Raw genomic sequence first — 144,179 nt, 5'->3', positions numbered from 1 at the left:
TCAAGGATAGTATGAGAAGCTTCCTCCAATGCCTGCCTAAAAATCTAGGTATATTTTGTTTCCAGAATTCCCTAGATCTACCTGAGAAATACCCTTTGAAAATAAAAAGTGGGGTTGGGTGGACTTTGGCTGTGGTGGGTTGGAACCACTGGGGATCAGGAATGAGCCTATCATTAAGTCAATACAGATGCTGCACGTACATAACTCGCCTGAGCTGTCCAGTCCTTCATTCCTGTAACAGGCTTCTCCTCTAGCATTCACATGCCGAATCCAGAGTCCATGTCTGAGCTGGGCAATGAGATCAGAATCCTCCTGATAGAAAAGCAAAACCTGCAGGCTCAGCTGAGCCACCTCTCCAAAGGTAACAGGGGCAAGAACCCAGACAATGGCCTCCTCCATCTGTGGGGGAAATTCTGAAGCTGCTTCCATTGTTCCATAATGCTCAGAATTCTCAGAGTGGCTTTGGATCTGAACAGCTTCTTTCATGAAAGAAAGTCTGTGGGTTCTAGGAGGGCATACAAGTCAATGTTGTAGGTGCTACAGCCCTGGTCAAGCTGCCATATGTTGGTCATGGCCTAAAGAGAGGCATTATAGAAAGAACAATCAGACTTACCCACAGAAGGCTTGGGCACAAGTCCTGATTTTGTCATTCCCTATTTGTTTGACCCCAGACAAAATTCTCTTTCTCTCACCCTTAGATTTGTATTTTCATCTGCAAAATTTTAAGATAATTAATACTTGCCCTACCTACCACTTGGGTGTGTTGTATCAAATATTTAATAATAGCTCCCACTTATAGGGCACTTTAAAGTTTGTTAAAAGATACTTTATCATGTCTTTTTTATCATATCTAAAAATTAAATTAAAAAAATTATTTTCACCTCAAATTTTCTTCCTCTCTCCTCTCCTCACCTACCCATTGAGAAGGGAAGAAACACAATACCCATCATAAATAGGAAGTTATCATATCTCTTAATAACTGTGACAACCCTATGATTTACATATGAAATTGAGACTGAAAGCAGTTCAGTGAGGTGGGATTTGAATTCAGGTCTTCCTGACTCTGCAATCCAACACTCTACCCATCAGCTTACCCAACTGACTCAAATGTGATGGTGCCTAAAGGGTATATATAAATATAAGCTAGAACTATCATTATTATCTAACTTCATTTTGGAGCTATATTGAATGTTATATCTAGAGCCTATTACATCAGGAAAACCTGAGTTCAAATCTGGCCTCAGACATTTATTAGCTGTGTGACTCTGGGCAAGTCATTTATCCTTGTATGCTGCAGTCTCCTCATCTGTCAAGTGAGCTAGGGAGGGACATGGCAAACCACTCCATTTATCTTTGCGAAGAAAACCCAAACGGGGTCACCAAGAATCAGACATAACTGAGACAACTGAAGAAAGCACCATATTCACTACTAGTCTTTTCAGTGTGTCTTCTCAAGCATATTGTACAGAAAACTTTTCCAGAGAGAAGCAGATGTAGCTTTTCCATTCCAGGAGGTTAAGCTGAGTGCCCAGTTGCTCCTTTGTTTTTAAGTCACTAACTGTGACTTAAGACTATGAAAGTTCCATTTGCCCTGTGGTAGAGTCTGATGTTTTCCCACTTCTGATCACCATCTGCAGGCATACTGTCTCTCCCTCCACCTTTCCCTTCTCTCAGTTTGCCAAGGCTGTTGTGGTGGAGTTCTCTTCTTCCTTGGAAGGGGTCTGGGAACCTTAGTGCCTCAGAAACCCAAATACATCTTCCCTGCCCCATCAGAGCATTCTAGGGAGCTGGAGCATATGAGGGAAGCTCTGCTGGTCCCCCACAGGAGACATCAAGAGCTAGAGGCCACACTGGAGAGGCAGAAGGCCGAGCAACAGCAAATGGTTGAGGACCTGAAGGAGAGGCAGCAGGAGATCCTGCAGTTCCAAATAGAGCAGCTCTCCCTCCAGGAGAAAAACAGCATGTGATCCAGGCCTGTCTAGGGGTATGGCAGCCCTCTGCCTCACACCTTCTACAAGATTGGCAAGACAGGCTGTTAGGAGCTTCTTTCTCTGCCTCTGTTCCCAACTACCCCTATAAGCAACCCTAAGTCTGGAGTGTGCTGGAAGCCATCGGGATGGGCTCAGGGAGCCAGCTCGTTAGTTTTCAGTGTGAGTATTTACATTTCAGAAATCAGAAAACCCTACATATCAAGGCTTGACTTAATGTTTTGTTCATTTTCTAGACCAGCCCTTCTTAAACTGTGGTTTTCGACCCCACATGGGGTCTTGAAAAATTTGGCAGTAGCAAAACTGAAACTGTAACAACTAAATATTAATTAAAAATGAAATCCATAATGGATCCAAGGTGTTTCTGGCAGTGCTTCACCATAGTTTTGGTTCTGAACACAAAGCATGCACCCTTTGCACTGTGCATGCCATCGGGCCATGAAATGCCAACAATGCTCCTGAAAGTTGAAAGGGGGTTGTGAGTGGAAAAAGTTTAAGAAGTTCTGGTCTAGATTTTAAAAAGTGATAGAAAAACATGTTAAAAATGCATATTAAACTTGAAAGTCTGTGGTGTCCATTTTTTTCAGGCAATTAAACATTTATCAGCAGACCCCCTGCTCTAAGTGCACGAGAATCTCTCTTGAGAAACCTCCTTTTCTTCCCATGTATCACCAGAGAGAGGCAGCTAGTGGCATAGTGGATAGAGCACTGGCCCTAGAGTCAGGAGGACCTGAGTTCAAATCTGACCTCAGACACTTACTACCTTTGTAATTCCCACGGCAAGTCACTTAAACCTCAGTTTCCTCATCTGTAAAATGAACTGGAGAAGGAAATGGCAAACCACTCCAGCATCTTTGCTAAGAACACCCCAAATGGGGTCATAAATAATTAGACACGACTGAACAACAAATTGGGGACAGACTGGTACAGTAGATAGGAGGGTTAGTATGACCTTGAGTCAGATAGATCTGAGTTCAAATCTTACTTCAGATGTTTATTAGCCATGCGACCTGGGGCAAGTCATTTAGCTTCACTAAATCTCAAGTTCATCTGTACCCTATTTCCCAGGGTGGTTGTGAAGATTACATGAGATGAAAATGATGATGATGATGATTGCTAACATTTATGTAGCACTCACTCTATGCCAGGCACTGTGCCAAGAGCTTTATAATCATTATGTCATTTGTTTCTCGTAACAACTTGGAAAGGTAAGTGCTATAGTCTTTTGGGATTCCAGGTCCAGTACTCTATCCACTGCCCCTGTGCCAATAGATACAATTCTTTTGACAGCCTATTAATCCCCTCAGTGATATGCAGGGCATCTTTCTTGTTCTAACACAAGAAAGCCTTCATGGTATCTGTTTACCTTGGGTCCTACCCCAATCTAATTCACCTGCCTCTGGAGAGTAACAATTGATCACAGTGATGCTGTCCTGATGGGTCTGTTGCCCTGTGGAATACCAGGTATTTCTAAGCCCTTTTCTTTTCCCTGGTAGGCTACAGCACAAAATGATCCTCTTACAGCAGCAGTGTGAGAAGAACCAGAAACTCTTCTAGTCCCTGCAGTCTGAGCTGTAGGTCTATGTAACCCTCTACTGGAGCTGAAGCAGAGGCTGAAGGGTAAGTGATTTCATCCCCATCTGCCTCCTGCCCCAGCTCTCTGCCTGGGAACTCCATCTTCCATAGAGATACAGCATTCCATCCTGGAAAGATACCATGAAAGATGGGCTGGGTTTGGAGGGAAGAGAGGAGAAACCTTTTCAGACACAAACAGCATGGATGAGATGTCTATGTTGAGACTTGGGTCATGTCTAGGCAGCCTTTACAGTAATACAATAGCACAGTTCAACCTTATCCAGTCAGGTTACTTAAGACAAAGGTCAGTGTGAATTATTGAAATGCCCAAGTCATACACTGGATTTTTAAAGAAATCCAGTTGCATTGCCTTCAAGTAGAAGAATACTTCTGGATTCCTGGGTTCACAGTGAGCAGGTTTCAGATACTCATGATGTACAGATCCAAACCAGTAGCCCAAACCCCGCAGTTCATCTTTCTTGTTAACACCTACTTGGTAGTTTGGTCCAGAGCCCAGAAAAGCTAGGAGAATCTTCTCTGTCCATCACACAGACAATGTAATATTTCCAAATTACAGCAGAATGTGTTTTCTGTGGAGGGGGTGGGCTTTCTAAACATAGCCTGACTGACACTAGGAAATAAAATGTCTATGACTTTCAACAAGAAAAAATTGAACAGGGAATCTGAATGATTACTGTTTCAGGGAGGAGGTGGGTGGAAGGATAGAAGTTGGAACTCAAAACTATTTCTTTAAATGTTTAAAAAATTTTTACCATGTAATTTGGGGGAAAATAAAATATTAAAAAAGACTTAAGGGTCACTAACAAGATGGGTAAAAGGGAGAGCATGCTATAGCAGATAGGGGACTGGATTAAAAAAATTTAATGGGGACAAGTTAAAACTTCAGATTTAGGTTAAAACAAATTTATTTCTTTAAATATAAGGTGAAGGAAGAAGACCTGCCTTGAGAGTGTTTCACATAAAATAGTTATAGGTTGTTTAGTTGAAACAATGTTAATAGGAGACAATATTGTACGTGGACTTATACTTTCTCACACGTCACGCTCCATCTCCCATCTCTGCCTTTGCAATGGTTGTCCCTTATGTCTGATGGGCATTCCCTGTCCACCTTTGCCTATTGAAATCCTAAGTTTCCTTCAAGGCTTGGTTTATACACATGAAGTCTTCTAGAGCCTCCTGAGAGACTGGTGCCTTCTTCCCCAAAGAATCTTACCTATTTTGTAATGTGGTGAAGTCAGGGAGGTCTGAATTCCAATCCTCTTAACATTTATAAACTATGGAACCTTGAGCAGTTTTCTAAAATGCTAAGTTACAGCATTGGCATTGGTGGTGGTATGCTCCTATTGGGAGTTCCCTGTATGAATGAAATCACAGGTCTGGGTTTAAAAAGAAAGTGAAGATGGAATAAAGAAGGAACATAGTGAAAGAAGTATGTTTAAACATCACTTAGTTTCACTGCCTTATGATATAAGGAGAAAATAAAAACAGGAAGTTAAGAAGGTGAATTGCAAAGATGATGAGATGTGGAAGGTATGGAGAGGGTAAGATTTGGAAGAATTGAGAGAGAAGGACAATAGGCAACAGAGATGGAAAAAAAAATTTGTATGGTGCGTGTTGACATTTAGCCTAGAGAAGACTAGAGTTGAGGGGCAGGGTGCATTATGGCCACACAAACCTTGAATTTGAAAGAGGGTTTAGGCCTTGTCTTCCTGACATCAAAGGGTAGAATTAGTGGGAGGGCCGAGAAACTGAAGGAGGCAGGTAATGTGGGAATGGGATGATGATCTCCTGGACAAAAGCAGCAATTGTTTGGTTGGTTGTTGATCTTCTATTCTTGAAGAGGACTAAAATGACACCATGATGGTAGAGTGAAGTGACAACATATCTGGCTATGACTGATCAGACCAATATGAGCTCAGAATGCTTGTAGTTCAAAAGAAGGGATAGAAATGAGACATCTCAAAGAGAAAATGAATAGTACCTAATGATAGTTTGCATATAAGATGGGAAGGAGAGGAATGGGATATAAAGATAATGCCAAAATTTCAAACCTTCAGAGACTGGTGCCAATATTGGCAGAGATGGTTAAGTAGGAACAAAGGGAGTCAGCTTGGATGGGTTGAGGAAGGTGGGGAGCTGTGTCAGCAGGATGTGACTCCACAGGACATTCCCAAACAATTCCACCAAGTTGTCCCTTGATCTTTCAGCTTCCAGCTGTGAGATCTATCACCTAGGTTCTCTGAGCAGTGACTTAAGCACCCTCATGGCAGACGGTCAGGCTCTTCGAAGTCAACTGGAATACAGCATCCAAGTGAACAGTTCCCTGCAGAAACAGCTGGTGCAGAACTCGAGGCCAGTCCTGGGAAATCTACCCTCAGCTCTTCCTGCATGATCCAAGATTTCTCAGCCACTAGCCTTGGGAACAAGTGCCAATTTTTCCAAAGTAGGGAAAAAAAGCCCTCACATAGACATGGGGGTGAAGAGTTGGGGAGAGGGTGGGGTTGTTTTCAAAGAGTCTGTGGTGGAGATACCTACATTGAGCCTTTGGAGATTTAGATGGCGTCATCATCCATCATTCATTATCATCCATGTGGAAGCTGGTCCATCCTCAGGTTCCTCAACTGTAAAATAGGAATAATGGGGAAAATAACAGCCCCTCTCTCCCATGGATGGTTGCTGTAACAGTAAGCACACCCACATACACAGGGGGACTTACTATCACAGGTTCTTAGATCAGCATTCATAAGAGGAAAGGCAACTTTTGAGGAATTAACAATCACTTTAATCAAGCACATACAGCAATCCTTTAGTCAAGTACATATGTCATTCACCTAGTTCAGGGGAGTCAATATCCTGGACCCCAAAGAAATCAACAGACATGGTTTCCTCTGATCCTAATTCAAGAGACTGACAGCATTCTGGAGAGGGAAGCACGACATCTGAGTTCTCAAAGCCAGGGCTCCTTAGCAGCTTCTCAGCATCCTCCTCTGGCACTCAAACCTTCTTACCAAAACTAAGCTGCAAAATAAAACTGCACCTCAGCGTCTTTATACACTTCTTAGAGTCAGAGGGCAGCACATCCGTAGAGAACCAGTGCCTCAGTAACAAAAGGCTTGGACTTTCTTACAAATCTTCCCAGGCCTGACAATGGGTGGGAAAGATCCTCCTCAATCACTTTCAAATAGAGGCATTATACTTCTTGATTATACTAAAACAAAAACAGCAAAAGATCTGACTTTCCTTATTACAGTTGCTAAGCACAGTACCTGGCACATAGTAAGCATTATACAAAATTATTATTATGTAGTTATGTGATACTCTAGACAATATTGTTCTTATCAATGCAAAGTGAGTAGACCAGTATTATTTCAAATGTTTTACAGATGAGAAAACTAAGGTTAGAACAGCAGTGAATTGTCCATGATCGGTCTCCAACTAGGAAGTGGTGGCATAAGGATTAATTAACTGTGGGACTATGGATGAGTCACTTAACCCTATTTGCCTAAGTTTTCTCATCTGTAAAATGAGCTGGACAAGAAAATGGCAAACTACTCTAGTATCTTTGGAAGGAAATCCCAAATGGGCTCTTCTGACACAAGTGAAAATGACTGAACAACAAGGATTCCAAATTCATAGTCTTCTCAGTGCACCAGTGTGTCAGTTTCTGATTTAAATCTAAACGAAAGGAATATAAATCTAAGCTGAGCACTAGATGGTTTTCTTTTACCAGAGAGGTAAATTTAACTTTTTAAAATTTTTTGAATTCTACATAAAAGCTATTTTTAACATTCATATTTTAAAATATTGATTTCCAAATTCTCTCCCTCCCTCCTCCTTGCCACCACTGAGGCAATAAGCAATTTGATAAAGGTTATATATGTGGTATCATGCAAAACATTTCCTTATTAGTCATGTTGTGAAAGAAAACATAGACCAAAAATAAACCTATGAAAGAAACAAAATGAAAAAATAGTAAGCTTCACTCTGCATTCAGACTCCATTAGTTCTTTCTCTAGAGGTGGGTAGCATTTTTCATCATGAGTCCCTTTGAATTGTGTTGGATCTTTGTATTGCTGAGAATAGCTAACTCATTCACAGTTTATCATCGTACAACATTGCTGTTAAATGTTCTTCTGGTTCTGCTTATTTCGATTTCCATCAGTTCATGCAAGTCTTTTCAGGTTTTTCTGAAATCTACCTTCTCATCATTTCTTATAGTAGTATAGTATTAGATCACAATCATAGACCACAACTTGTTCAGCCATTCCCCAGCTGATGGGAAGCCCCTTGATTTCCAATACCTCAACACCACAAAGAGTTGGTATAAATATTTTTGTGCAAGCAGGACCTTTCCAGGGAGGTCATTCTAAACAAGCAAGATAGGGACTTGAGTTGTCCAGAGTCATCAATTAAGCTGGGATCCAGAAAAACATAGAGATTTTTTGGACTTCAGTGCAGTCTTGTGTGAGGTTTGCATGGCCAAAAAAATGTTGTGGCCATTCAATCTCTTTCTTTCTCCTTATAACCATCTTCATTTTCCTGTAAAGCAGCAGACCAGTTGCTTTTCTGGAAGGACTGGGGCATTCTGGAATCTCTCAACTCTGGGCTCATGTATGTTCCAAGTTCAGGGCTAAGGGAAGTGTGGCCTCAAAGGACAGGGATCATCTTGTTGCCTTTAGCTCTCTGTGTCCCCTAATCCACAGCCCTTGGATAAATCACCTCAAGGTTTAGATTTGACTTATGTCAATGCTAGCCCAAAGGAAGAAAAAAAGTGTTCAATGTCCAAGAAAGATAAGCTACAGGACAAAAACTTATTTCCACTTCTACAAAAGAAATACTTATGAAAACACAAAAGTCTCATAAGCATACATTGACAAAAGTTAAAACCAAAATCCATAACCTATAAATCCCAAGTGGTTATATTTAAAACATTTTTTAAAAAAGCATTCTTTTTTGCATGTGTTTATTTGCATATTAATAAGATACTTCTATTCTCTAATGTAAACTCATTGAGGACAGGGATTTATTAAAAATTTGTAAAGTTTCTGTCTCCTACAGGACATAAAACTCTCCTTTCCTTCACGAAATGTTTTCTTGTTTCTAGACAGAAAGTGAGTCCTTCCTCCTTTGAAGTCTAGTATTACACTGTGGTTCTTTTACATACTCTATATTATACTCATTTGAGTTTATGTCTTATCCTTCCTCCCTTACTGGATTATAAATTCCATGAGGAAATGGACAATGACTTTTACTTTTTTAGATGTCACTCAAGTCTTGACACTGTACATTCATTTCACATAATTCATGGTTGTCTTTTGGGTACAGATTCACTTTCTTCTCCTCCAGTTCACAACATTGATATGAAGGTTCCAACTTCAGGATACTCCATGACCACATCCAGTAGTCTTGACTCAGAGACCTCATCAGAGAACAAAATATACAAATATGACAGCTGAAGAGAATTGTGATACCTAGTAGGAATAATATGGATGTAGTCACAGTCTATTTATCTGTGTGCAGATTGCTTTCACTGTGGTTTACTCTTATGCTTTTATGCCTGTCATTGTCACCCCTGCTAAGGATTCCCCACCATTACCTTTTTGTTTCCTTTCTATGCCTCTTCTTCAGTAGTAACTGCCCCCTGCATGTTTTCCTAATTTTTTTCCAGTCTGGACAGCTAAATATGTTAATGTAGGAACTCCCTTCCTGATATCTCCTGGTCCCTCTGTCTTCTCTAAGTCATTCCTTGGTTCAGCTGCTTCAGGATTGAACTACTTCTTTCCTAGCTCCTGTTTGGAGCATACAAGCTGCACTATTTCAACTGTCAAAGTCTCATCTTTTTTCACCTTGCTTCTTTCACTGCCTTAAGTTCACAAATAAATAATCACCTAGAGAGCAGGGCTGAGGTACTCAGGGCTGTGTAAAAGCTACAAATGTCAGAGTGCAAACATTAAGGTGATATGGATTCACTGGCATCCTTGCAGGTTATGGGTAAGTTCACTTTAAGCACACAGATTAGAGAATCAGAGAGATTAATCATGAGATCTTCACATTTACATGGAGCAGTGGAAGGTTCACTGACAAGACAGACAGGCTTTTAAAAAATCATTTGGGTGATGAGATGGATTTTTGATGGGCTGATTTGAGTGATCATGCTGCTTTGAACAGGTGTTACACTGAGATTCTTGGCTTGGGACATGTGACATCCAAGTATGATGGGAAAATTAGGCACAGATAAGAATTGCAGAGAGGTGGGCAGTTAGTTCTCTTTTGAAAATAGGGATATTCAGTCCAAGATATCGGACACTTTATAACACTAAATGGAGAGAATCCTCTGGGAATGAATGAGTAGATTTTCACATTATCCACTTTGTTCAGGCCCTACTCTGTTGTTTCATGATGTGTTGTGGTGGAACAATCTCAAAGAATGCAGAGTCAGACACTTCTAATATAAGAATAGGCATTTATTGAGATTGACGCCTCTCATGAAGCAGGCTAAGTTTCAAGATGAAAGAACAACTTCAGAGAAGATAGATTTTTACAGGGCAAAGATACAGTTGCGTAACAGAAATCATGAGTATTAAAAAGGCAGGAGAAGTTTGATAAGGGATTAGGTAATAGGGGAGGTATCCTAGCCACAGTGGAATTGCACATTACCCACATTGCATATGGAAAAGCCATCTTGGGGGGTATGTATGTATGATAATGATATTATAAGAAGACTCTCTATGTCATAAGTTAATCTAAAAGATAGCTTTTGCTATTAATGTGCAGGTGCTTACTTAGGGAAAGTCCCTTCTATTGTTTTGGAGTCCACATCTTGCTCAGGCCTCCTGGTGGTTGTGCTTTCTGATTGGCTGGGTCTTGTGGTCCTGTTGGAGGCATGACTGTAGTTGTGGTTGAATGCATGGACACACCTGCTGTTTTGGTAAGAAATAGGACTTCATGGACACACCTGTTGTCCTAGTGATCAGTGAGATATATATGAAGAAGTTAGTCCGTTGTTCATGAGGCTCATGAAGAAATTAGAATGTTGGGCCTGGGAGCAGCTTTATTAGAATTCCATCACTCTTGAATCATTTTCAGTTGTCTCTGACTCTTTGTGACCCCATCTGTGGTTTTCTTGGCAAAGATACTAGAGTGGTTTCCATCTCCAGCTCATTTTACAGATGATAAAACTGAGGAAAACGGGATTAAGTACTTTCCCCAGGGTCACACAGCTAGTAAGTGTCTGAAGCTGGATTTGAACTTAGGAAGATGAGTCTTTCTGACTCTATGACCTGCACTCTGTCCATTATGCAACCTAGCTGCCCCAATACAACTAATGAATATTGACGCAAAAAGAAAATTAAACAAAAGTCTAACATAAAGGCTTTAACAAAATAGTGAAAAAGATTATTCACTGTGACCAAGCTGTGTTTCCATTAGAAATGCAATGGTGTTTTAACATTAGGAAACCAATGAACATAATCACTTCATACACCATAATTAACTGAAAATATGTGTAATCCATATTTTACTTTGTCTGTATTAGTTTGGTTCTTGGGAAAACTTGATAAATATCTAATAGTGAAAATGATAAAATCCATCAAAGTACGTGTAAGTTTGGGGATCTTTGTAAAAATGCAGCAATTTATACTAGTTAAGTCATATTTTAAAAAAAATTAAAAGCAAGAATATTTGATGTAAAGCCCAATCTTTTGTTACATGATTCACAATATGGCAGAATAGGATTCACCAGATGGTAGAATCGTTCTTTTTAATCATAATTTCTTAGGCCCAAGCACTTGAAATCAAGGCAAAAACATGCATTATCAGTGGAAATTTAATCTTCCTGCAACTGGGAAGCCAGAAAATCCAACTGCAGGGGCTAAAAAGCTTTCTAAAATGACACAGGAGAACTGAGATATTTGTAGCTCCCACACAGCCTACACATCTCCAATTACCCTAGGTGCTGAGCTCAGTCAGCAGAAGTTCCCTCATAGGTTTTGGCCTTGAGTTTCTAGCTCTGCCTAGGATGACAACCCTCTCCCCTCACAGTACTGAACACAGTGGAACCCATTCAGGCCCACAAGTGGTAGGATACTTGATGGAAAGCAGGTCACAATTATGGACAGGAGTTGCAGGAGATAATGTACCATGGAGTCACTTAGAGGGGAAGGGGTTTCATGACTATGGAAAGTAAGACGAGAAGACCTATCCTTTCCCTATAGAATTCATATCAATTTAGCTGTCCCTCATAACGACCAATATAGCATTAAGGTTTTGTGTTGGAGAAAATAGGGGGTATCACTGCAGTGGAAGAAGGAGAGGGGGACCTAGAATAGCAAAGAGATTAAACTTTGTGACCAGATCCAAGCTGTCAATCAAGTAGGTGATGACAAGCCAAGAATAAAACTCAGGGTTCCTAAATTTATGGTCCCTGTAAACCTTGAAATATATATAACTCATCTTCACTGACCAGAGAGGTGATCATGTCCTGAGGCATCTGAGCCCCAATAACCAGTGAGGAACTAGGAGGAGAAAGGTGATACAAGGACAGATGAAGGAGACATAAGTGGAGCAGAACGGAAGAGAATAAATGTTTATATAGGGCCTAAGATATGCCAGGCACTGTGTTAAGCAATTTTAAAATTTATTTTTACAAATATCTCCTTTGATCTTTACAACAAGACTATCAGGTAGATGCTAGATTGCTGTCATTTTATAGATGGGGAAAATGAGGCAAATAGAGGTTAAGTGACAAGCCCAGGGTCACAAGCTACTAAGTGTCTTGAGGCTGGATTTCAAATTGGGTCTTCCTGACCCCAGTCTCAGCACTCTCCCCCCTGCTCCACCAGCTGCCTTTAAAAATAGAGAAAAATCTCCATCAGAGTTAGAAGCAGATCAGTACCCTCCCAAAGGGAAGTCATTGCTCAAGCTTGGGTTATGCAATGAGAAATGGATTTAGGGGTCCAAGATAGTCTCCTCTCTCAGCCAGAACTCTCCCATGGAGAACATGTTCAGAACTTAGAAGTATGTTTCCCTTCTCTCCTTTACTAGGTTCCACCAACTCCAGTGTAACACCAAAACCCTGCACCAGATCTTGGAGGAGTCTGATGCTCTCCTCACCATGTTCTGGAGAGAAGCCCTGCCCAGTACCAACAGCGCTACATGGCAAATGAAAGCAGTAAATGGTGGGAGGGATGTGTAGCACATGTTTCAGGGCAGATTGAAGTGTTTTCACAAGAGAATCTGGGACTGAGTAACAGACAAAGGGAACTGCCAGGAGATAGCCTTTGGAGAGAGGGAGTATGAATATGAAGGATTAATGCAAGACAGGGCTTTCTGGCTTGTGTTCCCCATATGCAATTCCATACGTATTTCCTCTTCCCCTGGGATGAGCTACTCAACCGGAAAAACAGAAAGGGTTTGAGAAATACTGAAATGACAAAACCCCCTGGAGATATTAAAAAATGTGGTACTATTATTTTTCCACTGGAGATTTCTAGAGTGAAAGAGTCAAATACTCACCATTCGTCTTTCTCCTTTAGTGATAACAATAGCCAACTCTTATCTGTAGCACTTTAAAGTTTAGCAAGTGTTTTATAAATGTTATCTCATTTGATCCTCACAATAGCCCTGGAAGGTAAGTGCTATTATCAAGCCCATTTTGCAGATGAGGAAACTGAGACAGTTTAAGTGACTTGACTAAGCCCAGAGAGTAAGTGTCTAAACTCAGGTCTTCCTGATTACAGATCTAACATCATCTCTGCTATACCATCTGGTTTCCATTAAACTCTTCTATTACAACCATCAGTACAAGTATTCTGACGTACTCAGAAACTGGTCCCAACAGGCACAGACATCGAAATGCTGGCATGGCTTTAGAATCAGGATTCTGGGGGAAGAGGTGGGGATGGTCTGAGAAATTGACAGTCATTCCAAGGACTATTCTCTGAGCTCAAGCCTGGCTTTCAGGTTAGAACAGAGTTGGTGGACATATTTGAAGGGGTCCATGAACTTTGATGGAAAAAAATTTACACCTTTATTTCCACTAACTTCTTTCTGAAATCTAACATACCCTTCAATTATGAATGTAGGTGACATGTAAGCTGAGAAAGGGGTCCATCAGTTTCACCAGATTGCCAGAGGTATTCATGCCCCCCCAAAGTTTAAGAGTACCTGAGCTAGAAAATCCCTAGATTGAGTTCAGTACCTCTTTCTCCTCCTAGTAGGGGTTAGATATTGGATTAATATCCTAGATCCAGCTACAGGTAGTCACATCAGGCTCAATGACTGCTTGCTGTTTTTAAGGGATTTGACCAACTTATGTCAGGGACTTGACAAATTTTTTTCAGTCTAAATATGCAAATTTTTCCCAGTCCATTCATTTTCCCAGTTGCTGAATAAATTAACACACATTTGATGAATGTCCACCCTTAATACAATGGCACCACATCCATGCAATTAGGTCAAAGGACCCTGGTAATTGCAAATAAGGAAAAGAGTATAGGAGTTTTTTTTTTTAATTAAAATTTTGACATGTCCCATTTCATTCAGACTCCCAGTTTATCTGTATGCCTGCTTTAGATGTTTTAAGCCCCCATTCCTGTGAATTCCTATCTGTAGAACCAGATTTTCTTTGGTTACCAGAATGGTATTGGCTGTAATGGAGGGAAGTCATCCCAGAATTACAGCTGAGAAAGGTGTGGAATCCTGCTTTGGGCTTTATTAGGCATTCTAACCAAGAGCCTCATTTTTTATTTAGGAAGAGTGAATGAAAGGAGAAATTCGAGCTCTGAAAGAATGTCTAAAGACAACCAAATGGGAGAAGGAGAATTTGGAGCAGTTCATTGTCAAGCAATGTAGGTGTTTCCAGCCAGCATTGCTTGAGATCATGGGGGTTGGGGAAATAAGGTAGAATGAAGAAGGTGTTTATACATATCCCTGCCCTTCTGATAGATATCCAGCTACAATGGAGACCAAAGAGGGTCCATCACATGAATGTGTCCATGAATGGAGCTTTCTTGACACCTCCTATACATTATGTCCAATCAATCAATATGCATTTACTATGTGTCATACAATATGCTACATACTGGGGGAACAAAGAGAGAAATAAATGTTCCTACCCTAAGGGAGCTCAGATTCTATCATAGAAAAATGCACCCATATAATAGATACATAATATATAAAAAGGAAATAGAAAACAATTGCAGGGGAGCATACTGGCAGCTGAGGGAGGAAGATCAGGAAAAGCCCCATAGAGGAAGTGGGACTTGAGCTGAGGTTTGAAGTAAGATATGGATTCTAAAACATGTAAGTGAAGAGGAGTCCAAGTATAAGGAAAACATACAACACACACACATACACACACACACACACAAAGACAAAATGGATGACACCAGCAGGAATGTCTGCTTGAATCATAATAGTATGTGAAGAGGAAAAAATATGTAATGGGACTGGAAAGTATAGGTTTGGGTCAGGTTGAGAAGAGCTTCAAGTGCTAGGAGAATTTGTATTCTATTCTATAAGTAATACAGAGTGATGGGAGCTTTTGAGCAGGGGAGGGACATAGTCAGACCTGTGCTTTAGGAATATCACTTTGGGAGCTGTGTGTTAAGATGGATTGGAAAAGGAAGAGACCAGAGGTAGGAAGAACCAAATAGGAGGCTATTATAATTGTTCTGGAAAGAGGTAATAAGGTTTGAAATTAACAGTGTGGTCACGTAAATGAAGAGAAGAGGTAGACTTGATATTGGTGATAGGGAATGAGGGTGATGTAAGAGTCAAAGATGGCATTGAGATTGTGAACCTGGATAAGTGAAAAGATGGTCTAGTATTCTCAACAGAAGAAGTAAGGCAGAGAGAGGTAGGTTGTTAAGGAAGCATAATGAGTTCTGTTTTGGACATGTTGAGTTTGAGACTCCTTTAGTTTATCCAATGTAAAATTTCTTGTAGGTAGTTGGTGATGAATCTCAAGAACTGTATATATTAGGGTTCTATAGAGAGACATGTAAATTGAACCTAGAGGAGTTAGTGAATTCACATAGGGAGTAAACAGAAGGAAGAGGAGAGGATCCAGGACTGATCTTTTAGGTTTATCCATGATTACGGGATGGAACATACCTAACGATCCATCAAAAGAGACTAAGTAAATGTCAGATAAGGAGAAATGAGAGAATGGTATCTCAAAAAACTCCCCCAAACCCAAAGAGGACAGAGTAATCAGGAAAAGACTAATATCAAATGCTACTGAAAGGTCAAGATAGATGAGGACTGAGAAAAGATCTTTGGATATAGCAGTTAAGAGACCATTGTGAACTTTGGAGAGTACGTTCTCAGTTGAATGGTAAGGTCAGAATGTAGGTTTCAAAGGATGAGGAGTGAGACAAGAGGTGGTGGAAGCAAAAGGTAAAGACACTGGAGGTTTTCTCCCTTGAAGTTGGCTGTGAAAAGGAGGAAAGAACATAAAAGTGATAGATTGAAAGGGATGTTAGGTGACTTTTTTTAATGGATTCAGGCTACTGCCTGCTTTGGGAGTCCCTTCTGCTGCTGCCTCTACTGATGCCACCTGAGGAAGTCTGCGTTATGGGGACACCCAACTCCCTTCTTGGCCAGCCAAAAAGACCCTCTCACTGACCTTTAGCACCTATGGGTTGAGGGATCTGTGCTGCCACTGGAGATTCTGTCCCTGAAGCCTGCTGGGATCTGCTCCTTACGGTGCCACATGGCCAAGGCAGGGCTGGGCTCTATTCTGCCTCCCATGTGCGACAGACCTTTCCTGTCAGTCTTTCAGGTCTCTCTGGGATGGAAGTCTCCTCCACTCCATTGTTCTGTGGCTTCTGTTGCTCTAGAATTTGTTGAGAGGTCTTCTTTACAGGTATTTTATGGGCTGTGGGGTAAGAGCTAAGCATATGTGCTTCTTTCTACTCTGCCATCTTGGCCCCTCCCCCTTGATTGCAGATTAGAAAGACAGGATGACTGCTAGGAATTAGGAGTGAATGGGGTGAAGGTATGGATTCTTTAGTAGAATGGTCATGTCTCATCAAAGACTTGAATAAAGGAGGAAATAAGAGAAGTAAGTCCATGGGGATTTTGATGTGAAGAGTAGTGGTGAATGTTTTCTTTTATTAGCAAGGTGAGTTGAGAGGGAAGGATTCTGTGAGAGGCTGAGGAAGAGAAGTTTCAAAGAGTCTCCATGGAGAGTCTCTCTTGTAATGGAAAGCTGATTGGGGAAGAATGAAAACACTTCCTTGTAGTATCAAGGCCCCATTGAGATTAGATAGAATCAGCGTGGCCCAGAGTCAGCATGGTTTCACGACTTCCTAAAGTACCATTCACCAGTGGAAGTGGATGAAATGACCAAGGTGAATATTCTGAGGTTGGGGATAGTCAGGCAAAAACAGTGATAGGATAAGGGGGCAAGGGATTTGGATAAACAGAAATCATGAATGAGGCAAGGTTGAGCCAAGATGGTGGGGTAGAAAGACAGACCTGTAGAAGCTCCCCCACATTGCCCATAAAATATCTCTGAAAAATGACTCTAAAAAATGACTTTAAACAAATTATAGAGCAGCAGAAGCCACAAGACAACAGAGTGAAAGAGATTTCCAACCCAAGACAGCCTGGAAGGCTGACAGGAAAGGTATATCACACTGGGTTCAGAGCAGAGCACAGTCCAGCATGGGCCAAATGGTGAGGCGGGGACAGGACTTGGAAGAGGCTTTGGGGAGACACCAGTAGCAGCAGTTCCCAGATTGCTCAACCCAGAAATGCCACAGACAACTTGAAAGGCCAGTGAGAAAACTCCTTCACCCAGGAGAAGGGAACACATTCTGGACCACCAGCACCAGCCACTGCAGAGGCAGCATCCATTTTTGTAGCCTTCTGCCTAAATCCCCTGGGGGAAGTAAGCAGCTGATCTGAATCTCAGCCCTGAGCATGGCCCTGGGGTGAGGAGGAGTACTGAGTGGTGGAGCTGGAGGTGGTGGTGAGAGGGAATTATACTCTCAGACTCTGGACAGAATAGTTATTGGTTGCTCCCAGAGCAGTGCTCAGGCCAGGAGAGGAGTAAATTCCTCTCCCTTGATTGTGCCACCTTGAAGGAACTGAGAACTTACAGGTCCCCAGAGTATACCCTCCTCTTGACAAAGAACTCAAAAGTCAAGTAACTGGCTGAGAAAATGCTCAAAAAAGGGACAAAATAAGACCATAGAAGGTTACTTTCTTGGTGAACAGGTATTTTCTTCCATCCTTTCGAATGAGGAAGAACAATGTATGCCGTCAGAGGAAATCAAGACTTCTGTACCCAAAACCTTCAAAATAAATATGCAGTAGTCTCAGGTCATGGAAGAGCTCACAAAGGATTTTGAGAATCAAGTAAAAGAGGTGGAGGAAAAAATGAGAAAAGAATGAGAGTGATGCAAGAAAATCATGAAAAGCAAGTCAACAACTTGCTAACGGAGATCCCAAAAAATGCTGAAGAAAATAACACTTTTACAAATAAGCTAATTAAATTAGCAAAAGATGCCCAAAAATTCAATGACTGGAAGAATGCTTTAAAGAACAGAATTAGTCAAATTAGTCAAAAGGAGGTTCGAAAGTTCACTGAAGAAAATAGTTCTTTAAAAATTAGAATGGAGCAGATGGAAGCTAATGACTTTATGAGAAACCAAGAAATTACAAAACAAAAATAAAAGAGTGAAAAAATAGATGACAGTGTGAAATATATCATTGGAAAAACAACTGACCTGGAAGATAGATTCAGGAGAGACAATTCAAAAATTAAGGGACTACTTGAAAGCCATGGTCAAAAAAAGAGCCTGGACATCACCTCTCATGAAATTAACAGGGAAAACTGCCCTGATATTGTAGAACCAGAGGACAAAATAAATATCGAAAGAATCCACAGATCACTTCCTGAAATGGATCCAGAAAGAGAAAGTCCTAGAAATGTTGTAGCCAAATTTCAGTTTTCCCAGGTCAAGGAGAAAATACTACAAGTAGTTCGAAAGAAACAATTTGAGTATTGTGGAAACACAATCAGGATAACACAAGATCTAGCAGCTTCTACATTAAGGGACTGAAGGGCTTGGAATATGATATTCCAGAAGTCAAGGGAACTAGGACTAAAACCAAGAATCACCTACCCAGCAAAACTGAGCATAATACTTCAGGGGAAAAATTGGTCATTCAATGAAATAGAGGACTTTCAAGCATTCTTGATGAAAAGGCCAGAAATGAATAGAAAATTTGGCTTTCAAATACAAGAATGAAGAGAAGCATGAAAAGGTGAACAGCAAAGAGAAGTCATAAGGGACTTTACTAAAGTTGAACTGTTTACATTTCTACATGGAAAGATAATATCTGTTACTCTTGAGAGTTATCTCAGTATTTGGGTTGTGGGAGGGATTATGCATGTACACACACACACATACACACACGCATATATAGACAGAGATCACAGGGTGAGTTGAATAAGAAGGAATGATATCTAAAAAAATAAAATTAAGGGGTGAGGGAGGAATATATTTGGAGAAGAAAGGGAGAAATGGAATGGGGCAAATTATCTCTCATAAAAGAGGCAAGAAAAAAGGTTTTCCATGGAGGAGAAAAGGGAGGAGATGAGAGGAGAAAAAGTGAAGCTTATTCTCTTCACATTTGTCTTAAGCAGAGAATAACATGCTCATTCAATTTGGTACGAAAATCTATATTACACTACAAGAAGGTAGGGGAAAAGAGGACAAATGGAATGGGGGAATGATAGAAGGGAGGGCAAATGGGAGGAAGGAATAATTAGAAGTAAACACTTTGGGGGAGGGACAAGATCAAAAGAGAGAACAGAATAAATGAGGGAGAGGATAAGATGGAGGAAATATAGTTAGTCTTATACAACATGACTATTACGGAAATCTTTTGCAAAACTACACATATATAGCCCTTCTCCGTGGGAATGAGTGGGGAGGAAGGAAGGGAAAGAAGTTGGAATTCAAAGTATTAGGAATGAATGTTGAGTATTGTTTTTGAATACAACTGGGAAATAAAAAATCCAGGTAATGGGGTATAGAAGTCTATCTTGCCGTACAAAAAAAGAGGGAAGATGGGGATAAGGGAAGGAAGGGGTATGATAGAAGAGAGGGCATATTGATGGAAAGGGTAATCAGAATGCAAGGCATTATGGGATGGGGGGAGGGGAGGGATGGGGAGTAAATTTGGAACTCAAAATTTTGTGGAAATGAATGTTGAAAACTAAAAATAAATAAATAAACCATAAAAAAACAAACCAGAAATCATGAATGAGAGAAATGGAATTGACCAAACAAGGTAAGCCAAAGGAGCAAGTTTACAAAGCACCTATACTTTGTATGCTAAGGCAAGTGAGTCATTAGCAGACTTCTAATTTTGCCTTCCTATTGTTTCAGTAACTAGGTCACATGGGGTTTTGAAGAAGGCAAGAATAAATATTAAGGTAAGAGAACTGGCAGTGACCAGCTCAACCAGCTAATCATGGGAGCCACTACCACCTCATCCCCCATTCTTTACACTTGTAACCGGGTGGCCACTAAAGCTGCAGTTTAGCTTTGAAGGAAACCATGATCTTTCCACCACTTGCAATCATTATAGTGGGGCTGCTGTTCTGCTTCCCATTTCTTTGTCATCCCTTTGCCCTCTCTTATGATGTTAACCTCACTCATGCTCTTCTTTATTCATTTCCATCACCCCCTTTATGCTTTAGGCTTGGTATCTGAAGAAATGCCATTCAGTTACAACCTGGAGATATAGAGAAAGTAAACAGTCATGGCTGTGTGGCTACCAAAGGGAGAAGAGAGGGAAGGACCTAAAGAAACACCAGGACTCTCCTGACTCTTTTCTTTGGAAAGAGTGGCTGATGTTTGTGAAGCTTGCTGGGTAAGAATTAGGGGGTGGCATGGCTAGAGATTAGGCTGGCTAGCCATCCAACCAGCTAGGCTCAACAACAAGATCTCCCTGTAAGAGCTTTCTCCTGTTTGCCACAGGGAGTTGAGAACGTGCCTCCATGAGGCAGAACACGAGTTAGGAACCCTTCCATTGTCAGGACTTTCTGAATGTTCTTTACTCGGAAGCCTTCTTTACTTTAAAGCAAGCCAGAGAGCATCTTGGCACATGGTCTAAAGAAAAAGTGTATCTCTGGACAATACTATGCGTAAGGCAGGAAACAAGGTCTCCACATCCACTGCCCTTCACAGGTACCCTCACCTGTATCCCTAAATTTGTCCTGAAGTGAATAGAATGAGGAATGGAAACAAATCACCTTAAATGACTAAGTGATTAAAAGAATTTGTTCTGTGAAGTTTGGATTCAAAGTTCCACACTTGAGAATCTAGAGGACCACATGTGCTCCTGAGGCTGCAGATTTCCCAGACCTGTTGAGGCTATGTAATACTATTCTCTTACTGAGTTTGTGGTCCAATAAAACCCTCAGGTCATTTTCAAATAAAAAAGTCAATGTTCTCCCCAAAGCTTCTACTTGTCAAGTCAGTCACTGTAGAAGGATCCCAAGAGTAGCCTTTATATCTGGCCTTCTAGGAGACCCTAACCCCTCCCCCTCTATCCCCTCGATTTCAGAAGATCAACAAACTTTTTTGAGGGTAGGATAACAGAATCACTTTTGACTTTTCACTAACTTTTAACTGCAATTCAGCGTTTCCTTCAGTTATTTGAAAACATTATTTTCAGGCAAGAGATCCATAGGCTTGCTTGGCAAAGAGGTTCATGACACACACAAAAATAAGAATCCCTGATTTAGACAGGCATTTCTAATTGGTGCATAGTTTCCTTTGCAATCCTCCCAGTCATCCAGGCTTCCAAGTTATCCTTAGCTCCTCACTTCCACTCAGCACATGTATCCATCCAATCTGGAGCTAAGCCTGCTTTTATCTACCTTAGAATCTACCCTCCTGTATGTGCCCTTCTCTCCTGCAACAGTCAAAACCTGGCTCATCAACTCATGTCTGGACTATTTCAACATCTTGCTGTCTGCTCTTCCCCCTATTTCCCCCTAAATCTGCAGCCAAAGCAACCTTTCTAAATCCCTCCCCTACTTATTAAAGTATTCTTCTTCTCACTGTAAGAAAAGACTATCCAATAAGCAGAATAATTTAAAAAAAAATTAATGCTCCCTATTACTTCTGGGATATATGTGTGTATATATATAATAAATATTATGTGTGTGTATATATATGCACACACACACACATATACACACACATATGTACTCCTGTTTGGCTTTTAAACCCCTCCATAGCCTGCCCTTCCCTACATCTCCAGGCTTCTTACACTTTACTCTCTTCCACCCATTCTCTGATCTAGTGACACTGGCCTTCTGGCTGGTCCTTGAACAGGATAATCCCATCTTCTGACCTGGCTGTCCCTATTCCTTTCCACCTCCTTTAAGATTCAGGTCAAAACCTACCTTTTGCAAAAAGCCTTTCCTCCTCATTACCTCCCCCCACGCCGCCCCGTCCCACCTCTGATGAGATATCCTATTCGCTTTTCATATCTTGTCAGTACATAACTGTGGGCACATACTGTTCCATTACAATGGATGCTCCTAGAGACCAAGACCTACTTTGGGCTTCAAGGTTGGCCCCTCTGGGTGCTTGGCTTAAGTGAGCCAGCTGAGCTGACCTCAGCTGCCAGGCTGCATTAGCTTTCCAGTTCTTGCTCTAATTCATTTTCCACCCATAACAGCTCTTCAGACACTAAAAGATGGCTCCCAGAGAAGCCTCGGAAGACACCCAGGTCTAGCACACTGCGGGAGGACAGCGTGTCCAGGTATTGGGCTGCAACTGACCAGCTTAGAATCTGACCAGCCTAGAGACACCGATTAGCCTAGAAACTGACCAGCCTAGAATCTGACCAGCCTAGAGACACCGACTAGCCTAGAAACTGACCAGCCTAGAAAACCTGCAGCCTCCAAGGCAGAAGGACAGGGGAGCAGAGGAGAGGGGCGTGGAGCTGGGCTGAGGGGCGCATTTATGGTGAGCACCAAATAACATAGTAAAAAATGAAAGTGTCTACATTTCAAAAGGCAAGACAACTTAGAAAAGGGTTTTATAACCTCTTCATGGAAAAAAAAATGACTTTGACATTGACATAATTTCATCCAGAAGTTAAACCAATGTAACTTAATTCCCACACAGAGAATGAAGGAATCCAGAAAATGCGTTGGCCAACAAATGCTCATTTGATTTACCAGAGAAATATCTGTCAAAGGTAATACCAAGCTAGAATATGAACTCTATAAAAATATTATAAAGAAGAATTATAAATGATTGTGAGGAATACCTTCTCATAAAGCAGTGAAAAGCAAGAGAGGCTCAAAGGTGTTAAAAGCAAGTGTGGCAAGATAGCCAAGTAAACAAAGTCATCCCAATGGCATTCAAGGATGAAAAGGAAAAGAAGATTACAAATAAAAGAAAAATGGAAACGATTTACCAAAAAAACATTTCAACAGACCTCTAAACCTAGTGGAATCACTGTATTTCAACCGTAAAATCATAGTCCCTATGGTTGAAATGGCACTAAAAAAAACAAAACATAGGAAAAGCAGCAGGATTTGACCAAGTAAATATAGAAATCTGTTCTGGAGATTATACAATTGTGAAGACATTAAGGGATTGATGTATAAAGTATCTGCAGGAGGAAAACATACCAAAAGTGCAGAAGGAAATGTTGATGCAGAGAACATCAGGGACCACTAACTCATATAGCTTCCTTCCTATCTATATATTAAATTTTATGAAGACCACTAGAATGAAATGAGGGTATCCTTGATGGTGATACTAATAGGGAATAAGCAGATTTTCTATAACAATATTCAACAGTGTGCACAATTGACAACAATATCAAAATGGACTGAAATATGTAGAATATAAGATCCCAATGTGCTCATTGTTTGAGATAATGAGGTGGCTCAGCAGATAGAGCACTTGACCTGGAGCCACAAACACCTGAATTCCAATCCAGCTTCAGATATGAACTATGTGACCCTGAACAAGCCACCTAACATCTGTCTGCCTCAGCTTCCTCATCTGTAAAATGGGGTAATAATAGCATGTACATCTCATTTGTAAAGTACTTTGCAAAACTTAAAACACTATATAAATGTGAACCTTACTTATTATTGCTGATTATGAAAAGCATTTGGCTCAATAGAACCAGCTCTTTTTACAAGTTGTTTCCCTTCCATCCATCAACATCTTTCAGGATCCCTTGGAAGAGGTTACAAAAGAAATTACTGTTTAGGAAACCTTTGAAAATAATCATCAGTTGAGGCATCAGAGATGCTTGCTCTCCAAAAGTATTTGCTATTGTAATAGAGATCTAGCACAGAGTCCAAGCTAAGGAGGGTAAAATCCTCCAGAAGTTCTCTTTTGCAGATGCTACTTTATTGATTTAATCAATCCCCCAAACATTGCAGAGCCTCCTGAAAGATTTTTAATCACCCAAGGAATTTAACCTGTCTGTAAACATAGGGAAGACCAAATGAAGGAAACCGTCTATTGCCTAGTGTTTCAACATGCATCTGAATGAACATCCTATGAATTTTTCCAACAACAACAAAAACTACACACACGCACACACACACACACACACTTTAAACGGTACAACTGGAAGAATAACTTTGGCCCTGCATTGAAAAGGAAGAGAGCAGGCTGGATGACTTTCCAGAAGATGTCAAACTTTTCCTGAGCCCAAACTTCCCATGAGAGTTTTCCCCTCCTTACCAGAACTAGCTAGCCAACCAAGCCCCAGCTCTTTGAGCATGTACAATATGCTGTGCTTGATGCCAATCAGCGTGGATATTTGCTGAACCTGTTTCTAGAAATATGGGAGGGTAGTGCCTTTTCCCAGGTCATATGCAGGATTTTTTTCTTTTTTAAAAGTCTCCGATAAACAAACTCTTTCTTCGTGGCAGCAGTATGAAAAGGAGGACATGCTCTGAGCCTTTAAGGAAAAGTGGCACAGGGACAGGTTCACTACCTCCACACCCAGTCACCACATGGCCATGAATTCAATGCACTGTGGATTGGGGTTTTGGGAGGGGGTTTGTCTTTTTGTGTCTATTTCTTTCTCTGAGATGAATAAGTATGGGAGACAGACCTAGGGAATTTGAAGTGATTGGAAGAACACCAGAAATCTGAGGGCTGGTTTCCATATGTAGGATAAGAAGACACAATCCCTCAAGGTAACTACTACAATCGTGAAGGGAGAAATAGTCATTGCTTTCTGGGGACCCAACCTGTCTATTGGAGTGGGAGTTGGAAGAGTGAATCCAGAGAGATGCTGCATAAATTTAAACAATGTTTATCACTTCATGGGAGGAAACCCTTTCTATAACTACAATAAAACTTTAAATCTGAAGAGAAAATGACATACCCATTAGTAAATTTTTGTGCAGATTGTCTTTGATAAAGGACATGAAAAGCCCATAGTCCAGAGTTGCAAATTGTTGAAGGCCCAGGCATTCCTAGGGAGGAGATGTACCTCCTGCTATCTTTCTTTCAATTTGTCTATTTCCCATCCTTTGTGGATACTTGTACATTGAGCTTAGAATGTGCCCTCACTTTGCCTTCTGTTTTAGCAAAAGTTTCTGAGTTAATTGAGCTCATTTTGGTTGATTTGTTAAGTGAGAAGTATATTACTGTGGGCTAAGGAGCCCCAGTTATGAGTATCATAAGACTAGTTCCTGCACTGTAGGGTGGGAAGTCCCCTAATACCCTCAGAGAGCAAGTTACAGTAGTGTGTACTCTCACTCTGGAACACCTGACCTGCCAGTATGAGGGTAGCTTGTATGATCTAACCAGCCCAAAGAAATAAAGAAGGGAACAGGAAAGGGGAATGGGGAGGGGTCAGAAACCACATCCACTCTGCCACATAAGAACTGGAAAAATATCAGGAAGATATAATAATCCTGAACACAGCTATTTAGAAAGTCTGAGTTGCTTTGAAGAAAGCACCTGTCAGAGAATCCATCTCCAGGTGAAGTTGACATCAGGCTTTTGCTGAAATAATATACGTAAAGTTAGGCTGTCAAATGCAAGCAAGAGACCCAGTTACAGCAAGAAAGAGTGATAGCCTGAAGGAAGAAACAAAACTACAAATATACAGAACTAGAAAACCATGGCCACCTAGGGCACTGGTCTCCAAAGTGGAGTGTGCACACCCTTCCGGGTACAAAAGAGAATCCACCAATGTATTGGAAGAAAATAGAACTGCCATTTCTATTTTGTTTCATCTAAACAAAGAAATTAAGGTTTGCAAATAGGATTGTGTAGATTGAAACTGATGCCCTCATTCATCCCATATCTTAGAGAGTTGTGAGGCCATATGCCATGGGTCATCCAGAGGAAAGAGAGTGCCTCAATGCAGAGACGTTAACTCTGTATCAACCCTCGTTCATTATTTGCTTTCAGAGGAATATTATGCATAGATGTTTATGTGCCTGGTTAAGTGGATTCATGGAATATATTATCTAGCTTTAATTAAATTAATCTTCCCAACAATGTTCTACATTCATATACAACTTGTTGGGTCATTCCTCTATTGATGTAAAAAGTTGCTATAAATATTTTTGTACATGTGGGTCCTTTTCCCTTTTTCATGATTTCTTTAGTATAAACACCTGGTAGTGATATCGCTGGATCAAAGTGTATGCACAGCTTTATAGCCCTTCAGACATGGTTCCAAATTGCTCTCCAGAATGTTTGGATCAGTTCACAACTCCACCAACAATGCATTAGCATCCCCATTTACCCACATCTTCTCCAGCATTTACCATTTCTTCCTGTCAGTCATATCAGCCAGTCTAAGAGATGTGAAGTAACACCTCAGAGTTATTTTAGCAGGCATAGAATTTAAAAATAAATATTCATATATTGCGATTGCATGCTAAATTTTGTTTCAGTGATGGATGTGTGCTATTAGACAAATTTGGAGAAGCTGTCCTCCATGCATTCAGATAAGGGCAGCCAATCCCTAAACATATGAAGAAGCCTGGAGAATATCACTGAATTGTAACAGGAAGCTAACTAAAGATCCTGATGATGGCCCCAAGTCATTGAGAAAGCTGTGAATAATATTCAAAGGTCAGGAAATGAGTTTGCATTTCAATAAAATATTGATTTATTGCCTGTTGCATACAGATCCTGTTTGGGGAGTGGTCAAGTAGGAAGAAAAGCCTTGATTCCTGCCTTCACAGTGTTTACAACCTGTTAAGATTTTCTTTAGGAAGACTTAAAATAAATTTTTTTTTAAAGTTTGGAGCATTGCAAGATCATAGACCCACAGCTGAAAGTACAGTATCAGGCACATGGTAGATATTTTTAAAAATTCTTGATGATTGATGGATGACAGGAGGAAAACTCAGAAGTCATTTAGTACAAAGCCCTTCACCCACCCCCATTTTTCAGGTAAGGAAACTGAGGCCATGAAGGGAAAATTAAGGACTTGCTTAAGCTAATAAATTTATGAAGTCCATCTTGTGACATAGACATGTACCTATCACCAACCAGTGTGTCAGAAGTTCTCCTCTGAACTCAATCTCTTAGCCTGTCAGTTAAAAACCAGAAATTCACAACATTATAGAAGGAAATTTTACTGACAAAAAAAAAAAATTGGGGGAAGATGAACAAGTCTGATTACTATGAATTCATATTAATTAGTTCCAAAGATTTAAATCACTCTCTATCATTTTTAAAAAAGTTTAATAGTTTTCCAGAACCAGATTTGCAAATAGGATGGGTCCTCTAATGTTGTGGAAGCCAGGGGATGGTCTGGTGTGGGCAGAGGCCCATAGCTCTCTGTTGCCTTCCACCTGTTCTGACACAGCTCGAGTCAAGTGGTTCTTCTTCAGTTCCTCAGGCTCCTCCACGTAAGCCCTCTCTCTCATTTGGTTGTTCTTTAGTTCAAAAGGTTTAAAAACATTTCTCTGTGGAGCAGAGATTTTGATGTTCTTAGGCATGGTCTTAGCTACCAAGGGTGTAAAACCAAAAAAAAAATTTACAGGAGAGACAGTGTATCCATTAGTCTAGTCAGCCTCTGGTTACATGCCACTATCCCCAGAACCACAACTTAACTTGTTCTCCAGCTTTGAGAGAGTCCTTATCACTTTGAGAGGGTCAGGAATCAGTTCTACCTTCTGATATGATAACCACAAATCTTGATGTCTTTTCCACCTCCAACATCTGGGAGGAGCATCTTTCACCCAAGGCAACATTCCTGGATAATTTAGCAGCCAATGAAAGTAGCTCATTTTCTCTCTAGTAATCTTTCTTAAAGGACCTGGGTGAGATTATTCTGATTATCTATAGTGATCCAAAGTCATGGCCAGTTGCCACTGCTGCTTAGGGTGAAGTGTGGGTTTCTGAGAGTCCTCAGGGAGGCCTACCATCTGATTTGCCCTTTTGATTTTCCCAAGCAGTTCGGTACGAAAAGGGAAAGGGGAGAAGAGCCCAGCACCTGCAATACCTGTTAAACTAGGTAACATTGATAATCTCTGCAAATTATACCAGACACACAGAGAGGCAGCTGTGGTATCAAGCTCAAACAAAAATGGGGGACCACTTAGGCCTAAAGATCCCTGAGAGCCACATGTAGACTTGGTTTTCCAGTTTAACATTATCTATGTTTTATTGGATTTGAATCTATTTTGTTAAATCTTTCCCAATTACATTTGAATCTAGTTCAGACTGCACTTAGATGTGTGGTGAGCCTGCTGAGGTCTCTGCCTTCAGCTCTAAGCAACCTTCTAAGATCAGAAGGTGCCATTCTATACTGGTAGAAGTTCTCTCATCTGGAAGTTTACCTTTCCTTTTGTCCCCAGTGTAGCACAGTGCCTGGCACATGAGAGGATTTAATAGATGCTAACTGACTGTCAAAACTATCCATATTACATTCATACTAACAAGACCACAGGTCCAGTCCCTATCCATGTCCTACTGTTCATCATAAAAATCATAATAATGAGAATTTGCATAGCACTTGAAGCTTTACAATGACGTTTTACAAATGTTATCTCATTTTATCATATTCATACAAAACATGTTTATCTACATGTACATATATATATATATGTATGTATATGTATTATAGTCTGTAGGCAACTAAGTGGTGCTGTGGATAGTGCACCAGTTCAAATCCCCAGTTTAACAGGGTTAAAATTGTTCAAATCTCACCTCAGACACTTGACATTCACTAGCTGTGTAACCTTGGGCAAGTCACTTAACCCCACTTGCCTCATTCTGGGTCATCTCCAGTCATCCCGATGGATATCTGGTCACTGGATGCAGATGACTCTGCAGGAGAAATGAGGCTGGTGACCTGCACACTCTTCCCTCACTCAAAACAAAGTCAAGTGCAAGTCATAGTCCTTATTTCTCTGATGCCATGGTCTTCTTCAGCAATGAAGGACAAACACACATACTTTATAGTCTGTGATACATATGAAATAAAGAATATATGAAACAACAATATTGTTGTAAGAATGATTTTGAATGAATGGGTCATTTTGACTATTATAAATCTCTGAATTAACCATAAAGGACATATGAAAAAGGATGCTATCTGCATCCAGATAAAGAACTGATTAAAAAAAAGAACCATATATAGAAAAGTTTTACATATATGTACCCATTTGTGGCTAATGGATACCATGTCTAGGGTGGGGGGCAGGAAGAAAGAAAGAGGATAAAAAGAAAAAAAATTACATGAGAACTTTATCATATATTGAAAAGGAATAGTAAGTTGTACAAAATCAATTTTTGGTTTCATGTAAAATCATCCTTTTTTATTCTACTATGTTACGGAAATGCTTGTTTTATTCCATGAATTAAAAAAATAAATGTGTGGAAAAAAGAATATATGATGTTTGTGCCTAGTATAATCCTACCTAGTAAACTTTATTCACACTCTCTTAGGTATCTGCCATTCTCCACAGGATGCAGTCTGCTCTCAGGATCAGGCATCCCCTACTTGCTACATCTGTGACATCACTTCAATGGGCAGAGTTTCAGAGGCTACCCATAGAATCCAGGCACTAACTTGCTGCCACTACGTCCTGGTTTTCAGTCGTTAGGGGAGAAAAGTTTTGACCACCGTCAGTCACTCAGTAAGTATTTATTAAGCCCTACTATGTGCCAGGCCTGTACCACACCAGGAATACAAAGAAAGAAGTTCTTGAGGAGCCCTGTGCAGGCTAAGTAGAATATAATTGACTAGAATGAAGAGGGGATGGGAAAGGCTTCCAGTAAAAGGTAGGAATTTAGCTGGAACTTAAAGGCAGCTGGGGCAGCCAGGAGGCAGAGATTAGGAAGCAGAGCATTCTGGGAATTGGGGACAACCCATCAACATTCCCAGAGCTAAGAAATGAATTGTCTTGTGTGGGGAAGGCAGTGACGAGTAGACAAGCTGTGAATGTTCTGGATACTTGAGGATTCTCAGGTGTGTCTTCTGTAGAGAATCACATATTCACAGCATCTGTCTCACCAGGCAGGTGACATCCATCCATCTGCCTGTCGCTTAGCAGTCATGGTGGTGATGAGGGAACAGCCTCAGGAGGAGGGGGAGGAGAGCAACAAGGATTTAATAGGTGCCTACTGTGTGCCTGGCACGGCACTAAATGCTTTGCAGTTATTTCTGTTTATGCATACAACAATTTTAACCCTGTTAGTTAGGTGCTGCCATTATTCCCGTCTGGTGGTTGAGGAAATAGTTAAATGACTTGCCCTGATGTAGGTGTCTGAGGCTGGATTTGAACTGAGGTCTTCCTGACCCTAGGTCCAGTGCTTTATCTATTGCCTTAGGGAAATATGTGTGAATGTACATGTGTACATGCAAACACATATAGATACATACATATACACATATGTGAGTATATATATGTGTATACATATATATTATATATGTGTGTATATATATGTACACATATCATTTGAGGCTTGAGAGAGGCTGTTCTTAGTTTAATATCTTTCCTCAATTCAATTTAAAAAACATGTATTAAATTCATACTACGTAGAAATCTTAGGAATGCAGAGATGACAGTGAGAGCATACTGAGGGGATAAGATACATACACAGGAAAATAAAACAAATACAGAGTAACACAAAGTTGCTGGATGAGGGCCTAGAGCCACTCCCTGGGGAGATCAGGATAGGCCACCTCTGGGAGGTGTCACCTGAAGGCTGAGCATTCTACAAGGCAGAGGTGAGGCACAAATTCCAGATCCTGCTAGTTACGGAAGGAGCGATCCACCTGTGCTAAGGAGGGGCAGGGAAATGTCACATGCAGAGAACAGGTAACTGGTTAGCTTGTAACAGAGAGTGTGAAGGGGAAAGATGGGAAATTAAAGTGAAAAGGTAGGTGGGAATCAGACAGTGGACATGTGCAGGTGGGAGGCTAAGTATTCCTGTACCCTGTGCTTGAGAGAATAGGGAGCCACAGTTTTTGAGTGTGGACACATGGATCTGATCGAGACATTCTTAGATCTGTGTTTCAAGAATGATTATTTGGAAGCTTTGTGGAGAATACATTTGATAGGAAAGAGGCTGGGGGTGAGGGGAGAGAGGGTAATCACGGGTTCTAGCTAGAATCCAAATGAGAGATGATGACATACTGAATAGGGTGGAGGTTATGAAACTGGAGAGAAGAGAGATTGGTTGGATAGAAAGGAAGAGATTTTGCAACTACTGGGGCCTGGGAGCTGAGGAGGAAGAGTTAGGAAAAAGGACAGGGGCAGTTTTCCTTTTGTCTCTGTACTGCCAGCACTCAGTATGGCATCTGGCATACAGTAGGAGAGCACATGGGGAATGGCCCTATGATTTCATTAGTACAGGAAATTCTTGTGCTCTCCTTCCTTTTACTCCACCTAATTCCCCTATGATGCATCTAGGTGGTGCACTAGATAGAGCACTGGATCTGCAGTCAGGAGGACCTGAGTTCAAATCCTGCCTCAGATACTTACTGACTGTGTGACCTTAGGCAAGTCACTTGGCCCAGTCTGCCTCAGTTTTCTCATCTGTAAAATGAGCTGGAGAAGGAAATGGCAAACCATTCTAGTATCTTTGCCAAGAAAACCCCAAAAGGAGTCACAAAGAGTGGGATATGACTGAACAATGTTCTTTCCCAGGCAGTAAGTTAATGCACTGCATTGTCTTTGGAGAACCTGTCCCTTGCATTTGTTGTTTGATAGAATGACAGACTTCCTGACAACAGCAGCACCATGTCTTTTAAAAATACTTATTATGTGCAGGGCAGTGTGCTAAGCAATGGGGATGGGGGTGGGGAATATCAAGTTTAAAGAATATATAGTCACCACCCTCTCAGAGATCTGACAGAGCACTGCTTCTCAGCAATCCCCTGGCTTGTGTTTTCTAGTGACACTAAGATGATTTAACAGGACCTCCACTTACCTGGAATTCCTGACAACCTGATCATAAAAAGGCAGGTGAGTCCTATCAATATTCAATGCTAAAACTATGGCTATCTTTCTGGGTGTCAGTTAGCCCAGTTACAAATCCAAGGCTGAGATCATTGAGAAGTTTTGCAATGTTGATACAATTTTTCCAAAGATTTTAGTAACCAATTAAAACTTAGTCACTCTTTCACCTCATGATAGTTCTTTGAGGGTGTCCAGTGCTTCTTTTTTCCCCCCAAGGTCAGTACTTACTGATTGAGTCAGTATATGCAATACCACTCATTCCAAGATGTTGGACAAAACTGAAGCTTCTCAGTGGATAGATAACTTTAGACTGGTCACCTCCAGTCTGCCTTATGGAGTCTTGCCTCTGGCTCTAACAACTTCTTTTCATCCAGGTAGGGCAGCCCTTCTAAGAAATTCATATTGCCAATCACTTTTCCCCGTGAATTGTTGAAAACAAAAAAATTGTTCGGTGTCTGAGAAATCTTTTACTTGAAGCCTTCACTTAAGTCAGAGGTTCTTAAACTGGGGTCCAAGAATCCCTATGGGGTCTTTGGATGGATTTCAGGAGATCCATGAATTTGGATGGGAAAATAATTACATCCTGATTTTTACCAACCTTTAGCTGAAGAAATTTCCTTTTTTTCCCACTGTGAATATAAGCAACAAAATATTCTGAGAAAGGCTTCATAGGCTTTAGGATGCTGCCAAAGGGCTAAAAGCCTTTGACTTAGATAAGTAGAGCTCTACTGGGTCAACATAGCCTTCATGTCACAGGGATCTGAAGGCTTTCTCTTTGGAATTATAATATGGAGAATCACTGAATACCCAACAAGCAAGCCAAGGCAAACAGAACTCCTTGGCACAGTGGCTGGTCCATCTCCTTACAAGGTATTGTTCTTAACCCTACTATGGCTCATTTCTACGAAGGTCATGACCCTTTTCATCAATAGCATATTTATTTTCTAATCTTTCCATACAACTGGAAGACTTTTTACTCACCTCTTACCTGTAGTTTAGAATTAAACACAGATGCCTTTAGCCTGGCCTCTGGCCCCAAGAGGCAGCTCAGGATCTTCAAGCAATCATGTGCCATACCAGAATAAGTGGTTTTCCATTTGAAGCATGAAACACATCAAATCTAGGTCTTCGGAGAATCTCCAGATGTTGTCTTAGTTTCTACTTTTGACACCTATGATTTCCATAACTATTGGTAATTCAAGTTTCTCCACTCCTTCTAGGACAATAGTATCTCTAAATAGAATGACCACTTCCTGGGGCTATCCATTCAGGGTACAAATATCTCCCTCTATGTCTGCTCGAGGACCTTTCTATGCCACACTGAGAAGCGCAGTAAGTATGACATGCCTCACACCTCTCTCTTTCAAAAATATTGTGAAAGCATTTTCATGGGATCCTAGATCAGAGTCTCTGGATCAATCAGCATGAGAAACCTTCTCTCTCTTTAACTATCAATCCCTAAAAAAATACAAATCCCTTTTCCTCCTAGTCAAAGTCCTAATCCTTTCCTTTGAAGAAATTGAATAATAAGATCAGAAATTCTGTTCTCCAGAATGACAAAAATCAGGCCTTTTATAACCTTTCCAATCTTCTGAGGCCCTTCTCCCTCTCCATGTTCTATGCAATCCAGTGACACTGTGGCCATACCCCATTCCTGGGCTTCCTTCCCTCCTCGGCTCTGCCTCCCAGCTCCAACCATTTCCTCTCATCATTAGGAAGCTGTCCTTGACGTTAAGCTTCAATGTACTTCTTTTTTTTTTATTTAACTTTTAACATTTATTTTCACACAATTTTGGGTTACAAATTTTCTCCCCTTTTATCCCCCCCCCCCAAACCCAAGCTTTCTGATTGCCCCTGTGACCTATCTGCTCTCTCCTCTATCCTCCCTCCCTGCCCTTCTCTCCATCTTCTCTTTTGTCCTGTAGGGCCAGATAGCTTTCTTGACCCTTTAACCTGTATTTCTTGTTACCCAGTGGTAAGAACATTACATTTGGTCCTAACACTTTAAGTTCCAACTTCTTTAGCTCCCTCCCTTCCCACCCCTTCCCCTTGGAAGACAGGCAATTCAATATAGGCCATATCTGTTTAGTTTTGCAAATGATTTCCATACTAGTTGTGTTGTATAGGACTAACTATATTTCCCTCCATCCTATCCTGTCCCCCATTACTTCTATTTTCTTATGGTCCTTTCCCTCCCCATGAGTGTCGACCTCGTATTACATTCTCCTCCCCTCCCCTCCCCTCTGTCCTCCCCCCCACCCTGCTTGTGCCCCTGTCCCCCACACTCCTGTATTATGAGATAGGTTTTCCTATCAAAATGAGTGTGCATTATGTTCTTTCCTTTAGTGGAATGTGATGAGAGTAGACCTCATGTTTTTCTCTTGCCTCCCCTCTTTATCCCACCGCTAATAAGTCTTTTGCTTGCCTCTTTTATGAGAGATAATTTGCCCCATATAACTTCTCCCTTTCTCCTCCCAATATTTCTCTCTCACTGCTTGATTTCATTTTTTTTTTTAAGATATGATCCCATCCTCTTCAATTCACTCTGTGCACTCTGTCTCTATGTGTGTGTGCGTGTGTGCATGTGTGTGTGTGTGTACTCCTGCCCAGTACCCAGATACTGAAAAGTTTCAAGAGTTACAAATATTGTCTTTCCATGTAGGAATGTAAACAGTTCAACTTTAGTAAGTCCCTTATGACTTCTCTTTGCTGTTCACCTTTTCATGGTTCTCTTCATTCTTGTGTTAGAAAGTCAAATTTTCTTTCCAGCTCTGGTCTTTTCATCAGGAAAATTTGAAAGTCCTCTATTTCATTGAAAGACCATTTTGTCTCCTGAAGTATTATACTCAGTTTTGCTGGGTAGGTGATTCTTGGCTTCAGTCCTAGTTCCTTTGACTTCTGGAATATCCTATTCCATTCCCTTCTATCCCTCAATGTAGAGGGTGCCAGATCTTGTGCTATCCTGATTGTATTTCCATAATACTTGAATTGTTTCTTTCTAGCTGCTTGCAATATTTTCTCTTTCACCTGGGAATTCTGGAATTTGGCCACAATGCTCCTAGGAGTTTCTCTTTTTGGATCTCTTTCATGCAGTGTTCTGTGGATTCCTTGAATATTTATTTTGCCTTCTGGTTCTAGAATCTCAGGGCAGTTTTCCTTGATAATTTCATGGAAGGTGATGTCTAAGCTCTTCTTTTGATCATGGTTTTCAGGTAGTCCCAGAATTTTTACATTGTCTCTCCTGATTCTATTTTCCAGGTCAGTTGTTTTTCCAATAAGATATTTCACATTACCTTCCATTTTTCGAATCTGCGCGGTATGTTCTGAGATATCTGTCTTTCTCATAAAGTCCTTAGCGTCCATCTGTACCATTCCAGTTTTGAAAGATCTATTTTCTTCAGTGAGCTTTTGAATCTCCTTTTCCATTTGGTTAATTCTGCTTTTGAAAGCATTCTTCTCCTCACTGGCCCCTTGCACCTCCCTTGCCAACTGAGTTAGGCTAGTTCTCAAGGTGCCAATTTCTTCAAGATTTTTTTGGTTCTCCTTTAGCAGGGAGCTGATCTGCTTTTCATGCTTCTCCCTCATCCCTCTCATTTCCCTTCCCAGTCTTTCCTCCACCTCTCTAACTTGATTTTCAAAATTCCTCTTGAGCTCTTCCATGGCCCAAGCCCATTGGGTGGGCTGGGACACAGAATCCTCGATTTCTGTGTCTTTGCCTGATGGCAAGCATTGTTTCTCCCCATCAGAAAGGAAGGGAGGAAGTGTCTTTTCTCCGAGAAAATACCCTTCAATAGTTTTATTTCTTTTGCCTTTTCTGGGCATTCTCCCCAACCAGTGACCTGACCTCTGAATGTTCTCCTCACACCCACCTCGCCTCCTGGTCCTCCCAGCCAGCGTTTGGGGACTGAGATTCAAATGCTGCTTCCTGCCTTAGGGCTTTTGGCGGGGGCAGGGCTGCTATTCAGTGTGAGAATTAAGTTCAGGTGGTGAGGGGCAGGGCCGCCTCTCTGGCTCAGTTCCCTCAGGGGATTCATGCACAGACCTTCCACAATGGATCTAGGCTCCCGCTCGTTTGGGGAGCCCCTGTCTGTAGCCGCCTCTCAACTTCTATCTCCTGGGGGGGCCCGAGCCATGGGGGCACCCCGCTCCCTTCTCAACCCACCAAAGAGACTCTCTCACCTACCCCCGTCAGTCACCTGTTGGTGGGGGGGCTTGTGCCGCCGCTGAAGATCCCGCCTCTGGAGCCTTCTCAGATCTGTGCCTCTCGGAGCCGTGGCCGCCGCCGCCGCCGCAGGTGTGGGCTGGGCTCCGCGTCTGCAGCGTGACGGACCTTTTGCGAGAGGTTTGCAGGTCCCTCTGTGGGTGGGGGGACCCACGTGGCCACTGGAGATCCCGTCCCCGTAGCCCTCTCGGATCTTTTCCTCTCGGTGTCTTGGCTGCGGCAGGGCTGCACTCTACTCCCCGTCCCGGCGCCCAGTCCACAGCGCGAAGGACCCCCGGCGAGAGGTTTGCAGGTCTGTCCGGAGCAGAAATCTCCCTCGCTCCAATATTCCGTGGTCTCTGGGTGCAGAATTCGCCCTGGCTTGGTCCCCTCTAGCCGTTCTGTGGTTTGTGGGTTCGGAGCTATGTGTATATGCGTCTTTCTACTTCACCATCTTGGCTCCACCCTCTACCTTAGCTTTAAATGGGATTTTTCTTTCTGTCTCTTGCTGTTGGACTTTGTCACTAATATATAGGAATGCAGAAGATTTGTGCAGGTTTATTTTGTAACCTGCAACTTTGTCAAAGTTGTTTATTATTTCAAGTAGTTTTTTAGTTGAATTTCTGGGATTCCCTAAGTATATCATCATATCATCTGCAAAGAGTGATAACTTAGTTTCTTCTTTGCCTATTCTTATTCCTTCAATTTCTTTATCTTGTTTGATTGCTACAGCTAACATTTCTAGTACCATACTGAATAATAGTGGTGATAATGGACATCCTTGTTTCACCCCTGATCTTATTGGAAATGCATCTAGCTTATCTCCTTTGCATATAATGCTTGCTGAAGGTTTTAGGTAGGTACTGATTATTATTTTATGGAAAGTTTCCTTTATTCCTATGTTCTCCAGCATTTTTAATAGGAATGGGTGTTGTATTTTGTCAAAAGCTTTTTCTGCATCTATTGAGATAATAATGTGATTTTGGTTACTTTCATTGTTGATATAAGCCATAATGCTAAAAGTTTTTCTTAATATTGAACCAGTCCTGCATTCCTGGTATGAATCCTACCTGATCATAATGTATTATTCTTGTGATAAGATGCTGTATTCTATTTGCTAAAGTCTTCTTTAAAATTTTTGCATCTATATTCATTAGAGAAATTGGTCTATAATTTTCTTCCTGTGTTTTGTCTCTTTCTGGTTTAGATATCAAAACCATATTTGTATCATAAAAAGAACTTGGGAAGACTCCTCCAATTTTCAAAAATAGTCTATATAGTACTGGAATTAGCTGTTCTTTAAATGTTTGATAGATTTCATTTGTAAATCCATGCAGCCCAGGAGATTTTTTGCTAGGGAGTTCATTGATGGCTTGTTCAATTTCTTTTTCTGAGATGGGGTTGTTTAAGTATTCAACTTCCTCTTCTCTTAATCTGAACAATTTGTATTTTTTAAAATACTCATCCATCTCATTTAGATTGTCGTATTTGTGGGCATAAATTTGGGCAAAGTAATTTCTACTTATTGTTTTAATTTCCTCCTCATTGGAGGTGAGTTGACCCCTTTCATTTTTGATATTAGTAATTTGATTTTCTTCTTCCTTTTTTTTAATCCAATTGACCAAAAGTTTATCAATTTTATTAGTTTTTTCATAAAACCAACTATTGGTTTTATTCATTAATTCAATAGTTTTCTTATTTTCAATTTTATTAATCTTTCCTATGGTTTTCAGTATTTCTCATTTGGTATTTACTTGTGGTTTTCCATTTGTTCTTTCTCTAGCTTTTTCAGTTGCATGCCCGAGTCACTGATCTCCTCTTTCTCTATTTTATTTATGTAAGCATTCAAAGATATAAAACTTCCCCTAAGAACTGCTTTTGCAGTATCCCATAAGATTTGGTAGGTTGTCTCATTATTGTCATTCTCTTGAATGAAGTTGTTGATTGTTTCTATGATTTGTTGTTTAACCCACTCCTTCTTTGGGATTAGCTTATTTAGTTTCCAATTGATTTTTGGTTTATCTTTCCATGGCCTTTTATTACATATACTTTTTATTGCATTATGGTCTGAGAAGGATGCATTGACTGTCTCTGCCTTTTTGCACTAGATTGTGAGGTTTTTATGTGCTAATACATGCTCATTTTTTGTATATGTGCCATGTACTATTGAGAAAAAGGTATATTCCTTTCTATTCCCATTCAGTTTTCTCCAGAGATCTATCATATCTACCTTATCCAGAGTTTTATTTACCTCCTTAACCTCTTTCTTGTTTATTTTGAGGTTAGATTTATCAAGTTCAGAGAGGGGGAATCTGAGGTACCCCACTAGTATAGTTTTTCTGTCTGTTTCTTCCTTCAACTCCCCCAACCTCTCCTCTGAGAATCTGGATGCTCTACCATTTGGAGCATACATGTTTAGTAATGATATTGCTTCATTGTCTATGGTGCCTTTTAGCAGGATATAATTTCCTTCCTTATGTCTTTTGATTAGGTCTCTTTCTGCTTTTGCTTTGAATGAGATTAGGATTGCTACCCCTGCTTTTCTTACATCAGCTGAAGCACAATATATTCTCCTTCAAACTTTGACCTTTACCCTGTATGTTTCCCCCCGTTTCAAATGTGTTTCTTGTAAACAACATATTGTTGGATTATGGCTTTTAATCCATTCTACTATCCATCTCTGTTTTATGAGAGAATTCATTCCATTCACATTCACAGTTATGATTACAATCTGTGTATTTCCCTCCATCCTCTTTCCCACCCTTTGTGGTTTTAGTTCTCCATTCTCTCTTCCCCTTCTCAATAGTTTTCACTATTCACCACTACCTCCTGTAGCCTTCCCTTCCTTCTTTTAGCCCTCATCCCCTTTACTGCCCTTTACCCTTACTGCTTCTTCCCTCCCTTTTAGCTTCCCCTTCTCTTTCTTCCTACTTCCCCTCCTACTGCCTATAGAGCTAGTTAGAATTACACACTTAAGTTTATTCTTCCCTCCTTGAACCAAATCAGATGAGAGTACCTCTCAAACAATGCTCATCTCCCTCCCCTCTTTACCTCTACTATAATTTTGTACTTCTTCCTGTTATGTAATTTACCATTTTCTGCTTCCTCCTTTTCCTCCTGTTACAAGCCTTCACATGCTTAAATCATATTTTTATCATCACATGATTTACTTTATATGCATTCTCTCTATGTATATCCCTTTTGTATTTCTTAATAGATGTACAATTCTCAAGATTAACAGGTGTCATCTTCCCTTATAGGGAGGTAAACAGTTTGCCCAAATTGAGTAGCATGTTTTTTTCCCTCTGTTTTCCCTTTTATTTCTCTCTTGAGACCTGCGTTTGAAGATCTAATTTTCTATTAATTTCTGGTGTTTTTGTCAGGAAGGTGGAAATCCTTTACTTCTTTGAATGACCATCTCCTTGCGTGCTTTTGCATATGCTGACGTATATTTTCGAGGGCTTTGTAACGAACAGGGGGGAGAGAAATTTGGAACAGATTTCAAAAGGGATTGGCTAGATTTCGTGCCTAGAATGTAAGACCATATTGCCCAGCCAATGAGAATAATGGTTAATGGTGGGAGGGGTTTTCATGTTAGGGTCTCTATATATCACTGCTCTGCCTTCGTCTTCAGCTTCCCTGCTCCAGACTACCTGGTGAAGGGATTGCCCTGCTTCTCGTGAGAATTGAATAAAGGAACTTTCTGTTAACACTTTGAGATGCCTCTGAGTAGTCAATTTGAGTAGGGGCTCCTGCCATCCCATACATTAAGTCAGAACATTTTCATTTTGTAAGAAACAGTTTTGCTGCTTGAGAGAAGTTTAATGATGGAAGTTCTCAGGAAAGAGAGTCATACTCTTAAGGACATATGTAAGATGAAAGATGAAGGAAGATATTATTTTCAGTCATTTCAGTTGTGTGTGACTCTTCATGACTGTGTTTGGGGGTTTCTTGGCAGAGGTACCTGAGTAGTTTGCCATTTCCTTCTCCAGCTCATTTTACAAGTGAGGAAACTGAGGCAAAGTTAAGTGACTTGCCCAGAGTCACACAGCATAGAAAGTCCATCTGATATGCATGGGATGAAGCTTCTGACCTTGGAGCTAAGCCATGAATCTAAGCTCCCTCCTTTTACCCCTGGCACCATATGAAACCTATAGCTGAGAAATTATAATAGGTTTCAGTCATCCCTCTGGAAATGGCATAGATCAATTCTCTTTATGGGAATTATCAAAAGTAAAGTTCTAATTTGTACAGTCATGTTGCAACATGGAACAAAATAAGCATTTCACAAGTACTCAGGCATTTACCAGCAAAGCCCATTTAATTAGGTTACAAAGGCCCCAAAACAGAAAAGTTGATTCTTCCCCAGGGACCATTCCAATGAAATAACTCTAGGCCAGATTTGCCTGAAAGAGCATTGGTGATCTGTCTGGCTGCTCCTTGTAATGCAAATGTAATCTTATTTTTAAATGAATTTTTTTTAAATTGACGCTCAATTTTCTTCAATCCCTCACCATTGAGGGGAAAAAGAAAAAAGGAAAAGAAAGAAAGCCCTTGTATCAGATCTGTATAATCAAGCAAAAGAGCTTCCTTCACTGGCCATGTCAAAGCAGTGTGGTCTGCTAAGAGTTGCAACAGTGTAGCTTGGATGGCAAAGCATCAGGCTGGGGAAACCTCTACATAAGGTTCTGCTCACAGTAGCTGTTAATCCACCTGGAGCAGGAAAAGCTATGCTATGAGACTCAATGTGATAAGAATCCTTAGAAAAAATGGCACATTACTACTATTCTGTTTTTTGAAGTCACAGAGACCAGGAATTTGGAAATCGCTATAGCATCAGGTGACAAGTAACCAGAGTAATGCCACATGTCCTTGTGAACCTCCTTGGCTGATAGTCAACACTTTCCTTGTTAGTCATACTGAGGTTTTCCTCCAAGGGTGTCCAGATTCAAGGTGGCATGTCCTCATTTTCCAGGTGGAGAAGACAAGAGGAAGGTATTTATGAGATGAGATGCCAGAGGAAATGGTGATTTCAGTGAAGTAGGTACAGATAGGGAACACTGTCACAGTACATTTGTACCTATATCTAACGGTGCCAAGCACTGAATTTGTTCTTCGGAGGGCCTGGTTGTCCTATCTTGGTCTTCAAAATTACTCTGTGAGTTTTCTTTTCCCCATCAGTAAAATAAAGAGGATTGAGCTAGATATCAAAGTTCCTTCCAAGTCTATATTCCTTTGTTACTGGAATTCCCATCACCTTCTGCAGAGCCAGGAGGTGTTTGTTACCATCACTGCTCATATTCTGATCTAGTTCAGAATGGCTGTATACCCTGATACCCATTTGGGAAATCAGTGTGACAGCCTGGTGATAAAAGAGACATCCTTCACAAAAGCAGTCTCACAGAGCAGCCTGGGGGTTCTCCTGCTGATGAGATAATAGACCAGGCTTGCGAAGTGGACAGGTTTTCCAGTTTGGATTGACTTTCACTTGGGGAAATAAATACCATGAAGAAGTAAGTACTTACAAGTGAAAACCTTCACAACAAGGGAACTCCAAGGAAGTTCCATTTCCCCAAAGCAGATAGGTGATGTAGTGAATAAAGCATAGGGCTTAGAATCAGTTCATGAGTTCAAATCTGGCCTCAGACACTTCTGATCTGTGTGACCCTGGGAAAGTCAATTATCTCTGCTTATCTTAGTTCATTATCAGTCAAATGAGGTGGAGAAGGAAATGGCAAACAATTTCAGTATCTTTGTGAAGAAAACCCCCAAAAAGGGTCACAAAATATTAGATGTGACTGAAAGAACTGAATCATTTTTCTAGCAGAGATAAAGATGCTACAAAATTTAAATCCAATGAATGTTATAGTTGGGGAAGATCTAAGAGGGTGAGATCAATGGCATATATGAAGCATATATACTTCTTTCTGTGTCCTCAAGTGCAAATCTTGAATGATCTTGACTTGTCCCAGTTCCCTCTTTGGGTCTGGGCTGTACTTGGCATTTTGGGTAGCCTGAGATCCTTGGAGGTGGAGGAGGAAGAGTTTTTGGACTGTCATTCCTTCAAATGTCAGCATTCTTAAGCAAGTGGAAAAGATAGGAGGAGTTGGGTAGGTAGGTCTATTGGAGAAATTTACATTAGCAGCCATCAAAAAACAGTAAGTCTTCTTAGGGTCTGGTAGGTGTAAGTTGATAGGTGGGTTGTGGTCCCATTTTATTGATGGGGAAAATAAATTGAGGGAGACAATGACTGAGCTGGGAAGAAAACCCATACTTGCTGGATTCTGGTCAGCATCTGTGTTCACCTGCCTGCTGTAATGGTGAGTGTCTAATCCTTTGAGTCTATTCAGACAAGTCCAAGTTCAAGGACAGGTCTGGTTTTTTCATGGCTTGGTAGCTCCACACCTGATATCTTACAAGACTATTAATCACAAAACAAATAAATCCCAAAGTTCTAGTAGAAAAGTGTGGCTTTTCATTTCTTCTTCCCTCAAGGATGTTAGTGCTGGGTGGGGCTGAGTGTTGGTGGTGGATGAGGAAGGCAGGAGACCACAGATTGGCAACAAAAGGAACTTAGTGAGCTTAGCTGTTGTTTCGAGAAAGGCTATGTTATTTTCTTGGGTCCTTTCATCCAGCTGTGGGTGAGAACACCAAGGATACTAGCACTGAGTTCACTGATAGTATTGAAGAAGAAGCCTCACCCCACAGTTCCCAGCAGCAAGTAAATCTGGGCCAGGTACCAGGGTACCCGGGGGGGCAGAGCTAAACTTTGGGGTTCTGATGGTCTCCTGAGGCCTGTGGCAGCTAGAAAAGCAGCATTGTACCTATGGACTGGAATAACCTGCCAGTATTTTCCCTCTCCTTTGCCCTTTTGGAAAAACTTATTCTCCCCCACTTACATCTCCCTTCTCCACCCCTCCTCTCTGCACCAGCTGCTTCAAGAATTCTCTTGCTTCCAATAGAGCAGAGCCCCCTTTGGCCTCTTTGAGTCAGAAGGGTGTCTTCAAGGGGGAATGGGGGACTGCTTCCGGAAGAGGTGCTCTCTGGGTAGCTCTGGAAGGCTTCCTATTGAGTGGAATCTGACAGACTGATTAGTGACCAGCATTTCCTGGCTAGAAGACAGTGAGGCAAGAGTATGCCTGAAGGGTTAGAACTTACTTATAATGTTGTGGCAAAGGTAGACTCATCTCTGTCCACAGAACTACCCTATTTGCAAGTGTGTGCCTTATGTCTATATTTGATATGTTTTAAAATAAATGCCACATGCCAAGCAAGGACCTAGGCCAAAGACAGTCTCATCACCAGAGGAAGGATTCTTTCTTTCTTCCCCCATCCCCCACACATTTGGTATTATGCAAGGTAATTGCTCAGGTTATTAGAGTCAGAGAATATGTTCTGAAGTCTCTTCCTTCCCCTAGACAGTGACTAAATTTCACCTACCCTGGAAATCCAGGGGAAAAGGTAGCTGTAATGGGGATATGATAGTGGCTTCCTGAGGTAGTTTCATTTCATTGATAAAACCTTTCCTCTTAATAAGTCTCATCCCTTCAGAGGCTAATTTCATGTGTGTTGACTTTGGAGATGGCCATCTAGGAGATGACATAGGGATTAGATGTGCCTCATTTTCCCATGAGTCTTCTTCACCTTATACCAAGATCTTCTTTCTGTGGCTTGGATATATCAATCTTGACCTTTCTCTTGAAGTTATGCATGAAATTCCCTCCTTCTTGAATATGAAATATCTCTATTGAACCCTGCGTATACTAACCCAGGTTTCTGTCTTTAACTATGCCTATTTGAGGCTGACATTTCTACTTATTTTTAGTATTCTCTTTCAGTCCTGGACTAGGGGTCCCTACAAGATAAGTGAGAATGACCCTGAGGAGTATCATGACAAGGACTGTGGCTAGGATCAGTCTTAGAATTTAAAGGAAATAATGTTGGAAGGGGAGAGATACTGATGATCTAAATCAACCACCTGCAGAGGAGCTGGCCCACGGTTTAGCAGGCTTTAGAATCCTTCACTATAGCTTCATCTTAGGGGAGCCAATATACAGGTCATTTCCTCTGGTCTTCCTCCCTATAATATAGAGTGTTCTGACCCACTTTGAGGAAGTTACTCTAACCCCATAGGAAGCTGTTTTTCTCTTGTTGTTTTAGGATTTGTATCTTTCTTCTCTCCACCATGTCCCCACTCTTGAGACTTTTCTCAATATTTGTGTAGTTGAAGGGATTATACACACACACACATCTATATCTATATCTATATCGATATCGATATATATGTGTAGCTATATAGACAGGGAGCACAGGGTGAGTTGAATAAGAAGGAATGGTATATAAAAAAAGGAAAATTAAAAGGTGAGAGAGGAATATATTGGGAGGAGAAAGAGAAAAATGTAATGGGGCAAATTATCTCTCATAAAAGAGGCAAGAAAAGCTTTTCAATGGAGGAAAAAAGGGAGCAAGTGAGAGGGCAAAAGCAAAACTAAATATCTTCACATTTGGCTTGAGGAATAACATGCTCACTCAATTTCGCATCAAAATCTATCTTACACTACTGGAAAATAGGGGAGAAGGGGACAAGTAGGGGAATGATAGAAGGGAGGGCAAATGGGAGGAGGGAGTAATTATAAGTAAACATTTTGGGGAAGGACAAGGTCAAAAGAGAGAATAGAATAAATAGGAGACAGGATAGGATGGAGGGAAATATAGTTATTCTTATACAACAGAATTATTATGGAAGTATTTTCCAAAACTACACATACATAACCTGTATTGAATTACTTGCCTTCTCAGTGGGGATGGGTTGGGAGGGAGGAAAGGAGATAAGTTGGAACTCAAAGTTTTAGAAACTAATGTTGAGAATTGTTTTCACATACAACTGGGAAATAAGAAATGCAGGTAATAGGGTTTAGAATCAATCTTGCCATACAAGAAAAGAGAGAAGATAGGGACAAGGGAAGGTAGGGGTATGATAGAAGGGAGGGTATATTGAAGGACATGGTAATCAGAAAGCAAGGCCTTATTGGGTGGGGGGACAGGAGAGATGGGGAGAAAATTTGGAACTCAAAATTTTGTGGAAATGAATATTGAAAACTAAAAATAAATAAATAAACATAAAAAATGTAATGTAGTGACACAATATGAACACATACTGTTGGAAATATGGTTGTGATAGACTTCCTCAATGTATGGTTAGCACAAAGTTTCAATTTGTCAAATCAAGCAAGCAAAATGCAGCATTTTTGAAATAAAAGAAAGTGCAATAAAACGAAAAAATAATAAAAAAAATTAAAAAAACATCGTGGACAATATCTTCCAAGAAATCATCAAGGAAAACTGCCCAAAAGTCCTAGGTCCAGAGGGCAATATAGTCATCAAAAGAATCCACCATTCACCTCCTGAAAGGGATCCCAAACTGAAAACACCAAGGAATGTTGTTGCCAAATTCCAGAACCAGCAAGTGAAGGAGAAAATACTATAGGCAGCCAGGATGAAACAATTTAAATATTGAGGAGCTACAAGTCAGGATCACATGGGACCTTGCAGCTTCTACATTAAAAGATTGTAGGGATTGGAATATGGTATTCTGTAAGCCAAAGGAGCTTGAACTACAACCAAGAATCAAATACCCAGCAAAATTGAGCACACTATTTCAGTCAAGGAGATGGACATTTGATGAAATAAGGGATTTCCAGACCTTCCTTATGAAAAGGACAGAGCACAATAGAAAATATGATCTGCAAACACAAGTCACAAAATAATGAAAACCAAAGGAGAGATTAATAAAATTGATATTGAGAAAACTATAGAACTAATAAATAAAACAAAGTTGATTTTACGAAAATAACAATAAAACTGATAAAACTTTGGTCAACTTGATTAAAAAAAAGAAAGGAGAAAACCAAATTACAAATATCAAAAATGAAAAGGGTAGGCTCATCTCCGATGGGGAGGAAATTAAAACTTTGACTAACTGTACAACTGTGTGTCAATAAATTTCACAATCTAAATGAGATGGATGAATATTTTAAAAAATATAAATATATAAATAAAAATTGTCCAGATTTACAGAAGAGGAAGTTAAAGACTTAACCCCATTTCAGAAAAAGAAATTGAACAAGTCATCAATTAACTCCCTAGGAAAAAATGTCCAGGGCCAGACGGATTTCCAAAGGCATTCTATCAAACCTATAAAGAACAGTTAATTCCAATACTATAGAGATTATTTGCGAAAATTGGTGAAGTAGGAGTCTTACAAAATTCTTTTTATGATAGAAATATGGTTCTGATACCTAAACCAGAAAGAGCCAAAACAGAGCAAGAAAATTATAGACCAATTTCTCTAACAAATATAGATGCAAAAATTTTAAATAAGATATTAGCAAAAAGAATACAGAAACTTTTCATGAGACTAATACATTAAGATCAGGTAGGATATATACTTATATATTCAGGGCTGGTTCAATACTAGGATAACTATCAGCATTATTTATCATATTAACAACAAATCTAATAGAAACCACATGATTATATCAATAGATGCACGAAAATTTTTTGACAAAATCCAACACCCATTCCTGTTGAAAACACTGGAGAGCATAGGAATTAGGGGAACTTTCCATAAAATAATGAGTATCTACCTAAAACCATCAGCAAACATTATATGCAATGAGGATAAGCTAGATGCATTTCCAATAAGAGCAGGGGACAAACAAGTATGTCCATTATTACCACTATTATTCAATATGGTATGAGAAATATTAGCTGTAGCAGTAAGAAAAGGAAAAGCAATTGAAGGAATTAGAATAGGCAAAGGAGAAACTAAGCTATCGGTCTTTGCAGATGATATGATGACATACTTAGAGAATCCCAGAGAATCAAGTAAAAAACTACATGAAATTATAAACTTGGTTAAGATGCAGGTTAATAATTCATCCAGATAAATCATCTGCATTTCTATATAATACTAACAAAGCCCAACAGCAAGAGATAGAAAGAGAAATTCCATTTAAAGCTATGATAGACACTATGGGAGTCTACCTGCCAAAAGAAACCCAGGGACCATATGAACACAATTACAAAAAAAAGAGTACAGAATATTTTTTCGAGACTGTGATCAGGAGAAGAAACACAGAATGCGATCTTGAGAGGTTGACAGGATGAAGCCCATTTTGTTTGGTAGACCCTAAAATGCTCTATAACAAATACTTGAATACAATTGATTCAAAAAACACATATAGTATGGTATGCAGGTTAAGGGAAGTCAGAGGACCTCGGTTCAAATTTTGCCTCTGCAGCTTACTCTCTTTGACAAGTAGCATAAACCCCCTGGGCCTCTGTTTCCTCATGTGTAGAATGGGATGGTTTCTGGAGGGAATGGTTTCTGATGTCCTTTCCACTCAAGTAGTTTCTCTCTTTTTTGTATAAAGAAGCAGGCTCAGACTGTTATATGATTCACCTAAGGTGCCCAGGGCAGCTAGGTGGTGCAGTGGAAAGATCACCAGAACTGGAGACAGGAAGACACATCTTCCTCAGTTCAATTCAGCCTCAGATACTTACTAGCTGGGTGACCATGTGAGTAAATCATTTCCACCTAAGTTCCTCTCAGTTGCTCATCAGTAAAATGAGCTGGAGAAGGAAATGGAAAACCACTCTAGTACCATTGTCAAGAAAACTGCAAATGAAATCAGGAAGAGGTAGACATAACTGGAAAATGACTGAACACTACGAAGGCCAAGAAAGCATAGGCAGCTAGGATTTAGTCCATTGTTCTTGACTTCGTGACCAACACTTTTGTGACATCCCAGGCAGCATCTGTAGTATGAGTAGAAAGGTGGGCAGTCTGCCAGGGGTACACTAAAGCCAGCTTGGACCCATACTGATTGTCAAATTTTCTGTGTGAGCCTTTACAGCTCGGAAATTAGCAAACAGTACACCCCAGGGCTTGATTTGTTGTTTGATTGTCTCAGTGATTAAGAATAATTCAAAGTCCTTGGAAGGAAAGACAAGGGATTGGGATTTTTCAGATAGGAAAGCCCGAAGGAAGATATTAACAGATCTAGAGTTACAAGGGATCTTAAAGTTCAACACATCATTTTATGGACAAAGAAATGAAGAGCAGCTCATGGAGGTGAATGATGCTAGGTGTTGTCATAGTTCATGGAGTGCTGGGCCCCCAATCAAGAAACCTCTCTTTTCTGAGTTCAAACCTGGGCTCAGACACTGAGTAGAGTTATGACTGTGGGCAAATAGCTCAGCCTGAGTTTTCCTTGGTTCCTTATCCGTAAAATGAACTTACTAGCTGTATGAACTTGGGAAAGTCACAATCCTGTTTGCCTCAATTTCCTCATCTGAGAAATAAGCTAGAGAAGGTAAAGGAAAAACAATCCATTATCATTAGCAAAAAAATCCTAAATGGGTTTATGATAGGTGTACATGACTGAAAAGGACTGAACAACACAAACATAGAGCTGAAATCAATGAATGAGTCAATAAGGCTCTACTCCATGTACCTCATGCTGTAATAGACACAGAAAATGCTAAGAGGAGAGTTTCCTCAAAGGACCAATTTATTTTAAGGATATCTGTGTGAGTATACACACACACATATGTATGTATGTATATGTATATGGGTGTGATATAGGTATCCTTATATATAGATGTCCATATTCAGATATCAAGAATATATATTCACATGTATTCACACATATATGTATGTGCATGTATATATATATATATGTACACACACATACATAGACACAAACATACAAAATAAATACAAGATGTTTGGAGTGGGGGAAGACCTAGCAGCTGGGGAAATATTTGGGAGGAATTCCTGTGATAAACAGCCCATGAGATAAACTTTGAAAAAATTGAAATAAAGTTGGAGACTCTAAGGAAGGTGAGGAGAGAGTGAATTCTAGGCCTGGGACACAGTCATGCGCCCCAGATATTTTAAGAAGAGGACACCTAACTGTCTGCCCCAGGCAGTTTATGACTGAACTCCAGTCACCTGCCTGAAGTTAAGGGGACTGTTATGTTTCCGTTCAGTTAAACATTCTGATTCTATGACTCTGTGACTTCAGTTCATTCCTCTGCTTTTTATTCTGTGGCCAAAGAGCTTGTTGTCATTTCTGCTTGGACAGCCCATGGGTTACCTTGTGTACCGATGATGTACTAGCAGTACTGTAGTCCTTCACTGTCTTTTCTGGAAGCTACTCTAGGTGAACTTTCAAGCAGTAGGAACAAGGGAATCATAGCATCCTTATACCTCAACCTAGTTGAGGTATAAAGTAGAGAGACCCAGTTTCTCTCCTTTAAAACAAAATACAAATTGTTTTAGGCTTTATCAACTCCGTCAGCAGTCATGCTAAAGTGACCTGTCCGATGGCGGAGTCTCTTCTTTCTTCTCTGGTATGTACATCCCCTCCCTGCGCCACAAGGTCCATTTACTGCCCTTATGTACTGTCATTTCTACGGGCCAGCAAAGCACTTTGGAAAGATAGAAAAGGTCATGGGGTCTGACTACTTCTTTCTGCCTGGTGGTCTTCATTGTTAACTCCTTGGTTTGTGGATACTCTCATCCTGGATGACCTAACCAATTTAAACCTTGATTTCTTATCAGTACATCAAAGAGGCTTTAGAGAAAAGTGTGGGGACATAGGATACCCAATATTCTAATCTAACTCCTCTTTACCCGTCAAGATGAGACAAAAACTGTGACCTTGAGGAGGAAATAATCTTCCCAAAGGCAGAGATCTATCAACTCCTGGAACAGAAGAGAAAAGTTGAAGGGGGAACTGAAGGATCTGAAAGCCCAGCTTGAGAAAGCTGGATTCTGCTCTGTTTCCCATATCAGATCAGAAATAGGCACCTGGCAAAGAGGAATTCTTCCAGGCAAGTGCCATGATGCCCAAGAGGCTTATTCTGCCCCAGTTGGGTAAGGCACTGGGCTACATGCAGGAGGAGCACTGGTCTTGGCACTTGGGAGACCTAGATTCTAGTGGGGAGGGAACAATCATTTCATAATGCCAGGCACTATGTGAAGTGCTTAATGAATATTATCTCATTTGATCCTCACAACAATGCTGGGCCATTATACAGTTGAGAAAACAGTGTCAGACAAAGGTTAATATATTATTATTATGTACAGTTGGGATAGAATCCTAGTTATGGAGTAGAGATTGGGATGTCATAGTGAATGGAGTAGTGGACTTGGAGTACTAGGCTAAGAAACTTAGAGGTGAAAGGGATCTCAGAGGTCCTCCAGAGCACCACTCTCATTTTACAGATGAGGAAACTGAGGTACAGAGTGCTAAGTGACTTGCCCAGGGTCACATAAGTAGTAAGTGCCTGAGAAGGTCTTTGAGCCCTGGTCTTCCTGATTCCAATTCCAATGCCCTATTCATTGAGCCATAAATCTACTTTTATAATATGATACTGATACATATACTATGGTGTGTAATGGAGAGAGAGCTGGCTAGACCAGGATTTGAATTCCAAGTCTTACATGTCCTGACTTTATGACTGTGGGAAAGTTACTTGGCTTCTAAGTGGTCCAGACTACTGTCTTAAGACTAAATTGCATACAAGTTGGTGATCAGAATGGAGAGGTTGTTTCCACAATGATGCAATCAAAGGGCTGAATAAAATGTATATGTGATAGAGAACTCTCCTTGAAGACAAGATGACCTAGGTTTAAGCAGCAACTCTGACGTATACTGACTGCATAATCCTGGTCAACCTCAGGACTCTAGGAAACTCTCTAAGAGTTTACGATCTAGAAGCAGTGACAACATATATTGCTGGAGAAAATTTCCTCTCTGGAAAGTCTCCTACACCAATGAAATCAGAGGTGCACTCCCTGTTGTCTCTCCAGCTCTGTCTGTCTGTCTCTGTCTCTGTTTCTGTCTCTCTTCCTGTATCTGTCTAGCTAATCTGTGTACCTATGAGACAGAAAGAGAGAGAGAGAGGAGAGAGAGAGAGAGAGAGTATAAATAGTAGAGAATGCAAAGTTCAAATCATTTTGCCCTTCATCATTGCCTTGGTAAAGAATTGGGTAGAAGAGAAAGAGCCCTAATGTATTAGAAAAAACTTAGTTTCTTTGGAATGCCCTGTGAATGTTATTGGGACTTCCCTCATCACAATCATCACCTACTGAGAAAACACTGCATGTGTATGAATAAAAAATCCCCCAAAACTCATGGGAATTGATGTGTCCCAAGCAAGAATATTCTTGCTTTTTGTCTCACACAAGAAATTACAGATTTCTTTCTGAGAATTCAGAGGTTGCTGGTTCTTCAGCAACTGGGATCCAATCTTGCCCATTGTGGTAAAAAGCCTGAACCAAGAGTCAGAAGACTTGATAGTCTAGTCCTGCCTCTGTCATGCGGTGTTAGTTGACCTCTCTGTGCCTTGTTTTTCTCATCCATGAAATGGGAAAGCCATTTTCCACCCCTTCCACAACAAAACTTGTAATTCTTTAATCAACTGTAATCACATACTTCAGTTGGTTAAGGAGAACATCAGAAATGTTGTTGAGGTCCTAAGCCTGGTACCCTGTGCCTGTGTGTGCATCCTGTAGGAACACCTTGCTGAGTCAGTAATTGGAGAATGTGGAGCTGAAGGAGCAGATGGGAGAAGCAATGTCTGAAGGCTGGGAAATGGAGGAAGACAAGAAGAAGGAGGAAGAATGGTGGGTGGAGAATGCCAGAGGGCCTTTCAAAGAAGGCAGCCAGTGTGCTGAGGTCAGAAAGGTGCAGGGGAAGCTCCAGAATGCCAATGCCATGATCAGCCTTCTGAGAGACCAGCTGACCCTGAATAGCAAAGGAGGGGGCAAGAAGCTGAATGCACAGCTTATTATCAGCCTGACCGTGGAGATTGACAGACGGAAGATGGAAGTCATTTGGACTCCTAGGCAGAGCAGCTTCAAGACAGGGCGTTCAAAGGGCTGTATTCTGGGTCACAGATCATTGACCTTGTGTCTATCCTTGACTTAAAACGCAAGGATGACCACCAGGTAAGTATAGGCTTCCAGGAAAGAAACCTGAATGTGGAGTCATTCTATCTGTCCTTAACTTGGTGGGGAAGCCAGGGAAAGTAGGATGTAGGAGGTAGAGGTAGGGTCCCCTAGAGCCTCCAAAGTTTGAAGTGTAGTAGTTAATCATCATTCCATTCCCTTCTGGGAACCACCCTCCCACTCCCTCTGATTGTTCTGGGAAACAATCGTGATGCTTCCTTCTGGTTTGCCCCAAGTATGACTTCAACATCAAGATAGGGGTGTCCCAGGGGTGTTAATCAGAGAATCTCAGAATTAGAAGGTACCTTAGAGTTCTTTTAGCTCAGTCCTTATCTAATCCATGATATATACTTAGTCTTACTGATTTTTTTTATATGTGAACAGTAGCAACAAAGGAGAGAAAACTGGCCCTGGAGACATCTTCCCGAGTTCAATTCCAGGCTCAGACACTAGCTGCGTGGCCCTGATCAAGCACACCACTTAACTCTGTTTGCCTCAGTTACCTCATCTGTCCAATGAGCTAGAGAAGGAAATGTTCAAAGCATACTAATATTTTTGCTAAGCAAATCTCAAATAGGGAGAACCTGAATTAATTTCTTTTAGTATTGAATGATTTGAACTCCTTGCTGTCTAAGGGACTCTCAAAAGTCCAGTCCAGCACTACAGTTCAAAAGCATCGGTTCTTCAGTTTTCAGCTTTCTTTAATAGTCCCACTCCCACAGCCATACGTTACTACTGGAAAAACCATAGCTTTTACCATATGAACCTTTGTCAGCAAGGTGATAACACTGCACAGATTTACTGAGTGTTTTATAATTGCCATCCCATTTGACCCTCATACCAAGTCTAGGAGGTAGGTGCTGTCATTATTATCTCCACTTTACAGATAAGGAAACTCAGGCAAGCAGAAGTGAAGTGTCCTGTCCTGAGCCACACAGAAAATAAATATCTAAAACTGGATTTGAACTCAGGTCTTTTTGATTTCCGACCCAGTGCTCTATCTACTGCACTGCTTAGCTACATTAATGAATAGCTATCCAGTCTGCATTTGAAAACTAGTTTTGGGGAACAAACTAACACCCAAGGAAGCTTACTCTATTTTTGTCCAGATCTAATTATTTAGAAGCTTTGACTTTACCTTAAGCCTAAATCTACCGTGTATTATCACTCTTCCACATTACCAAATACCCTTCTAATCATTGAAGATGGTGATTAGGCATCTGCTCAGAATCTTCTGTTTTAGAGGTCTAATACCCATTCTTCTACTGAGTCTCTTTATTGACTAACTCTCCCTTTCTGACTCTCTCAGGTGAACAGCCAAGGGCTGTCACTAGAACAATCTAGTCTGCAGGGGTCAACTTACCATCTCTGGTCCCAACTGGAACAGTGTGAAACAAGGCTACCAAGATCTCCAGGGGAAATTGCTAGTGTCTGAAGCTACAGTCCAAACCCAGGCCCGCCAGCTAGAGCAATACCAAGCCTTATTTCGTAAGTCCTGGGTCCAAAGCTGTCAGACTGATGAACTGAGCATTACTTTAGATGGTAGTAAGATTGCTTAGCTTTTCTAAAGAGCTCAGGATACATTATAGTTGTTTTTTAATTGAATTATTTTGTTGTCAGTATTTGACAATCACTTCCACGTATCTTAAGATTTTTTTTACTCCCTCCCTGGGACAGCATACAGTCTTCTATAGGTTCTACACGTACATTCCTATTAAATGCATGGTGCATAGAAGAATTGAAATGAATGTGGACAACTATAAAACAGAACAAAAGGAAACATAATACAAAAGAAAATGATCTCTATCTATCTGTGATGAAATTCCATAGTTCTTTCTCTGGATGTGGAAGGTGTTTTGTCTCAAGAGTCCATTGGAAAGTTTTTTTCATTTTATTTATTGATTTTTTATTATTTAATTTGTTTTCAGTGTTCTACAATCACTTCCATATATGTTAGATGTTTTTCATCCCTTTCCCCCTTCTTCACTACTCCCCACTCCTTCCCTGAGGTGGCATAAGGTTTTATATAGGTTCAACACATACATTCCTATTAAATACATTTTCATATTAGTCATGTTGCATAGATGAATTAAAATGAATGGGAGAAATCCTAAAAAAAACCAAAATATAATACGAAAGAAAGTGATCTGCTTGATTTTATGATTGATTTCCATCGTTCTTTCCCTGGATGGGGAAGGCATTTTACCTTAAGAGATTATTGGGAATTATTTAAGTCCTTGCAGTGCAATGAAGAACTAAGTCTACCAGAAAAATTCCTTGTGTATTGTGGTTGTTGCTGTGTACAAAGTTCTCCTGGTTCTGCTCTTTTCACTCAACATCAGTTCATAGAAGTCTTTCCAGGCTTCTCTGAAGTCTTACTGTTTATCTTTTCTCATAACACAATAGTATTCCATTATATTCTTATACCACTACTTCTTCATTCATTCCCCAGTTAATGGGCATCCCCTTGATTTCCAGTTTTCACCACCACAAAGAGAGCTGCTATAAATATTTTTCTACATGTAGGACCCATTCCAATTTCTATGATCTCTTTGGGATAGACTCCCAAAAGTGATATTGGTGGGTCAAAGGGCATGCACATTTTTGTAGTTGTCTGGGCATAGTTCCAAATTGCTCTGCAGAATGGTTAGATCAGGTCACAGCTCCACCAACAATGAATTAGTGTTCCAACTCTCCCACATCTTCTCCAATATTTATCATCTTCCTGTTTTGTCATGTTAGTCAGCCTGATGGGTGTGATGTGGTACCTCAGAACTGTTTTCCTTTCATGTCTCTAATCAATAGTAACTTAGAGCATTTTTTCATATGATTAAAGACAGCTTTAATTTGTTCCCATGAAAATTCCCTCTTCATATCCTTTGACCATTTATCAGTTGGGGAATGCCTTATATTCTTGTACATTTGACTCAGTCCTCTATATATTTTAGAAATGAGGCCTTTATCACAGACACTAGCTGCAAAAATTCTTTCCCAGTTTTCTGCTTTCCTCCTAATCTTGGTTGCAATGCTTTTGTTTTTGCAAAAACTTTTCAATTTAACATAATCAGAATTATGATTATTAATTAATTAATTAATTTTGAACTTTATAATATTCTCTATCTCTTCTTGGGTCATAAATTTTTCTATTCTCCATAAATTGGACAAACACACTATTCCTTGCTCCTGTAATATGTTTATAATATCAATCTTTATACCTAGATCATGTATCCATGTGGACTTTATTCTTGTGTACAGTTTCAGGCATTGCTCTATGCCCAGTTTCCACCGCATTGTTGTCTAGTTTTCTCAGCAATTTTTGACAGACAGTGTGTTCTTATGCCAGAAGCTGGGGTCCTTGGGTTTGTCAAACAGTAGATTGCTATATTCATTAACTATTATGCCTTTGGTACCCAACCTATTTCACTACTCTACCCCTCTGTTTGTTATCCAGTACCAAGTGGTTTTGATGATTGCTGCTTTATAATACAATTTGAGATCTGATAGGGCTAGGCTACATTCTCTAACATTTCTTTTCATTAGTTTCCTTGATATTCTGGTCCTTTTGTTCTTCCAGATGAATTTTGATATTGTTATTTTTTCTAGCTCTCTTTGTTGTAGCCAAAAACTGGAAATCAAGGGGATGCCCATTAATTGGGGAATGGCTGAATCCATGCAACATGACTAAGTTGAAAATGCATTTAATAGAAATGTATGTGTAGAGCCTATATAAAATTGTATGCCATTTTAGGGAGAGAGTGGGGAGGTAGGGGAGAAGAAGGGAGGGGGAGGGGGGAAACATAAGATAGAAGTGATAGTAGAACACTGAAAACAAATAAATAATAAAAAAGAAGACATACAACATATTTTACAAGATATACCAATCAACAACAACAAAACAAAAATAATTATCTGATAGTTTGGTTGTTATGGCACTGGATAAGTAAGTTAATTTAGGTAGATTTCTCATTTATATTATATGAGCTTTTCCTATCCGTAAGCAAGTGATATTTTTGCACTGACTTAGATCAGACTTTATTTGTGTGAAGTGTTTTGTAAGTGTGTTCATCTAGTCCCTCAGTTTGATTTGGCAGCTGGACTCCCAGATACTTTATAGTGTCTAACATAGTTTTAAATGGGATTTCTTTTTCTATCTCTTGCTGTTGGGCTTTTGTTGTAGGTTGTCTCCTTATTGTCATTCTCTTGAATGAAGTTATTGATTGTTTCTATAATTTGTAGTTTAACCCACTAGGATTAGAGTGTTTAGTTTCCAATGAGTTTTTGGTTTATATTTGCATTGCCACTGATTACATCTAATTTTTATTGCATTATGATCTGAGAAGGATGTATTGACTACCTCTGCCTTTCTACACTGAATTATGAGGTTTCTCTTCCCTAGTACCTTGTCCCTTTTTGTATATGTGCCATGTACTGCTGAGAAAAATGTATATTTCTTTCTATCTCCATTCAGTGTTCTCCAGAAATCTATGCTATCTACCTTATCCAGAGTTTTATTCACCTCTTTATCTTCTTTCTTGTTTATTTTGAGGTTAGACTTATCAAGTTCAGAGAGGGGGAGGTTGAGGTCCCCCACTAGTATACTTTTGCTCTTCATTTCTTCCTGTAACTCCCTTAACTTGTCCTCTTAGAATTTGGATTCTCTACCACTTGGAGCATATATGTACAATAATGAAATTATTTCATTGTCTATGTTGCCTTTCAGCAGGATATACTTACCTTCCTTATCTCTTTTGTTTAGATCTATTTCTGCTTTTGCTTATTCTGAGATTAAGATTGCTACCCCTGCTTCTTTTTACATCAGCTGAAGCACAAAACATTTTGCTCCAACCTTTTACCTTTACTTTGTGTGTATGTCCCCTTTTCAAATGCATTTCTTGTAAACAACATATTGTTGGATCATAGTTTTTAATCCGTTCTGCTATCTGTTTCAATTTTATGGAAGAGATTATCCCATTCACATTCACAGTCATGAATACTTTGTGTGTCTTTCCTTCCATTCCCTTTCCCCTTGTTTATGCTTTTAGTTCTCCCTTCTCCCTTCCCCTCCATGATACAGCTTTAATTTTTGACCACTGCATCCCTCAGTCTTCTCTCCCCTCTTTCAGACCCCTCTCTTTTAATCCCTTTTCCCCCTTACTACTTCCCTCTTGTTTTGCCTCCCCTCCCTTTTCCTTCCAACTTAGCCTCTTACTGACTATAGAGCTAGCTGTGTTTCTATACTTAACTGAGTTTGTTGTACCCTCCTTGAATCCAATCAAATGTGAATACCTCTCAAACAATGCTTGTCTCCCTCCCCTCTTTCCCTCTACTGTAATATATTTTTGTGCCTCTTCCTGGGATAGAGTTTATTTTTTTCTGCCTCCCCCTTTTCACATCTTCCATTAAAATCCCTTTGCACCCTTAAATTACATTTATTATCATCAGATCATTTAATTTATACCCACCCCCTCTATCTATGTATATCTCTTTTATATTTCATAATTAATATACAATTCTCAAGATTAACAAGTATCATTTTCCCTTATAGGGATGTTAACAGATTGCCCATATTGAGTAACAGTTTTTTTCCCCTGTTTACCTTTTTAGGCCTCCTTGAGACCTACTTTTGAAGATCACATTTTCTATTGAGTTCTAGCCTTTTCATCAGGAAGGTCTGGAAATCCCTTATTTCATTGAATGTTCATCTCTTTGCCTGAAATATTATGCCCAAGTTTGCTGGATCATTAATCCTTGGTTGTAGTCTCAGCTCCTTACCTCCTTTGTCTTATGGAATATTGTATTCCAGTTTCTTTGATCTTTTAATGTCGTACCTTCAAAGTCTTGTGTGATCCTGTCTGTAATTTCTCAATATTTTAATTGTTTCTTCCTGGCTGTCTGCAGTATTTTCTCCTTCACTTGATATTTCTGGAATTTGGCAACGATATTCCTTGTTGTTTTTAGTTTGGAGTCCCTTTCAGGAGGTGAATGGTGGATGCTTTTGATGATCATTTTGCCCTCTGGCTCTAGGATTTCTGGGCAGTTTTCTTGGATGATTTCTTGGATGATATAGTCCAGGCTCTTTTTTTCATCATGGCTTTCTGATATGCAAATAATCCTTAGGTTTTTCTCTGCTAGATCTATTTTCCAGGTCAGTTGTTTTTCCTATTAGTTATTTTACATTTTCTTGTATCTTTTCATTCTTTAGATTCTGTTTGACTGATTCTTTATGGCTCACAGTGTCATTAGCTTCCACTTGCCTGACTATAATTTTTATCAAACGGTTTTCTTCAGTTAACTTTTACATTTCCTTTTCCATCTGTCCAATTATTCCTTTGAAGTAGTTATTTTGTCCAGTTAGTTACTGTGCTTCCTTTTCCATTTGTCCAGTTGTCCTTTTAAATTCTTCTGTGATTTCTTTTTTAACATTTTTAAAGTCATTTCTCAGTTTTTCTTCTGTTTGTCTAATTTGACTTTTAATATCCTTCCCGAGCTCTTCCAAGAAGGCTGTTTGTGGTATAGACCAGTTCATATTCTCTTCTGAAGTTTCAGATGGGAGTACAGTCTCAGTGCTGACCTCTTTGATATTTGTGTTTTTGTCTTTGTCCCCATTCTATGGTCTTTTCTTTTCAACTTTGCTTCTTGCTCGTGATAATCACCCTTTTCCTGGCTTTTAAAACAGATCACTGTATTCTAGGCACAAGGAGCTCTGTCCCACTGTTCTTGTGCCTAGAATTTGAGGTTTTGTGTGTTGTGGCCTCTGGTTCTTTCAGGTGGAAGCTAAAATGCTTCAGTTTAGCTGGTGCTGAGCTGGCTGGTGTTGGAAAGCAAAGCCCAGATGAGATGTTTTTGGGTTTCTCCACAGTTACCCTGGAGTTTGTTCTCTTCCTTTCCCTTGAATCCTGACCTGACTCTCTCAACCAACATGTTCCTTATCCCTCTTACCTTGGAGCCTTCTGGAAATGAGGTAAACACACCATTTATTACTTCAATGGCTATCCAGGTCATATGGAAAAATAGTGAATGCCCCAGAGCCAAGGGCAGGTCCCTCAAGCTCTCTTCTAGAGACTTCCTTCCAGGTTAATATGTATCTCTCTGCTTTGGTCCAGTCATTCAATTCATTTGGAATCCACCTACCTGTACTTTCATCTTCCCCACACCTCTCCATCCCATCCTCAAGGATAGTATGAGAAGCTTCCTGCAATGCCTCCCTAAAATTCTAGATATATTTGGTCTACAGAATTCCCTAGATCTACCAGATAAATGCCCTGTAAAAATAAAAAGTGAGGTTGGGTGGACTTTGACTGTGGTGAGTTGGAACCACTGGGAATCAGGAATGAGCCAGTCATTAAGTCAATACAGATGCTGTGTGTACGTAACTCAACTGAGTTGTCCAGTGCTTCATTCTTGTAACAGGCTCCTCCTCTAGCATTCACATGCTAAGTCTGGAGGCTGTTTCCCAGCTGGGCAATGAGATCAGAATCCTCCTGGCACAAAAGGAAAACCTGCAGACTCAGCTGAACCACCTCTCCAAAGGTAAGAGGGGCAAGACCCCAGACAATGGCCTCCTCTATCTGTGGGGGAATTCCTGAAACTTCTTCCATTGCTCCATGATACTCAGAATTCTCAGAGTGGCTTTGGATGTGGACTCCTTCTTCCATGGGAGAACATCCATCGGTTCAGAGGGGGCATAGAAGTCAACATTCTAGGTGCCATAGCCCTGGTTAAGTTGCCTTTAGCAGGCTGTGACCGAAGGAGAGACATAATAGAAAGAACAAGGAGCCTTAGGAACAGAAGGCTTGGGTTTGAGGCCTGATTTTGTCATTCCCTACTTTATGACCACAGAGAAATTTCTCTCTCACCCTTAAATTTTTCATCTGCAAAAGTAAGATAATTATTACTTGTTCTACCTAGCCCTTAGTGTTGTTTCATCCAATATTTAATAATAGCTCACATTTATATAGCATTTAAAGTTCTATTAAATATTATTTTTTTATGATTTTTAAAAATTCAAATTAAAAAATGATTTTCAGTTCCAAATTTTCTTCCTTTCTCCACTCCTCACCCACCCACTGAGAAGGCAAGAAATACAATACCCATCATAAACGAGAAGTTATCATGTCTCTTAGTACTTATGACTACCCTCTGATTTCCAGATGAAATTGAGAGTGAAAGCAATTCTGGGAAAAGGGATTTGAATTCAGGTCTTCATGACTCTGCAATCCAGCTCTCTACCCATCAGGTTACCCAGCTCCCTCCAATGTGATGGTGCCTAAAGGATATATATTAATATAAGCTAGCACTATCCTTATTATCTGGCTTCATGTAGGAGCTGCATTGAATGTTACATCTAGAGTCCTTACATTAGGAAGTCCTGAGATCCAATCTGGCCTCAGATATTTATTCACTGTGTGACTCTGGGCAAGTCACTTAAACCCTGTCTGCCTCAGTGTCCTCATCTGTCAAATGAGTTGCGGAAGGAAATGGTAAACCACTCCATTCATCTTTGCTAAGAAACTTATCTTTACTAAGAAAACCCAAATGGGGTCACCAAGAGTCAGATGTAACTGAGACAACTGAAGAAAGCATCATATTCACTACAAGTGTTTTCAGTGTGTGTTCTCAAACATGTTGTATAGAAAATTTTGCCAGAGAGAAGCAGGTGTAGCTTTTCTGTTCCAGGAGGCTAAGCTGAGTGCCCAGTTGCTCCTTTGTTTTTAAGTCACTAACTGTGACTTAAGACTACAAAAGTACTGTCCATTTGCCCTGTGGTAGAGTCCGATATTTTCCCACTCCTGATAGTCATCTGCAGGCATAGGGTCTCTCCTTCTACCTAACTCTTTTCTCAGTTTGCCAAGTCTCTTGTGGTGGAGCTCTCATCTTCTTTGGTGGGTTTTGGGAGTTTCCAAGGCGTCTAGATACCTCGGTGCCTCACAAACCCAAATCTGTCTTCTCTGCCCCATCAGAGCAGTCTAGGGAGCTGGAGCGTCTGAGCAAGGCTTTGTTGGCCTCCCACACCAGACTTCAAGAGCTAGAGACCACGCTGGAGAGGCAGAAAGCTGAGCAGTGGCAGATGGTTGAGGTCCTGAAGGAGAGGCAGCAGGTGATCCTGCAGTTCTGAGAGGAGCAGCTCTCCCTCTAGGAGAAAAACAACAGGTGAGCCAGGCCTGTCTAGGGGCAGGGCAGCCCTCTGTCTCATAGCTTCTGCAAGACAGGCGAGACAGGCTGTAAAGAGACAGAGTTTCTTTCTCTGCCTCTGACCCCAAGTACCCTTGTTACAAGCCCTAAGTCAGGAGTGTGCTGGAAGCCATCAGGATGTGCTCAGGGAGCCAGATGGTCAGTTTTCAGAGTGAGTATTCACACATCAGAAATCAAGAAACACTATATATCAAGGCTTGATATAGTATTTTGTTGATGGTGTAGAGCAGAGCTTCTTCAACTGTGATTTTCGATCCCACATAGGGTCTTGAAAAATTTGACAATGGGAAAAGGTTTCTGAATCTGCAACAACAAAAAATTAATTAAAAATCAAACCCATAATGGATGTGGGGTGTGTCTGGCAACACTTCACTGTAGCCTTGGTTCTGAACATAAAGCATGTGCCCTTTGCACTATACATACCATTGGGCCACAAAATCCCAACAATGCTGCTAAAACTTGAAAAGGGTTCATGAGTGGAAAAAGTTTAAGAAGTCCTGGTCTAGATTTAAGAAAGTGATAGTAAAAATGGTAAGAATGCATATGAAACATGAAAGTCTGTGTTGTATATATTTTTAGGCAATGAAACATTTACCAGTAGTCTCCTGCCCTAACTTCATGAAAATTCCTTTCTAGAAACCTCCTTTTCTTTCTATATATGACTAGTGACATTTGGCTAGTGGCACAGTGGATAGAGCACTGTTCCTAGAGTCAGGAAGACCTGAGTTCAAATATGACCTCAGACATTTACTAGCTTTGTGACCCCCAGGGCAAGTCACCTAAACCTCAGTTTCCCCATCTGTAAAATGAGCTGGAGAAGGAAATGGCAAACCACTCCAGTACCTTTGCCAAGAACACCCCAAATGGGGTCAGAAAGTATTAGACACGACTGAACAACAAATCGGGAGCAAGGTGACACAGTAGATAGGAGGCTTAGAGTGACCTAGAGTCAGAAAGGTCTGAGCTCAAATCTTACCTTTGAAGTTTATTAGCCATGTGACTCTGGACAAGCCATTTAACTTCACTAAATCTCGATTTCATTTGTAGCCTATTTGCCAGGACGGTTGTGAAGATTAAACTAGATAAGAATGATGATGATGATGATGATGATGATGATTGGTAACATTTATATAGCAGTTACTATGGGCCAGGCACTGTGCCAAGAGCTTTACCATTTTTTTCTCATTGGTTTCTCATAACAACTCTGAGAGGTAAGTGCTATTATTGTCCCCATTTTATGAGTGAGGAAACTGAGACAAACAGAGGTTATATGACTTGTCTAGGGTCACACAGTTATGATGTATCTGAGGCAGGATTTGAACTCAAGTCTTTCAGGATTCCAGGTCCAGTAGTCTATCCACTGCCCCTGTGCCAATACATAGAATTCTATTGAGGGCCTGTTAATCCCCTCAGTGATATGCAGTGCACCTTTCTTGCTCTAACACTGAAAGACTTTATGGTAGCTGTTCTCTTTGTGTCCTACTCCAATCTAAGGCACCTGCTTCTAGAGAGTATCACTAGCTCACAGTGATGTTGTCCTGATGGGTCTGTTGCCCTGTGGAATCCCAGGTGTTCCAAAGCCCTGCACTTTTTCCTGGTAGGCTCCAGCACAAAATCATCCTCTTCCAGCAGTAGGATGAGGAGAACCACAGAGTCCTCCAGTCCCTGCAGTCTGAGCTGCAGGTCTACATAACCCTCTATGTAGCCCTCTACCCAAGCAGATGCTGAAGGGTAAGTGATTTCGACCCTATCTGTCTCCTGCCCCAGCTCTCTGCCTGGGAACTCCATCTTCCACAGAGATACAGTATTCGTTCTTGGAAAGGTACCATGAAAGATGGGTTGGAGTTGTGGGGAAAAGAGGAGAGACATTTTCAGGCACAAATTGCAGGAATAAACTGTCCATGTTGTGATTGGGCTCATGTCTAGGCAGCCTTGACAGCAAGAGAGCACAGGTCAACCTTATCCAGATATATTACTTAAGACAAATTCAGGATGAATTATTGAAATGCTCAAGTTATAGACTGGATTTTAAAGAAATCCACTTGCATTGCCTTCAAGTAGAAGAATACTTCTGGATTCTTAGTTTCACAATGAGCAGATTTCAGATACTCATAATGCAGACATCCAACCCTGTAGCCCAAATCCCACAGCTCATCTTTCTTGTTAACACCTACTTGGTAGTTTTGTCCAGAGCCCAGAAAAGCTGGGGGAGTCTTCTCTATCCATCATACGGACAATATAATTTTTCCAAATTACAGTAGAATGTGTTTTCTATGGAGGTGGTGGGGTTTCTAAACCAAGACTGACTGACACTAGGCAAATAAAATGTTCATGACTTTCAACAAGACAAAATTGAATAGGGAATCTGATTGTTTACTGTCTCAGGAAGAGGCCAAGTAGAGGGATCGAATTTGGAACTCAAAACTATCTCTTTAAATGTTTAAAAAGTGTTATACCATGTAATTGGGGGGAAAATAAAATATTAAAAAGACTTAAGGGTCACTAACAAGATGCTTAAAAGGGATAGTATGCCATAGAAGATAGAGGGCTGGATTAAAAATTATTTAGTGGGGATATGTTAAAACTTCAGATTTAGGTTAAAAAAAATTTATTTGCTTAAATATAAGGTTAAGGAAGACTTGTTTTGACAGTATTTCACATTAAAATGGTATATGGGCTTTAGCTGAAACAATATTAATATGAGACAGCATTGTATGTGGCCTTCTTATATTTCCTCAGAAATCATGCTCCATCTCCCATCTCTGCCTTTGAAATGATATGTCCCTGTGCCCGATGTGCATTCCCTGCCCACCTCTGCCTATTGAAATCCTAAGTTTCCTTTAAGGCTCAATTTATACACATGATTCTCCCCCAAATTATCTTATCTATTTTGTGATGTGGTGAAGTCAGGGAAGTCTGAGTTCCAATCCTGTTAACATTTACAAACTATGGGACCTTGAGCACTTGTGTGAAATGCTAAGTTACAGATTGGCATTGGTGGTGGTATGTTCCTATTGGGAGTTTCCTGTATGAAGGAAATCACGAGTTTGGGTTTAAAAAAAGTGACAATTAAAGAAGGAACTTAGTGAAAGAAGTTTGTTTAAACATCACTTCATTTCCCTCCCTTTTAATAAAGGAGAAAATAAAAACAGGAAGTTAGAGAAGGTGTATTGCAAACATGATGAGATGAGCTTGGTATGGAGAGGGTAAGATTTGGAGAAATTGATAGAGAAGGACAACAGGCAACAGAGATGGAAATTTGTATGGTGCGTGTTGAAATTTAGCCTAGAAAAGACTGGAGTTGAGGGGCAGGGTGCATTATGGCTACACAAAGCTGTAATTTGAAAGAGGATTTAGATGTTGTCTTCCAGATGTCAGAGGGTAAAATTAGTGGCAAGGCAGAGCAACTGCAGGAAGCAGGTAATGTGGGAACGGGATGATGATATCCTGGAGAGAAGCAGCGATTGTTTGGTTGGTTGTTTTTCTTCTGTCCTTGAAGAGGACCAAAATCATACGATGATGTTAGAGTGAAGTGACAATGAATCCGGCTATGACTGATCAGATGAATATGAGCTCAGAATGCTTGTAGTTCAAAAGAAGGGATAGAAATGAGACATCTCAAAGAGAATATGAGTAGTACTTAATGATAGCTTGCATATAAGATGGGAAGGAGAGGAATGATGGATATTAAGATCATGCCAAAATTTCAAGCCTTCAGAGACTAGTGCCAATATTGGCAGAGATGGTAAAGTAGGAAAAAAGGGAGTCAGCTTGGATGGGTGGGGTTAGGTGGGGAGTTCTGTCAAGAGGATGTAGCTCCACAGGATGTGACTCCCATTCAATTGCACCAAATTGTCCCTTGATCTTTCAGCTTGCAGCAGGGATATCTATCACCAAGGGTTTCTGAGGAGTGACTTGAGCACCCTGGTAGCAGAGGTTTGGGCTCTTCGAAGTCAATTGCAATACAGCCTCCAAGTTAACAATTCCCAGCAGAGGCTGGAGTGCAGTCCTGGGAAATCTACCCTCATCTTCCTGCATGATCCAAGATTTCCTAGCCACTAGCCCTGGGAACAAGTGACAATTTTTCCAAGGTAGGAAAACAAACCTTCACATAGACATGGGGGTGAGGAGTTGGGGAGAGGGTGGGGTTGTTTTCAGAGTCTGTGGTGGAGAGTCCTACATTGAGCCCTTAAGGGCTATAGATGACATCATCACCCATCATTTATGATCATCTATGGGGAAAGTGGTCCATCCTCTGTTTCCTCAACTGTAAAGTGGGGTTAATGGGGAAAATAATAGTCCCTCTTTCCCATGGATGGTTGTTGTAACAATAAGCACCCCCACATACACAATGGGACCTTCTATCCCAGGTTCTTAGATCTGCATTCATAAAAAGAAAGGCAACTTTTGAGGGGTTAACAATGACTTTCATCAAGCACCTTTATCAATCCTTTAGTCAAGCACATATATCATTCACCTGGTTCAGGGGAGTCAATACCCGGGACCCCAAAGTAATCAACAGACATGGTTTCCTCTGACCATAATTCAACAGACACCTGTCTGGTCAGGCAAGCATGACATCTGAGTTCTCTAAGCCAGGAGGTTCCTTAGCAGCTTCCCAGTGTCCTTCTCTGGCACTCAAACTTTCTTACCAAAACTAAGCCCCAAAATAAAACTGCACCTCAGAGACTTTATACACTTTTTATAGTCAAAGGGCATCACACCCTTAAAGAACCAGTGCCTCAGTAACTAAAGGCTTAAACCTCACAAATCTTCCCAGGACTGACAACGGGTGGGAAAGATCCTCCTCAGTCACATTCAAATAGAGGCATTATACTTCTTGATTATACTAAAACAAAAACAGCAAAAGATCCTCCTTTACTCGCCCTTACAGTTGGAGTGAAGCTCAAATGAGATTATAATTGCAAAGTGCTCAGCACAGTGCCCAGCACATAATGAGCACTATATAATATAATTGTGTAATTATGTGATACTCCGGATAATATTCTTATCATTGCAAAGTAGGTAAACCAGTATTATTTCAGATACTTTACAGATGAAGAAACTAAGGTTAGAACAGCAATGAGTTTTCAAAAATCAGTCTCCAACTGGTAAGTGGTAGAGGAAGGATTATGTTTGGGTGGTTGTTGTCCTTCGTCTTCAAAGAGGACCAAAATGACATCACCTAGTAAACCGAAATTTCAGTGTATCCGACTGTGACTGATTAAACCAATAGGGGTTCAGAATGCTCTACTACAGATTGGGCACAGATAGTCTATTTGAATATTTGGGGTGGATATTGCAAATTTGCGCGTCCTGCATTCACTTTGTGTTGTCTCAGTTCTGCTTTGCTCAGAGAGCACATCACCTTTTCTTTCTTTCTTTCTTTTTTTTAATTAAATTTATTTATTTAACTTTTAACATTCATTTTCACAAAATTTTGGGTTACAAATTTTCTCCCCTTTTATCCCCTCCCCCCCCAAACACCAAGCATTCTAATTTCCCCTACGACCAATCTGCTCTCTCTTCTATCATCCCTCTCTGCCCTTGTCTCCGTCTTCTCTTTTGTCCTGTAGGGCCAGATAGCTTTCTATACCCCTTTACCTGTATTTCTTATTTCCTAATGGCAAGAACATTACTCGACAGCTGATCCTAACACTTTGAGTTCCAACTTCTTTACCTCCCTCCCTCTCCACCCCTTCCCTTTGGAAGGCAAGCAATTCAATATAGGCCAAATCTGTGTAGTTTTGCAAATGACTTCCATAATAGTTGTGTTGTATAAGACTAACTATATTTCCCTCCATCCTATCCTGTCCCCCATTACTTCTATTCTCTTTTGATCCTATCCCTCCCCATGAGTGTCGACCTCAAATTGCACCCTTCTCCCCATGCCCTTCCTTCTATCATCCCCCCCCACCATGCTTATCCCCTTATCCCCCACTTTCCTGTATTGTAAGATAGGTTTTCATACCAAAATGAGTGCGCATTTTATTCTTTCCTTTAGTGGAATGTGATGAGAGTAGACTTCATGTTTTTCTCTCACCTCCCCTCTTTATCCCTCCACTAATGAGTCTCTTGCTTGCCTCTTTTATGAGAGACAATTTGCCCCAATCAATTTCTCCCTTTCTCCTCCCAATATATTTCTCTCTCACTGCTTGATTTCATTTTTTTAAAGATATGATCCCATCCTCTTCAATTCACTTTGTGCACTCTGTCTCTATGTGTGTGTGCGTGTGTGCATGTGTGTGTGTGTAATCCCACCCAGTACCTAGATACTGAAAAGTTTCAAGAGTTACAAATATTGTCTTTCCATGTAGGAATGTAAACAGTTCAACTTTAGTAAGTCCCTTATGACTTCTCTTTGCTGTTCACCTTTTCATGGTTCTCTTCATTCTTGTGTTTGAAAGTCAAATTTTCTTTTCAGCTCTGGTCTTTTCATCAAGAATGCTTGAAAATCCTCTATTTCATTGAAAGACCAATTTTTCCCCTGAAGTATTATACTCAGTTTTGTTGGGTAGGTGATTCTTGGTTTTAGTCCTAGTTCCTTTGACTTCTGGAATATCCTATTCCATGCCCTTCGATCCCTTAATGTAGAGGCTGCTAGATCTTGTGTTATCCTGATTGTATTTCCACAATACTTGAATTGTTTCTTTCTAGCTACTTGCAATATTTTCTCCTTGACCTGGGAACTCTGGAATTTGGCCACAATGTTCCTAGGAGTTTCTCTTTTTGGATCTCTTTCAGGCGGTGTTCTGTGGATTCCTTGAATATTTATTTTGCCCTCTGGTTCTAGAATCTCAGGGCAGTTTTCCTTGATAATTTCATGAAAGATGATGTCTAGGCTCTTTTTTTGATCATGGCTTTCAGGTAGTCCCATAATTTTTACATTGTCTCTCCTGGATCTATTTTCCAGGTCAGTTGTTTTTCCAATGAGATATTTCACATTATCTTCCATTTTTCCATTCTTTTGGTTTTGTTTTGTGATTTCTTGCTTTCTCATAAAGTCATTAGCCTCCATCTGTGCCATTCTAATTTTGAAAGAACTATTTTCTTCAGTGAGCTTTTGAATCTCCTTTTCCATCTGGCTAATTCTGCTTTTGAAAGCATTCTTCTCCTCATTGGCTTCTTGAACTTCTTTTGCCAATTGAGTTAGCCTATTTTTCAAGGTGTTATTTTCTTCAACATTTTTTTGGGTCTCCTTTAGCAGGGTGCTTACCTGCTTTTCATGCTTTGACTTCATGTCTCTCATTTCTCTTCCCAGCTTTTCCTCCACCTCTCTAACTTGATTTTCAAAATTCTTTTTGAGCTCTTCCATGGCCTGAGCCCATTGGGTGGGCTGGGACACAGAAGCCTTGACTTCTGTGTCTTTGCCTGATGGTAAGCATTGTTCTTCCTCATCAGAAAGGAAGGGAGGAAATGCCTGTTCACCAAGAAAGTAACCTTCTATAGTGTTTTTTCTTTTCCCTTTTCTGGGCATTTTCCTAGCCAGTGACTTGACCTCTGAATATTCTCCTCACACCCACCTTGCCTCCTGATCCTCCCAGCCAGCGTTTGGGGTCTGAGATTCAAATGCTGCTTCCAGCCTCAGGGCTTTTGGAGGGGGCAGGGCTGCTATTCAGAGTGAGATTAAGTTCAGGTGCTCAGGTCTGGGCAGGCCCGCCTCTCAGGCTCAGTTCCCTCAGGTGGTTTATGCACAGACCTTCAACAATGGATCCAGGCTCCTGCCTGCTTGGGGAGCCCTGGTCTGCCGCTGCCTCTCAGCTTCTGCCTCCCGAGGGGGCCTGAGTTATGGGGGCACCCCACTCCCCTCTCGACCCGCCAAAGAGACTCTCTCACCGACCCCCGTCACCTGTGGGTGGAGGGATTTGTGCGGCCGCTGGAGATCCCGTCCCTGAAGCCTGCTCGGATCTGTTCCTCTTGGTGCCGCGGCCGCGGCAGGTCTGGGCTGGGCTCCACGTCTGCAGAGCGACGGACCTTTTGCGAGAGGTTTGCAGGTCCCTCTGGAACAGAAAGCTCCTTCGCTCCACTGTTCTGTGGCCTCACTGCTCCAGAATTCTCCGTGAGTTACTTTATACAGATGTTGTATGGGTTGTGGGTTCGGAGCTATGTGTATTTGCGTCTTTCTACTCCACCATCTTGGCTCCACCCCCCCACCCCACATCACCTTTTCTTATGTGGGCACACCATGCTGAGTGGTTCTGTGCCAGTGTCTCCCATGTTGCATAGTCAAATCCAAAGTTCCTGAGAGAGACCTTGAGAGTGTCCTTATAATGTTTCTTCTGGCCACCATGTGATCACCTGCCACATGCAAGTTCTCCATAAAATGATATTTTTGGCAAGTGTAAATTTTGTATTTGAACAATGTGGCCAGTTCGTTGGAGTTGAGCTCTCTGAAGCATAGGTTGAATACTTGGCAGTTCAGCTGAAGCAAAAACTTCAGTGTTTGGTACCTTATCATGCCTGGTGATCCTCAAAATCTTCCGAAGACAGTTGAACTGGAAGCGATTGAGTTTCCTGGCATGGCACTGGTAGGCTGTCCATGTTTCACAAGCATATAACAATGGGATCAGCATAACGACTCTGTAGACCTTCAGTTTGGTAGTCAGTCTAATACCTCTTCTCTCCCAAACCTTTCTTCAGAGCCTCCCAAACACTGAGCTAGGTCTAGCAATGCGTGTATCAACCTCATTGGCAATGTGTGTATCCCTGGAAAGTACACTACCAAGGTAAGTGAACTTATCCACAGCATTCAAACTTCTCCATTTGTTGTAACAGATGGTTCCAAGTATTAATAGTGTGGTGGTGGCTGATGGAGCACCTGTGGTTTTATTTGATGTTAATGATTAGACCAACATTAGCACAGGCAGCAGAGAACTGTTCCATACTTTGTTGCATCTCTGCTTCAGAGGCTACATTGAGTGCACAATCATCTGTGAACAGAAAATCATGCACCTACACTCCCTTCCACTTTAGCATTGACTTGTAACCTTTTGAAATTGAAGAACTTATGGTCAGTATGGTAGTTGACTTTGATGCCGTGTTCATTCTCATTGAAAGCATTTGTCAACATGGCTGAAAACATCATGCTAAAAAACAGCAATGGTCATCTACTGCTGAAGACTTGTGCATTGCATGACCTCATCACCAACACTCTTCCATTTACTTAAATGTAATAAAACTTCACGGATGCACCCTCACAACAACTGGCATCAAATAGATTATGTGATTGTAAGAAGAAGAGACAGACAAGATATGAGAGTGACAAAGGCAATGTGTGGTGCAGAGTGCTGGACTGATCGTAGACATCCTTTCCAAGTTAAATATTCGCATTCATCAAAAGCGTCGCCCCCAAGGCAAAATGACTACCAGAAGAATTAGTGTCAACAAATTCGAGCTCTTCTCTGAGTGTGAACAGTTTGCCGCTCACTTGGAGGGAAAGTTGAGCCAACATACAGATGGCAACAGTGGAGCAGAAAAGAAATGGGCAGCTCTCAGAGATTTGGTGTACAGCACTGCATTTGCTCATCTGGGTCAGAACACTCACAAACACCAAGAGTGGTTTGATGAAAATGATGGGGAAATTCAGAAGGTGCTAAATGAAAAATGAGAACTCCACAGGATTTACCAGCAGGATAGTTCATCCACCTCTAAGAAGGTAGCATTTAATTCCATCAAAAGCACAGTACAAGCAAAGCTTAGAAAGATGCAGGATTCCTGGCTCAGTAAGAAGGCAGATGAAATTGAGTTTTATGCTGATAGGAACAATTCAAAGTTGTTTTATGATTCCCTGAAAGCTATTTATGGACCAGTAACCTACAGTACATCACAACTACTCAGTGCTGATGGAGCCACATTGATTAGTGATAAAGACATGATCCTAGAGAGATGGGCTGAACACTTCCATAGGGTTCTCGACAGACCATCATCTATCAATGCTGAGGCCATTGACCATTGACCTCAAGTTGAAGTCAATCCCTCCTTAGCTGAAATTCCAACTGAAGAAGAGGTTTTGAGGGCCATTAGGCTCCTTTCCTGTGGCAAAGCATCTGGTGCTGATTCTATTCCAGCTGAGATTTACATGGTAGGGGGACCATTGCTCATACAAAAGCTGACTGAAAGTTTCTAGGTTATAGAACAAGAGGAGGTTATCCCACAGGAGTTCAAGGATGCCTCCATTCTCCATCTCTATAAGGGTAAATGGAATAGATTTTCCTGTGACAATCACAGGGCTATCTCCCTCTAAGTCATTGCTGACAAAATTATTGCTAGAGTCATTCTTAATAAACTGATCCTGCACCTGGAAGATGGGCATATACCTGAGAGCCACTGTGGCTTCAGAAAGGGCTGAGGAACAGTTGTGGGACTGTGGGTGAGTCACTTAACCCTATTTATCTAAGTTTTCTCATCTGTAAAATGACCTGGAGAAGAAAATGGCAAACTACTCTAGTATCTTTGCAAGAAAAACCCAAATGATGTCATCAGACACAACTGCAAGTGACTGAACAACAATGATTCCAAATTCATAGTCTTCTCACTGCACCAGGGTGTCAGGCTCTGATTTAAATCTAGATGGAAGGAGGATAAATCTATGTTGAGTGCTAATTGGTTTGCCAGGGAAGTAATTTAATTATTTAAGATTTTTTCAATTTCCACATGAAAACAACTTTTAACACTCACATTTTAAAATTTTAATTTCCAAATTCTCTCCCTCCTTCCTCCTTCCCCCACCCCAAGGCAATAAGCAAATTGATGTAGGTTATATATGTGCTGTGAAGCACAACATTTCCTTATTAATCACTCTGTGAAAGAAAATACAGATGAAAAATACAAGTATGAAAAAATCAAAATGTTAAAATAGTAAGCTTTGCTCTGCATTGAGACTCCATCAGTTCTTTCTCTAGAGGGGGGTAGCATTTTTCATCATGAGTGCCTTGGAATTGTCTTGGATCTTCATATTACTGAGAATAGCTAAGTCATTCACAATCAATCATCATACAACATTGCTGTTTCAGTGTAAAATGTTCTTCTGGTCTGCTTATTTCAATTTGCATCAGTTCATGTAAGTCTCTCTAGGTTTTTCTGAAATCTACCTACTCATCATTTCTTATAGCATGATAGTATTAGATCACAATGATAGACCACAACTTGTTCAGCCATTTCCCAAGTTCATGGGCATCCCCTTGATTTCCAATTCTTCAAAACAAACAGAGATGGTATAAATATTTTTGTACAAGTGGGACCTTTTCAGGGAGGTCATTTTAAAAAAGCAAGAGAGGGGTTTCTACTTATCCAGACTCATCAAATAAGCTGGGATCCAGAAAAACATAGAGATTCTTTGGACTTCAGTGCAGTCTTATGTAAGGTTTGCATGGCCAAAGAAATGGTGTGACTGCTCAACCTCTTGACTTCTCCTTATACCCATCTTCATTTTCCTATAAAACAGCAGACCACTTGCTTCTCTGGAGGGATAGTGGTCATTGTTTAAGGAATCCCTCAAGGGTTGGCTCATGTATGTTCCAAGGTCAGTCCTGAGGGAAATTTGGCCTCTAAATAGGGGGGTCATGTTCTTTTTTCCTTTGACTCTCTGTGTCCCCTAAACTAGAGCCCTTGGTAAACCACCTTAAGCCTAAGATTTGACTTATATCAAGGGTCTAGCCCAAAGGAAGAAGAAAGGTGTTCAATGTCCGAGGTAGATAAGGTACAAGACAGCAATTTATTTCCACTTCTAGAAAAGAAATGCTTATTAAAACACAAAAGACTGATAAGCATACATTGACAAAAGTGAAAACCAGAATCCATAACCTATAAATCCCAAGACTTTTTATTTAAAACATTTTTTTAAAAAGCAATGTATCTTTATGTTTTGTTTATTTGCATATTAATAAGACACTTCTATTCTCTAATGCAAACTCATTGAGGACAGGTATTTATTAAAAAATTTGTAAAGTTTCTGTCTCCTACAGGATATAAAACTCTCTTTTCCTTCATGAAATGTTTTCTGATTACCAAACAGAAAAGGAGTCCTCTGTCCTTTGAAGTCTGGTATTAGATTGTAGTTCTTTTATATACTCTATATTATATTCCTTTGAGTTTATGTCTTATCTTTCTTCCCCTACAGGATTATAAATTCCATGAGGAAATGGACAATGGCTTTTACCACTTTAGATATCCTTCAAATCTTGACACTGTACATTCATTACACATAATTCATGCTCCAGAAAAGCTACTTGAATTTAATTATTTAATTGAACTTCAGATATCTAGATTTTACAGTTTGCTTTTCACAATAAGGGGCCACCAAAAAAAGCATTTGGGATTCCCGATCCTTAAGATTGCCTTGTGGAGTGAAAATTTTCGAAATAGGGATCTTGGGAGGGATCCTTCCTCTCTCCCACTTGAAGCATCCTGAACATGTGTGCCTAGTGAGCCCTGTGCAATTCTTTATTTAGAGTTCTTGAATAGCTATTGTATCTTCACCCTGACACTGCACTCTCCAAACAATTCCCTCAAAGTCCATATCTTTTGTCCAAATAGGACATAGCTTGGCTCTCTCTTCTGGCAGTAGGCATCTTTGCTGAGAAGAGTATAAATGTAGAAATTCCTTTTGCTACTAGTTAGCTTCAACGGAGGGGTCCATGAAGTCCTAGATTCTTTAGTCATAAGGTTTTTTCTAAAACTAAAAATGACCCTGTCATGATCACTGTTCAATCACCCAGGCTCAGGAAAGAAACAAAATGAAATATCAGCCAGAGGACTGGGGTGCAGGCTCAGGTTTGCCATATCTGAGCAACTATCATAGCCATTTTCTGCTCCCACCCAAGAACTCCAAGAAAGAGTGAGCTTCCATAGAGTTCCCACAAGTTTAATAAATAGGGAGAAAGTAAGTACCAGAGCATGGAGTTACTTTTTTTAAGGTCTTTTCTCCAGTATCTCAGCTTTGATGCAGCTCCTTTCCTCCTGATGCCTTCATGCAGGTCAGAAGATTGCTTTGAAATTCTTCAGCACTGAGCACATATGTCCTTGAAAGTGTCTGGAGAGCCCAGCTCAGCTCCATATAAGCTTCAGCAGCATCTGCTCCAGTCAGAATGGAAAACTATGGGGCTTGACCACCCCCATTATACTCAAGTCCACTGCCTTTAAAGGGAAGTGCTGGCTGATAAGCCCTAGAAACACCCATGGAGGCTACGAACCCAGCCTTTTTATTATAAAGGAAATGTTCCTCTCAGAATTCTCTACTGCTTACTTTATAATATTTCATTCCAACTTTTCCTAGGTAATATTCTTCATTTGCTATTCTTTTCCATGCCTGTCCCTGTCTTTCCAGGACAGTCAGGATTTCACCTCTCAAAAGATCTGTTCCTTGATTTCCCCTTAATGTTGTGTGTTTTTCTCCAGGCAAGAAAAGGCAATTGTCATGTGAGGTTCTCCCTTCTCATCTCCTGTGCACTCATTCCCCCTTTCCTTGACTGCCAGGAAATAGCAAGACCTCCTGTACAGTTTCGTGCTTATTTCTGCTTCAGCTCGCATATCACAAAGAGCCTTTGTAGGAGACTGGGCTTCAACGTATTTCAAAGCCACCAAATTGCTCTTTGATCACTCTATTATATCTCTCTGAAGATCCTTCTTCCATGCTCTCCCTCCAAAAGGCCTCCATCAGTCTCCCATTTCCAATTACTTTTCCCCCATTCTTTTTCAGTCATTCATATACAATACACACATGTATGTATGTATGTATGTATGTATTAATACCCTTCACATGCTATGTTCTATATTTTTATCCCAGATTGGGTGAGTAGAATGGGCTTTCATTCCCTATATCTTGATCTCGAGATTGTTTTTCTACAGAATGCTTTTAAAATATGAGAAAGTTTTATTTTTAAAGAAAGAACAATTAGATTCCAGTCTGTTCCACTAGTCTCAGGATTACTCTCTAAGACATTTCACAAGAGTCTGACAGGCCCATAACTCATAAAGCAATTTTTTATTAACATGGAGTAGGGGGCCTTTAAAAATGTACATACACATGCATGTAATACGTCTATGTATTTACACTGAGAGAAAGAGAGAGAGAGAGAGAGAGAGAGAGAGAGAGAGAGAGAGAGAGAGAGAGAGAGAGAGAGAGAGAGTGTTCTGATCCAAAAATCTTTTCTAGGTTCTAGGGTTTCCCCAAGACCCTTAAGGCTCACTTTCAATAGGATGGATTTGTTCTGAATGCTTCTCTGTGTCTCCCTGTCTCTCTCTCTCTCTATCTCTGTCTTTCTTGCTTTTGTCTCCGTCTCTCTATCTCCACCTCCCCTGGCCCCTACCCTGCCAACACACACAGATGCACACATGTGTCTATGGAATGTGTGATTATTGAATTCTACTGGTTTAGGAGGCAAAGACTACATTTGCAGATGCTTGGTAAAGTACTTTCTGTAAATGCTGAAGACTATGGTTGCCTTTCTGGTGCAGATTCACTCTCCTCTCCTCTGGTTCTGAATATTGGTATGAATGTTCCATCCTCAGGATACACAACAGCCACATCCAGTGCTCTTGACCTAGGGTCCTCACCCTTCCAGAAGGACAAAAGGCATAAATATGACAGCTGAAGAGAATTGTGATAACTGGTAGGAATGATATGGATGTAGTCTGACGCTGATTATCTGTGTGCAGATTCCTTCTACTGTGGTTTATTCTTATGCTTTGATGTCTGTCATTGGTAACCCTGGTAAGGATTTTCCACCATTACAGTTTTGTTTCCTTTCTGTGCCTGCTCTTCAGTACTAACAGAAGTCCTCTACCCCTGCACATTTTTCTAATTTTTTTCCAGGCTGAACCACTAAATCTGTTAGTGTAGAAACTTCCTTCATCAGTGCAGATCAACAATTTGTCTGTAATTCCTGGAGAGTTGTTTCAGGCATGAAGAGATTACATTACTTGTCTAGGATTACATCCCTATTATGTATCAGAAGCAGGATTTCACTAGGTCTTCTGGATTCCAATATTAGCTTTCTAATAAGCATTCAACATGGTCCCTCTACTGTATGAAAACATAAACTAATTAAGTTTCCTTTTTCTGTCCCCAGAATGTTTATTACAATTATTTTTCTTTCATTGCTTTTATTCTCCAATTGTTAATATATCTGACTATCTGATATCACTATATGGAATGGAAAAAGAAGATGTCACCAAGACTGGAATAAATTGCTTCAACTCACTTCCCCCAGGCCTGGACATTTCCCAGAGATTATCTTTCCAGATGCCATTCCCTTTCCCTCTTAGTCTTTTGGTCTCTTAAATTCAATCATCAAGTGATTACACAGGGATGATCTTCAACTTGAGCTTTATTGTGTTTTTCAGAGTTGGGTTTTGATGTGTCCCCTGGAAAGGAGACCCATTCCATGCTGAAGGGGGATGCTCCCGACGATTCATTTGACAACCATGGGCATCACATGATTGGCCATATGGAAGTCTTCAGTGCCCTGAAGCTACAGATCTCAGAAGGAAAGGACCTGGCTCATAAAATGCTTTCTCTCCTGAGGGGTATTCTAAACTCACCTGCCCTACAAGACACTGAGGTAATCAGATCACTCATTCTTTTCTCTTCCCTTTCTTCTCACATCTGGGTGGTCCTCCTCTCTCATTCCCCAACATTTCTTCTTTTCCTCCAGGCATCTTGCTACATGCTGATCCCTCTGTCTTCTCATAGTTATTCCTTGGTTCAGCTGTCTCAGTATCAGACCATTTCTTTGCTAGCTCCTGTTTGGAGGATACAAGCTGTATTGTTTCAACAGTCTAAGACTCATCTTTTTCACCTTGCTTCTTTCACTGTCTTAAGTTCCCAAATCAGGAATCATCCCAAAGAGCAGGGCTGAGGCACTCTGGACTGTGTAAAAGCCACAAATGTCAGAGTACAAACATTAAGGTGATATGGATTCCTTGGCATCCTTGCAGGTTATGGGTAAGTTCATTCTAATCCTACAGAGTCGAGAATCAGAGAGATTAATCAGGAGATCTTCACATTTCATGGAGCAGTGGAAGTTTCAATGATAAGACCAGCTTTTACAAAATCATTTCAGTGATGAGAGAGATTTTTAATGGGCTGAATTAACTACTCGTGCTGCTTTGAATAGATTTTATACTGAGATACTTGGCTTGGAACATCTGATATCTAAATATGATGGGAAAATTGGGCACAGATAAGAATCATATAGAAGTAGGCAGGTAGTTCTCTTTTGACAACAGGGATATCCAGTCCAAGATATCTGACACTTTATAACTCTAAATGGATAGAATCGTCTGGGAATGAATGAGTAGATTTTTGCATTATCTTCTTTGTTCAGGCCATACTGTGTTGTTTCATGATGTGTTGTGGTGGAATGATCTCAAAGAATTCAGAGTCAGACCAATTCTAATCCAAGAATAGTCATTTATTGAGATTGATGCCTCTCATGAAGCAGGCTAAATTCCAAGAGAAAAGAAAAACTTCAGAGAAGATAGATTTTTATCGGGCAAAGATATAATTGTATAACAGAAATTATGAATATTACAAAGGCAGTAGAGTGTTGTTAAGGGATTAGGTAATAGGGGAGGAGTCCTAACCACAGTGTAATTCCATATTATCCACATTGCATGTGGGAAAAACATATGGCGGTTATGTATGTATGGTAATGATATTAGAAGAAGGCTCTCTATGTCATAAGTTAAACTGAAGGACAGCTTACTGTGCAGGTGTTTACTTAAGGAAATTCTCCTCTATTGTTTTGGGGTCCACATCCTGCTCTGGCCTTCTGATGTTGCTACTTTCTGATTGGCTGAGTCTTGTGGTCCAGTTGGAGACATGGCTGTGGTTGTGGTTGAGTGCATGGAGATACCTGCTGTTTCTGTGGGAAATAAGAGTTCATGGACATACCTGTTATCCTAGTGATCAGTGAAGCATATATGAAGAAATTAGGCCTTTGTTCAGGGGGGCTATGAAGAAATTAGTATATTGGGGCTGGGGCAGCTTTATTAGGATTCCATCACTCTTGAATCATTTTCAATTGTCTGTGACTCTTTGTGACCCTATCTGGGTTTTCATGGCAAAGATGCTAGAGTGGTTTCCATCTCCAGCTCATTTCGTAGATGAGAAAACAGAGGAAAACAGGATTAGGTGACTTTCCCCTGGGTCACAGAGCTAGTAAGTGTCTGAAGTTGGATTTGAACTTAAAAAATGAGTCTTTCTGACCCCATGACCTGCACCCTATCCATTATGCAACCTAGCTGCTCCAATATAACTAGTGAATATTGATGAAAGAAATGTAAACAGAAGTCTAACAAAAAGACTGCAGCAAAATATTGAGAAAGCTTATTCACTGTGAACAAATTGTATTTCCACTAGAAATGAAAGGGTGGTTTAACATTAGGAAATAAATGAATATAATCATTTCATATATCACAATTAAATGAAAATATATGTAATCCATATTTTACTTTGTCTATATTTGTTCAGTGCTTTGGAAAATTTGATAAATGTCTAATAGCCATAATGATAAAATCCATCAAAGTATGTGTAAGATTGGGAATTTTTGTAAAAATGTAGCAATTTATACTAGTTAAGTTGTAGGTGTTGGCCTTGAGTTTCTAGCCCTGCCTAGGATGACAACCCTCTCCCTTCATTGTATGGACCACATTGGAACCCACTCAGGACCATAAGAGGTAGGATACTTGATGAAAAGTAGGTCACAACTATGAACAGGAGCTGCAAGAGAAAATATACCATGGAGCCACTTAGAGAAGAAGGGGTTTCATGACTGTGGGAAAGAAAACTAGATGACCACCTATCCTTTTGCTATAGAATTTGCATAAATTTAACTGTCCCTTATAACACCCAATACAGCCTTGGGGTTTTGTGTTGGAGAAAATGGGGGCTGTCACTGCTGTGCAAGAGTCGAAGGGGTCCAGCAGGAAGGAAGGAAGCATAAAATAAGTGATTACGAATAATAGTAAAAAAACAAAAGGCCAAAGTGTACCTGAAAAAATCTGTGTATAAACTGAGCTCCCAAGAATAAAAATGTTCTAATAATGGGATTCATCAAGGCAGAAGGAATAATGGGTAAGAATATTTTAAAAGGCCATAAAAATGATCAAGTATTATCAACAAGCAACATAAAAATTCATGGCACTGAATAAAAGAAGAAATCTTTTCCTCATACCTAGAAGTTGTTGTAACCAAAGTTATACTAGGGTAAAACAGCAAGAAAGAAAATGGATTCAATATAAATAAAGAATATTGGTGAAAAAAATCTAAATAACAATCTATCAAAAAGACTACAGCAAAATATTCAAAAAAGTTATTTCCTATGAACAAGTTATGTTTCCACTAGAAATGCAAGGTTGGTTTAACATTAGGAAACCAGTTAACATAATCACATTGAAAACAGAAAGCACACGATTCTATCAACAGGTACAGAAAAAGCCTTTGAAAAAAATAAAGCACTTGCTTGTGCTAAAAATCTTAAAAAACATAGTAAAGCTCCTTTCACAATATGACCCATGTATATATCTAATATCCAAAGCTCACATTGTTGCAGTGGAGAAACACTAACTTCCCTAATAAAGGCAGGGATAAAAGCACAGTCTTCAGCATTTGAGACAGTTTTATAAGTTCTAATGATTAGCAATAAGACATTAGAAATAAAGGGATAAATATCTATCAAGAAGAGATGCAAGTATTCTTATTTATGGAGTAAATGGTAACTAATGTAAAGACTTGGGTAAATCAGCAAATTGACTGAGGTGGTCAGTTGCTTCAGTAAAATAGCAAAATCCAAAATCCACTCCTCTTCAACATTTGTAGAACAAACCTAGTCTATGTAGCCTAGAAATATGTAGAACAAAAAGAAATAACAGAAAGAATTGATGGAGAAATCTTACTCAAAATAATTACAAAATGAATAACATATGTTGGAGTCAATCTACTGAGACACGTACACATTTATACATGTATACCTATTTATATCTTTACATACAATTATAAACACTCTTCATAAAAATAAAGAAAAATTTAAAGAATTGGAGAGAGATTCATTGCTCCATATTTAAGCTCCATCAACCTAATAAAAAATATGGTACTGTTTAAATTCAATTACAGACTTAGTACCATGGCAATCAATCTACCAAGGTGTTCTTTTTACAGAACTAGAGAAAATAAAATTCACATTCAGAGACACATTCAGAATCTCAAGAGAAATAGTAGGAAAAATTAGGTATATAAGGGGAGGAGTACTTCCAGATTTCTTGAAATAATCATCAAAACCATTTGGTGCTGGTTAAAAAATGGAAAAGTAACCCAGTAGAAATGATTGATAAGCAAAAATCTGAAACAAACTTAACAGTTCCATTTTTAGCAACCCCAGGAACACAAATTTTAGAGGCGAGAACTCCATAATTGAAAAGAACCATTATGAAAACTGGAAAAGCACTTTTCAGTAAAAATTAGGTTTAGATTAGCATCTTATACCACATAGGACAATAACTTACAAACTGATTCCTAGCTTAAATAGAAAAGATTATCATATCATTAAAAAATTGGAGGAAAATGGAAAGAGCTTTCATAACTATGTCTACAGAGAAGATTCTTGAACAAGGGGATGAAGTGAGCATAATTTGGCTTGATGTGAGAAAAGTAGCTAAACTGCTTATCCCTTTTTATTCCCAAACTCCCATTTCTGGCATGCAACCCCAAGGAGATTAAAATGCCAAATACACTATTGTTCTATTTGTCATAGCACTTTTTATCTTATCAAAGACCTAGAATGAATGACTATTAATTGAGAATAGTTCATTTGACATATGAAGACAATGGAATATTTTTTAACTATACAAAGGATGACCATAAAATATTCAGGGAAACATAGAAAGATCTGTTTGAATGGATGCAGAGAGAATTAAATAGAACCAGGAAACCAACACAAAGACTAAAGTAACACGAACTTAAAAATGAAAATGAAACCACAAACACTGTAGTTATGAAGAACATTATTGTCTCTGAGGAAAATTGAGTTGAAGGCGTGGGGAATTGTGATTGTGCAGTGTACAATTAGGTACATAAGTGGAGTGGTACTTCCAGTGAAATAATCATCAAAACTATTTGGTGCTGGTTAAAAAATGGAAAAGTAGCCCAGTAGAACTGATTATGATAAGCAAGAATCTGAAATAAACTTGAAAGTACCATGTTCAATAACTCCAGGAACACAAATTTTAGAGGCAAGGATTCCATAATTGAAAAGAACTACCATGAAAACTGGAAAAGCAGTTCAGTTTAGGTTTAGACTAGCATCTTATACCACATACTACAGTAAGTTACAAACTGATATCTAACTTAAATATAAAAGATCATATCATTGAAAAATTGGAGGAAAATGGAAATAGCTTTCACAACTTTGTCGAGGAAGGGGACTCTTAAACAACGGAGTGCAGTGATCATAAAAGAGAAAACAGGCCTTTTTGAATACGTAAAATTTAAAAAGATTTTGCACAAATAAAGCCAATGCAGTTAGGATAAAAAAAAAACTGTTATTGGGGGGGGGGTTTGAATCTCTGCAGCACATATCTCAGAGAAAAGTCTGACATATAAAGAAATAACAGGCATTTATGAGCAAAGGTTCATAAAAGAAACTGTGAAAAGGTATAATCAGCTTTCAAAAGAAGAACTTAAAACTAATAATAACTATCAAATGACTAAAAATAAGAGAAATACACATTAAAACAAATCTAAGGTTTCACCATACATCTATCAAATTATAAATTTTGACAAGTGGAGATAGCATTAGAAGGGATATAGGAAGACAGACACAAAAATACATTGTTCATATTGGACCAATCATTATGAAAATCAATTTGACACTATGTGGGAAAAGTGGCTAACCTGCTTATCCCCTTTTATGCCCAAATTCCCACCTATGGACATGTAACCCCAAGGAGACTAAAGCGCCAAATACACTATTGTTCTGTTTGTCATAGCAATTTTTATCTTACCAAAGATCTGGAAGGTGTCCATTGATTGAGAATAGTTTACCTGACATATGAAGACAATTGAGTATTTCTTAACTACAAAAAGGATGACCATAAGATATTCAGAGAAGAATGGAAAGAACTGTTTGAACTGATGCAGAGAAAAGTAAATAGAAACAGGAAACCAACACAAAGACTATAGTAAATGCAAACTTAAAAATTAAAATGAAACCTCAAATACTGTCGTTATGATGAACAGTATTGTCTCTGGTGAAAATAAAGTTGAAGAGGTAGGGGATTATGATTGTGGAATGTTGCATACTCTTTCAGGGACAGTTGCAGTACAGGTGTTTCTGTTTAAATCCCTTTCTTTCTCACTTCAAAGGCTGAGGGTTCACAAGGATACTGGTGAGTATGATGGCATCCAGAAGTCAACATGTTGTAAAAGACAAAGGTCGTTAATAAAAACAAGAGAGACAGAGAAACAAAGAGAGATGTGGAGTCTTCCTGTGAAAGAGTCAACATTAATTAGAAGTAGTTGATGGGGAAGTTTAGCAGGAAATAATCCTGGGCTGGGAACTACTACAATGGCAAGTGAGGTCTATGGTATGAGTCTATTATGAGTGCTATTGTCACCCCCTTTTTCAAAGGAGGAAACTGAGGTAGTTTGCCTCATGCCTTGAAGTGAATTGACCATAGAGGTCAGAGGTAGATATTTTGTAGAGGATTAACATAACTCACGAAATAACAATGAGGATGCATGAAAGAAAGGAGGAAGGGAGGGGAAGGGAGGAAAAAGGAAGGAAGGAAAAGGGGAGATGGAGGAAGACAGGAAAGGAGAATGGAAGAAAGGAAGGAGGGAAACATTTTTGTCATTAAAAATGTTATTTAGCAATCATTGACTGTGGTATGAGGGCTTGAGGTGGGGAATACTTGCCTAATATCTATCTTACAGACCTAGAATGACAAAGAGATTCAACTTTATGATTAAATCCAAGTTGTCAATGAAGTAGGTGATGACAAGCCAAGAATAAAACTCAGGGTTCCTAAATTTGTAGTCCCTGTAAACCCTGAAATGCACATAACTCATCCTCACTGACCAGAGGGGTGATTATGTCCTGAGGCAACTGAGCCCCAATGACAAGTTACAATATGGAAGTAGGAGGGGAGAGGAGATACAAGGACAGATGAAGGAGACATAACTAGACAAGAACAGAAGAAAGTAAGTGTTTATATAGCGCTTAAGATATGCCACGTACCGTTAGACACTTTTACAATTTATTTTTACAAACATCTCCTTTGATCTATACAACAAAACAATCAGATAGGTGATAGATTGCTCTTGTTTTACAGATGAGGAAACTGAGGCAAACAGAGGTTGACTAGCCCAGGGTAGCATAGCTAGTAAGTGCCTTGAGGCTGGATTTGAATTTGGGTCTTCCTGACTCCAGTCTCAGCACTCTGCCCCCTGAAATCTCTGTCAGTGTTAGAGAGCTAGAAGCAGTTCAACACTCTCCCATAAAGGAAGTCATTACTCAAGGTTGCATATTCTGGATTATCCAATCAGAAAAGGATTTAGGGGTCCAAGAATCTTTTTTCTCAGCCACAACCCTCCCATGGAGAACATATTGAGACCTTAGAAGCATGTTTTACTTTCTCTCTTTTGCTAGGTTCTGACCTCTGGAAGCAGCTACCAACTCTCAGGTAACACCAAAACCCTGCACCAGATCTGGAAAGAGTCTGACTGTCTCCTCATCATGATCTGGAGGGAAGCCCTGCCCAGTACCAATAGCCCTACACACCAGAAGAACATGGTAAGAGGTGGGAGGGATGTGTAGCTCATGTTTTAGGACAGATTGAAGTGTTCCCACAAGAAAAGCTGGGATTGAGTAACAGGGAAAGGGAACTTCCAGGAGGTAGACTTTGGAGAGAGGGGGTATGAATGTGAAGAATTAATGCAAGACAGGGCTTTCTGGCTTGTGTTCCCCATATGTAACTCCATATGGATTTCCTCTTCCCCTGGGATGAGCTACTCAACCAGAGAAACAGAAAGGATTTGAGAAATATTGAAAGGACACACCCCCTGGAAGTATTACAAATGTGCTACTATTTTTTTCCATTGGAGATTTCTAGAGTGAAAAAGGCCAAATATTGGCCATTCATCTTTCTCCTTTAAAGATAACAATAGCCATCATTTCTCTACAGCACTTACAAATATTACATCATTTGATCCTCACAATAGCCCTGGGAGGTAAATGCTATTATCCCTGCCTTTAGCAGAAGGCAAAACTGAGGCAGACAGTTTAATTGACTTGACTAAGCACAGCTAGTAAGTTATCTGAACTCAGGTCTGCCTGACTACAGATCTGACATCATCTCTGCTACACCACTTGGCTTCGATTAAATTCTTCTATTATAGCCATCAGTACTACACAAGCAGTCTGACATAATCACAAACTGGTCCCATTAAGTCATAAGGCTTTCCAGGCACAGACACCAAAAGCCTGGGATGGCTTTAGAATCTTAGGATTCTGGGGGAGGAGGTAGGGAAGGTCTGAGAAATTGTCATTCCAAGGACTTGTCTCTGAGCTCAAGCCTGGCTTTCAGGTGAGAACAGAGTTAGTGGACATATTTCAAGGCATTCATGAAATGGATGGAAGTATAATTTACTCCTTTATTTCCACTAACTTCTGTCTGAAATTTATCATGCCTTTTAATTAGGAATGTAGGTGACATGTAATCTGAGAAAGGGGTTCATCAGCTTCACCAGATTGCCAGAGGGTTCATGCTCCCCAAAAGTTTAAGGGTCCCTGAGGTAGAAAATCTCTAGATTGAGTCCAGTACCTCTTTCTCCTCCTAGTAGGGGTTAGATATTGGATTAATGTCCTAGATCCAGCTACAAATAGTTGCATCATGCTCAATGACTGCTGTTTTTAAGGTATGTGACCAATTGATATCAGCCTAAACAGCAAATTTTCCCCAGTCCATTCATTGTTCCATTGCTGAATAAATTACCACACATTTAATGGATGCCTCACCTTCATATAATTTCACAGTAACTGTGCAAATGATGCCAAAAAATCCTGGTAATTGTAAAGAAGAAAAAGATAATAGGCAGTTTTTCTTAATTAAAATTCTGACATTTCCTATTTCATTCAGGCTCCCAGTTTATCTGTATGCCTGCTATAGGTGTTTTAAAATCCCATCCCAGTCCTATGTGCAGGACCAGACTTTCTTGGGTTAGCAGAATGGAGAGAGGTCATCCCGGAATTACAGCTGAGAAGGGCATGGAATCTTGCTTTGTGCTTTATTAGGCATTCTAACCAAGAACCTGATCTTTTATTTAGCAGGAGTCAATAGAAGGAGAAATTGTCACTTTGAAAAAGAATTATTCCATCAAGAGAATCTCCTTAAGAACAGTAAGGAAAGCCTAAAGACTGGAGAAGGAGAACTTGGAGCAGTTCATTTTCCACCAATATAGATGTTTCCAGCAGGCACTGCAAGAGATCAGAGCAGGTTGGGGAAGTAAGGTGGAAAAAAGAAGCTGTTTCTACATGTCCCTGTCCTTCTGATAGATGTCCAGTGAGCAAGGAGACCAAAAAGGTTCCATCACATGAATGTGTCCATGATGTCCCCATGCCTTCTATACATTATGTTTTATTAAGCAATATGCATTTACTATATGTCATACAATATGCTAAATACTGGGGATACAAAGGGAGAAATAAATGTTCCTGCCATCAGGGAGCTTAGATTCAATCACAGAAAACATAATGTGTCCATAGAATAGATACATAATATATAAAAAGTAAATAGATGACCATTGGAGGGGAGGGTACTAGCAGCTGGGGGAGGAAGGTCAGGATGAGCACCACAGAGGAAGTGGTGCTTGAGCTGAGGTCTGAAGTAAGATGTGGATTCTAAGAGATGTAGGTGAAGAGGAGTCCAAGTATAAGGAAAACTATACAAAGGCACACACACACACACACACACACACACACACACAAAGACAAAATGGATGACACCAGCAGAATTGTCTGGTTGACTCATAATAGTGTGTGAAGAGCAAAAATGTGTACTAGGACTGGAAAGTATAGGTTTGGGTCAGGTGGAGAAGAACTTCAAGTGCTAGGAGAATTTTGATTCTATTGTATAAGCAATATGGAGTGATGGGAGCTTCTTGAGCAGGTCAGGGACATAGACCTGTGCTTTAGGAATATCATTTTGGGAGCTGTGTGTTGATATAAATTGAAAAAGGAAGAAACCGGAGGTAGGAAGAACCAAAAAGGAGGCTATTATAATTGTCCTGTAAAGAGGTAATGAAGTTTGAAGCTAACAGGGTGGTCACATAAATGTAGAGAAGAGGTAGACTTGATATTAGTGATAGGGAATGAGGGTAATGAAAGAGACAAGATTGGCACTGAGATTGTGAACCTGGATGACTGGAAAGATGTGGTCTAGTATCCTCAACAGAAAGAGGGAATTGAGTCAGAGAGGGGTGGGCTGTTATAGAAACATAATGAGTTCTTTTTTGGACAAGTTGAGTTTGAGATGCCTATGGTTTATCCAAACTAAAGTGTCTAAAAAGTAGTTGGTGCTGCAACTCAAGAACTGTATATATTAGGATTATATAGATAGAGATGGAAATTGAACTTGTAGGAGTTAGTGCATTCACCCTAGAGAGTAAAGAGAGGGAAGAGGAGAGGATCCAGGACTGATCTTGACAGTTTATCCATGATTAGGGGATGGAACATAGCTGAAGATTCATCAAAAGAGACTAACAAAAAGTCAAATAAGGAGAAATGAGAGATCGTTATCTCCAAAAAGAAAAAAAAACACCTGAAAACCCAAAGAGGAAAGAGTAGCTAGGAAAAGACAAATATCAAATGCTGGGAAAAGGTCAAGATAGATGAGGATTGAAAAAAGATCGTAGGATACAGCAGTGAAGAGACCATTGTGAACTTTGGAGAGTGTGTTCTCAGCTGAACATAAGATAAGAATCTAGGTTTCAAAGGATGAGGAATGAGAGCAGGGAGGTGGAAGCAGTGTAAAGATAGTGGGGGTTTTCCCTCTCGAAGTTGGCTGTGAAAAGGAGGAGAGAACATAGAGTGATATATTGAAAGAGATGTTAGGGGAGTTTTTGTAAATAAGGTCAAGGGGGATTGATTGCCAATTAGAAAAATGGAACGATTGCTAGGAGATAGGAGAGGATGGAGTAGATGGGATAAAGGTCTGCTTTCTTTAGGAGAAGGGTCATGTGTCATCAAAGACTTGAATGAAGGAGGAAATGAGAGAAAGAAGTCCAGGGGGATGTTGATGTGGAGAGTAATGGTGAATGGTAAAGGTGAGGTGAGCAGGAACGTTCCTGTGAGAGGCTGAGGTAGAGAAGTATGAAATAGTCTCTATGGAGAGTCTCTCTTGTAATGGAGAATTGATTGGGGAAGAATGAAAAGATTTCCTTGCAGTAGCAAGGGTCCATTTCAGATTAGACAGAATCAATGTGGCCCATAGTCTGCATGGTTTCCTGGCTTCCTAAAGCACCATTCTGTCATAGAATTGGATGTAATGGTCAATGTGAATACTCTGAGGTTGGGGACAGTCAGGCAAGAACAGTGATAGGATAAGGGGGCAAGGGATTTGGATGGAGGGAAAGCATGAAGGAGAGAAATGGGCTTGACCAAGCAAGGTAAACCAAAGGAGCAAGCTTACAAAGCATCTCTCCTCTGTATTCTAAGCCAAGTGAGTCATTAGCAGACTTGTGATTTTTGCCTTCTTATTGTTCCAGTAACCAGAACACACGAGGTATTGAAGAAGGCAAGAAGAAACCCTGAAGTAAGAGAATTGGCAGTGACCAACTTGACCAGTTAATCATGAGACCCACTACCACCTCATCCCCCAATCTTTACACCTGTAATCAAGTGGCCACCAAAGCTGCAGTGTAACTTTGAAGGAAAACATGATCTTTCTACCACTTGGAATCATTATAGTGGGGCCAGTATTCTTCCCATTTCTTTGTCACCTCTGTGCCCCTCTCCTATGTTGTTAACCTCACTCATGCTCTTCTCTATTCATTTCCATCACTTCCTTTTTGCTGTAAGCTTGATATCCGAAGAAATGCCACTCATTTCCAACCTGGAGGACCAGGGAAAGTAAGCTGTCATGGCTGTGTGGTTACCACAGGAAAAAGAGAGGGAGGGACCTAAAGAAACACCAGGACCCTCCTGTCTCTTTTCTTTTGGAAGAATGGCTGATGTTTGTCAAGCTTGGTGGCTAGGAATTGGGGGTGGCATGGGTAGAGGTGAGGTCGGCTAGCCATAGTGAATACAACTGAAGAAAAGGGAGATGCAGAGGGGCTGAGATCTCTGACACGTCTGTACTATACCAGCTGGATTGGCAAATAGCTTTCATATGAGCAGTTTTCCATTTCTTCTAACTTGATTTCTGCATAGTAAAAGGTTGAGATGACTACAACAAAGAAAAGCAGCAGGCAAATTATAACATTCCCTGGGTCCCATACACTTCTAACCTTTTCCTTTAAGGAGTAACAGAGAGATTTTCTATAAATTTCTTCATGACAAATTTGGAGTGGGATCTCTTAAATTTTATTCTGAAGAGATTGAGATAGTACATGAAACCTAAAATAGGGAGTGGCTTAAGGAAAAGAATTCTAAACATACATATTGTTTGAAGCAAAAGGCATGAAGGCGTGAGGATTAACTGGGAGAAGCCCCTTCTCCAAAGACCTATTTGAAACCTCTAAAAGAAATAGACTCAGGTCTTTTTGACTTCAGACCCAGTGCTCTATCTACTGCACTACTTAGCTACAATAATGAGTAGCAATCCAGTATGTATTTGAAATCCAGTTTTGGGGAGCACACTACCACCCTATGCAGCCTACTCCATTTTTGTACAAATATACTTATTTTGAAGCTTTTACTTTACCTTAAACCTAAGTGTGCCATGTGTTTTTGCTTTTCCACATTACAAAATACCATTCCAGTCCTTGAAGATGGTGGTTAGGCATCTGCTCTGTCTCTTCTGTTTTCTACGCCTAATCCCCATTCTTCTACAGAGTCTCTTTATTGACTAATTCTCCCTTTCTGGCTCTCTTAGGTGAACAGCCAAGGGCTGCTCTGTAGCAACGTGTCACTAGAGCAATCTAGTCTGAAGGGGTCAACTCATCATCTCTTCTCCCAACTAGAACACTGTAAACAAGGCTACCAAGATCTCCAGGAGGAATTGCTAGTGTCTGAAGCTACAGTCCAAATGTAGGCCAGCCAGCTAGAGTAATACCAAGTGTTATTTCGTAAGTCCTGGGTTAAAAGTTGTCAGACTGATGAATTGGGCAGTACTTTAAATGTTAGTAAGATAGCTTAGCTTTTCTGAAGAGCTCGAGATACCTTATAGTTGTTTTTAATTGAATTATGTTATTTCTTTTCTGTGTTTGACAATCACTTCCACATATCTTAGATTTTTTTACATTCCCTCCCTGAGACATCGTAAATCTTCTATAGGTTCTACGCATACATTCCTATTAAATGCATGGTGCATAGAAGAATTAAAATGAATGTGGGCAACCATAAAACAGAACAAAATGAAACGTAACCCACAAGAAAACAATCTCTTTCTATCTGTGATGAAATTCTGTAGTAATTTCTCTGGATGTGGAAGGTGTTTTGCCTGAAGAGTCCATTGAAAAATTTTTTTCATTTTATTTGGTGATTTTTTATTATTTAATTTGTTTTCAGTGTTCTACAATCACTTCCACATATCTTAGAGTTTTCCCATCCCTTCTCCCTTTCCCCACAACTCCCCACTCCTTCCCTGTGATGGCATAAAGCTTTATATAGATTCTATACATACATTCCTGTGAAATACATTTTCACCTTAGTCGTGTTGCGTATATGAACTAAAATGAAAGGGAGAAATCCTAAAAAGAAACTAAAACATAATACAAAATAAAGTGGTTTGCTTGATTCTGGGATTGATTTCCATAGTTCTTTCCCTGGATGTGGAAGGTATTTTGCCTTAAGAGATCATTGGGAATTATTTAAGTCCTTACAGTGCATTGAAGAACTAAGTCTACCAGAAAAATTCCTTGTGCACTGTGGTTGTTGCTGTGTACAAAGTTCTCCTGGTTCTGCTCTTTTTACTCAGCATCAGTTCATAGAAGTCTGTCCATGCTTTTCTGAAGTCTTACTATTCATCTTTTCTCATACTGCAATAGTATTCCATTATATTCTTATACCACTACTTGTTCAGTCATTCCTCAATTAATGGGCATTTTCTTGATTTCCAGTTTTTCACCACCACAAGGAGAGCTGCTATAGATATTTTTCTATATGTAGGACCCCTTCCCATTTCTGTGATCTCTTTGGGATAGACCACCAAAAGCCATTTGGTGGGTCAAAGGGCATGCACATTTTTAGCCCTCTGGGCATAGTTCCAAATTGCTCTCCAGAATGGTTGGATCAGCTCACAGCTCCACCCACAATGAATTAGTGTTCCAACTCTCCCACATCTTCTCCAATATTTATCATATTCCTGCTTTGTCATGTTAGTCAGCCTGATGGGTGTGATGTGGTAACCTGAGAACTGTTTTGATTTCATCTCTCTAAGCAATAGTGATTATAGAGCATTTTTTCATGTGACTAAAGACAGTTTTAATTTCTCCCCATGAAAATTCCCTCTTCATATCCTTTGACCATTTACCAATTGGGGAATGCCTTGTATTCTTGTACATTTGACTCAGTTCTCTATATATTTTAGAAATGAGACCTTTATTACAGACATTAGTTGCAAAAATTCTTTCCTAGTTATCTGCTTTCCTCCTAATCATATTTACATTGCATTTGTTTTTACAAAAACTTTTCAATTTAACAATCAAATTTATTCATTTTGTACTTCATAATGTTATCTATCTCTTGTTGGGTCATAAATTTCTCCATTCTCCATAAATCGACAAATACACTATTCCTTGCTCCTGTAATGTGTTTATAGTATCAATCTTTATACCTAGATCATGTATCCATTTGGACGTTATTCTTGTGTATGGTTTCAGGCATTGGTCTATGTCCAGTTTATGCTACACTGTTATGTAGTTTTCTCAGCAATTGTTGTCAAACAGTGTGTTCTTATCCTAGAAGCCAGGGTCCTTGGATTTGTTAAACAATAGATCGCTATATTCATTAACTACTGTGTCTTGAGTCCTCAATTTATTCCACTGGCCTACCCCTCTGTTTGTTATCCACTACCAAGTGGTTTTGATGATTCCTGCTTTATAATACAATTTGAGATCTGGTAGGGCTAGGTTACATTCTCTAGCATTTCTTTTCATTAGTTCTCTTGATATTCTGGACCTTTTGTTCTTCCAGAAGAATTTTGATGTTATTATTTTTTCTAGCTCTCTTTGTTGTGGCCAAAAACTGGAAATCAAGGGAATGCGCATCAATTGGGGAATGGTTGAATCCATGCAACATGACTAAGGTGAAAATGCATTTCATAGGAATGTATGTGTAGAGGCTGTATAAAATTGTATGCCGTTTTAGGGAGAGATTGGGGAGGTAGGGGAGAAGAAGGGAGGGCGAGGGGGAAAAATCTAGGACAGAGAGAAGTGACTGTAGAACCCTGAAAGCAAATAAAATAACAAAAACAGTAAAAAATAAGACATACAACATATCTTACAAGATGTGCAAATCTACAACAACAAAGAGAAAATACTTACTGATAGTTTGATTGGTATGGCACTGAATAAGTAAATTAGTTTAGGTAGATTTCTCATTTATATTATATGAGCTCGGCCTACCCATGAGCAACTGATATTTTTGCACTTACTTAAATCAGACTCTATGTGTGTGAAGTGTTTTGTAATTGTGTTCATCTAGTCCCACCATTTGTTTTGCCAGGTAGACTCCCAGATACTTTATAGTGTCTAACGTAGTTTTAAACAGGATTTCTTTTTCTATCTCTTGCTGTTGGGCTTTTGTTGTAGGTTGTCTCCTTATTGTCATTCTCTTGAATGAAGTTATTGATTGTTTCTATAATTTGTAATTTAACCCACTAGGATTATAGTGGTTAGTTTCCAATGAGTTTTTGGTTTATATTTCTATGGCCTTTGATTACATCTAATTTTTATTGCATTATGATCTGAGAAGCATGCATTGACTATCTCTGCCTTTCTGCACTGGATTGTGAGGTTTCTCTTCCCTAGTACCTTGTACCTTTTTGTATATGTGCCATGTACTGCTGAGAAAAAGGCGTATTTCTTTCTATCCCCATTCACTGTTCTCCAGAGATCTATCGTATCTACCTTATCCAGAGTTTTATTCACCTCTTTATCTTCTTTCTTGTTTATTTTGAGGTGAGATTTACCAAGTTCAGAGAGGGGGAGGTTGAGGTCCCCCACTAGTATACTTTTGCTGTTCATTTCTTCCTGTAACTCCCTTAACTTCTCCTCTAGGAATTTGGATGCTATACCACTTGCAGCATATATGTATAGTAATGAAATTATTTCATTGTCTATGTTGCCTTTCAGGAGGATATACTTACCTTCCTTATCTCTTTTGTTTAGATCTATTTCTGCTTTTGCTTATTCTGAGATTAGCATTGCTACCCCTGCAGTTTTTTACATCAACTGAAGCACAAAATGTTCTGTTCCACCCTTTTTCCTTTACCCTGTGTGTATGTCCCCTTTTCAAATGTATTTCTTGTAAACAATATATTGTTGGATCATGGTTTTTAATGCATTCTGCTATCTGTTTCCATTTTATGGGAGAGATCATCCCATTCACATTCACAGTTATGATTACTTTATGTGTCTTTCCCTCGATCCTCTTTCCCCTTGTTTATGCTTTTAGTGCTTCCTTCACCCTTCCCCTGTATGATACAGTTTTAATTTTTGACCACTGCATCCATCAGTCTTCCCTCCTTTCTTTTAGCCTCCCTCTCTTTTAATCCCCTTTCCCCTTACTACTTCTTCTCTCTCTTTCTGCCTTCCCTCCCTTCTTTCCAACTTCGCCTTTTACTGCCTATACAGCTAGCTGTATTTCTATACTTAACTGAAGTTTTTGTACCCTCCTTGAATCCAATCACATGAGAATACTTCTCAAACAATGCTTATCTCCCTCCCTTCTTTCCCTCTACTGTAATATATTTTTGTGCTTCTTCCTGCGATGAAATTTATTTTTTTCTGCCTCCTTTTCATATCTCCCATTGGAATTCCTTTGCACCCTTAAATCACATTTGTTATCATCAGATCATTTAATTTATAATTTATCTCTTTTATATTTCATAATAAATATATGATTCTCAAGATTAACAAATATCATCTTTCTTTATAGGGATGTAAACAGATTGCACATACTAAGTAACAAGTTTTCGCCTATTTACCTTTTTAGGCCTCTCTTGAGACCTGCTTTTGAAGATCAAATTTTCTGTTGAGTTCTAGCCTTTTCATCAAGAAGGTTTGGAAATCCCTTATTTCACTGAATGTCCATCTCCTTACCTGAAATATTATGCCCAAGTCAGCTGGGTCATTAATCCTTGGTTGTAGTCCCAGCTCCTTAACTTCATAGAATATCATAGTCCAATTCCTTTGATCTTTTATTGTAGTACCTTCAAGCTCTTGTGTGATCCTGACTATAGTTCCTTGATATTTTAGTTGTTCCTTTCTGACTGTCTAGAGTATTTTTTTCCTTCCCTTGATACTTTGGAATTTGGCAATGATATTCCTTGTTGTTTTTCATTTGGGGTCACTTTCAGGATGGGAATGGTGGATTCTTTTGATGACTACTTTGTCCTCTGTGTCTAGGACTTCTGGGCAGTTTTCTTTGATGATTTCTTGGATGATATTGTCCAGACTCTTTTTTTTGTCATGTCTTTCTGGTAGGTGAATAACCCATAGATTTTTCTCTGCTGGATCTATTTTCCAGGTCAGTTGTTTTTCCTATTAGATATTTTACATTTTCTTGTATCTTTTCATTCTTTAGATTCTGTTTGAGTGATTCTCTATGCCTCTTAGTGTCATTAGCTTCCACTTGCCCAATTATAATTTTTATCAATTGGTTTTCTTCAGTTAATTTTTACATCTCCTTTTCCACCTGTCCAATTATTCCTTTGAAGCAATTATTTTGTCCAGTTAGTTATTCTCCTTCCTTTTCCATTTGTCCAGTTGTCTTTTTAAATTCTTCTGTGATTTCCTTTTTTCATATTTTCAAAGTCATTGGTAAGTTTTTCTTCTGTTTCTCTAATTTGGCTTTAAAATCCTTCCAGGGCTCTTGCAAAAAGGCTGTTTGCGTTATAGACAGGTTCATATTTCCTTCTGAAGTTTCAGATGGGAGCACAGTCTCAATGCTGACCTCTTTGGTATTTGTCTTTTGGTCCTTGTCCCCATAGAAAGTTTCTATGGTCTTTTCTTTTCTGCTTTGCTCATGATAATCACCCTTTGCCTGGCTTTTAAAGTAGATCACTGCATCTTGGGCACAGGGGACTCTATCTAGCCTAGAATTTGAGGTTTTGTGTGCTGTGGCCTCTGATTCTTTCAGGTGGAAGCTAAAATGCTTCAGGTTAGCTGGTGCTGAGCTGATTGGTGTTGGAAAGCAGAGGCCAGATGAGGTGTTTTTAGGCTTCTCCATTTTGTTTTCATATGGCAGATGTACACTTTAGGGAAATGTCTTTGGTAGCTACGTGTGGAATAGATTGGAAAGGGGAAAAATGAATAGGAAGATCAACTAGGGGATGCTTACTTTTCTCGGGGACAGGTTTGAACAGTAGAGTTGAATCTCTTGAGAGATGGATAACTCAAAAACTGCCTTGCCTTAGAAAAAATTTTGATTTAGAATGGGCCATCATTATACTTGTCCAGGCAAAGAAAAAAACAAATTTTTCTCAACAGCTATTGCAAGGTTTTGGGTCTGCTCTTTGACACACATCCGTCTCTCCAATGCCTTGTTAACTCCTTGCTCTTGCTTCATTGGCAGGTGTTCTGAGTTTCTGCTCTTCATTCTCTTCCCCTCCCCACAACCAACATGAAGAGGTGTAATGAGGTGGGTTTTTTGGCTCTTCTGAAGGAATCCTTCCTTCCTTCTGTCTCTGGGTTCCTTGTTATGAGCTGTCTAGCAGGGACAGCTGTGGCAGTGGTTACTTGCAGATGACTATACCTTCATCCTCTGACCTTTCCTGACTTCTAGGCTCAACAAAGATCTAGCAGAAGAGGAAAAGGTGATTGAGGTCTTGCAGTCCCAACAGTTTGCTTGATCCCTGACTCCCTCCAGCAGCCACAGCCTCGCTGAAGCCCATCACCCTCTAAGCAGTGTCTCTTTGCTCTCTGATGAGATGGAAGGCAGCTCAGATGAGGATGTGGCCAGTGAGTGTACCCGGTATGAAGAAGAGTGTGCAGACGAAGCTCCACCCAACCACCCAGGTTAATGCTCAGAACCTATGATGTGTTGGAGAGGGAATTAGAGATCACTGAGCTGCTTAAAGCACAGTGCTATTGAGTTTGTTGATCATGTCCCATTGGACCAGTTAGATGAAGAAGTGAAGGGACTGCGTTCCCCACTTCCTTCCAGTGTCACTGACCCCTAGGTAAATCCCATCTTCTCCAGCATGCTCTGGGAAAGGATCAGCCATCGGAAGAGAATGTTAATGCTATCTTTTCTTTCACGGTCATTAACATTTTAAGCCTTCTCTTAAATTATTGACAAGTTTTCTTCCTTGTTAGAGGTGTGAATCAGTAGATGTGAGAAGTAAGGTGTTTTGTTTGGTTTTGTTTTGGTAACTTCTTTCTTTTTATTTTTTAAAATGGGTTTAAAATTTCTTTTAAATTCCTTTATTTATTTATTTTCTCAAAAGCAGTACATTATTACATTGCTGGTATAGTTGGAAATTGATATGATACATTTTTTATACTTATTTTTAACACAGTTTATAACAGATAAAGCAATTCAAACTTTTGGTCAGGTGATACATCTTTTTTAAGCATCTACAACATGGACCACAAAAAAATTATTTTTTTTAAACATAAGCCAACTGAGACACAGATAATATTTATGTTGCTAACTTCACAAGCTCTTGATCTAATTGTCTCCACAGTATTACTAAGAATAAAAGGACCCTAACTTAATGTTTTTGGTCCAAAGTCCTATGCCTAATAGCTTAATTTTAGACAGCCTCAGATATTCCTCTACCCATAATCTATAATTAAATAGATCTGTTATTAAGCTTACAAACCTTTTGACTATAGGAAATTGCCACCAAGAATAGGAACATAGCAGGGAAACAATATCTCCCCAACTTCATGTCAATTCCAGGCAGTAGTAGATTCACTTGCATTCAGTCAGTCTTAAAGTCTGCCAGGTGTCAGTGGGGAAATTGAGTCTGGAGAATCCCACCTCAGCCCATGCTGAACAGCTGCTCGCCCACTCTTCCCTTGAGATCACCTATGCAGTTCATACCAGCATCTCATGAGCATACTGGCATCATGTAATGGAGGCTCGGATCGCCTTTCTTGCTTCCCATACCTGGAGTTAGACTCAGAAGAAGAGTCACTTAGTAGTCCCATTGCATCTAAAAATGGCAAGTTCTTATAACCAGGCTTAAAGTATGATTGTACTTTCACTTTGGCTAAGGAACATCTTTTAAGCAACTCTTAAGTGGCTTACATGTCTTTCTATACATGTTCTAGTTCTTGATTAAATGGCAATCATAAAATCAAATTTACCATTAAAACCTTGACTTTTCCATCAATGCCAAATTTTATCAGAGATTACCTTCCTCCTGGAAAGTTAGACTGAAATTCTTTCTCCAAACTAAAGATGTCATTGATTTATTCTCAGTAATTAATTCAGTCTGTCGTTTTAATACTAATTGCTTTTACCTCACTTTGAACATGACCAATTTTTCTCCCCATCATCCCCCTTGCCCCACTTCCTAATAGCTTGCATTCTGATTACTCTTTCTCTTAATGCACTCTCCCCTCTATCACACCTCACCCCTGTCCTATCCACATCTTTTCTCTTTTCTTGCAGGGCAAGATGAATTTCCATACCCCTATCCCTGTAATTCTTGTTTCCTGATTATATGCAATAAAAATTCTCAACATTCATTCTACTACTTTGAATTCCAACTTCTCTCCCTCCCCAGCTCCACTAAGAAGGGAAGCAATTCAATATAGACTAAACATGTGTTGTTTTGCAAAAGACTTCCATAATAATCATGTTATGTAATACTAATTATATTGCCCTTTGACCTACCCTATCTCCCTTATTTTCCCCCCCTACAATTGACCTTGTCCCTTCTTGAAAGTGTTTATTTCTAGTGACTCCCTTCTGCCATTTGCCCTCCCTTCTAACATTCCCCTCACCCCACTTGTCACCTCCTCTCCTATTTTCCTGTGGTGTGATATAAATTTTCATATCAAATTTAGTGAGCATGTTATTCCTTCCTTCAGCCACATGTGGGGAGAGTAGCTTTATTCCCCCCCACCTTCTCCCTTATCTCCTTTATTGAATAAGATTTTTCTTATCTCTTTTATGAGTTATAGCCTGCTCTGTTTCATTACTCCCTTTCTCTTCCCAGAATTTTCCTCCTTCACCCCTTAATTTTTATTTTATTTTATTTTATTTTTATTTCTGTGTGTGTGTGTATGTGGATATCATCTCTTCTGATGTAACACACCCTGTACTCTGTATCTATCTATGTGTATGTGTGTGAGTGTGTGTGTACAATCTCTCCAACTACCCAAATACTGAGAAAAGATTCAAGAGTTAAAAATATTTTCTTTCCATGTAGTAAGGTAAACAGTTCAACTTTAGAGAGTCTTTTATGATTTTTCTTTTTTTCCCCCCTGTTTACCTTTTCATGTTTCTCTTGATTCTTGTCTTGGGAAGTCAAATTTTTAAATACAGATCTGGTCTTTTCCTCAACATGAAATCTTCAAATTTGTCTATATTACTGAATGTCCATTTTTTCCCTTGAAGTATTATATTCAGATTTGCTGGGTAGGTGATTCTTGGCTTCAATCCCAGTTCCCTTGACTTCTGAAATATCCTACTCCAAGTCCTTCGATCATTTAATGTTGAAACTGCCAGATCCTGTGTTATTCTGATTGTATTTCCACAGTACTCATATTGTTTCTTTCTAGCTGCTTGTAGTATTTTCTCCTTGATTGGGAAACTCTGAAATTTGGCCACAAAATTCCTAGAAGTTTCTCTGTTCGGGTTTCTTTCAGGGGGTGAGCGATGAATTTTTTCAATATCCATTTTTCCCTCTGATTCTATAACATCAGGGCAGTTTTCCTTGATAATTTCATGGAAGATAGTGTCTAGGCTCTTTTTTTGATCATGGCTTTCAAGTAGTCCAATAATTTTTCCATTATTTCTCCTGGATCTATTCTCCAGGTCAGCTGTTTCTCCAATGAGTTCTTTCACCTCATCTTTTATTTTTTTAAATTTTTGGTTTTGTTTACTAACTTCTTGGTTTAACTCATAGTCATTCTTTTCTCTGGACTCATTTCTCTCTTTCAATGAATTATTTTGTTCAGTAAGCTTTTGAACCTTCCCCTCCATTTGGCTAATTCTGCTTTTTAAAACCTCCTTCTCCTCATTGGCTTTTTGGACCTCCTTTTCCAATTGAGTTAGCCTCTTTTTAAAGCTGCTATTTTCCTCAGCATTTTTTTGGTTCTCCTTTAGTAAGCTGCTAACTTGTTTTTTAAGGTCTTCTATTGCCTGAGCCAAGTTTAAGTCCCCTTTGGAGGGAGGGCCCTTGACTTCCTCTGACAGTATGCCTTGTTCTTCCTCATTTGAAGGGATTGGGGGAAACACCTGTTCCCCAAGAAAGTAATCTCCTTTGGTCTTATTTTTTTCCCCCTTTTCTGGGCATTTTCCCAGCCAGTTACTTGACCTCTCAGTTTCCTCTCCACACCCACCTCGCCTGCAGTTCTGTCCAGATAGCACTTGGAGGCTGAGATTCAAATGCTGCTTCTCAGCCTCAGGGTTTTGGGGTGGGGCTGCTATTCAGTGTGAGATTAAGTTCAGGTGCTCAGGTGGGGGCAGGGCCACCACACAGGGCTCAGTTCCCTCAGGGGGTTTAGGAGGAGACCTTCAACAATGGATCTGGGCTCCTGCCTGCTTTGGAGCCCCTGTCCACTGCTGCCTCCGCTGCTGTCTCCTGAGGGGGCCTGAGTCATGGGGACACCCTGCACCCCTCTTAGAGAGATGAAAAGACCCTCTCACTGACCTTTGGCGCCTGTGGGTGGAGGGACCTGCGCTGCCACTGGAGATTCTGTCCCTGAAGCCTGTTTGGATCTGCTCCCCTCGGTGCTGCGCAGGCAAGGCAAGGCTGGGCTCCGCTCCATGTCCGGTGCACGACAAACCTTTCGTGATGGTTTTTCAGGTCTCTCTGGAACAGAAATCTCCTCCACTCTGTTGTTCTGTGGCTTCTGCTGCTCCAGACTTTGTTGGGAGTTCTTCTTTACAGGTATTTTATGGGCTGTGGGTTAGGAGCTAGCATATGTGTATCTTTCTACTCCACCATCTTGGCTCCTCCCCGATTTTCTTTTAAATTTAAAGATAAAATAAGAAAAGAAAATTTGCCATTTATACAGTAGAACTTATAAAAACATTCAATATAAAGCAATAAATGTCCATTTCAAGAAAACATGTGTAGTAAATCCTACACATTATTTTCAGAGCTATCCATATGTTCTTTGCTTCCTACTAGGTGTTCTTTTGTTTTCTACTGTATACTTTTTAATTTATTTTTTTCCTCCTTCCAAACCCCCACTCCCCAGATGGCACAATTGAGTGTGGACATTTCATATAGATGTATATGTCTATATTTGTGTGTATATGTGTATACACACACACAAATACACATTTATGTACACACATATATACATACACACACGTATATATGCACAGGTATCTGTAATCATATATATATATATATATATATATATATATATATATATATATATATATATATATATATATATATACACATATATTTATATTCATAGACATATAGGTAAACTACACACTATGCTTATTTCCACTTGTGTTCTGTTTCTCTGAAGGTGGATAGCATCTTTTTTATAAGTCCAAGTCTTTCCACACTTTTCTAAATACACTAGCTCATCATTTCCTGTACCACAGCAGTATTCCAACTTTATACTGCCTGTTTATTTTCAATAGTTTGAAACAATTTTGATTAATATTTCTGACACATAGTATAGTTTCTACTTTTTGGTCTTTTAATTAATTTTGTTTTAGCTTTAAGTTTGTCTAAGATCATGACTACAACCTCTGCTTTCTGCTTTTACATAATAATGTCTACTCCTGACTTATATGTTATGTATGTGTAAATCTCTCATTTTTATAGCCTTTCTTGAAAGTGACATATTTTTGAATTAAAATTTTTAATCTGGTGTTTCCATTTTATGGGTGAATTCACCCCATTCACATTCTAGAATATAATTACTTGTTTATTTTCCTCACTATCCTTACTTTTATCCCTCCTCACTCTTCTGCTTTCCTACTACCTGCTCTTTTGCCCTTCTGTTCCTCACCCTACCGCCCTTCACGAATCCCTCCCTTATCCTCTCCCCAGACCCTATCCCCTTCCCCTCTTGTTTCTGTCTGAATTTGGAAGACTTTTATATCCTTGAAAATGTTTCTGTCATTCCCTCCTTATCCCATTCCTGTTCATCTACATACCTTTCCATACCCACCTATTTTCTTTATAAATTTAGAAGAGTGTTATACCCTTCCAAATGGATATATTGTTCTCTCTTTTACCCAGATGTGATATGAGTAGGGTTCCCTCTAAGAATCCCTCCCTTGTGCTCTCCCTACTCTGTATACCTTTATCCTCTTATTTCTTTCTGAATATAGCCTTCTAGATATATATGTTTGTTCCCTCTTTAACCCGTTCCTAAGGAGAGCAAGGTTCTAGAACTACCAGCCCTGCTCCCACATCTCAGTCCTCTGTATCAATTCTTCTTCTTCCATCTCATTTATATAAGATAATTAGTCTTTTTTACCACATACCATTTTGCTTTTTCAAATCACATCCTACTCACGTTTATCATGATCTTTCTGTTGAACTACCCAATTACTAACAAAAATTTCAGACATATAGCTTACTTTTCCTTGTGTTAGAAGTGAAGAATCTGTCCTTATTGAGTCTCTCGTAATTTATTCTTCAATGTTTACCTTGGATTTTGTGTGTCAGTTTTTTTTATTAAGTACTGTTCTTTTTGCAACAAAATCCTGAAAGTTTGTCAATTTATTGAATATCATTTTATTTACTCACAATTATATTAACCCTTGCTGGGTATGATATTTTCAGCCACAACCTCAGTTCTTTTGCTCTTTGATATATAGTGTTCCAAGACATGCAGTCTTTTAGTGTAGCTGATACTAAGTCTTGTGCTATTCTAATTGTGGCTCTACCACATTTGGAAGGTTTTTTTTCCTTGTTGTTCATAGTATTTTCTCCTTAACTTGGGGATTTCTGTATTTGGCTATGATATTTCTGTAGGTTTTCCTGCTTTGATCTGTTTCATGTGGTGATCGATGAATTTTTTCTACTTAAGTTTTCCTTCTGGAACTAATCCTTGAAGCATTAATAATTTTCTTTATTTTTTTTTTATTGTATCAAGATTCTTTTTTTTTTAAATCATACCTTTAAGATAATCTGATTATTCTTGTTTTATCTTCTTGATCTATTCTCCAGATCAGTTGCATTGTTTAATGAGATGTTTCACATTCTCTTCTGTTTTTTTTCCTTCCTAATATTTTGTTTTAATATTTTTTTGGTGTGTTATAACTTCGTTGGCTTCCCTTTGCCCAATTCTAATTTTTAATTCTAATTTAATTTAATTCTAATTCTAATTTCCAATTCTAATTTCTTAAGATTCTGGATCTCCTTTTTCCAGTTGGTTGACCCTCTTTTCATAATCTTGTTTTTATTGGATTGTTCTAATTTCTTTTTTTAGTTTTATTCCAATTTCTCTTTTTGATTTTTGAAGTCTTTTTGAGTTCTTCTATGAAGGATTTTTGGGCAATTATTCATTTGATGTTACTCTTTGCTTCAGTATCCTACTCTGAACATTAACCCTGGTCTTTTCTGTTTCCATAGTAACTGTCTATGGTTGGATTCTTTCTCCTTTCACTCCTCATTTTTTAAAAAAAATTAGCACCTTGTATTAGAATCACCTGTAATACTGAGGTTTGGTGAATGTTACCTGTAGCCTTCAGATCCTTCTGACTGTAATTTTTTGAGTTTTGCCCAGAACCCAACCTCCCTATTCCTTTCCCCCTCCAAGCCACAAGTAGGATCCCCAAGCACACTATGCTGGAAATGCTCTTGCTCCCTGATTACCTTGCAGTGGCTATAACCCTCAGTTCTCCCCTATGTCATGGAATGAAGATCAAGGACTCAGATCTCCTGTAAGTGTCCACAGGCACCAGCATCCCTGCCTCACTGCTTCTGTACTCACTTGGTGTGTACTGTTTCCTTCTTGCCCAAGATTTCATCTCATCCACACAGCTGGACCTGGCATTTCTTGTCAGCAGGGACCTCCTTAATTTCTCCTTCCTCCCAAGCCCCAATCCAACTCTCGACTTTGTCCAGGAGGTGAAAATTCCTGTTACTGAAAGTGAGGGTACCTCCCAGCCCAGCTGCTCCCAGGACTTGTTGTTTGTTCAGAGGAGGTAGCCTGGAGGTGTTTATACTTCACTCCTCAGAACCTCCAGGGATCTTTCTTTGGATCTTCTCCAATTGTTTCAAGACAAACACCATACTACCTATGTCTCTTTTGGCTGCTCTGTGTTCATTCAGAGACACCATTTGTCTTGTTTGTGCAACAAATATGGCAGTCTTGGAATTTTCTAAACTCTTCTGCCATCTTTCCATAATCCTCTCTTTTTTCTTCATAAGTGGGAGTACTAGGCTTTCCTTATTGGGTGAAATCTCGGCTTAAGTTGTTCAGTAGGTAAGTATAAATTCTATTCATACCTCCTCTGCCCAATACTCCCAAAGATGCACACAGTTGGGGCAGCTAGGTGGCACTGTGCAAAAAACACTGGGCTTGCAGTCAAGAAGACTCACCTTCCTGAGTTCAAATCTGGCCTCAGACATTTACTTACTGAGTGACCCTGGGTAAGTCACTTCACCCTGTTTGCCTCAGCTCCTTTTTGTTTTGAATGAACTAAAGAAGGAAATGGCAAACTACTCTAATATCTCTGCCGTAAAACCACAAATGGGGATCACAAAGAGTTAGAAAACAATGAAATGAATCACCAGCAGCAAAATATTTCATTCACAAATCTTAGAACCTCATAGTGAAACTTCCCCTAAGAGTATAAATTATAAAATTCCAGGAGGTGATCATCTAGCCTCTGGCCAAAGGCCTCCAGTGAGGGGTAAGTCACTACTTCCAAAATCAGCAATTCTACTTCAGATCAACTACTAAGCAGTTTAATTCCTATACATGGAGGCCAAATATGTCTCCTTGTAACTCCCATGTAATTCTGCCATCCAGGTTCCAACAGATTAAGTCTAATCCATTTTCTGTAGGAGAGTACTTTCAATATTTGAAGACAGTGGCCATCCTTTAGTAATCCTCCCCAACTCCATCTTCTCACCTCTGGGCTACTTAGCCTCAGTCCCTTCTGCTGATACTCCTAAGGCACACTTTTAAATACTGTCACCATACTGATTGTCTTCCTCTGGAGGAAATTGCTGAACACAAAACTCTAGATTTGCTCTGATCAGGGTAACTCATAATCAAACCACCATCTTCCTCTTTCTCAATACTAAACAGCCTAAGTTACACATATTCCCTCCTTGTGATCTTGCAATACATTCACAGTCTTCACCCCTCCCCCCCTCGACTTTTCCACTCACACCATTTGCTAGCCAGAATAATTCCCTCTGCCTTATGTGTGCTCTAAGTTTTTGTAACACAAGTGCCACACTTTACATTTGTCTTGGCTAAGTTGGCTTTTTTTTGGATTTAGTCCTTGTCTCAACCTCTGGAGAATTTTGGATTCCACTTCTCTTAGCTGGAATTGTCAGCCCTTCCCATTCTTTAGCAGAAGCCATCTCTATCACTTATTAGATTTTCAATGTGAGCATTTCACTTTTCACCTAATGCAAGTATTTACACCTTGGAAACTGGTAAAGGCCACAATTTATCTGGGAAATTTGTACCTATCTGCAAATTTGATAATCATGACATCTATACTCTCATTGAAATAACTAGAAAAATTCAATTTATTCAATAGATATTTATCATTTATCAATGTTAGGGGATATGTGGTCCCTTTGTTGTTCTCAAACAGGAAACCTTGCCTTCAGATCAGGAAATGGACTAAAAGTTTTCTGCAGGTTTCTTGACAAGCACCCAGGACCCTTTTTTAATTGTTTCCTCCATTCTTGCCTGTGTCTAATTGCTTCTTCCATGCACCTCAATCCCTAGAGATAATTCAACTTGGTTGTCTTATGCTTTGTGGGAGTGGTAGCACCATGACAGAAGGAGGGTGATGGGTATTGAAAATTGCCTGAAACCCAAGACTTACTATGGACAGGTTCTTGGCATACAGTCAGTACTTAATAAATCCATCTTGACTGACTGACTGACTGACAGGCACCCAGACTGTCCTTCATTTCCCTCTCAAGTTCCCTCCCAATTTCTATTTCTGTATCCTGATGGGACAACCAGGGAGGCTGATTTGTTAGAGGAACATCTCAGTGAGACCTGTAAGCTCCATGAAAATCTTGAGGAACCTATCTGTATTAATTACCTCCTTAGCAAATAGCTGGAGGACAGACTCTCCTTTACCACGAGGGCTGTTGGAAAGAAAAATTCAAATCAGCTCAGTCCCATTCAAATTCTGGGTCTTTCTTATAGTTGAAGCAGTACAATGCTTGATTTGTAGGGAGTAAGGTACAGAATTTGTCTTTTTAGGATTTTTTCCTGATGAAGATGTTCAGTGATATCTGCACAAATCTTTACATTCCTTACAGCTCTTCCTTGACAGAATCATAAAGGTGGAAAGGACCAGAAATCATCTTTTTCAGACCCCTCCTTATTTGATAGGTGAAGAAGCTTGGAGCTCTAAAAGGCTAGGCGAACTTTATAAAGTCATATTCCCAATAAGTGAAAGACCCCAGAATAAAACCCAAGACTCCTGACTTGTTATTAATTATTTTATTTAGAGAGTCAGCAACCAAGTTCAGGTCTTTGAACCTCCAAGGAGTGTTTTTGGTTTGTTTCCTTTGTATTATTTTTATTATCATTATTATCATTATTACTCTTCTTCATTCTATTCTTTCCACTTTACTAAAGGTCTCTTGGTGGGGCAGTAGAGGTGTGTTGTAAGATGACCTCCCTCCCACCATCAGCCATCTCCCTGACCTTCATCTTTCTCATGACTCATCACCTGCTATTTCCCTGCTGTAATCTTTCTTTATATTACATCTCTGTATTGTCCCAATCCCTTCTATGTCAGAGTGAGCTGGAATCAGCTTGTATAAGAGAGCCAATTGTTCAATCTACAGTGTGAGCCTTTACATCATGGAAATCGGGAAATCAGAGCTTCAGTGCCTCCTGAGATCCACAGCTAAGGATCATGGAAAGCTCGCTGCAGCTTCTCAAACAGTGAACCACGGTCCAGCTAGGTAGTGCAGTAAATAGAACACTGGTCCTGGAGTCAGGGGAACCAAAATTCAAATCTGGCCTCAGAAACTTTTTAACTGTGTGACTCTGGGCAAATCACTTAACTCTGATTTCCTCCCCCCAAAAAGAAGGAAAAAAAAAAAAAAGGTGAACCAGTGTTGTCTTTGCCTCACATTCAATAATAGGCCAGTTTATTGTTCATTTCCAGTGCCTGTGCAAAACATTTGGATGAAAGTCAACTCAATGGGCTTCCCATTCATGACAAATCATAGTATGAGCAATTATCTACTTATCCACTTCAATATGGGCAAGTTCATGACACCCACTCCATCTCTTTTTTTCTCTACATATGTTATTAGATCCAGCTTCTTTGAATGGTCATATAATCTCACTGAGGAATGAAAAAAATCACATTAGCTTTTTTTAGCTGTCATATCATATCACTGATTCATACTAAGCTTGTAGCTCTCCAAAATTCCCCAGCTGTTTGCTGTATTTACTTGTCTGGTCATAACTCCTCTATCCTATTGATTTTTTTTTTATGACTAAAAGTAAGACCTTACATTCATCTCTAAAAATTTGATTGGATTAGATTTTGAATTATCATTCTAGTCTTTCATAATCAGCACCTATTTCCTAGGATTGTGGTGAAGATCAAAGGAGACAGTAGATGTAAACTCTTGGTGTGTGCCAAGCACACAGTATATGATCACAAATGGTGGTTCTCTTCCCTTCCCTTGAATCCTGACCTGACTATATCATCCAAAATGTTCCCAGTCTCTCTTATCTTGGAACTTTCTGCAAATGAGGTAAAGACACCATTTATTACTCCAATGGCAATCCAGGTCATATGGAAAAGTAGTGAATGCCCCAAAGCCAAGGGCAGGCCCATCAAGCACTCTCCCAGAGAATTCCTTTCAGGTTAATATGTATCTCTCTGTTTTGGTCCAGTCATTCAATCCATTTGAAATCCATCTACCTGTACTTTCATCTATCCCACCCCTCTCCATCCCATCCTCAGGGATAGTATGAGAAGCTTCCTGCAATGCCTCCCTAAAATTCTAGGTATATTTGGTTTACAGAATTCCCTAAATCTACCAGACCAATACCCTGTAAAAATAGAAAGTGGAATTGGGGTGGACTTTGGCTGTGATGGGTTGGAACCACTGGGGATCAGGAATAAGCCCGTCAGTAAATCAATACAGATGCTGTGTGTACATAACTCAACTGAGGTGTCCAATGCCTCATTCCTGTAACAGGCTCCTCCTCTAGCATTCACATGCTAAGTCTGGAGTCTGTGTCCCAGCTGGGCAACGAGATCAGAATCCTCCTGGCACAAAAGGAAAACCTGCAGACTGAGCTGAAGCACCTCTCCCAAGGTAAGAGGGGAATACCCCAGATAATGGTCTCTTCTGTCTGTGGGGGAATCTTTGAAGCTGCTTCTATTGCTTTATGATACTCAGAATTCTCAGAGTGGCATTGGATGTGGACTGCTTCTTCCATGAGAGAGCATCCATGGGTTCAGGGAGGGCATAGAAGTGAATGTTCTAGGTGCCATAGCCCTGGTCAAGCTGCCTTAGGGAAAGGCATGATGGAAAGAACAAAGAGACAGCAATAGAATACTTGAGTTTGAGTCCTTATTTTGTCATTCCCTACTTATATGACACAGAGAATTTTCTCTATCACCCTTAGATTTTTATTTTCATCTGCCAAAGTAAGATAATTATGACTTGCTCTACCTAACCCTTAGTGTGGTTTTATCCAGTATTTAATAATAGCTCACATTTATGTAGCACTTAAAGGTCTGTTAAAAGATCCTTTATTATTGCTCTTTTACCATTTTTAGAAATTCAAATTAAAAAATGACTTTCAGTTCTAAATTTTCTTCCTCTCTCTACTCCTCATGCACCCATTGAGAAGGCTAGAAATACAATACCCATCATAAATGGGAAGTTATCATATCTCTTAGTACTCATGACTACCCTTTGATTTACAGATGAAATTGAGACTGAAAGCAGTTCAGTGAGGTGGGATTTGAATTCAGATCTTCATGACCCTGAAATCCAACTCTCTACCCATCAGGTTACCCAGCTCCCTCAAATGTGATGATGCCTAAGTATGTTTATTAATATAAATTAGTCGTATCATTATTATCTGGCTTCATGTAGCAGCTGCATTGAATGTTATATTGAGAGTCTATTACATTAGGAAGCCCTGAGTTCAAATTTGACCTCAGATATTTATTCACTGTGTGACTCCAGGCAAGTCACTTAATCCCTGTTTGACTCAGTTACCTCATCTGTCAAATGAGTTGGAGAAGGAAATGACAAACCACTCCATTCATCTTTGCTAAGAAACTTATCTTTACTAAGAAAACCCAAATGGTGTCACCAAGAGTCAGACATAACTTATCTTTACTAAGAAAACCCAAATGGGGTCACCAAGAGTCAGACATAACTGAGACAACTGAACAAAGCATCATATTCACTATAAGCGTTTTCAGTGTGTGTTCTCAAGCATGTTGTATAGAAAATTTTGCCAGCGAGAAGCAGGTGTAGCTTTTCCATTTCAGGAGGCTGTTGAGTGCCCAGTTGCTCCTTTGTTTTTAAGTCACAAACTGTGACTTAAGATTACGAAAATAGTGTCCATTGGCCCTGTGGTAGAGTCCACTATTTTCCCACTCCTGATAGTCATCTGCAGACTTAGGGTCTCTCCTTCGACCTTCCCCTTCTCTCAGTTTGGCAAGTCTCTTGTGGTGGAACTGTAATCTTCTTTGGTGGGTTTTGCGAGTCTCCAAGGGGTCTAGGCACCTTGGTGCCTCAGAAACCCAAATATATCTGTCTTCTCTGCCCCATCAGAGCATTCTAGGGAGCTGGAGCATGTGATGGAGGCTCTGCTGGCCTCCCAAACCAGACTCCAAGAGCTGAAGGCCACACTGGAGATACAGAAGGCTGAGCAGTGGCAGATGGCTGAGAACCTGAAGGACAGGCAGCAGGTGATTCTGCAGTTCTGAGAGGAGCAGCTCTCCCTCCAGGAGTAAAACAACAGGTGAACCAGGCTGTCTTGGAGCAGGGCAGCCCTCTGTCTCATACCTTCTGCAAGACTGGTGAGACGGCCCATTAGGAGACAGAGTTTCTTTCTCTGCCTCTGATCTCAACTACCCTTGTAACAAGCCCTAAGTCAGTAGAGTGCTGGAAGCCATCAGGATGTCAGGGAGCCAGATGGTCAATCTTCAGGGTGAGTATTTACCCCTCAGAAATCAGCAGACACTACATATCAAGGCTTGATATAGTATTTTCTTCATGGTCTAGAGCAGCACTTCTTCAACTATGGTTTTCAACCCCACATAGAGTCTTGAAAAATTTCGAACAGCACAAGGTTTCTGAACCTGCAGCAACCAAAAATTACTTAAAAATCAAATTCATAATGGATCTGGGGTGTTTCTGGCAATGCTTCAGTATAGCCTTGGTTCTGAACATAAAGCATGCGCCCTTTGCACTATACGTACCATCAGGCCACAAAATGCCAACAATACTGCTAAAACTTGGGTTCATGGGTGGAAAACTTTAAAAAATCCCAGTGTAGATTTAAGGACGTTACAGAAAAAATGTTAATGATGCATATGAAACTTGAAAGTCTGTGGTGTACATTTTTTTCAGGCAATTAAACATTTACCAGTAGATCCCTGCCTTAAATGCAAGAGAATCCCTCCCTAGAGAATTCCTTTTCTTTCCATGTATGACTAGTGACAGCTGGTTAGTGGCACAGTGGATAGAACACTGGTCCTGGAGTCAGGAGGACCTGAGTTGAAATCTGACCTCAGACACTTGCTAGCTTTGTGACCCCCAGGGCAAGTCACTTAAACCTCAGTTTCCTCATCTGTAAAATGAACTGGAGAAGGAAATGGCAAACCCCTCCAGTATCTTTGCCAAGAACACTCCAAATGGGGTCAGAAAGTATTAGACATGACTGAACAACAAATCGGGAACAGGGTGGCACTGTAGATAGGAGGCTTAGAGTGACCTAGAGTCAGATAGATCTGAGTTCAAATTTTACCTCAGATGTTTATTAGCGATGTGACCCTGGCCAAGCCATTTAACTTCAGTAAATCTCACTTTCCTTCATATCCTGTTTCCCAGGATGGTTGTGAAGATTCAACTAGATAAAAATGATGATGATCATGATGATGATGATCATGACGATTGCTAACATTTATATAGCACTTACCGTGGGCCAGGCGCTGTGCCAAGAGCTTTACCATTTTTTTTCTCGGTTTCTCATAACAACTGTGAGAGGTAAGTGCTATTATTCTCCCCATTTTATGAGTGAGGAAACTGAAGCAAACAGAGGTTCTGTGACTTTTTCAGGGTCACGCAGTTATGAGGTATCTGAGGCAGGATTTGAACTCAAGTCTTTTGGGATTCTAGGTCCAGTACTCCATCCAGTGCTCTTGTGCCAATACCTAGAATTCTACTGAGGGCCTATTAATCCCCTCAGTGATATGTAGTGCATGTTTCTTGTTCTAACACTGACAGACTTCATGGTAGCTATTCTCTTTTTGTCCTACCCTAATCTAAGGCACCTGCTCTAGAGAGTATCACTAGCTCACAGTGATGTTGTCCTAATGGTTCTGTTGCCCTGTGGAATCCCAATTATGACTAAGCCCTGCTCTTTTTCCTGGTAGGCTCCAGCACAAACTCATCCTCTTCCAGCAACAGGGTGAGGAGAACCAGAGAGTCCTCCAGTCCCTGCAGTCAGAGCTGCAGGTCTACCTAACCCTGTACCAGAATTCCAAGGAGATGCTGAAGGGTAAGTTATTTAGTCTCCATCTGTCTCCTGCCCCAGCTCTATTCCTGAGAACTCCATCTTGCACAGAGATACAGCATTCCTTCCTGGAAAATACCATGAAAGGGGAGTTGGGGTTGGGGGGAAAAGAGGAAAGATATTTTCAGACACAAATCGCCGAAATGAACTGTCTAGGTTGTGATTGGGCTCATGTCTAGTCAGCCTTGACAGCAAGACAACACAGTTCAACCTTATCCAGCCATGTTACTTAAGACAAATTCAGGGTGAATTATTGAAATGCCCAAGTTATAGATTGGATTTTGAAGAAATCCACTTGCATTGCCTTCAAGTAGAAGAATACTTCTGGATTCTTAGTTTCACAATGAGGAGATTTCAGATACTCATGTTGCAGACATCCAACCCTGTAGCCCAAATCCTACAGCTCATCTTTCTTGTTAACACCTGCTTTGTACTTTTGTCCAGAGCCCAGAAAAGCTGGGGGAGTCTTCTCCATCCATCATATGGACAATATAATATTTCCAAATTACAGTAGAATGTGTTTTCTGTAGAGGTGGTGGGGTTTCTAAACCAAGACTAACTTTCATTGGGCAAATAAAATGTCCATGACTTTCAACAAGACAAAATTGAATATGGAATCTGATTGTTTACTGTCTCAGGGAGGGACTGAGTACAGGGATCGAATTTGGAACTCCAAACTGTCTCTTTAAATTTTAAAAATTGTTTTACCGTGTAATTGTGGGGAAAATAAAATATTAAAAAGACTTAAGGGTCACTAACAAGATGTTTAAAAGGGACAGTATGCCATAGCAGATGGGGGCTGGATTAAAAGTTCTTTAATGAGGATAAGTTAAAACTTCAGATTTGGGTTAAAAAATTTAATTTCTTAAATATAAGGTTAAGGAAGACTTGACAGTATTTCACGTTATAATGATATATGAGCTTTAGTTGAAACAATATTAATATGATACAGTATTGTATGTGTATTCTTATACTTCCTCACACATGACACTCCATCTCCCATCTCTGCCTTTGTAATGGAATGTCCCTGTGCCTGATGGGCATTCCCTGCCCACCTCTGCCTATTGAAATTCTAAGTTTCCTTTGAGGCTCAATTTATACACATGATTCTCCCCTAAATAATCCTATCTATTTTGTGATGTGGTGAAGTCAGGGAGGTCTGAGTTCCAATCCTGTTAACATTTACAAACTATGGGACCTTGAGCGCTTGTGTGAAATGTAAGTTACAGATTGGCATTGGTGGTGGTATATTCCTATTGGGAGTTCCCTGTATGAAAGAAATAACGAGTTTGCATTTAAAAAAAGTGAAGATGGATTGAAGAAGGAACTTAATGAAAGAAATGTGTTTAGGCATCACTTAATTTTACTCCCTTTTAATAGAAGGAGAAAATAAAAACAAGAAGTTAGAGAAGGTGTATTGAAGGGATGAAGAGATGAGCTTGGTATGGAGAGGGTAAGATTTGGAGTAACTGATAGATAAGAACAACAAGCAAAAGAGATGGAATTTGTATGGTACATGTTGAAATTTACCTAAACACAATAAAACTTCATGTATGCACCCTCACAGCAAACACTGGCATCTAATAGATTATGTGATTGTAAGGAGAAGAGACAGACAAGGTGTGAGAGTGACAAAGGCAATGTGTGGTGCAGAGTGCTGGACTGATTATAGACTTATACTTTCCAAGCTAAATATTTACCTCAGGTTGAAGTCAGTCCCTCCTTAGCTGATCTGTTCCAGCTGAGATTTACAAGGTAGGGGGACCGTTGCTCATACAAAAGCTGTCTGAAATTTTCCAGGTTATATGACAAGAGAAGATTATGCCTCAGGAGTTCAAGGATGCCTCCACTGTCCATGTCTCTAAGGGTAAAAGGAATAGATTGTCCTGCTACAATCACAGGGGTATCTTCCTCTTAGTCATTGCTGACAAAATTATTGCTAGAGTCATTCTTAATAGGCTGATCCTTCACCTGGAAGATGGGCATATACCTGAGAGCCAGTGTGGCTTCAGAAAGGGTCAAGGAACAGTTGTGAGACTGTGGGTGAGTCACTTAACCCTGTTTAGCTAAATTTTGTCATGTGCAAAAAGAGCTGGAGAAGAAAATGGCAAACTACTCTAGTATCTTTGCAAGAACATCCCAAATAGGGTCATCAGACACAAGTGCAACTGACTGAACAACAATGATTTGAAATTCATAGTCTTTCTCACTGCACCAGGGTTTCAGGTTCTGATTTAAATGTAGATGGGAGAAGGATAAATCTATGCTGAGTGCTAAATGGTTTTCTTTTGCCAGGGAGGTAATTTAAATCTTTCAAATTTTTCTGATTTCCACATGAAAACAAATTTTAACATTCATGTTTTAAAATTTTGATTTCCCAGTTCTCTCCCTCCCTTCTCCTTCCCCCACCCTGAGGCAATAAGCAATTTGATGTAGGTTATATATGTGCTGTCATGCAAAACATTTCTTTATTAACCATTCTGTGACAGAAAACAGACCAAAAATAAAAGTATGAAAAAATCAAAATGATAAAGTTGTAAAATGATAAAATGTAAGTTTTTCTCTGCATTGAGACTCCATCAGTTCTTTCTCCAGAGGGAGGTAGCATTTTTCATCATGAGTGCCTTGGAATTGTCTTGGATCTTCACATTACTGATAATAGCTAAGTCATTCACAATCAATCATCATACAACATTGCTGTTTCATTGTAAAATATTCTTCTGGTCTGCTTATTTCAATTTGCATCAGTTCATGTAAGTCCCTCTAGGTTTTTCTGATATCTACCTATTCATCATTTCTTATAGCATGATAGCATTAGATCACAATCATAGACCACAACTTGTTCAGCCATTTCCCAGTTGATGGGCATACCCTTGATTTCCAATTCTCCAACACCACAAAGAGATGGTAGAAATATTTTTGCACAAATGGGACCTTTCCAGGGAGGTTATTTTAAACAAACAAGAGAGGGCCTTCTGGTTGCCCAGAGTCATCAACTAAGCTGGGATCCAGAAAAAACATGGAGATTCTTTGGACTTCAGTGCAGGCTTACGTGAGATTTGCATGGCCAAAGAAATGGTGTGACTGTTCAACCTCTTGGTTTCTCTTCATAACCATCTTCATTTTCCTATAAAACAGCAGAGCATTTGCTTTTCTGGAGGAATTGGGCCCATTCTATAAGGAGTTCCTCAACTCTGGGCTTATGCATATTCCAAGGTCTGTCCTGAGGGAAATCTGGCCTCTAAAGAGGGGGAGTCATGTTCTTTTTTCCTTTGACTCTCTGTGTCCCCTAAACCAGAGCCCTTTGGGTAAATCACCTTAAGGTTAATATTTTACTTATATCAAGGGTATAGGCCAAAGGAGGGAGAAAGATATTCAATGTCCAAGGTAGATAAGGTACAGGACAGCAATTTATTTCCATTTCTACAAAAGAAATGCTTTCTAAAACACAAAAAACTCATAAGCATACATTGACAAAAGTCAAAATCAGAATCCATAACCTATAAATCCCAAGAGTTTATATTTAAACATTTTTTTAAAAAGCACTGTATTCTTTATTTTTTGTTTGTTTATTTGCATATTAATAAGACACTTTTTTCTGTAATGCAGACTCTTTGAGGACAGGGATTTATTAAAAAGTTTGTAAAGTTTCTGTCTCCTACAGGATATAAAGCTCTCCTTTCTTTCATGAAATATTTTCTGGTTACCAAATAGAAAGTAAGTTCTCCCTCCTTTGAAGTCTGGTATTCTACTCTGGTTCTTTTTTATACTCTATTTTATATTCATTTGAGTTTATGCCTTATCCTTCCTCCCCTACTGGATAATAAATTCCATGATGAAATGGGCAATGACTTTAACTGCTCTAGATATCCTTCATATCTTGACACTGTACATTCATTTCACAGAATTCATGCTCCAGAAAAGCTACTTGAATTTAATTATTTAATTAAACTTCAGATATCTAGATTTCACTGTTTGCTTTTGACCATAAAGGTCCACCAAAAAAAACCGTTTGGAAATCTTGATCCTTAAGGTTGCCTCTTGGAGTGAAAATTTTTGAAGTAAAGACCTTGGGAGGAATCCTTCCTTTCTCTCTCACTTGAACCATTGTGAGCCATGTGTGCCTAGTGAGCCCTGCACAATTCTTTATTTAGAGTTGTCGATTAGCTATTGTATCTTCACTCTGACACTGCACTCTCCAAACAATTCCCTCAAAGTCCATATCTTTTGTCCAAATAGGACATAGCTTGGTTCTCTCTTCTGGCAGTAGGCATCTTTGCTGAGAAGAGTGTAAATATAGAAATTCCTTTGCTAGGAGTTAGTTCCATCTGAGGGGTCCATGAAGCCCTAGATTCCTATGTCATGAGGTTGTTTCTAAAACGAAAAATGACCACCTCATGGTTACTGTTCAATCACCCAGGCTCAGGAAAGAAAGAAAAAGAAATATCAGCCAGAAGACTGGGGCACAGGCTCAGGTTTGCCATATCTAAGCAACTATCATAGCCACTTTCTCCCCACCAAATAGTCCAAGGGGGAGTGAGCTTCCATAGAGTTTCCACAAGTTCAATAAGTAGGGAGAAAGTAAATTCCAGACCATGGAGTTAATTCTTTTAAGGTCTACTCTCCAGTATCTCAGCTTTGACACAGCTCCTCCCCTCCTGATGGCTTCATGCAGATTGCTTTGAAATTCTTCAGCACTGAGCACATATGTCCTTGAAAGTGTCTGGAGAGCCCAGCTCTGCCCCATGTAAGCTTCAGCAGGATCTGCTCCAGTCAGAATGGAATAGGATGGGGCCTGACCACCCTCATTATACTCAAGTCCACTGCCTTTAAAGGGAAGTGCTGTTTAATAAACCCTAGAGCTGCTCATGGAGGCCAGGAGCCCAGCCTTTTTATTATAAAGAAAACACTCCTCTCAAAATTCTCTACTGCTGACCATAATATTTCATTCCAACTTTTCCTAGGTAACGTTCTTCATTTGCTACACTTTTCCATGCCTGTCCCTGTCTTTCCAGGACAGTCAGGATCTCACCTCTCAGACAATCTGTTCCCTGATTTCCCCTGAATGTTGTGTGTTTTTCTCCAGGCAAGACAAGGTAATTGTCACGTTAGATTCTCCCTTCTCATCTCCTGTGCACTCATTCCCCCTTTCCTTGACTGCCAGGAAATCTTTCTTATCTCTGCTTCAGCTCACATATCACAAAGAGCCTTTGTAGGAGACTAGGCTTCAATGTATTTCAAAGCCAGCAAATTGCTGTTTGATCATTCTATTATATCTCTCTGAAGATCCTTCTTCCATGCTCTGCCTCCAAAAGGCCTCCATCAGTCTCCCATTTCCAATCACTTTTCCCCCATTCTTCTTTTTCAGTCATTCCTATACAATACACACATATGTATGTATGTATATATTAATACCCTTCACATGCTATGTTTTTATCCCAGTTTGCGTGAGTGGAATGGGCTTTCATTCCCTACATCTTGGTCTTGAGATTGTTTTTCTACAGAATGCTTTTAAAATGAGAAAACTTTATTTTTAAAGAAAAGCATAATTAGATTCCAGTCTCTTCCACTAGTCTCAGGATTCCTCTAGAAGATATTTCACAAGAGTCTGACAGGCCCATAATTCATAAAGCAGTTTTTTATTAAAATCGAGTAGGGAGATAAACGTACACACACCTGCACATACTCATGTCTATATGTATATATATACATATGAGAGAGAGAGAGAGAGAGAAGGAGAGAGAGAGAGAGAATGTGTGTGTGTGTGTGTGTGTATGTGTGTGTGTGTGCTGATCCCAAAATCTTTTCTAGGTTCTAGGCCTACCCAAAGACAATTAAGGCTCACTTTCAATAGGATGTATTTGCTCTGAATGCTTCTCTGTGTCTCCATGTCTAGATATCTCTCTCTCTCTCTGTCTTTCTGTTTTTTTTCTCTGTCTCTCTATCTCTGCCTCCTCTTCCCTCCACCCTGCCAACACACACAGATGCACACATGTGTCTATGGAATGTGTAATTGTTGAATTCTACTGGTTTAGGAGGCAAAGACTACATTTTCAGATGCTTGGTCAAGCACTTTCTGTAAATGCTGAAGACTATGGTTGCCTTTCTGGTGCAGATTCACTCTCCTCTCCTCTGGTTCTGAATATTGGTATGGATGTTCCATCTTCAGGATACTCCACAGCCACATCCAGTCCTCTTGACCTAGGATCCTCACCCTTCCAGAGGACAAAAGGTATAAATATGACAGCTGAAGAGAATTGTGATAACTGTTGGGAATGGTATGAATGTAGTCTCAGGGTGATTATCTGTGTGCAGATTGCTTCCACTGTGGTTTATTCTTATGCTTTGATGTCTGTCATTGGTACCCCTGTTAAGGATTTTCCACCATTACAGTTTGGTTTCCTTTCTATGCCTCCTCTTCAGTAGCAACAGAAGTACTCTACCCCTGCACATTTTTCTAATTTTTTTCCAGTCTGGACCACTAAATCCATTAATGTAGAAACTTCCTTCATCAGTGCAGATCAGCAATTTGTCTGTAATTCCTGGAGAGTTGTTTCAGGCAAGAAGAATTTACAATACTTGTCTAGGGTTACAACCCTATTATGTATCAGAAGCAGGATTTTACCTGGTCTTTTGGATTCCAATATTAGCTTTCTAATAAGCATTCAACATGGTTCCTCTATTGTACGAAAACATAAATTAATCAAGGTTTTTTTTTCTGTCCCCAAAATGTTTATTATAATTATTTTTCTTTCATTGCTTTTATGCACCAATTATTAATATATCTGACTATCTGATATCACTATATGAAATGGGAAAAGAAGATGTCACCAAGACTGGAATAAATTGCTTCAACTCACTTCTCCCAGGCCTGGACATTTCCCAGAGATTATCTTTCCAGATACCATTCCCTTTCCCTCTTAGTCTTTTGGTCTCTTAAACTAAATCATCAAGTGATTACAGAGAGATGATCTTTGACTTGCGCTCTGTTGTGTTTTTCAGAGTTGGGTTTCAATGGATCCCATGGAAAGGAGACTGATTCCATACTGGAGGGGGATGCTCCTGATGGTTCATTTGCCAACAAGCATGGGCATCACATGATTGGACGTATGGATGACTTCAGTGCCTTGAAGCTGCAGATCTTGGAAGGAAAGGTCCTGGGGCATAAAACAGTCTCTCTCCTGCAGGTTACTCTCAACTCACCTGCCCTGCAAGGCACTGAGGTAATCAGATCACAGATTCTTATCTCATCCCTTTCTTCTCACATCTGGGTGGTCCTCCTCTCTCATTCCCCAGCATTTCTTCTTTTCCTCTAGGCATCCTGATATTTGCTGATCCCTCTGTCTTCTCATAGTTATTCCTTGGTTCAGCTGTCTCAGTATCAGACCATTTCTTTGCTAGCTCCTGTTTGGAGGATACAAGCTGTATTGTTTCAACTGTCCAACACTCATCTTTTTCACCTTGCTTCTTTCACTGTCTTAAGTTCCCAAATCAGGAATCATCCTAAAGAGCAGGGCTGAGGTACTCTGGACTGTGTAAAGCTACAAATGTCAGAGTACAAACATTAAGGTGATATGGATTCCTTGGCATCCATGCAGGTTATAGATAAGTTCATTCTAATCATACAGAGTAGAGAATCAGAGAGATTAATCATGAGATCTTCACATTTACATGGAGCAGTGGAAATTTCAATGACAAGATAGGCTTTTACAAAATCATCTGAGTGATGAGAGAGATTTTTAATGATCTGAGTTGACTACTCATGCTCCTTTGAACAGGTCTTATACTGGCTTGGAACATCTGATATCCAAATATGATGGAAAAATTAGGCACAGATAAGAATCACATAGAGTTGGGCAGGTAGTCCTCTTGACAATAGGGATATCCAGTCCAACAAATCTGACACTTTATAAGAATAAATGGAGAGAATCATCGGGGAATGCATGTGTAGATTTTTTCATTATCCACTTTGTTCAGGTCCTACTGTGTTGTTTCATGATGTGTTGTGGTGGAATGATCTCAAAGAATTCAGAGTCAGACCACTTCTCCTGCAAGAATAGTCATTTATTGAGACTGATGCCTCTCATGAAGCAGGCTAAATTCCAAGAGGAAAGAAAAACTTCAGAGAAGATAGATTTTTATAGGGCAAAGATATAATTGCTTAATAGAAATTATGTATATTACAAAGGCAGGAGAGGTTTGTTAAGGGATTAAGTAATAGGGGAGGAGTCCTAGCCACAGTAGAATTGCACATTATCCACATTTCATAAGGAAAAACCTTTTGGGTTGGTATGTATGTATGATAATGCATTAGAAGAAGGCTCTCTATGTCATCAGTTAACCTAAAGGACAGCTTTTGCTATTAGTGTACAAGTACTTACTTAAGGAAAGTCTCCTCTATTGTTTTGCGGTCCACATCCTGCTCTGGCCCTCTGGTGGTGCTGCTTTCTGATTGGCTGAGTCTTGTGGTCCAGTTGGAGACATGGCTGTGGTTGTGGTTGAATGCATGGACACAGCTGCTGTTTCTGTGGGAAATAGGAGTTCATGGACATACCTGTTATCCTAGTGATCAGTGAGACATATATGAAGAAGTTAGGCAATTGTTCTTTGGGGCTATGAAGAAATTAGTATATTGGGGCTGGGGGCAGCTTTATTAGGATTCCATCATTCTGAATAATTTTCAGTTGTCTGTGACTCTTTGTGACCTCATCTGGGGTTTTCATGGCAAAGATACTACAGTGGTTTCCATTTCCAGCTCATTTCGTAGATGAGAAAACTGAGGAAAACAGGATTAGGTGGCTTTCCCCTGGTCACAGAGCTAGTAAGTGTCTGAAGGTGGATTTGAACTTAAGAAATGAGTCTTTCTGACTTCATGACCTCCACCCTATCCATTATGCAACCTAGCTGCTCCAGTATAACTAGTGAATATTGATGAAAGAATTGTAAACAAAAGTCTAACAAAAAGACTGCAGCAAAATATTGCGAAAGCTTATTCACTGTGAACAAGTTGTGTTTCCACTAGAAATGGAAAGGTGGTTTAACATTAGGAAATCAATGAACATAATCACTTCATACATCACAATTAACTGAAAATGTGTGTAATCCATATTTTACTTTGTATGTATTTGTTCAGTTCTTGGGAAAACTTGATAAATGTCTAATAGTGATAGTGATCAAATCTATCAAAGTACACGTAAGATGAGGAATTTTTGTAAAACTGTAGCAATTTATACTAGTTCAGTCATATTTAAAAAAAAGTAAAGAAAGAATGAATGATATAAAGCCTCATCTTTTGTTATATGATTCACAATATGGCAGAATACGATTCACAAGAGGGCAGAATAGTTGTTTTTATCATAATTTCCTAGGCCCAACCACTTGAAATCAAGGCAAAAACATGCATTATCAGATCTTCTTCCAGTAGCTGGGAAGACAGAAAAACCAACTGCATAAGCTAAAACTCTTTCTGAAATGACATAGGAAAGTTGAGATATTTGAAGGTCCCACACAGTCTATGCATCTCTAGTCTACCCAAGCTGCAGACCACAGTCAGCACAAACCACCTCATAGGTGTTGGCCTTGAGTTTCTAGCCCTGCCTAGGATGACAACTCTCTTCCTTCATTGTACAGACCACAGTGGAACCCACTCAGGACCATAAGAGGTAGGATACTTGATGAAAAGCAGGTCACAACTATGAACAGGAGTTGCAAGAGACAATGTACCATGGAGCTGCTTAGAGGAGAAGGGGTTCCATGACTGTGGGAAGGAAAACTAGGTGATCAAGTACCTTTTTGCTATAGAATTTGCATAAATTTAACTGTCCCTCTTACTGCCCAATACAGCTTTGATGTTTTGTGTTGGAGAAAATGGGGGATGTCACTGCAGTGGAAGAGGTGGAGGGATCAAGCAGGAAGGAAGGAACTGTGAAATAAACAATTATGAATAAAAAACATAAAAACAAAGGGCAAAATTCTACCCAAGAAAGCCTGTGTATAAACTGAGTTCCCAAGCATAAAGATGATCTAATAATGGGACTCATCAAGGCAGAAGGAAGAATAGGTAAGAATTTTTTAAAATGCCTGAAGAATGATCAAGTATTATACTGGAAACAATAAAAAGTGACAAGAAAGAAAAAAATTCATGCCACTGAATAAAAGAAGAAATCTCTTCCTCACACCCAAATGTTGTTGTAACCGAAGTTAAAATGGGGTAAAGGAACAAGAGAGAAGATGGATCAATATAAATAATGAATATTGCTGCAAAAACTTTACATAAAAATCAATCAAAAAGACTATAGCAAAATATTAAAAAAGTTATTTCCTATGAACAAGTTATGTTTCCACTAGAAATGCAACATTGGTTTAACATTAGGAAACCACTTAACATAATCACATTAAAACAGAAAGCATATGATTCTGTCAACAGGTACAGAAAAAGACTTTGAAAAAAATAAAGCACCTGCTTGTGCTAAAAATCTTAAAAAGCATAGTAAAGGTCCATTCAAATCATGATTAACGTGTATATCTAATATGCAAAGCTTACCCTGTTGTAGCAGAGAAACATTAACTTCCCTTATAAAGGCAGGGATAAAAGCACTGGCTTCATAATTGGAGAGAGTTTTACAAATTCTAATGATTAGCCATAAGACAACAGAGAGAGAGGCAAGTGTTCTTATTTAAAGAGGGTATGGCAGCTAGTGTAAAGGCTTGGGTAAATCAGGATATTAATGGAGGGGATCAGTAGCTTCAGGAAGGTAGCAGGGTACAAAATCCACTCCTCTTCAACATTTCTATGTAGAACAATAAAAAATACCAGAAAGAATTAATGGAGAAATCCTACTCGAAACAGGTACAAAATGAATAAAATATGATGGAGGCAATCTACCGAGACACATTCACATTGATATATGTACACCTATTTATATCTTTACGTAGAATTATTAACCACTCCTCATAAAAACACAGAAAAATTCAAACCATTGGAGAGAGATTCATTGCTCTGTATTCGGGCTCCATCAACCTAATAAAAAATATGCTATTATTTAAATTCACTTACGGACTTAGTACCGTGGCAATCAATCTACCAAGGTGTTCTTTTTACAGAACTAGAGAAAATAATAGAATTCACATTCAGAGACACATTCAGAATCTCAAAAGAAATAGTAGGAAAAAATAGGTAAATAGGGGAGGAGTACTTCCAGACTTCTTGAAATAATCATCAAAACTATTTTGTGCTGGTTAAAAAAAATAAAAAAGTAGCCCAGTAGAAATGAGGAAGATAAGCAAAAATCTGAAACAGACTTAACCGTTCCGTGTTCAATAACCCCAGAAACACAAATTGTAGAGACAAGGACTCCATAATTGAAAAGAACTACCAAGAAAACTTGAAAAGCTGTTCAGTAAAATTTAGGTTTAGACTAGCATCTCATACCATATAGGACAGTAACTTACAAACTGACACCTAAGTTAAATAGAAAAGATCATCATATCATTAAAAAACTCGAGGAAAATGGAAATAGTTTTCATAACTATATCTATGGAGAGCATTCTTGAACAATGGGGTGAAGTGAGCATAATTTAAATTGATGGAAGAAAAGTAGCTAAACTGCTTATCCCTTTTTCTGCCCAAATTCCCACTTCTGGACATGTAACCCCAGGGAAATTAAAACACCAAATACACTCCTGTTCTATTTGTCATAGAACTTTTTATCTTGTCAAAGACCTGGAATGAGTGTCCATTAATTGAGAATAGTTCACTTGACATATGAAGACAATGGAATATTTTTTAAGTATACAATTATGACCATAAGATATTCAGAGAAACATGGAAAGATCTGTTTGAACTGATACAGGCAGAATTAAATAGAACCCAGAAACCAACACAAAGATTACAGTAATAATAAATTTAAAAATCAAAATGAAACCCCAAACATTGTAGTTATGATGAACATTATTGTCTCTGGGGAATATACTGAGTTGAAGGGGTGGGAGATTGTGATTGTGAAGTGTGCATACTCTTTCAAGAACAGTTGTAGTATAGGTGTTTCTGTTTAATTATCGTTCTTTGTCCCTTTGATGACTGAGGATTCACAAGGATTCTGGTGAATATGAGGGCATCCAGAAATCATCATGTGGTAAAAGATAGAGTTCATTACTAAAAATAATAGAGACAGAGAAACAAAGGGAGATATGGAGATAGACAGAGAGGTCTTCCTGTGAAATAGTCAACATTAATTAGAAGCAGTTGATGGGGAAGGGTAGCAATCAATAATCCTGGGTTGGGGGGTAATGAAGTTTGAAACTCACAAGGTCATCATGTAAATGCAGAGAAGAGGTAGACTTGACATTGGTGATAGGGAATGAGGGTGATGGAAGAGATAAGGATGGCATTGAGACTGTGAATCTGGATGACTGCAAAGATGTAGTCTAGTATCCTCAACAGAAAAAGGGAAGTGAAGCATAGAGGGGTGGGTTGTTATGGAAACATAATGTGTTCTCTTTTGGACATGTTGAGTTTGAGATGCTTCTAGTTTATCCAATTTAAAATGCCTGGGAGGTAGTTGGTGATGGAACTCAGGAACTGTATATATTAGAGTTGTATAGATAAAGATGGAAATTTAACTTAGAGGAGTTAGTGCATTCGCCCTAGAGAGTGAAGAGAGGGAAGGGAGAGGATGCGGGACTGATCTTTTCAGTTTATCCATGATAAGGGGATGAAATATAGCTGATGATCCATCAAAAGAGACTAAGAAAAGTTAAATAAGGAGAAATGAGAGATCCTTATCTCCAAAACCAAAAATACCCCCAAAACCCAAAGAAGAGAGAGTAGTCAGCAAAAGACAAATATCAAATACTATGGAAAGGTCAGGATAGATGAGAACTGAAAAAAGATAATTGGATATAGCAGTGAAGATATCATTGTGAACTTTGGAGAATGTGTTCTTAGCTGAACATAAGATCAGAATCTAGGTTTCAAAGGATGCAGAGTGAGAGAAGAGAGGTGGAAGCAAAGTGTAAAGATAGTTGGGGTTTTCCCCCTCAAAGGTGGCTGTGAAAAGGAGGAGAGAACATAGAGTGATAGATTGAAAGGGATGTTAGGTGAGATTTTGTAAATAAGGTCAAGGGGGATTGATAGCAGATTAAAAAATGGAATGACTGCTAGGAGATAGGAGTGGATGGAGTAGGTCTATGAAGGTATGGGTTCTTTAGGAGAAGGGTCATGTCTCATCAAAGACTTGAATAAAGGAGGATATGTGAGAAAGAAATCCAGGGGGATTTTGATATGGAGAGTAATGGTGAATGGTCTCTTTTATTGGTAAGGTGAGGTGAGCAGGAATGTTCCTGTGAGAGGTTGAGGTAGAGAAGTATCAAAGAGTCTCTATGGAGAGTCTCTCTTATAATGGAGATCTGTTTAGGGAAGAATGAAAAGATTTCCTTGCAGTAGCAAGGATTCATTGAGATTAGACAGAATCAATGCAGCCCAGAGTCCACATGGTTTCCTGCATTCCTAAAGCACCATTCTGTCATAAAATTGGATGTAATGGTCACAGTTAGGCAAGAACAGTGATAGGATAAGGGGGCAAGGGATTTGGGTGGAGAGAAATCATGAATGAGAGAAATGGGGTTGACCAAGGAAGGTAAAAAAAAGGAGCAAGTTTACAAAGCATCTCTCCTCTGTATTCTAAGACAAGTTGTTCGTTAGCAGACTGGTGATTTTTGCCTTCTTATTGTTCCAGTAACCAGAACACATGAGGTTTTGAAGAAGACAAGAAGAAGTCTTGAGGTAAGAGAGTTGGCAGTGACCAGCTCGACCAGCTAATCATGGGGCCCACTACCACCTCATCCCCCAGTCTTTATACATGTGATCAAGTGGCCACCAAAGCTGCAGTGTAGCTTTGAAGGAAATTATGATTTTTCCACACTTGGAATCATTATAGTGGAGCCACTGTTCTGCTTCCCATTTCTTTGTCACCTCTCCTATGTTGTCAACTTCACTCATGCTCTTCTCTATTCATTTCCATCACCTCCTTTTTACTTTAAGCTTGATATCCAAAGAAATGCCATTCATTTCCAAACTGGAGGAACAGGGAAAGTGAGCCATCATGGCTGTGTGGTTACCACAGGGAGAAGAGAGGGAGGGATCTACAGAAACACCAGGACCCCCCTGTCTATTTTCTTTTTGAAGAATGACTGATGTTTGTCAAGCTTGCTGGGTAGGAATTGGAGGTAGCATGGGTAGAGATTAGGTGGGCTAGCCATAGTGAATACAACTCAAGAAAAAGGAAATGCAGAGGGGCTGAGATTTCTGAAAGGTTTGTACTAAACTAGCTGGACTGGCAAATAGCTTTGACATCAGGAGTTTTCCATTTCTTCCAACTTGATTTCTGAATAGTAAAATGTTGAGATGACTACAACAAAGAAAAGCAGCAGGCAAATTATAACATTCCCTGGGTCCCATACACTTCTAACCTTTTCCTTTAAAGAATAACAGAGAGATTTTCTATAAATTTCTTCATGGCAAATTTGGAATGGGATCTCTTAAATCTTATTCTGAAGAGATTGAGATAGTACATGAAATCTAAAATAGGGAGTGGCTTAAGGAAAAGAATTCTAAACACACACACATATTGTTTGAAGCAAAAGGCATGAAGGTGTGAGGATTAATTGGGAGAAGCCCCTTCTCCAGGGAGCTATTTGAAGCCTCTAAAAGAAATAGAAGGAATGACTTTAAGACCATTGGCAAATTCTCAGCACTATTCCTGAGAACCTTACTCTTAGAAACCTGGAAGTGGTAACCTTGTGTAAAGACCACCTTCAGAGGAGATAGGGAATTTCTGTTCTTCTCCTTTCTCACATCCCTTCTTTCTTCCTTGGACAATGCATTTTTTCTCCTGAGCCCCTTCAGAACAGTACTTCCAAGATTAATTATGTAAAGCTTCATCCCTCTCCTAGTCAAGGTAACAATAGTAGGTTCTCACATCTGTTTTTTTGACTGAGCTGAATAATTGGCACCTAAGCATAATACTTGTTGCTCTCCTCTCCCCACCACGATTGCTTACTGACAGGCAGAGAGATGGATGTCACTTGCCTGGTGACACAGGTACAGTGAATATGTGATTCTCTACAAAAGGCAGACCTGAGAGCCCTCGGGTATCCAGGGGATCCACAGCTTGTCTACTGGTCATTACCTTCCCCAAAGAAGACAACTGATTTCTTAGCTCTGGGAATTTGGATGGGCTGTCCCCCATTCCCAGAATGCTCTGCCTCCTGGCTTCCCCAGCTTCCTTTCAATTCCAACTCAAATCCTACCTTCTTCTGGAAGCCTTTCCCATACCCTCTTCCTTTTAGTCAGTTATTTTCTATTTAATCTGCACAGAGCTTTTTTGTACACAGCTATTAGCATGTTGCCTCCCCATTAGTATGTGAGCTCCTCAACAACTTTCTTTGTATCCCAAGTTTAGTACAGTGCCTGGCTTAATAAATAGGACTTAATAAATTGTTATTGACTGACTGACTGTGGTCACAACTCTTCTCCCCAACAGATTGAAAAACATGGCACAGTGGCAGCCAGTTAGTGCCTGGATTTTATGGGTAGCCTATGATGCTCTGCCTGATGAATGAAGATGTCACAGACGTAGCAAGTAGGGGATGCCTGCTCCTCAGAGCACACTGCATCCTGGGGAGAATGGCAGGCCACTAAGAGAGTGTGTATAAATTTACTAGATGTGGCTGCACTAGGCACGAACATCATAAATTATTTTTCCCCATATTTACTTATTTTTAATTTATGGAATAAAACAAGTATTTCTATAATACAGTAGAATAAAAAAGATGATTTCACATGAAACTAAAAATTCAGTATGTACACCTTGCTATTCCTTTTAAATATGTAATAAAGTTATCATGTGATTTTTTTTCTTTCCATGCTTTTTCTTTCTTCCTGCCTCTCCACCCTAGAGACGGTTACCATTAGACACAAATGGGTACATATATGTAAAATTTTTCTATATATACTTCTCTTTTTAATCAATTCTTTATCTAGGCGCAGATGGCATCTTTAAAGTTAATTCACATATTTATAATAGTCAAAATGACCTAGTCATTCAGTTATTCTTAAACAATATTGCTGTTTCATACATTTTTTATATCATATGTATTACAGACTATAATATATACATGTAAATAAGTGTGTTTCGTATGAACACAATGAAATGAGATAACATTTGCAAAAATTAAACTCTCACTATTATGATTTTTATGATGAACAGTAGGACATAGAGAAGGAAGGTAACCGTGGTTTTCTTAGTATGACGTTAGTATGGATAGTTTCCACAGTCAATAAGCGTTTATGAAATCCTCCTATGTGCCAGGCACTGTGCTAAGCAGGGGATAGAAGGAAAGGTAAACTCCCATATGAGAAAACTTCTACCAATATAGAATGATACCTTCTGATCTTAGAAGGTTGCTCAGAGCAGATGACAGAGACCTCAGCAGGCTCACAACACATCCAAGTGCAGTCTGAACTAGATTAAAATGTGATTGAGAAAGATTTAACAAAATAGATTTAAGTTCAATAAAACACAGATAATGTGACATTTTCAAACCACGAATATATGTGACTCGCAGGGATGTTTGTGACTAAGTGAGCCCCCATTTGTATTTCAGTTTGATACCATAGCTGCTGCTCTGTAGAAACCATATCTGGTATAATTACAGAGATTCTCAATGTGTTACTTACTTTAGCAAATATTGCAGGTGCTGTGCTCTCCTGCCCTTTCTACTGAGCTGCTTGGGAAAATCAAGGGTGAAAACTAGATCGTAGGCCTGTCTGAGAACTGCTAGAAACACAGACCTCACCCCAGGCAGGACTGGCAACTGGCCAAGATTTCTGATAGCTGTGGATGATCAGAATAATCTCATTCAGGTCCTTAAGTTAGATGACTAGGGAGAAAATGGACTACATTTGTTGGCTCCTAAATAATCCAGGAATGTTCCCTTGGGTGGAAGATGCTCCTCCCAGATGTCAGAGGTGGAAAAGATAACAAGATTGGTGGTTATCATATCAGAATGTAGAACTGATAACACATGAGGACTCTCGAAACTGGAGAACAAGTTCAATCCTGCTTTCTGGGGGTACTGGTATATAACGAGAGGCTGACTATATGGATACACTATATTTCTGTTAAAAAAAACAAACTCTTTTTTTTTTTTTTTACCCACTTGGTAGCTAAGACCATGGCTGAGAATAAACAAAGCTCTACTCCATAGAGAAGTTGTTTCTTAAACGTTTTGAGCTAAAGAACAACTAAATGAGAAAGAGGGCTTACGTGGAGGAGCCTGTGGAACTGAAGAAGAACCACCTGACTAGAGCTATGTTAGAACAGGTGGAAGGCAGCAAAGATCTATAGGCCCCTGCCCACACCAAACTATCTCTTGCCTACCACAACATGAGAGGAACCATCCTATTGGCAACTCTGGCTCTGGGAATTTATAAAACTTTTTTAAATGATAGAGAGTGTTTTAAATATTTGGGACTAATCAATTTGAATTCATAGTTTTCAGGTTTGTTCATCTTCCCCTATTTTATGTTTCAATAAAATCTGTCCTTCTACAGTGTTTTGAATTGCTGGTTTTCAATGGAGGAGGTAAGAAAGTGAGTTCACAGGAGAACCTCTGACACACTGGTTGGTGATAGGGATATGTCCTTGTTACCGAGAAGGACTGTATAAAGCAAGTCCTTAAATTTTCCCTTCAGGGCCTCAGATTCCTTATATGAAAATGGGGGTGAGGGTGGAAGTATTTGGACTAAATGACTTTTGATGTCTCCTGTCATCAATCATCAAGAATTTTTAAGATATTTACTATGTGCCTTATACTGTGCTTTTAGCTATGGATCTATGATCTTGTAATGTATGAGTATTTTAAAAAAAATTATCTTAAGTCTTCCTAAGGAAAATCTTAACAGATTTAACTCTGTGAAGTCAGGAACCAAGACTTTTCTTACTTCTTTATCACTTCCATCACAGGATCTATATACAACAGGTATGAAATAAATATTTTTATTAAAATGCAAACTCATTTTCTGACTTTTAAATATTATTTACATCTTTCTTTATGACTTGAAGCCATCATTAGGATTTTTTTGTTAACTTACTGTTACAATTCAATGGTGTCCTCCAGGCTTTTTCAGGTGTTTCAGGACTAGTTGTCCTTACCTGGAACTATCAAGGACAGTTTCTCCAATTTTTTCAACTAGCACACATCCCATCACTAAAACGAAGTCTGACATGCAATCACAATATATGTATATTTATTTTTACATTCTCTGCCTGCTCAAACAACGCTAAGGCATTACCTCACGTCTCAGATGTGGCTAATAGGACAGATAAGAAGAAGCGATAATGTTGGAGAAGATGTGGGAAAATAGGAATCCTAATGCATTATTGATGGAGTTGGGAACTGATCCAACCATTTTGGAGAGCAATTTGAAACCATGTCCAAAGGGCTGTAAAACTATGCATATTCTTTGATCCAGCAATATCACTTCCAGGACTGTATCCTAAAGAAATCTTAAGAAGGAAAAAGGACCCACATGTACAAAAATATCTATAGCAGCCCTTTTTGTGGTAGCAAAGAATTGGGAAATTGAGAGGAGGACCATCAACTGGGGAATGACTGAACAAGTTGTGGTATATGAATGTAATGGAATACTACTGTGCTACAAGAAATGATGAGCAGCCAGATTTCAGAAAAACCTGGAAAGACTTATATGAACTAATGCTGAGTGAAGTGAGCAAAACTAAGAGAACATTGTACATAGCAATAGCAACATTGTGCAGTGATGATCTAGGATAGACTTCCCTATTCTCAGTAGTACAATAGTGCAAGACAATTCCAAAAGAGTAGTAATGGAAAATGCTACTTAGATCCAGAGAAAGAACTATAGAGTCTGAATGCTGATAAAAGCATACTATTTTCACTTCTTTTGTTGCTTTTTCTTTCTCATGATTTTCCATTTTCTACTAGTTCTTCCTTCACGACTTGACGAATGGAGAAATATCCTTAAATATGATTGTACTTGCTTGCTGTCTTGGAGAAGGGGAGGGAGACAAAATTGAAATTCATAATTTTACAAAACTGGATGTTGAAAACTATCTTTATATGTAGTTGGAAAAATAATACTCTTAGGAAAAAACAAATTCTTTACCTGCACAAATGTAATAATATATTATGTATAAATTATAAAAAAATGCATCCAAATAGTTTTTGAAGTATGAGATACAGATGTTATAAACAGTATTTTAAAATAATTTTTATTTTACCTATTACCAATACAAAACCTCTTTTTACTTTTCTCTTAAAATGACATGTTGTAGTGAAAGCAATATAATTGGATGTTTTATTATTTTTTAACTTTTTAACACTTTGTGACATAGTAATTCAAAGTTTTGTTTCTAAGTTTAGTTTATTGCAATACTTGCTACAAAAAGGTGTCCAGTGAAAAGAAATAGATTCAAGTAGAAAAAGTGCATCATTGGGTGTCTTTGCTAATGACATGCCGTTTTTGATCCCATTAACCAATGATGCAAAAGCTTTTGTTCAAATCCCACTTAAAAACATTTCCTCCTTCTGGTATCAATCAGTTGTTCTTATAAACTCTTCAAAAGGAGTGGTATTCTTATGTTTTTATGACAACCAACAGTTTAACATGCATTAAAATATTTTAGTTGGAAGATTTTTAAACTCATTAGAAAATTATGTTTCCTAGTTTTATAAGTATGCCCATATGAGAGTTTTAAGAAATGGTACAGTTTTCTTTTAAGCAAGAAGGGAGGAGCTGAGGTCCAATCAGCCCTTAGACACATATTAGTTGTGTGACCCTAGGCAAGTGACTTAGTCCTGATTGCTTCCAAAGAAAAGATAAAGAATGAAAAGTCTAGTTATATCATCAACATTGGGGTTGTTTGTGTTTTTTTTTTTTTATTGCTTATCTTGTTTAGCTACAAAGTTAAAGGGCTGAAATTTGGAGCAGGAGCTCTGTCACTCAATTTTAGTATTATCTTTCATTTAATATTTCTTGGTAGGAGCTTTTTCAAGTCATCAGATGTTGTTGGTTAGATTCATTTAGTTAAAGCTAGATAATATATTCCATAAATCCACTTAAGCAGGCACATAAACTTTTATGCATAACAATCCTCTGAAAGCAAATAATGAGTGAGGGTTGTTACAGTGTCTGTTAATCTCTCTTTATTGTGGTGCTGTCTTTCCTCTGGATGATCCATGACCTATGGCACACAAGTGTCCAACCTGTGAGATTAATGAGGGTATTGGCTGCAATCTACACATTCTTATTAGTAAAGCTGAATTTCTTTCTTTAGATAAAACAAAATAGAGACAGCAGTTCTGTTGTCTTCTAGCACATCTCTTTGGTATCCCGAAGGATGTGCACACTCCATTTTGGAGACCAGTGCCCTAGGTGGCCATGGTTTTCTAGTTCTGTGTGTTTGTAGCTTTGCTTCTTCCCTCAGGCTATAACTCCTTCCTGTTGTAACTGGGTCTCTTGCTTCCCTGTGACAGCCGAATTTAATGTATATTGTTTCACCAAAAACCTAATGTTAGCTTCACCTGGATATGGGTTTTATGACAGGTGTTTTCTTCACAGTAACTCAGACTTTTTAATAGCTCTCTTCTGGATTATTATATCTTCCTGATATTTTTACAATCCTTTTGCAGTGCAGTGGATGTGGTGTCTGACCCCCTCCCCATTCCCCTTTCCTGTTCCCTTCTTTTTTGTCTTTGTGTTGGCTCAATCAGCAAGCTGCCCTCATACTGGCAGGTCAGGCTTCCAGAATGAGTATGCATACTGCTATAACTCACTCTCTGAGGGTCTTTGGAGACACCCTACATTACAGGAGCTAGATTTATACTACTCATTACTGGGGCTCCCAAGGCCCCACTGATATACTTTCCACTTAACAAATCAGCCAAAATGAGCTCAATGAACTCAGAAACTTTATCTATACAGAAGGCAAACTGAGAGCACATTCTATGTTCAAAGTGCAAGTACCCATAGAGGAAGGAGTGTAGACACAAACTTACAGAAAGAGAGCAGGCAGGTGCATCTCCTCCTTAGGAATGCCTGGGCCTGCAGCAATTTACAACTCTGGACTAAGGGTTTTTAATGTCCTTTATCAAAGGTAATCTGCCCAAAAATTTACTCCTGGTTAGGCGATTTTCTCTTCAGATTTAAAATTTTTGTTGTAGTTATAGACAGAGTTTCCTCACTGGGGTTTCCCAATACTAATAAAATAATAAGTGTGGCTTAAATATATATAGCATCCCCTCTGGATTCACTCTACTAACTCCCACTGTAATAGGCAGGTTGGGTCCCTAGAAAGCAATAACTATTTCTCCATTCGGGATTGTATAAGTAAGCCTGAGGGACTGTGTCTTCTTATACTATGTATGGAAACCAGCTGTTAGATCTCTGGTGTTCTTCAAACCATTTAAAACTCCCTAAGTTATAATCTGTTCTGTTCTGTCTCTGATACTTACTCACTTTAGATATGGAAATAGACACAAAAAAGACAAAAAAACCCTGAAAATCCCAATCCATTTTGCAATGAATTCATGATCTTGTGGTGGCTTCGGGGAGAGGTGAGACATCTGTCCCTGTGCAACTTTCCCTTAAAGGCTCACAGTATTTCCTCCTTTTCACTGAATGGTGCCAGGAAGAGAGAGCTTTGTTCATTTGAGTCTTAAAAAAAAACTCCACCAAAAACCTTGCACAAGATCTGGGAAAAGGCATTATCATAAATATCTAGAAACAGGCTCACCAAGTATCCACATGGATTGGCATCAGGCAAAGCATATTGTTCATGCTCAAAAAACTTGGGCTCTGTTGGCTAGCCCCCCATGTTGAGGTGAGGAGGGGAAAACTCTCATGGGAAGTTTGGATTCAGTAAAAATTTTGCTGTTTCTGGAAAATAATCGAACATGTTCTCTTCTTTTCGTTTTTTTAAAAATTTATTTATTTAACTTTTCAACATTCATTTCCAAAATATTTTTGGGTTCCAAATTTTCTCCCCATTTTTCCCCTACCACCACCACCAAAACGCCAAGCATTCTAATTACCCTTATCACCAATCTGCCCTCCCTTCTAACATCCCTCCCTTCCCTTATCCCTTTCTTCTCTTTTGTCCTGTAGGGTAAGATAAATTTCTATACCCCATTACCTGTATTTCTTATTTCTTAGTTGCAAGAAGAATACTCAACAGTTGTTCCTAAAACTTTGGGTTCCAACTTCTCTTCATCCCTCCCTCCTCATCCATTCCCTTTGGGAAGGGAAGCAATTCAGTACAGGCCATATCTGTGAAGTTTTGCAAATGACTTCCATAATAGTCATGTTGTGTAAGACTAACTTTATTTCCCTCCATCCTGTCCTGTCCATAATTTATTCTATTCTCTCTTTTGATCCTATCTCTCCCCAAGAATGTTGACTTCAAATTGCTCCCTCCTCCCATTGCCCTCCCTTCCATCATCCCCCCCACCCTGCTTATCCCCTTCTCCCCTACTTTCCTGTATTGTAAGATAGGTTTTCATAACAAAATGAGTGTGCATTTTATTCCTTCCTTTAGTTGAATGTGAAGTAAGCTTCATGTTTTTTCTCTCATCTCCCTATTTTGTCCCTCCTCTGAAAAGTCATTTACTTGCCTCTTTTATGAGAGTTAATTTGCCCCCTTCCATTTCTCCTTTCTCCTCCCAATATATTTCTCTCTCACCACTTAATTTCAATTTTTTTAGATATGATCCCATCCTATTCTGTTCACCCTGTGCTCTCTGTCTCTCTCTCTACGTGTGTGTGTGTGTGTGTGTGTGTGTGTGTAATCCCATCAACTACCCAGATACTGAAAAAAGTTTTCAAGAATTACAAATATTGTCTTTCCAAGTAGGAATGTAAATAGTTCAACTTTTGTAAGTCCCTTATGATTTCTCTTTGCTGTTTACCTTTTCATGCTTCTCTTGATTCTTGTGTTTGAAAGTCAAATTTTCTTTTCAGCTCTGGTCTTTTTATCAAGAATGCTTGAAAGTCCTCTATTTCATTGAAAGACCATTTTTTCTCCTGAAGTATTATACTCAGTTTTTCTGGGTAGGTGATTCTTGGTTTTAGTCCCAGTTCATGTGACTTCTGGAATATCATATTCCACACCCTTTGATCCCTTAATGTAGAAGTTGCTAGATCTTATGTTATCCTGATTGTATTTCCACAATACTTGAATTGTTTCTTTCTGGCTGCTTGCAATATTTTCTCCTTGACCTGGGAACTCTGGAATTTGGCCACAATGTTCCTAAGAGTTTCTCTTTTGAATCTCTTTCAGGAAGTGATTGGTGGATTCTTTCAATATTTATTTTGTCCCCTTGTTCTAGAATATCAGGGCAGTTTGCCTTGATAATTTCATGAAAGATGATGTCTAGGCTCTTTTTTTTTGATCATGGCTTTCAGGTAGTCCCATAATTTTTAAATTGTCTCTCCTGGATCTATTTTCCAGGTCAGTTGTTTTTGCAATGAGATGTTTCACATTACCTTCCATTTTTTCATTCTTTTGGTTTTGCTTTGTGATTTCTTGGTTTCTCAAAAGTCATTAGCATCCATCTGTCCCATTCTGATTTTTAAAGAACTATTTTCTTCAGTGAACTTTTGAACCTCCTTTTCCATTTGGCTAATTCTGCTTTTTAAAGCATTCTTCTCTTCATTGGCTTTTTGGACCTCTTTTGTCGATTGAGTTAGCCTATTTTTCAAGGTGTTATTTTCTTCAGCATGTTTTTGGGTCTCCTTTAGCAAGATGTTGACCTGCTTTTCATGCTTTTCTTGCATCTCTCTCATTTCTCTTCCCATTTTTTCCTCCACATCTCTTATTTGATTTTCAAAATCCTTTTTTAGCTCTTTAATGGCCTGAGACCATTGAATATTTATTTTGGATGTTTGGGATACAGAAACCTTGACTTTTATGTCTTTCCCTGATAGTATGCATTATTCTTCCTCATCCGAAAAGATGGAAGAAGATATCTGTTCACCAAGAAAGTAACCTTCTATAGTCTTCTTTTTTTTCCTTTTTGGGGCATTTTCCCAACCAGTTACTTGACTTTTTGGTCCTTTGTCAAAAGTAGGGTATACTCTGGGAATCGGTAATATCTCAGTTCCTTCAAGGTGGTACAGTCCAGCATGTACACTGATCTGGAAGCAGGGAGAGATTTTTGTTTTCAGAATCTTATCAGTTACCCCTCCACAGACAGCTGGCCTCCAGTTCTGCCAAGTCAGTGCTGGGGGCTGATTTTCAGATAAGGTGGATGGGCAGGGCTGCCATTCAGTGTGAGACAAAGACCATTTCCCCCAGGGCCTCCACACAGGGCCAAGGCAAGACTAAGCTCCTCAGTGCCCCCAGCTGTTTTAAGATCCAACAATGTACACAGGCTGATATAGGGGCTGCTGCCTGCTTGATGTGGCCTCTGTGGGCCACTGCCTGAGGCTGGAGGTATGGGAAGGCCCTTCTCCCTTCCTGGCCAACTGAAAAAACCCCGTCACTGACCTTTGGCATCTGTGGGTTGAGGGATCTGAGGACCTGCTGCTGTGACTGGAGATTCCACCCCTGAAGTGTCCTCCTCCCAGAGTCGTATCTCACTGCCCCATGTGGCCAAGGCTGGGCTGGGCTCCATGCTCTGCTCCGCGTGCAGTGCAACCGATGTTTCCCATGGGCCTTTCAGGTCACCCTGGGCTGGAAATCTCCACTCTTTTGTTCTCCACTTCTGCTACTCCAAAATTTGTTGAGGGTCCCTTTCTACAGGTATTTTATGGGCTGTGTCGGGAGACCCTGTGTACGTGTGTCTTTCTACTCTGCCATCTTCATGTTCTCTTCCTTTTCAACTCTGGGCCCCAATCAGTGTCTGATTTGGACCATTTGGAGTGTGTGTGTGTGTGTGTGTGTGTGTGTGTGTGTGTGTGTGTGTGTGTGTACTGTTGGAATAATCTAAAGGATATTCATTCAGATGCATGTTGAAACTCTAGGCAATAGACATTTTCATCCATTTGATCTTCCCTATGTGTATAGACTGGTTAAATTCCTTTGAGTGATTAAAAATCTTCCAGGAGGCTTTGCATTGTTTTGGGGCTTGATCCCAAATATTGAAATCAATAAATCAATAAAATATCATGTGCAATAGGGACTTCTAGAGTGTGGGAGATGGCCTATAGTGTAGTTTCCTCAGTTGAAGACTAGAAGGACTTTTCCCCCTTTTGTTAAGATTCTACAAGTCATCTGAAATCTCTGTAGCACCTAGCAAGTTTCCATTAACTCAGACAATGAGGAAAGGGATAAGGAGGGGGAGTAGGGAACTTGCTTAGGGCTATAAAAATCTGCTTCTCATGGCCAGGGAGTGCATTCCCTGGCTTTAGCTGATTGAGCTTCAAGGGCTGTGGCCTTTCTCATGAGAAAGAATAAAGACCTTTTCTAATCTCTGATTCAGACTCCAACATTTTTTGAGGTGGTGATCTCTGTCCCACACAGTTTTGGGGTCCATATTGGATCCTCCTAAAAAAGGAGGTGATCCTTCTAAAACAGACTGGCCAACAGGACATCCCCCCTAAGTTTTCCAGGCAGCCCTTGGTCAGGTTTGAAAGTGAGAGTCCTCTGGCAGGAAAGGACCTGAAGGGAGACTGAAATCTAGAGCAGAAAATGATCGAAAGGGAACAAGGAACACTTGTGGAATCTGTTGGTCATGTAAATCTGTGCACAGACCCAGGTGAACCTTTCTTGATTTTGAAACCCTGGGTGAGCAGATAGGGCAACATAGGAAGGACTAGTCTTACTGAGTCTGCTGATATCGAGAGGCCCGAGAAACTTTGGGCAAGAAATAGGGAGCATTTTGTGGGTTAGTTCTGTTGAGTCTGCAGGGTTGAGGAGTCTAAGCGATCTTGGACAAGAAATGAGGAGTCTGATGCCTGGCGACAGAAATGGAAAGAGCCATGGGAAAGTCTCAGTCAGACTCGAAGGGGTGGGAGTCCCCTCCAAAAGGGACCTCTGGGAAGGATTCTTTAAAATTATCTAGAAATCAATCAGATAAATAACAGCAAGTTTTAACTGGTTTTTCTGAATTCAAAATTGATGTGCACTCTGTAAGGTTTTGTCAAATACATTGTGTTGATGTTTCTGGGTGAATGAAATTCTGTGTCTCTGTTTTATCTGACTCTTTATAAGGTTGTAAATTTAGCCAGCCAGCCAGTCAGCAAGATCAGAAAAATTGAGCTGGACTGTGCTTGAAATGCCAAGTTACCTCCTTTTCTTCAACCCTCCAAGATCAGTTTCAGAGGAGGAAAGGAATTTCTCTTTTTCCCCCACAGACCAAAGAAAGGCAGGCTAACCAGCATTTAACCCTTTCCTGCCTCAGACAAATGAGAAGCTTTTGTGTAAGGGGATACAATCAAAAGTTAACTGAATTTATTCTACTCATGTTTGGAATTGTGAAAAGGTGAAATATGTCACTCTTAATTTAATGTTTAAGATGGATTAGAATTTATTAAACTCTGGTGGAAGAAAGTGGAAGACAAGCATGCAAATAAAAAACAAAACATCTTTGGCATTCTTAACCCTGTCCACATTCTTTGAATGTGAAAATAAAGAAAAGGGAAAATGAACTTTGGGCAATCTGCAGAGAAAAGCTGAGTTCTGATTTGGTGAGATCTCAAAGCTAAAATCTATACTTGAAGTTTGAATTGGGTCAACATATCTGATACTGGACGGTGTGTTTAAAATTGCAAGTTCACTTTGGAATTTCAGTGATTTCTTTTGGAGGCAATTAAGACAAGGGAGGTGTGTATTTGGGCAAGTCAATTACTTAATCTTTTAAACTATGAAAACTTCTGCCTGGAGAGACTGGCATATTTAAAATTACCCTGAGGATAACAGGTGGGATTTCAAACTCTGTAGAGCCTGAAATTTCCAGGGTAGAACAGCAGCACCCATGTGCTCAGGGGAGATTACCCCCTACACCTCTCAGTCTGAGTTAACTGGGAAAGCTGTATGTCTGGGGAGCCCTTGGAGGGGGGATGGAGTCACAAGATGGAGTTTCAACTATTTAAGGAAGAAGGGTAAAATAGATAAGGGAAAAGGCCATTCAGTGCTGAGAATGGCCAGCCATGTATTCTTTAAATGGAAGTTTTCTTTTAAGTAGCAAGAGTATTTGATTTAAGAAAGCAAATAAAAGGGGGGAGGGGTAAAATGTTTGCCATTAATGATTAGAAATCCAGGTTTGATGTGAATCAAATTAAAATCTGCCCTAAAAGAATACAGAGCAGCATCTGAGAATGCTCTTCTTATTGATCTAATGTAATTGTTATAGTACTTTCAAATTTGGATTTTGTTATGTAGGTTGGAATTTTTTTTTAAAGTACTTTGGAAATTTTCTCCCCCCCCCCCAATTTATTTATTTATTTTTAGCTTTCAACACTCATTTCCACAAAAATTTGAGTTGCAAATTTTCTCCCCATCTCTCCCCTCCCCCTACCCCATAATGCCTTGCAGTCTTATTACCCCTTACCCCAATCTACCCTCCTTTCTCTCTCACCCCTCCCTTCCCTTATCCCTATCTTCTCTCTTTTCCTGTAGGGCAAGATAGATTTGTATACCCCATTTCCTGTATTTCTTATTTCTCAGTTATATGCAAAAACAATTCTCAACATTCATTCCTAAAATTTGAAGTTCCAACTTCTCTCCCTTACTCCCTCCCCACCCATCCCCTTTGAGAAGGCAAGCAATTCAGTCTAGGCTCTATATGTGTAGTTTTGCTAAAGACTTCCATAATAGCCATGTTGTGAGCAACTACCTATATTTCCCTTCATCCTATCCTCTCCTCCCCCATTTTTCTATTCTCTCTTTACCTCATCCCTTCTCAAAACTGTTTACTACTAATTACCCCCCTCATCTTATTTGCCCTCCCTTCTATCATCCCCTCCACTCCCCACTTATCCCTTTCTCCCCTGCTTTCCTGCAGAATAAGATAGATTTTTCATACCAAATTGAGTGTGCCTGTTATTCCCTCCTTAAGCCAATTGTGATGAGGGTAGACTTCACTTTTTCCCTCTCCTTTTTCCTTTTCCCCTCCACTGAAAAAGCTTTTTGCTGCTTTATTTTCATGAGAGATAATTTGCCCTGTTCCATTTCTCCCTTTCTCCTCCCAATATATTCCTCTCTCACCTCTTAATTTTATTTATTTATTTAGATATCATCCCTTCTTATTCATCTCACCCTATGCCCTCTCTCTCTCTCTCTCTCTCTCTCTCTGTGTGTGTGTGTGTGTGTGTGTGTGTAATCCCTCCAAATGCCTAAATAAAAAGGTTCAAGAATCACAAATATTATCTTTCCATGTACGAATGTAAACAGTTCAGCTTTAGTAAATCCCTTATGATTTCTCTTTCCTGTTTACCTTTTCATGCTTTTCTTTTTTTAAAATTTAATTTTATTATTATTTTTTAATGTTTTACAATCACTGCCATAAAATGAAGATTTTATTCCCCCCCACACCTACCCCCAACTAACCCCCTCCCTCCCCACCACAGCATACAATTCTGTATAGATTCTACATATATTTTCCTATTGAGTATGTTTTCACTATAGTCATGCTATGTAGGTGAACTAAAATAAATGGAAGAAATCATATAACAAATCAAAACTTGATACACAAAAACACATACACACACAAACATGATCTACTACATTCTGCAAATGACTTCCATATTTCTTTCTCTGAGTGTGGAAGGCATTTTGCCTTAGAAAACCACCATTGGGATTTTTTTTTTTTAAATAAGTTCTTGTGTTATTGTGAAATTCCAAGTCTACCAGAAAAAACTCTCGCACACTGTGGTTGTTGCTGTGCACAAAGTTCTCCTGGTTCTGCTCCTTTCACTCAGCATCCGATCATATAAGTCCTTACAGGCCTCTCTGAAGTCTTCTTGTTCATCATTTCTTATGGCACAATAGTACTTCATTACATTCATATACCATAATTTATTCAGCCATTCCCCAATTGATGGGTATCCCCTTGACTTCCAGTTTTTGGCAACTACAAAGAGTGCTGCTATAAATATTTTTGTATATGTGGGACCCTTTCCCATTTTTATGATCTCTTGGGGATACAGTCCTAGTAGTGATATTGCTGGGTCAAAGGGTATGCACATTTTTGTCGCCCTTTGGGCATAGTTCCAAATTGCTCTCCAGAATGATTGGATGAGCTCACAGCTCCACCAACAATGAATTAGTGTTCCAACTCTCCCACATCCTCTCCAGCATTTATCATTTTCTTGTTCTGTCATGTTTGCCAATCTTATAGGTGTGATGTGGTATCTCAGAGTTGTTTTGATTTGCATCTCTCTAATCAATAGTGGTTTAGAGCATTTTTTCATATGATTATAGATATCTTTAATTTCTTCCTCTGAAAATTGCCTGTTGATATCCTTTGACCATTTATCAATTGGGAAATGACTTGTATGGTTATACATTTGAGTCAGTTCTCTATATATTCTAGAAATGAGGCCTTTATCCCCGAGCTTAGCTGTAAAAATTCTTTCCCAATTTACTACATCCCTCCAAATTTTGGTTACATTGGCTTTGGTTGTGCAAAAACTTCTCAGTTTAATGTAATCAAAATTATCCATCTTGCATTTCATAATGCTTTCTATCTCTTCTTTAGTAAAAAATTCTTCCCTTCTCCATAAATCTGATAAATACACTATTCCTTGCTTCTCCAGTTTATTCATGGTATCAATCTTTATACCTAAATCATGTACCCATTTGGACTTTATTCTTGTGTATGGTGTCAGACATGGGTCTATGCCTAATTTCTGCCACACTGTTATCCAGTTTTCCCAGCAATTTTTGTTGAACAGTGAGTTCATGTCCCAGAAGCTGGGGTCCTTGGGTTTATCAAACAGGAGGTTGCTATATTCCTTGCCTACTGTGTCTTGAGTGCCAAGTCTATTCCACTTCTCTACCTCTCTGTTTCTTAGCCAATACCAAGTAGTTTTGATAATTGCTGCTTTATAGTACAATTTGAGGTCTGGTAGTGCTAGGCCACCTTCCCAAGCATTTCTTTTCATTAGTCCCTTTGATATTCTGGATCTTTTGTTCTTCCAAATGAATTTTGATATTATTTTATCCAGCTCTAGAAAATAATTATCTGATAGTTTAATTGGTATGGCACTAAATAAGTAAATTAATTTAGGTAGAATTGTCATTTTTATTATATTAGCACGGCCTACCCATGAGCAACTGATGTTTTTCCACTTACTTAAATCTGACTTTATTTGTGCAAAAATGTCTTGTAATTGTGTTCATATAATCCCTGGGTTTGTTTTGGCAGGTAAACTCCTAAGTATTTTATAGTGTCCACTCTAGCTTTAAATGGGATTTCTCTTTCTATCTCTTGCTGTTGGACTTCGTTGCTAATATATAGGAATCTAGAAGATTTGTGTGGGTTTATTTTGTAACCTGCAACTTTGCCAAGATTGTTTATCATTTCAAGTAGGTTTTGACTTGAATCTCTGGGATTCATTAAGTATATCATCATCTCATCTGCAAAGAGTGATAACTTAGTTTCTTCTTTGGCTATTCTTATTCCTTCAATATCTTTATCTTGTCTAATTGCTACAGCTAACATTTCTAGTACCATATTGAATAATAATGGTGATAATGGACATCCTTGTTTCACCCCTGATCTTATTGGGAATGCATCTAGCTTATCCCCATTGCATATAATGCTTGCTGAAGGTTTTAAATAGATACTGCTTATTATTTTATGGAAAGTTCCCTTTATTCCTATGTTCTCCAGTGTTTTTAATAGGAATGGGGGTAGGATTTTGTCAAAAGCTTTTCTGCATCTATTGAGATAATCATGTGGTTTTTGTTAGCTTTGTTGTTGATATGATCAATAATGCTAATAGTTTTCCTAATATTGAACCAGCCCTGCATTCCTGGTATGAATCCTACCTGATCATAATGTATTAATCTCGTGGTCAGATTCTGGATTTGTTTTGCTAAAATCTTATTTAAAATTTTTGGGTCTATATTCATTAGGAAAATTGGTCTATAATTTTCTATCTCTGTTTTGTCTCTTCCTGGTTTGGGTATCAAAACCATATTTGTATCATAGAAAGAATTTGGGAGGACTTCCTTCTTCCCCAATTTTCAAAAATAATCTATATAGTATTGGAATTAACTGTTCTTTAAATGTTTGATAGAATTCACTTGTGAATCCATCTGGCCCTGGAGATTTTTTCCTAGGGAGTTCATTAATGACTTGTTCAATTTCTTTTTCTGAGATGGGGTTGTTTAAGTATTCAACTTCCTCTTCTGTTAATCTGGGCAATTTGTATTTTTTAAAATATTCATCCATCTCGTTTAGATTATCGAATTTGTGGGCATAAAGTTGGGCAAAGTAGTTTCTAATTGTTGTTTTAATTTCCTCCTCATTGGAAGTGAGTTCACCTCTTTCATTTTTAATATTAGTAATTTGATTTTCTTCTTTCTTTTTTTAATCAAATTGACCAAAGGTTTATCAATTTTATTAGTTTTTTCATAAAACCAACTATTGGTTTTATTTATTAATTTAATAGTTTTCGTAATTTCAAATTTATTAATCTCTCCTTTGGTTTTCAGTATTTCTAATTTGGTGTTTACTTGGGGATTTTCAATTTGTTTTTTTTCCAGCTTTTTCAGCTGCATGCCCAAGTCATTGATCTCCTCTTTCTCTATTTTATTTATGTAGGCATTCAAAGATATAAAAGTTCCCCTAATAACTGCTTTTGCAGTATCCCATAAGGTTTGGTAGGTTGTCTCATTATTGTCATTCTCTTGAATGAAATTGTTGATTGTCTCTATGATTTCTTCTTTAACCCATACCTTCTTAAGATTAGATTATTTAGTTTCCAATTGATTTTTGGTTTTATCTTTCCATGGCCTTTTATTACATGTCATTTTTATTGCATTATGATCTGAGAAGGATGCATTGATTATCTCTGCCTTTCTGCACTGGACTGTGAGTTTTTTATGTCCTAGTACATGGTCAGTTTTTGTAAATGTTCCATGTACCGCTGAGAAAAAGGTATATTCCTTTCTATTCCCATTCAATTTTCTCCAAAGATCTATCATATCTACCTTGTCCAGAGGTTTATTTACCTCCTTAACCTCTTTCTTGTTTATTTTCAGGTTAGATTTATCGAGTTCAGAGAGGGGGAGGTTGAGGTCCCCCACTAGTATAGTTTTGCTGTCAATTTCTTTCTTCATCTCCCCCAACCTCTCCTCTAAGGTTCTGGATGCTATACCACTTGGAGCATACATGTTTAGTAATGATATTGCTTCACTGTCTATGGTGCCTTTTAGAAGGATATAATTTCCTTCCTTATCCCTTTTGATTAGATCTATTTCTGCTTTTGCTTTGTCTGAGATTAGGATTGCTACTCCTGCCTTTCTTACATCAGCTGAAGCACAATATATTCTGCTCCATCCTTTGACCTTTATCCTATGTGTATCTCCCTGTTTCAAATGTGTTTCTTGTAAGCAGCATATTATTGGATTATAACTTTTAATCCATTCTGCTATCCATCTCCGTTTTATGGGAGAATTCATTCCATTCACATTCACAGTTATGATTACAATCCGTGTATTTCCCTCTATCCTCTTTCCCACCATTTGTCCTTTTAGCTCTCCCATCTCCCTTCCCCTCCTCAATAGTATTCACTTTTCACCACTTCCTCCTGCAGTCTTCCCCTCCCTCTTTTAGCTCCCTTCCCTTTTGCTCCCCTTTACTCTTGTTGCTTCTTCCCTCCCTTTTAGCCTCCCTCCCCTTTCTTTCCCCTTCCCCTCCTACTGCCTATAGAGCTAGTAAGGATTATCTACTTAAGTTTATTGTTCCCTCCTTTAAACAAATCAGATGAGAGTACTTCTCAAGCAATGCTCATCTCCCTCCTCTTTTTCCCTCTACTATAATTTTGTACTTCTTCCTGTGGTGTAATTTGCCATTTTCTGCTTTCTCCTTTTCACACATCCTATTACAATCCCTTCTCATCCTTAAATCATATTTTTGACATGACATCATTTCCTTTATACCCATTCCCTCTATGTATATCCCTTTTATCATAATAGCTGCACAATTCTCAAGATTAACAGTTATCATCTTCCCTTATA

General features: G+C 39.5%; 1 protein-coding gene and 2 long non-coding RNA genes across 17 annotated transcripts in view; 2 read left to right on the top strand and 1 right to left on the bottom strand.

The window, feature by feature from the left end:
• Positions 1-363, bottom strand: part of LOC140527557 (uncharacterized) — a 12,244-nt gene extending 11,881 nt beyond the window's left edge. Inside the window, exon 1 of the long non-coding RNA XR_011974852.1 lies at positions 201-363. This is a non-coding gene — a long non-coding RNA (uncharacterized lncRNA). The remainder of the gene's footprint in view (positions 1-200) is intronic.
• Positions 364-29,553: 29,190 nt separating this feature from the next.
• Positions 29,554-33,450, top strand: LOC140523925 (uncharacterized). Its single transcript, XR_011973515.1, has 3 exons — positions 29,554-29,721; positions 31,986-32,055; positions 33,270-33,450. It is a non-coding gene; the product is annotated as an uncharacterized lncRNA (long non-coding RNA).
• Positions 33,451-49,329: 15,879 nt separating this feature from the next.
• LOC140527554 (myomegalin-like) lies at positions 49,330-128,428 on the top strand. Of its 15 annotated transcripts, none has more exons than XR_011974849.1 (23): positions 49,332-49,669; positions 51,840-52,274; positions 53,584-53,762; positions 59,134-59,235; positions 59,685-59,804; positions 61,235-61,424; positions 62,514-63,197; positions 65,338-65,557; positions 76,809-77,026; positions 84,113-84,256; positions 85,790-85,958; positions 88,228-88,274; positions 89,556-89,748; positions 95,420-95,862; positions 99,834-99,917; positions 107,385-107,504; positions 108,122-108,241; positions 108,984-110,934; positions 115,965-116,045; positions 117,065-117,181; positions 117,952-118,172; positions 124,686-124,732; positions 126,492-128,428. XR_011974849.1 is itself a non-coding variant. In XM_072644576.1 (22 exons), exons 14-17 carry the CDS (start codon positions 95,775-95,777, stop codon positions 108,229-108,231), a joined length of 402 nt encoding a protein of 133 aa, XP_072500677.1. In that variant the 5' UTR covers positions 49,332-49,669; positions 51,840-52,274; positions 53,584-53,762; positions 59,134-59,235; positions 59,685-59,804; positions 61,235-61,424; positions 62,514-63,197; positions 65,338-65,557; positions 76,809-77,026; positions 84,113-84,256; positions 85,790-85,958; positions 88,228-88,274; positions 89,556-89,748; positions 95,420-95,774; the 3' UTR covers positions 108,232-108,241; positions 108,984-110,934; positions 117,065-117,181; positions 117,952-118,172; positions 124,686-124,732; positions 126,492-128,428. The 15 variants fall into 15 exon arrangements, 4 of the variants coding, with proteins under 4 accessions (XP_072500677.1, XP_072500675.1, XP_072500678.1 ...); XR_011974847.1 differs by having other exon boundaries at positions 116,985-117,181; XR_011974841.1 differs by lacking the exon at positions 115,965-116,045 and having other exon boundaries at positions 49,333-49,669; positions 95,420-95,485; positions 95,630-95,862.
• Positions 128,429-144,179: the final 15,751 nt, after the last annotated feature.

The sequence above is a fragment of the Notamacropus eugenii genome, chromosome 2 (assembly GCF_028372415.1).
Source record: "Notamacropus eugenii isolate mMacEug1 chromosome 2, mMacEug1.pri_v2, whole genome shotgun sequence".
NCBI classification, from domain to species: Eukaryota; Metazoa; Chordata; class Mammalia; order Diprotodontia; family Macropodidae; genus Notamacropus; species Notamacropus eugenii.
Note: the sequence above shows the minus strand (reverse complement) of the source record. Positions and strands in the feature narration are given on the sequence as shown.

What these genes read in the sequence shown, in the direction of transcription:
- LOC140527554 (XM_072644574.1), top strand. Translation starts at nt 95,775, where the DNA reads ATGGAAGGCAGCTCAGATGAGGATGTGGCCAGTGAGTGTACCCGGTAT. An exon ending in TTGGGAGTTCTTCTTTACAG is followed by an intron (nt 99,918 to 107,384) that starts GTATTTTATGGG and finishes TTCCTGTAACAG; the next exon opens with GCTCCTCCTCTAGCATTCAC. An exon ending in GCTGAAGCACCTCTCCCAAG is followed by an intron (nt 107,505 to 108,983) that starts GTAAGAGGGGAA and finishes CTGCCCCATCAG; the next exon opens with AGCATTCTAGGGAGCTGGAG.